Here is a 144,179-nt window from a genome sequence, read left to right as displayed (position 1 = left end):
GTGTGTGTGTGTGTATGATCAGGATATATTTTAATCTTGACCCTTTATGTTATGTTATATATTATATATTATATATTATGTATTATATATTATACATTATACATTATACATTATATATTATATATATTATACATTATATATTATATACATTATGTATATGTATGTATGTGTGTTTGTGCACGTGTGTGTGTGTGTGTGTGTCTCTTGATTAACCTCTGTGGTTTTGCTGAATACTGACCTTCACCTTTGGAAACTGCAAGAAGTGAGGGGCGCATTAGGGCTTAATGTTCCAATTCTGTTTTCTCTGTTTATATTATCTGTATAGAAACCAAGCCGCTCATCGTGGCAGCTCTCTTAGAGTTCTGCTTCCTCTTTGAAAAAGCCATGTCTTCTCTTTCTCTTCTTGCCTACCCCATGCTTGGGCTTTGCTCTTTGGTAATCGCATGGGATCAAAAGCCTTCCTGAAACGATGCAGGCAAACCGACTCTTCCCTCCGCTGCCCCAGCATCCTTGGAGGGCTCCGCTTCCCGCCTAGTAAGTGCCATCCTTAAGCACCGGGAGGATCTTCCGACGGGGCCTCTGGGAATCATTTTTACGCTTTCCTGCCTTATTGTAATTGCAGGCCTAGCACAGACATTTCTATAACCAACACTGCAGGAAGGAAGCAAGAAAAGGTGAATGGGTGATGAGGTGATTCTTAAACTCAATGTACCTTAAACTTGAGAAAAAGGAAAAGTGGGTGGGCAACCGTAAAATATTAATTCTCTTATTCTTCCACTTGAGAGCATTTGCTCCTTAACAGCAGACCAGCTGTGGGGATTGTGTTCTAGTATTTCAGTTTGCTACATGTGTTAAAAAATTATCAAAGAGGACAACTTAGGTGATACAGGCAAACTATGAAACACTTCATGAGGCAGAGAGTCTCTTTTCAGAGAACTGCAAAATGGGGCAGAAGACAGGAAGCTTTTATGGGATGGGAAATCAAGACCAAAAAAGAGAAAATTAGAAAATATCTGATTGGCTGGGGCCACATAGTCAGCCTTGTTTGGGGGGGAAAGGCCCAGAGCTGACTTGGAGTTTGGGGATTGGTTGACTGGATAAACTGCTTTTCTGGTCAAGCAGAGCACTTACAGGGACACAACAGTTATCTAAGTTTCAGTTGGCTCACGTGGCACCCTGGGCAGGAGCAGCTCCACCTTGAGCCTAGAAAGTTATTTTAATACATGTGAATTTTTAAAAAATCATTAAACAACATTTTAGAATGTTTTCAACCATGTGGCACTGGCGTACAGTGGGAAAGAAGTTTGTATCTACCAGTATTGTGTTTTGCTCCAGGTGTATCTTACCTTTCCATCTCCTACCCATTTTGGACATGTGAAAAAGTGAGAAAATGCTGTCAAAAACTCAGTTAGCAAACCAGAAACACAAACCTTGGGAGAATAGCAAATAGATTGGATGATAGACATGGGACCAGAAAGATCTTGACAGGCTTGAACTATGGACCAAAAACAACGCATTTGGGCAAAGGCCTGTACCTGTGCACAAGTAGCTGCTGAGGTGGGAAGAGAGGCTCACAGTTGCTGAACATCTTCTTGGTACTGGGTCCTCTTTAATGCTTTTGCATATCTTATAAATTATGGTAAAAATCACACCCTTGGAGTATGACTATTACCCAGTGGGATAAGACAACGCAAGGTTAATGAGAACAAGAGCTAACTATTATATCTGAACTCATGTTATGAGTGGGTACATAATTTGGGTTTTACTATAGTAAGTGTGAGGAGATGCAGGACTTTGGGTTTTCAATAAGCCCTATACTGAGCTGGTGCATATGTAGAACTATTGCAGCCAGAACTGATTAAATGAAAACTGCATTATGTTCTGCTGCTAAGACTGCTTAGGAAGTCCTACCTCCAACCCTAAAGACTATTCTCTAAATGTGAGAAGGCAAATAGGACCTCCTTCAGAAGAGAATAGAGTGGAGTCTCATTTTAGGAGGGGTATAAGTTCTAAAGTCACCACACTACAAATTATGTATGGTCAACTTTATCTTAGGAAATTCTTTAAATCGATTTTATATTGCCAGGACCTGGGTCGCATAAAGGTCAAAAGCCTCAGATAAGCTCCCTTTGCTTCACTGTGCATGTTTTCTCTGGGTTCCCTTGCCCTGGCTCACCCTGTATCCCGCGGGAGTGGTGAGTGTAAGTGGGGAGGGCAGGATAAGCGATGTCTACACGCACGCCTTTCTCCTCAGTGTTTGGTGCAGCACAGATACCACTGAATTTCTGTGAGTTGAATGAGCTTACGATGCAACTCCACTGTTACCAGGAGAGTAAGGGAGGCTCAGAACTTTCTTATATAACTCAAGAAGTTACAGATATTGAGCCTGAGGGCAACATACTCACAGAAGACCTCTAGCTACTGCAAAATAACTTTGGAGAACTGTCCAGTGAAAGAGGAATTCGAATAGAGATGATCATTTTCAGACAACTGGCTACACTGCCATCTGGAGCTTTGTACAGGGGGGGATGTGAGGCAGCATCCAAGGCCAGTGACAAAGCATTCTGCTTGACAAGGATGCCTGTCCAACTTGAAAGAAAGCCAGTACCCAGGGGTTGCACAAGTCGGAACGGTTATTGAGCACTCGAAAGAGGAGTTCGTGGGTTGGGAATGCTGTTTTTTGTCATGTACACTGAGAAGTCAAACAGTCAGCCTGGATAAAGAGAGAGGGAAGGAGAGCACATTTTCAGAAATGAGAGAATTGACCACCCCAAAGAGCACTCTTCTTCATTCCTGGTAAATTTCCACTTCTCGTGCATTCCCTCGTAAAGAAATCCATGCATGTTTCCTTCCAATAAATTCCCCTTTTTGGCTTTAGCTCTGCATCAAAGTTTCTGGCTTTTGTAACCAAACAACCCCTTAAGAGATCTATGTCTCAGTGGGGGCATATTTCAATCCCATTTAATTCAATTCAGCCAATGTTTATTGAATGCCTATTATGCTTCATATGCCTGATAATTTGGGTCCAGTTATGAGCCTGGCCTTTGACTACTATCTATGGGAGATTCAAAGGGAATTTCAGGCATAGATTATGATCAGACATATATAAATAAAACATGACAGGACATAACGAGAGTCCTTAGTTCTTCCTACCCATATCTTCTTTCTGAGTTTTTCTTTAACTTTATGTCCACTCGGTGCTAGTGGGCAAGAGGTGTGGGTGGCAGTGGCTGAGACACAGCCCTTCTAATTGTCATAAGTGCAAACCTGAAGGGTGACAGGAAGTTTGGCACAGGAAATAGCCAGCAATAGGGCTCTCTGACCATGAGGAACGCAATCCAGTAGAGCCCTTTAATTAAGAAAGATTTTTTTTTAAAAGAAATTTGTTCAGAAACTACTGCCTTCATCTCTGAAGATAATGAACCTCACTTAAAGTCCTCAATTGACTCACTGTCCATAATGACTGAAATGCAAGTAGAGCTTTCATCCCACAAAAACCATTACCAGGACATAACCTATTAAAAAGTTAACCAAAACCCCTATCCCAAGGTAGAGCTCTTACTTCTAGGAAGAGCCCGAGGGAAATAATAAACACACAGTCAATTTCTATTCATGTTTTGACTGCAAGGTCCAAAGCAAAGGAAACCTAAACCAAGTCAAAAATTGAGAAGGATTTTAATTGGCCACTAGCAGCCAAACTTCCTCTTCTGAGTTATCTGTGCTGAAATAACTGACACCAGCACCCGCGCCACTGCTTTCCCCAAAGCAATTCCTCTGCTACCAGCCCCACCAGAAAATGGTTTCTGCAGAGCTCCCCATGCTTGCCTCTGACTTAAAGTCTTGCATAGTGTATTGGGCCAGCAGAGCCTGGGGCACATGCTTGGGCACTACCTGCAACAGATCCTGGAAAAACAAGCGGTCTAATGGGGAGGCAGAAGTCAGAAAGTGGGAAATTCTCCAAATTCAGGAAAGTGTTCAAAAGATTCTAGTCCTGCAAAAACATGCCAATGTCCGTCACGTTACCCAGAGGACTTATTATTCCTCAGGCTAAAATCTAACTAATTAATAACGTACTTTGGTGAAAGACTGCCCACCACCCCCTTCCAAAAAAACCCCAAAACACCATTTTCCCCTTCTTATTGGCAATATAACTCTCTCCAAGTTTAGCTGAGCATGTGACCACTCAGGTAGCAACTACATTCCCCAGCCTCCTTTGCAAGTAAGTCCACGTGACTGAATTCTCACCAATGGACGGAAGAAAAAGGCAGCATTTGTAGCTCCTCAATCTTTTCCTTAAAGATGAAAGTATTTAGCCTGTACTTCCTCTTTTCTTCTTCCTTCTGGCTTAGAAATGGCAACAATTGGACTGGCTGCACTGGATCTATTTAGGGATGCGTGTGGTGACCAACCCACAGAACCAACCCACAAGCCTGGCTCCTGCACGGCCTCACAGAGCAGTGCTTCCTGGGTGACTCTGCAGGACAGTGCTGCGTTTCCTGCCCATTAGAACAACTTTGGGCTCTTACATGAAAAAGAAATAATTTCTCTCTTACTTAAGGTGGTGTTTTTTATGGGCTCTTTTTGACAGCAGCTTAGGCTCCACACTACCTAATATGCTTGGTCATTCAAGAGAAAGCATGTGTTTCTGGAGCTCTTGAAATGCCTGAAGTACTAGAGATAGGCTCACAGGCTACTAGTATTCTGATTGCTGCCTCAAGTAGTGCATAACAAATAGGAACCCTGTGGTAGGCCTAAGTGAAGTTCTAAATTTCTAGATAAATGCATGGAATATAGTTAGTAGGTGTTTAATAAATGCTCGCTAGTTCTCGGACCCTTCTTGCTCAGGAACCATGGTAGCCAAGTGTCCTGAAGTAATATCGTTGGTCTTACTCAATTCTTGGGAGTTTCAGAAAACTCTCGCAGATGAGATCATCATGTTGTTGTTGCAGTTAGGTTCCAGCTTAAATTTACTCAGATAAAAGCTTAGCAAGGAGGAGGGAACTATGTGTGAGTCTGATTCTATATATTTCCAAAATGTATAACTTGCATAGGTGGAATGCTTATAAAGGTGGGGTGCCTGGTTTAGACTTGACTCCTTTTGGGAAAGAAAGCTTTCTATAATATTTAAATGAACCTAGCCAAGAAAACTGCTGAGTTTCCATCCGTGGGCAGATAATCCTAGTGGCAGAAGGAAGTTCCATAGCCTCACAGGGGCACAGACGCAGCATGAATGGGGAAGTGGGGAGTCTGGGATTAAGGAGACTGGGAATGAAAAGGAACCATCCAAAGACTTCTGGCAGTGACTGTGTTGTGATTATCTGTGAAAGTGTCCAATCCTCCCATTAGGTTGAACAACCAGCTGGCCAGTCATCCATTCATTAGTTTAGTGATATTTTTTGAGCACTGATTGTGTGCCAGATATTGGGTGAGGCACTGAGGACAGCTGTGAATAAAACGAAATCTATAAGATGTATGGGGAAAATTAAAGCACAGATAGGAGGCAGTGAGGGACAGGGATGCTCTCTTAGAGAAGATGGTTGGTGAGGCTCTCTGAGGAGGGCAAATGAACAGAGACCAGAAAGAAGGGAGGAGGGAGCCCTGTGGGTATATATATCCGGGCTTACTTGGCAAGTTTAAGGAACAGAAAGGAGGCTGGCGTGACTGGAGTATAGCAAGGCAGGAGGAAAGTCAGCGGAGCTGCATGCAGAGAGGGGGTCTAGGACTAGCTAATACAGGCCTTCTCAGAACAGGTCCTGACCACTGAGCGCAGAGTTGGGCCTCACTCACCCCAAGTCCCCTGTAGTGCTTTAACACTGTAGATACCCTGCAAAGAAACTGGAAAAAACTGTGGGTAAACTACTGTGGAATAAACTCTGTACAGGGACATTAGGTACACCCAGCCACGAGAAATGCCTACATAGTTTACTTAGAGGTTTTGGCAATTCTCTGCACAACTGAGCTTATCTTTGGCCATCAACTAGTCACATTTGCTACAATAAAAGACTGATTGGTTTGGCTGGCACAGCTCAGCTGTTGAGCATCAACCTATGATCCAGGAGATCGCGGTTCGATTCCCGGTCAGGGCACATGCCCGGGTTGTGGGTTCGATCCCCAGGGAGGGGTGTGCAGCTGATCAATGACTCTATCTGTCCCTCTCCCTTCCTCTCTCTGAAATCAGTAAAGATATATTTTTTAAAAAATAAAAGACTGATCATTTTTATTTCCACGTGACTGCTGATCGTGGAACTTAGAGTGCCACTGCTCAAGATAATGAATGCCTAAAATGTCATAAAGCCTGGAGCAGTGACGGGCACAAGTCTATTTTGGTCATCATTTTGACAGTCAGTAGAAGCATTTATCGAAAAGCTACTTCTGAATTTTAGGAATATAGAGCCAATTACCCAGGAAATACAAAGGAAGGCTGCCTGCATGACAGACTCCTCATATTGGCAGAAATATTTTTCACCCCTAGATTCTCTAAGGAAATTATGGAACCACCTAGCTTAGTTTAGAAATTTTCTTCAGTATATGTTAATTTAGTATTGATTTTAAAACTCCAACCTCTCCTTTGTAGAGAAAGGCATTAAATCGAGGGATTTTCTTTTTCCTGAGGCAAGAGGCAAGAATGGCCTTTGACTCAAGGTTAGATTAAGACACTCCATAAAGGACATTGAGGGCTTTGTGATGGCAACAGGAAAAGCCCAAGAAAAGGGAGAACCTTGCTGAAGGATACAAGCCTGACAGGGAAGGGTGGGCTCCGGTGGGGGATGAGGGAGGAAGGCAAAGAGTGAGGAAGATGAAGGAGACCTGGAAGTGACTATTATTCCAAGAGATGGCCTGATAAGCTCATTGTGGAGTGCGGAGCACGGTCAGTGACCTTTAGCAGGACTCGGGTTACACTTGCTGTCAGCATTCAGTCATCACAGAAATGGTCCCATTCTTTTGAAAGACATGTACAAAGGAGAGCTAGACTGAAACTACGTCTGTAATGGCATTCAAGTTTTACCTGTTCTGTGTCACGTCCTTAAAGGCATTTAAGGCCACTCTACCTTCTAGACTCCTACTAATTGTTATGCCAAGTAGCGTGTTGTGGTCCCCAATTTTAGCAGAAGAGTGGTGAGTGCTCAAATATGTAGGGTGGCCCCCCAAAGATGTATACACACACTTTGAATAACTCTAAAGGCAGTGTTTATTAAACTACATTTCATTTCCAAAACTGAGCTATCAGTTGCTAAAGTGTGCCTACACGTTTTTAGAACACCCTGTATAGAGTGATTGTTGCAGGAAATGGGATGGTTTTAATTTCATTGAGACAGTTTCTTAGAGATCTTAATATTTTTATATAAGTTTTTATAATAGTCTACAAATACGTAATTTTGAATAGTTCCATTTTTAACAGTTTCTTCATTTTGTTTCCTCCTCTTCTGTAGAAGAGATGCCATCTCTTATATTTTAAATCTTTTTTAAACAATTTAATATTATAGTGCCATCAAGACCCACAAATATGTCAGTTGAGAGAGAGAAGATACTCCATTGCTTTAGAATAGCCACATTTTGAAAAGTAAACATGTTTCTTTTTCTCCTTGGTCAATTTGGCAGCATGAAGTACCTTATTTGTGGCTGTTATTTGTCTCCACAATTTCCCTTAATAGTAGGTTTCACAGTCTTTACATTCATGAAGCATTTCCTTATGTCTGGACCAAATCCCTTTTGCTCTAATTTGAGGCCAGAGACTCTGGAGAGTTGCTCACAACTGCCTGCTGAACAGACAAACGCTCGGAGTCTGTCTGGCAAGCTCGCCTCGGCCTCCCCTTCCCCTTCCCCTTCCCCTTCCCCTTCCCCTTCCCCTTCCCCTTCCCCTTCCCCTTCCCCTTCCCCTTCCCCTTCCCCTTCCCCTTCCCCTTCCCCTTCCCCTTCCCCTTCCCCTTCCCCTTCCCCTTCCCCTTTCCCTTCGCCTCCTTCCCCTTCCCCTTCCCCTTCCCCTTCCCCTTCCCCTTCCCCTTCCCCTTCCCCTTCCCCTCCTTCCCCTTCCCCTTCCCCTTCCCCTTCCCTTTCCCCTCCTTCCCCTTCCCCTTCCCCTTCCCCTTCCCCTTCCCCTTCCCCTTCCCCTTCCCCTTCCCCTTCCCCTTCCCCTTCCCCTTCCCCTTCCCCTTCCCCTTCCCCTTCCCCTTCCCCTTTCCCTTCGCCTCCTTCCCCTTCCCCTTCCCCTTCCCCTCCCCCTCCCCCTTCCCCTTCCCCTTCCCCGGGGTGGACAGCCCCGGCCTCGGCCGCCTTCCTCGGTGGCCCCGTGGCTGTGCACGGTCGTGTGCTCGTGTACAACTGGGCGCAGCCGGGCAGCCCCAGGACTAGTTCAAGAATGCAATACAAAATCCACTTGACTTACCCCTGCTACCCCTCATATTCGAATGGTTCTTTAGTTTGCCAAGTACTTCTCCACACAGTCGCTTATTTTATCTCCTTAACAATTCCATGAGTCGAGTATTGCTTCTTGTTTTTGTTTTTGTTTCTTCTTTATAGAGGAGGTCACTGAATCCGGGGCCACGCTGCTAGAACGTGGGAAGGCAGAGGTTCAAGTCCTGCTCTTCTGAGACAGGAGCAGGGGGTTTGCACTACCCGGCAGCTGCCTACTATGTGCAAAGCCCTGTGATGGATGATGCCAAGGATACCACAAGGATTATTCAAATTCCACAACTAGCTTGAGAGGTAAGGGCAACCTGGGGGAAGGAAATGGAATGAGTTGGGTTCTAAGTGTTAAGCAGAGTTTGGGTAGGTGGAGAGGAAAGTTAGGTACATTCCTGGTGTGAGGGGACCTGCTTCTTAAAGGTCATGTTGTGCAAGCACATCACATGCTCAGCTATGTCTTCTCATAGCAGAGGGCATACTTTGAGACTAATAGAGTTCTGTGGTTAAGAGCTAGGACTGTGACATCCCAGAGGCCTCGATTTTAATTCTGGATTCACCGAGTACTAACTGCATTGTCCAGAGCAATTTTTTTTTTTACCTCTCTTTGCTTTATTTTCTCATCTGTAACATGGGAGGTTTAAATGTAATAATTCATGTAAATATGCAATCGCCATTAGCTATCATAGTACCAAAGCTGCTGGAGACTAATAATATGCAGCATTTGGTAAGAATAGAGGACAGATGGGGTATTCCTAACTCATATCTCGGTTTCCTCTTTCCCGAGGACCTGGAATAATCCAAAAGCGTTCATAGCCTGGCCAGCAGTTCCTTGTGCTGAGGATTAAGATCATTCTGTTTTCACTCTCGTTTTACAGAAAAGGGAACTAAAGAATGATTTGCAGTGAACCCCTGTCCATTTCACAAATACAACTTTTAGTTTCACTGTTGCATATTAGTGAGTTCAATGAACTCAAAGTACATACACACATACACACACATTACACACAGTAGAAGGATAGAAAAGGAAATCATCTTCTTTAGCCTAAACTGCCGTTTACGCTCTGTCTTAGAAAGCAGGTTTGCGGTATTTCTCGCGTATAATTTGCATTTTGTTTGAATTAAAACGGTCATTTCAACAAAACTCGCCTCTCGCTTGTGTCCCCAGTCCTGAATTGGAGGTTAAATAATACGATTGGAGTCATAATGTACTCACAGGGGTTTGAGCCTAACCCTGAATACTCCCAACAAAATGCCATGCATGTGAAAAACCTTCTATCATGTGTACTCTGAATGAAAAATAAAATGAAATCACCAATTTCGGGGCCAGTGAGGAGGGCTTTTGTTGGAGAAGTGAGAGCAGCAAGTAAGTATATGTAGCTGTGAGGTTGGTTAGTGTCTCTACTTTGGGGTAGAAGAATAGAGCATCACAAATAGGCCATTGCCACGGGTGAATGGCACATGCATAAGGCTACTAAATGCTCATAGCTCGGGTTCTCTTCTGCCAGTGGACTACTTAGTGTGGTGATAATGTCATTTGGAATTGCAACGGTAGGTGTACCAGTTTTCTATGGCTACAGTAACAAGTTACCACAAATTTAGTGGCTTAAAATGATGCAAATTTATTTATTTTGCAGCTCTGTAGAATGGAAGCCCAACATGAGTCTCACTGGGCTAAAATCAAGATGTTGACAGGGCTGCATTTCTCTCTGGAGGCTCCAGGGAAAAATCCATTTCCTTGCCTTTTCCAGCTTCTAAAGGCTGCCCACATTCCTTGGTTCCAGGTTCTCTGCCTCTCTGTCTCTCTCCAAAGCCAACAAAAGTAGGTTCAGTCATTCTTATACCACATCACTCTGACCTATTCTACTGCCTCCCTCTTCCATTTATAAGAATCCTTGTGGTTATACTGGGCCCACCTGGATCATGGAAAATCTCTCTATTTTAAGGTCAGTAGATCAGCAACCTTAATTTTCCTTTGCTATGTAAAGTAACATATGCATAGGCTTCAAGAATTAGGACATGGACGTCTTTGGGGGACCTAATCCTGCTCACCAGAGTAGACAGTGGTACCAAAAGACATTCTCAAAACCATCTGTTCAACCGATCCACTAATAGTTAGGTTATAAGCCTCTCTTGTCTGAAAATATCTACTAAAGTTAGTAAGTCTACCAGACATAAACACCTTGGTGTCGACACTTATCTAGAACAACAGCTCTGCCTACTAACTTGGAGAGAGGCAAGAAAAGAAGACAAAAGAGAGTCAAGGTGCTATGTCCTATGCTCAGCTTCTATTACCCAGCCTTTTGTTCTTTGTCTTAATTATGTACATTAAGGGCTTCTCCTGCTCAGAGGGACCATCATCTCACACTCCAAGGAATACCAAAAGCTCCTGTGCAAAGTTCTGTTGGGCTCTAACATGCCCATTAGCCATCCCCTCAGTCCTGCTAAAGTGGCTCATAATATTCCTTGGTCATTCTCTTGGCTTCCTTCCTGCCTAAGTATTAAATTTTCATTTCCAAAATGCCTCAGGACAACAGAACTCCAACTCCGATCTAATTTAAAGAAAACAGATATAGCCCTAGGCAGTTTTTCTAAGTGGTTAGAGCATCAGACCGAGGATGGAAGGGTCCTGGGTTCAATTCCTGGTCAAGAGCATGTACCTCGGTTGCAGGCTTGATCCCTGGCCCTGGTCAGGGCCCTTGCAGGAGGCAGCCAATCAATGTGTCTCTCTCACATCGATGTCTCTCTCTCTCTCTCTCTCTCTGGAAAGCAAAGGAAAAATATCCTTGGGTGAGCATTTAAAAAAAAAGGAAAAAGAAAACAGATACATTCAGTTGCACCTTTAAAATTCAAGTTATCAATCAGTCTACCCAACTGAGTTGGGATCATCAGAGAGGAATAGCTAAAAAACAAAACAAAAAACAAAAAACCCCACAAAGCTATCACAGCTATTTCAAGAAGGTTAAATTTAATTTTTAAGTTGTACATTAGCCTATTTTTAGATCTTGAATAGTTTTTCTTCATTCATTTTTCTTTTGTACCAGAGTAAGGATCAAACCACTTACATCAAAGAAAATTATCTTGTTTGGTTTTTTAATATTCTCATTCCACCAGAGGATACAACTCCATAAGTTTTCTTGGCAATATATTCTGAAGTTTAAGAGCTCTCCTGTCTGAAATGTATGCCTGGTCCAACCTAGTTTAAATCCACTTATTCTTTTATATTCTTAATGGAAATGTAAAAATTTGCTTTTTCAACTTTATACAGAAGATGTTTGGATGCTTAAAGACCCTTGTCAGTGTTCACCCTTGCTAGGTATGCAGATCTAAATCTGGAGAATATGGTCTGTATTTCAACAAGACTTGTGCTAACAGTAATGCCCTGTAGTGTTTAATCTGGACTCAAACACTGCAAGTGCATGTGAGTAACGGCATGTGCATGTGTGTGCACGTGTGCATGTGTGCAAGTGCGTGTGTTTGTTTGTTCTTCTAAAAACAGAATTACCAGAAAACCTTATCCATATGGGACATCTGGAAACCCTGCCAACTTCCCCTTTTTTCCAGATCAAATAATCCCAGTCCCATTTAATTTTGCTTCAAAAATTCAGATTTATAAACATCAAAATGAATCATTAATGGAAGCAAGAACCACACTGGCATGCATATGTAGCTAAGCATCTAGGGTAACTTAGAGTCAAGCTTTCCTAGAAACAGGGGGGTAAACAAATGGCCTTCTTGTTTATTTCCTTCTGGCGTCAGAAACCTATGAAACAGCATCAAATATACCAACAGATATTTGAGTGTCCAGTGGATTTTTAGCACTAGCCTAGGATCTGTGGACCAGAAAAGTAACTTGAGTTTTGTGACCAACTTAAAATATGCACATATAGGACCTATGCCAGTGGAGCCATTGACTTGTAATTGACTTGGGCTTCTCATTAACCCCGGGCTCCAAATGTACTTGTGGTTCTTTTTCCCAAAGGAAGTCTTTGATTAACAGAAGATGTTCATCATTCAACTTTAAGTTTCTGTCTCATTATGAGTATCCCACCTATAGTGTATTTAAATTAAAAATGTTTTAATATTTAATATTTTTTATAAATCCTGTAATTTTTTAAGAAAAACTCAATTCTATTGCATTGCTTTTGAATTAAAAGCATTAATTTATTAACCATAAACATTTAAAATATACCACAATTATTTATAACTCTGTTATAAAGTTGGGAAGTGGCCCAGGGCCTCTTTCAACCTCTGGGAGGACCTGTACATATAAAATCCTGTCTTGGCGTCTGAACCTTTCAATAAGAGCCCACGGGCTCCCATGTATGGCACTATGCCAGTATCCAAAAAAAGCAGAGTCTCCCTTGATTGGCCTGATGCTTTGATGGCCTTTGATCAAGCCATTGTACCAGAGCAGCCAAGATATAAGGCAAGATGTGGCCTTTCAGTAACCTTCCTTCTTTGTGTGAGAGTAAGACAAGTTAATTGGGCTTGACAGTACAGATGACCCTTTCAAGTCAGGTAAAATGAGACTGTTGTGCTTATCACAGGTAGATAACCATTCATATTGCTTGTACTGTCTATGGGAAGAGAAAGGGGCTTGTTTGTTTTAAATGTTTTTCAAGGAAGGCAACAAAGATTCCCGGGCGGTTGCCTGGCCATCTAAGGAGACAATGGTGCCATTGGAAGGGTTCTCGGCACACTGAAAGGGAGAGAACACACTCCCATTGATGAATTATTATTATTGATAACCCCATCTTTGTCCTTTATGTCACCTAATTGTCAAAGTTCAGACTGTGGGACCTCATGCCCTTGCTTCAGAGCTCTCTTTAGAAAGTTACATCTGAAAAAGTCGCCTTCCTGTATTTTAGTAGCGACGGGATATCCTGGGCAATCCGAGCTGATATTGTTTAAACTTTATTAAGCAACTTGTTTGCTCACAATATATTCTGGAACTCTTTTCCCCTTTGCCTTAGTTCGATGCTCCTTGTGAGGGACACCAGTGGCCATACATGTGTTCCCTGAGGGGTAGAAGGAGGCCATGTGGGAGATGGTCCCTATGAGAGGATCAGTCACTCTTTTTATTAAGCAAGGCCTCAAGGCCTCCAGGGTTGGAAGATGGCACCATCCTCTCTTCTTCCCTGTAGAAAACCAAAAAATTGCAGGCTACTTTCAGGGAATCAAAGGCCATTTGAGGGAGTATGACTTTGGTGCTGGCTGTTCTATGTTCATCTGTGTTGGCCCTGCTCCATTTCCAGCAGTTCAGAATCTGATGTATTTCTTTCTTTCAGTTTATTGAAATACATTTGACATGTAACACTGTGTAAGTTTGAGGTGTACAGCATAGTGACTTCACTTACAGGTACTGCAAAGTCATTTCCACAGTTAGCTTAGTTAACATCCATCATCTCATACAGATACAAAAATAAAAATAAAAAATGTATTTTTTCTTGTGATGAGAACTTTTAGGACCTACTCTCTGGGCAACTTTCAAATATATCATACAGCAGTGTTAACTAGTCATCATGGGGTATATTACGTTCCTGGTATTTATTTATCTTATAACTGGAAATTTGAGTCTTTTGACCTCCTGCATCCATTTCCCCTCCCCCTTCATCTCCTTTCCCCCCACCCCTTGCTTCTGGTAACCACAAATATGATCTCTTTTTCTATACATTTATACATTTTCTTTGGTTTTGTTTTGGTAAATAAGATCATATAGTATTTGTCTTTCTCTGTCTGGCTTATTTCACTTCAGCACTCAAGGTTCATCCATGTATCCATGTCACTGCAAATGGTAGGATTTTCTTCTTTCTTGTGGCTGAATAGTACTCCATATATATCATCTGCTAGTGGACACTTAGGTTGCTTCCATGTCATGGCTATTGTAAATAATGCAGCAATGAACATGGGAGTGCAGATATCTCTTCGACATAATTTCATTTCCTTTGAATATGTATCCAGAGAATCTAATTTAGAAAGAAGAAAGAAAGAAGAGAAAGGAAGGAAGGAAGGAAGGAAGGAAGGAAGGAAGGAAGGAAGGAAGGAAGGAAGGAAGGAAGGAAGGAAGGAAGGAAGGAAGAATGAAAGAGGGAATGAAAGAGGGAGGGAAGAAGGGAAGAACAGCTATTTTCAGTGGAAGTTCTTAGGCGGCCAGCCATGGGTTTCTGCTCCCTGTGAACACAGTGTTGTTAGGGGCATGATTTATGGATTGATGTTATGTGTCTTACATTAGTAAAGAGAGATTTCCAAATAACTCCAAGAATTACCAGTAAAATTAGAAATAAAATATCTGAGGATTTTTTTTGTTGTTTTTGTTTGGGGCTTTTTTGGTGGGTTTTTTTGTTGTTGTTTTTGCCAAGCACTAATGAAATACATCATCGTATTGGCAAGACTTCAGAAAAAATTTTGTCCATTTATTGTTCTAGGCTTTGTGAATGGGTAGCATTTATTTTGCAGAACAAGTTGACAATGCATATCTAATGGCGAGTAATGCAATATCCTACTTTTAGAAACAAATCTTAAGGAAACAATTCAAAAGGAGAAAATCATATTATTGGAAAATGTCTCCAACTAAAGAGATAAGCTTAGAGCAGCATTACATATATTACCCAAAACTAGAAGGAGTCTAAATTTCTGACAATAGAGGTAAATTAGATAATAAAAGATCAGTGCTGTGAATATTGGGCAGCCATGAAAATAATGAGTGTGATGGGTGAACATGGAAAAATATAATATAAAGTAAAAAAAAAAAAAAGTAAGATTCTGTACATACAAAACACCAAAATCATTAAATAATTTATATATACATATAAATTGAAAAGGTCTGTAAGTAAGTGGAAATAAATTCTTTGGTTTTGTTGTTGTTGTTGTTTTTGTTTGTTTGTTTGTTTTTGTCTTTCAGAATTTCCTGATATAATACTTAAAAGCTGATTTAATCATAGGTAATTTGCAATAAAATTATTTCATGTTTAGTGAATGGCTATGTTGCTAGGTGTACATTTTCCTGTGTCATTATAGACAAGGGGATGTTAGAAAATCAGTTTAGGCACCAAACTTATTCCATAGAAATTTTTTTGTCATCAAAGGTTTTAAGTGTGGTGTACCTGATGTGCTTGGAAAGATTAGGATGTTAGATTCAGCCTGCCCCCTTCATGGCATGCTCAGTGGAAAAAAATCTTTTTTCATCATCTTAACAAATCAGGGTTACCATGTGCAGTTTCAGAAAAATAGTGAAAGTGTCTCATATAATTAAAACAGAATCAGTTCTCACCATTATTAAAATTAGCTCAAGAGCTTTTAATATTGTTCCAAATTCAATAAACTATGTAAACCAATAAGTATACTATGAGTAGGGCATAATCTTATTTAACAAAGCGAAAATTTGTTTTCCAAAGTTCTGTGTGTGACAAATGTACTCGCATGAAGACACTGGTTTACTTCTTTGTTGTTTATGGAAGTCCACCCCTCTCTCTTGATCGTAAGCAACTTTAAGGACAATTTGCTTTTACATCATTTATACCCCCACATATGTGCTAGCACCTAGCACGTAATTGGCAGTCAATAAATATTTACTAAATAAGTAACAAAAGAACAGCCCAAGCCAAATTTTAAACAGATCTCTCCCTCTTTTAATGTCTGTGTGCTGTGTTATAGTAGAGTTTGTTTAATAAAGCAACACCAGCATCTTTGATTAAAAGCCAAAAAGAATTCAACATTTAATAATAGAGTAAATTCTACCATATGCAGAGCCAGGGAGGCCTTCTACTTTAATATTTTATGTACTCTGGATTGTTTTAATTTTAGATTACAAAAACATATATTGCTTCTGTAATTTAAAAAATAAAATAATCGGTTAGAAATGTTCTATTTGGGCACAAACATCCACACCTTGAGAATTTGTTGTTTCTAAGAGGGTGCAGACAAAAGGAAGTTTCAAGAGAGCTGATGTACAGAAACTGTTTAATGTAAATATTAAGATTCCCATAGGGAGAACTTAGAAAAATTTGGTTGACCCAGGTCTCCCCAGTTCTAGCTAGGGCAATTAAAGAGAAGCATGTTTTCCTCTATCTTTAAAGTAATAGATTATTTTCACTAGACCTTGGAGAAGAGGGAGGCAGGGAATCATGCTGTTTTGCACTTCTTGAGAGTTAGTACAACTGCCCTTAAGAGAAGGGAGAAATATTGCTCTGGCCAGCGTGGCTCAGTTGGTTGGGCGTCGTCGGTGCCCAGAAAGGTTGCTGGGTGGACTTCCTGGCAGGGCACAGGCCTGGGTGTGGGCTCGATCCCCAGTGGGGGGTGCAGGAGGCAGCCGATGGGCATTTTTCTCTCTCCCTCTCCCTTCCTCACTCTCTAAAAATCAATTTTTAAAAATCTTTTTTAAAAAAAGTGAAGGGAGAAATATTAAAATATTAAAGAAGGACAAATCAAAGCTCTTTTCCTTTCTCCCCAGCAATTTTGTTGTGCGTTAGTAAGGACTAACAAGACTGTTTGTTGCCAAACCTACCCGCTGATCTCAGAACTATGGCTAAACATCAAGAAGGTTTTACTCTAAAATTTAACTTACGGTGACTTAAAAATGAGTTAAATCTTCCCACTCCTTACATGTAGGCTGACCAAAGTGATTTTCTTCCAAAGAGTATAGAATGGAAAGGGGAGAAAGGGCAACTTTACAATGGAGACATCCCACAAACACCCAAGTGATCAAGGTCCACAACTGTGATAAGTCTTGCTGATAGCATATACCCTTGAGATCATATGAAGAGATGGTACTTTACCTCTGGGGTCTTTCTCCTAAAAAAACTCTAATTCTAGTCTAATCATGAGTAAAGCATCAGACAAATCTCAATTGAGGAACAAGCTACAAAATACCTCACCAGTACTCCACAAAATTGTCAAGGTCATCAAAAACAAGGTAGGTGTGAGGAACTCACAACCAAGAGTTGTCTAAGGAGACATAACTAAATGTAATGTGGTATCCTGCACGGGATCCTTCCTGGAACAGAAAAAGACATTAAGTAAAAACTAATGAAATCTGAATAAGGTATGGACTTTAATGTCAGTGTATTAAAAGTGGCTCATTAGTTATGACCAATGTATCATAGTAATATAAGATGTTAATAAGGTAAGCTGGGTGCAAGGTATACGGGAACTCTCTGTAGTATCTTTGCAAAAAATGTTTCTGTAAATCTAAAGTTATTCCAAAATAAAGGCTTAATTTTGAGAAGTTAATAAAGTAGGAATAAGGGATGGGCAGTTTAATATACCAATGTCAGAAATAAAAGATTTCTTTAGCGTGAAATTTCTGGCTGCCTGAGAAATATATACCAGTCTTTGTGGGTCAGTATTCATCTAAAAATATTCTTTTATGACATAGTCTTCCAATAAATTTAAATACAAAAAAAGAGAAGAGATCTTAGGACTATTATCACCCAAACTCTTTTATTTTATAAATAAGCTAGTAAGGAACTGAGACGCAGAGCAAGAAGGCAACCCAAGCCCCCTAACTCCATGCCCCCAAATTATGAAAACCCTCTACAACAAAATGCCAATTGAACACAAGTAGTCTTCTCAGATATCTAACAAAAGGGTTTCATCAAGAGACGTTTTCTTTCAAAGGTATCATGATATTTTGTTTCTTGTGACACACTCCAGCCAAACAATACTTACCATCAGCTTTGCTATACAAGGATAAACCATCAGCCAAGGAGATCAATGTCAAAGTGAGGGTGTAATTTCCTTCCAATGTGTATTTTACATTTGCCAGTTGTAAAAGTTGGGTATTATATAGGAAAGATGACACCTGAACATGTAGGGAGCCATAGTGTTTCACATCCTAGGCCAGTGCTATCCAATAGGACTTTCTGTAATAATGGAAATGTACTATGTCTGTGTTATCCAAAACGGAAGCCACACTGAGCACTTGAAATGTGGCTACTGTGGCAGAGGAAATACATTTCCATTGTATTTAATTTACGTTTAAGTAGCCACACTTAGTTAGTGGATACCTCATCAGGCAGTGCAACCACAGACACTAGGTTATTTCCTCTTTGGAGGAAGTAAGAGTATTATGGCACATGGATCAGGGTAAGCACTAGTTTAAGAACAAAAAACAAAGCAAATGTGGAGTTTGGAGAGTACTGGGCTTTGTGCCCATCAGTTATCATCATTAAATCTCTTCAGCTATAAAATAGGAATTTGTGACATCAGAGAAGGATGTGCTTCAATAAAAGTCTGAGAGTATTTTTCAGATTTTTATGAGTCATGTATTCCTAATTAACCAGCAAGGCTTGTACCTTGTTTTTTAGTATTCCTCTGTCTATTGGTTGTTCTGTAATCTTGATGATCGACTTGACAATGGCTGATTTTAAACTGACAATTTTTTTTAATATAAAGCATTTTATAAAGATTCGAACAATGCTAATAAATAATCACGTGACCTGATTATCTAAGTTACCTAAAGTTTCATGTGCATCTAAAGCTCTCTATACTAAGCCTTTTTTGTCCACACTAAGCCTAAATAGAGATGTCAAGGAGGGAGTTGAATGTACGAGTCTGTAATTCAGGAAGATCTCAAGACTATAGTTTACATACCTTCCCTTTAATTTTCAAAGAGTAACATACTACCTAAATAATCACATTATCAAAATTGTAAATTCTTTTAAGAGACTGCCTACAATAAAACTCCTATCTTCAGGAGTCTTTTCTATAGCATTTTACCCAGATCTATATATCATTGTTTTATTAATAATATTAAATTAAATGGAATTAAGTGACATAAATACATTTCATTGCCATTTTAATAAATTATCTCTATATTTTAGATTAGTGTTCTATTTAATGGCAACAAAACTTGTGGATAGTAAAAATGTCAAAGTTCCATAAAGAGCTCATTCATTTCAAACTTAAAATTAGCAAAATTTTAATAAGCAAATAAGGTTTTACATTTTTAATAGTTCTTTGGAATTCATTTTAATGAGATTTGAGCTATGATAAAATGTGAAATGGAATGACAGCATATGTCACAAAGTATATTAACTTTTTTCCAACACATTTAATACAAAAATGCCAAACTTATACAACATGCAAAAAGAAACTTCTGAAGTTGTTTATCCACCCACCCATAGCTAAATTAGAGATAAAGATATAAAAGACCCATTCTAAATATCACTTTATGTGGTAGTTTTAGTGTCCTAAGACTTCTGGCCATGGCCACATTCAAAATAACTGGAAGAAAAGTAGAAAATTTATACTAAGCATATTCACTTGTAAAGCCATACTTTTCCATTCCTTTTACAACATATATTGTACAAAAATTTTTTCTACCACAGAGTCTTTAAAAGTGACGCTTTCATTTTCTCATATGTTTAAGATGAACAAAATTGACTAAATGTTCTCGAAAATTCTGAAGATAAATCAAAGGCAGTTAGCTTTCTCTTAACTCACTAAAGATTGAGTTTTTGCTGCCACCTATTGACAATAATTGCAAATAATAAATCTTGTCCACAAATCACAAATTTTATAGTTGAAAAAATCCTTAGAAATCCATCCATAGTACATCCTTCATTTTATGAATGATAAAGGGGCTCAGAAGGGCTAAGCTGCTTTCCCAATGTCACTCACAGGGTGCAGATCTGAGACTAAAATTTAGTTTTGGGCTTTGGAGTTCAGTGTTTATTTTCCTATACCAGTTATTATCATTGTTTAGGCGACAGAACATCAGAAATGCATGGTGATCTTTGCACAAGTCATGAAATACTGATGCACTTAAATCTATTACATTTATCAGTAAATTTTTTGCCAGATGGGGAAACAAATCTATGCCTTTCTAAAATATTGTAGCAAGTAGGTCCATTTGACATGGCAGTCAGACGAGTATGGGTATGCCTGGAAGTTGGGTAAGATGGACTCACCAGGTGTCTATTTGCATGAATGACTGAAGGGCTTTCTGGAAAAGAGTTCATCTCTAGAAAAGAAGAGAGCTGAAGCCCACAAGTCTGACCCAAGAGGACAAGGAGATCCTGTATGTGTCACAGAGTGGTGAAAGGCTCGTGTTTGCATCCGAAAGAGCTGAAACAGAAGAGTCAATAAAAATTAAAAGATTTTTTCCCACTGTGGGCACTGGCTTCCTAAGTGAAAGGAGACAGATGTCCTGAGGCCTCCACCCATTTTACAGGTGCATTATCTCTCTGGGAGGGGCATGAGTTCCTTCAATGCAGGCATCCAGGGCCTAGCAGGAACTTTCGCCATGCACACAGGGCAAGAACAGAGGACAACATGGCACCTGGCTGACCGTATTGATTAGCAAGCACATAGTAAGTATCCCCTGTGACTCCTAAGAATAGCTGACAGGGGAGACTTTAAAGGACTTGAAGTTCTCTTGATTGCTGATGGCACCATAGTTAGAGAAATGCTGTTTGGTTTCTATTACTCTCAGCACCAGGCTAGTACCACAGCATTTGGCACTTATTCATTCACACATTATAAATATGCTGTTGGAAATTGTAGATAATTAACTTTTTAAAACCCTAGCAGTCATGATAGCCTACACTAAAGGGAACATGTTTGACCTTAAAATACATTAATCTCTTTCAGCCTTGATTTTCTTATATGGAAAATGAGAAAATTATTAACCTACTTTTCTTACTTCCCTGAGAAAAGAAAGTGCTTTAAAATTGTAAGACTTATTTAAATAGAAGACAATGTTTGTTAATTTAACCTATCCTTTGCTTCTTATTGATTTGCAGTTAAGTGTGGCCATGTGCATTCCTTTGGCCAATAAAATATGAAAAGCTAGTGTGTATTTTGCTACATTCAATTCACCCAACCAGGATGATTATAGAACATACATTAGAATGGAGCCTCTTGTCAGTCTGGATCATGTCCCTCAGTATCTATATACCAACAGAGCCCCCTACTGAGCCATACTGTACATGGAATATGCTGGATAAACACACTTGGTGATTTAAGTCACTGAGATTTGGGGATTATTTGTTACCACAGCATTACTTGGCCTATCCTGACTGATCCAGGGGCCTTACTAGGATAACTAGGGTACAAATGTAAAATGTAAAGAAACAACATGAGTCAAGTGGAGGTGATTGAAGGAGGGCTTCTTGGAAGAGATGTTTTAGGAAAAGGTTTAAAAAAAGACTAACAAAATAATAGATGAGCATTAGTAATAAAGAGTTATGTTCATATGGCTGGTACAATTTGAAATATGGCTATGATTCAGATGGTCAATAATAAGTATGTGATGTTTATAGACAATATCAAAATAATAATCTCTTATACATTCTAATACCTAAATTGGCCTTAAGGAAAATAAATTATTTACCTGCCTTTCTATGGGGCTTGTATTTTAAATAAAGAGAGTAATAAAAATCCTAACATGCGGATTCCTTTTTCTAGGTCACACCTCTTTTATTTATCATGCCAGTGGAGGTCTCTGTGAATCACACGCACAGATATTATTTTAAAATATTTGGATTTGTACAAAAATTAAACAGACCCAAGGACATAAACAAATAAGCACAAATTCTTCATCAACATATTCCCCATCCCTCATCTCTGCTGAATGTCAGCTTTAAACTCTTGATGAGGAAAGGTGCCTCCAAATCTTTATTTTACCACTTTCGCCCACACCTTCTCAGTGTTATGAAAAATGACCCAGAAGGCATTGCTGAGTGAAAGGATACCTTACCAGGGTGACACAATGAAAGAGAAATAATCAAACAATGAAGCCTTTGATGTGGAGCCCTGGGATTTCCCAACAGCAAATAGGACTAATCATTAGTTATGAAAGTAGTAACTCCAACACCCATTAAAACAACACACACACCTCTTTCTATAACTCCTAAGGAGAAGCCCCAAGGAGAGCAGTTCATGGCACTCTCCAGCCCAGACAGGTTGAACTTCTTTGCCCTTCCTGAGTGCAATATGAAGAAAGCATCTGCGCAAGGGAAATATTTTTGTTGGCAGTCAGATCAGAGCATGTTGACATCCCTGTTTTTAACAATCCACTGGTCAGTCTGGGTGTGGTCACTCTTTTTGAAAGTTGGGTCTTAAGGAAGTAGGTCAAATGAGCCAATGTTGTTGTGTTCTCCTGAGCATGACTACATCTTTGCACGCAGTGTGTGTTGCTTTGGAATCGGTGTCTTGCTGACACACAGTGCCACCTACTGATTCACTAACCAGCACTTCTGGTTACCCCAAATGACCAGCATGGCTGGACACTTTCCTAAAACAGGCCAAGCTGGCAAGCACACAGCCTGTTGTACTGAGAGTCAGCGGAGACTGATTCAAGTATCGAAGGTAGCCGAGGAAAGATTGGTGGGTAGAGTTGAGATAAATAATCTAAGGGGACCCCTATACAGAAATTGAAAGAAGACAAAGACTATGAGATGACCAGAGGCAAGCAAAGGGCTTTGAGGGGAAACTATGATCCGTGGTTCTGATTAACAGTCCGCCAGCCCTTCGCTCCATTACTGTGGCTGAGACTGTCAGCTCTTCCCCCCAATGCGCTTCTTCCTGGCATACAGCTGGGCTCCATTTTCCAGATGCCTTACAGCTAGTGTAGCCACGTGCCTGCATCCTGACTGCTGAGTGTGAGAGGAAGCGCAGTGTGCTACTTGCAGGTCTGGCCTACAAAAACCACCTACTCAAATCCACCTTTCCCCTTCCGTGGCGATGATATCCTGGGTCTGTGCAGGAAGTAGAGCTCACCTTCATCTTTCCTACCCCTGGCTACTGACTTACACCACTTGGTCCTGTAAAGTGAGAAAGAAATCAACTTCTTGTTCTCTCAGGCACTGAATTTTTAAGATCTCTTTGTTACTGCAGCAAGGCCTACCCTGACTCACTGTTTTTAATCACACCCATGACATTATCTGACAGGCAGTATTAAATATATTTACTGTAAAACCAGTGCACAACTCTCCTAGTTCCCCACCAATAATGGTTGTAGGAAACCTGCAGGGTTTGAGCAGTTCTCTTCTCCAGTGTCATCTCTTCTCGCTCCCACATTGCTCCGTGTGCTCCAAAAGAACTGAAGCACCACGATCCCTCAGATGCGTCTCTCTCCATCAGCTCTCAGCATTTCCATAGGATGCTCCCTCCACCTCCTGCCTCACCCCCACCTCCAATCTGTACCTGGTTAATTCCTACTCATCATTCCGATTGTAGTTTAGACATTACTACCCCGGGGAACCCTTCTCTATCTCTCCAAGACTGTGCTAGGTGACCTCTGTGGTGCCACTGTGCCCTATGCTACAGGGCACTTGCCTCCCCTCCAGATCTAGGCTCCATGAGAACATAAACTGTGTTTGTGGTCATCGTAACTGAATCTTTGTCTACTAACCTGGTACCTGGAAAGCGTGCCACACTCAATTACTATTAATTAAATGAAAGACTTACTTCTGAAGTGGCTATCAAAATCCTAATCTAATAGTCTGAAGTTATGCTTGAAAACAACATGATGATTTTATGTCTTTTTATAATTCCACAATTTAATTCAGTCCCTTGTACATAGATGCTACCTAAACATATTTGTTAAGTGACCATTTTCTTTGAGAAAGGCTTATGTTTTGTTATTTAAGGGAAAACTGGGTGAAGTTTTGATGCCTCACCCAATATTTGCATCGTATCTTAAAAATGACCCTTTTATCCATTTTCCCAGTTGGACTTCCATATGCATAAGTAAAATTTTTCTTGAGTGATAATTGGAAAAATTCCAGAAAGAGTAATGGAACAATTAAATATATATGAGGAATAAATTTCCTGATAACTGACATAGATGCAAAAAAAGTGTTTTAGGTAAGTAGGGCAACATCAGGTCAAGTTTAGAAATGAGGCTAAGATGTTGATCCGAAGGTGTAGAAGATTTTAGTGGGTTGTCAAAACCTGTAGGCCAGCAAATAATAATCTGATCGAGAACTCCTAGACTTGTGAAAACCTTTTGGAGAGAAGCAATTTCAGTGATGGAAAGGTGTACATGTATACACACTCAAACACACACATGCACACACACACTCAAACACACACAAGGATTCTAAGGGAGTCGATTCTAAAGAACTAAGTCTGAGAAGATCAAGAGGAGAGAGGGAGCAAAGAAAATCCTATTCTTGTTAAGGTTTTGAATTACAATGGCAAATCCTGAGTTTCCAGGTAAATTTTCAGTAGCACACTTGGTGTTGGTACTGTATTATGATGATGGATTGCCTTATAGTAAATAATTTTAAATATATATATTTGTATATTCTTTCTGGAGCAGCTTAGAAGCAGGCAGTCTTGGGTTGTACACACAGCATGAGCACTCATGGCAGTTGCAGGTGCTATACACGTGTTTTCATGGGAATGGTCTTAATCAGAATAACCTGGAAGCAATCCATATCACTGCAGACTTCCAGGATATATCTGGTACCTCAGGGAAGAGATGTCAACACCACTTTAAGGTGGAGTATTGGACAACATACTTGAGGACTAAGAGAGGGTCAGTAGCTAAGAAAGTAGAGTAGGCCTCCAACCCTGGCCTTAGAAGAAAATGTCACTGAAGAGGTTAAGCCATGAGCAGGTGAGCAGTCTTAAGAATGGAAGGCTTCCTTTCACAGAGCCTCATACAGCATTTGCAGAAACTGCACACTACCATAAGCATTTCCAAGTTCTCTGTGAATTGGTAACTTCACAAGATAAGTAAAAGGACTCAAGGGCAATGGGAATTGGTCAAGCAGTTGGTGCAGGGCAACGCTCTCATTGGAAGTCTAGTACTTAGCAGTAAGAGCCTGCCCAGCTTGGAGTGAAGGCGAAGCTACCGAATCTGAGTCAGGCCAGCAGAGGGCAGTGCACTGATTTTGAAGTTCTGATGGCCGGGACTTAGCAGGAACCAGAGCCTATTAGTGAAGAAAAGGTGGGGGATTGCCTGTGAAATTGGGGCTGCCCTGAGAAGATAACGAAACCAACAAGAGTGAGCCCACACTTCTGATGAGTAGATTTTAGAAGTGTGACAATGGTTTTAATTTGCATTTCCCTGATAGCTAGTAAAGTTAACCCCCTTTCTGTGTGTCGATTGGCCATTTGGACATCTTTTATGAACAATCTATTGAAACCTTTTGCCCATTTTTTACTCAGCTGATAAATGTTTTCTTAATGATTTCTCTGAATATTTGAAATATATTCTCCCTCCTAGATTTTAATACTTATATTCGCTGTAGATATTATCCTTAATGTAGACTTTTCACTCTTTTTTGTTAACATAAATTTTGTATTTACTTTTATTGTCTTATCCATATATTCTAAATTTTCTAATATGTACATGCAGTTCTTTTGTAATTAAGGGGAAAGCTTTAAAACATATTATCCAGTTTTGTACCTTCAGTGGTAGAAAAAATACCACATAGGTGCTATTAAGTTTACATATATAAAAAAATATTAAGCTTCATTCTTATCATCAGGGAAAAAGCTTCAGGAAAATGTATTCAGAAAATATCAAAATAAATTATTGGAATAAAGAAGAATAGTTAACATTTTCTCAGGCAAAGGTTATCCAAATCAGGAACAGCATTTGCTTCTAAAAATATATTATTTGAGCAAATTTTAATAAATGAAACAATTCTTTTCATTTATTAAATTTATTTCACTTATTAATTTTAAGTCAGAAGCAAATATTTTTTATCAAAAATGTTAATTTGAATTAACTTGCTTGATGCAGTTGTAGATACTTCCATAGGCTCATTCCCCTTCATGTTCCTCCTTTTTTTTTCTTTTTTTTTTTAACTCTCACCCAAGGATTTTTTTCCCACTGATTTTCAGAGAGAGTGGAAGGGGGAGAGAGAGAAACATTGGCGTAAAAGAGACAAATCAATTGGTTGTGGGAGCGCCCCGGATGGGGGGAGGGATCGAGCCTGCAACGGAGTACATGCCCTTGCTGGGAATCAAACCTGAGGCACTTCAGTCTGCAGGATGGCGCTCTAACCACTGAGCAAACCAGCTACTGCTCATGTTCCTCTTATATACAGATTTTCCACTATCCAGGAATATTTTGGAGATTTCAGAATATGCCTCATGGAAATGCTTTGAGAAACATTTGTACACTTAAGACAACTTGAAAATTTTAAACATTTGCAAACTGTCACAGAAGTCAATCTAAATAAACAAAACCTACCGAGCACTGCAAAAGTACACGATGCTATAGTAGTTGCCATTATACTGCATCATGACAAATTCCTTGGAAAATATTTTTCTATGTTCATAAGCTTTACGTTCCACATATATGTCTTATATTGATTGGGTTGTTAAACTCTCTTAAAAATACACTCAAGAATACCAAAGCCTTTGGCTTATGTTCCTTAAAATTCATTCTTTAATAATTAATTAATTAATTTTCAATTACAGTTGACATTCAATATTTTATATTGGTTTCAAGTGTACAGCATAGTAGTTAGAAATTTATTTAATTTACAAAGTGATTCCCTCCACCCCCAAAGTCTAGTACCCACCTGGCACCTTACATAGTTATTACAATATTATTGACTATATTCCCTGTGCTGTACTATACATCCCCATGACTATTTGTGACTACCAATCTGTACTTCTTAATCTCTTCACCTTTTCCACCCAATCCTCCAACCCCCTCCCATCTGGCAACCCATTTGTTTATTGTTTCTTCTGTTTCTCTTGCCTGAAGAGATGTATCATAAAAAATATTGCTAAGAGCAATGTCAGAGTTGACTGCCTGTTCTTTCATTCCCTACTGGGCTTTTTTAATGGTTTCTATGTCCTTTTTAGCTTACTGTCTTTTTGTTGTTCTCATTAAGCTCCTTGAGCATCCTTATAACCAGTGCTTTGAACTCTGTATCTGGTCGATTGCTTGCCTCCATGGGCGGGACCACGCTGCAAACCAAGGCTAGCTGCCACCAATATCAGGCCTGGGGCAGCTCAGCAAAATGCAAAGGGCACCTCAAGTCCTGCTGCTGCTTGCCCAAGAAAGCCTCAGGGGGCAAGGTGGGGCAGGTGGTGTTCACTTGGTTAATATAGATTCAGATTGTGTCAGTGCTGAACCTGTGTCCATTCAGCTAAAAGCACATGGCACACTGAGGCCAGCAGCTACCTGCTGGCACCTGAGAACCTCTGAGAGTTTTTAAAGAAAGACTGTAGCACAGACCAAGGCCCACTGCTTGCTGCCAAAATATCCTCTGATGGTGCGTGAGTTAGGTGGGGTGGGGTCTCAACGAGTGTGGAGAGTGGCTGAACCTGGAAGCTGGCCGGGATTCGGGCAGGAGCAAGGCTGCGCCCTGAAGACCCTGAGGGACCTTGTCCCCGGCAGAGGCAAAGCCTTGCCTGGATGCAGGTTCCCCTGTCCACTCTGTAGGCTGACACGCTGGCTTGAGCAGACCTATGCTTACTTATAACATGTCCTGACAGAGGCTAGGATATGTGATCAGCCAAGCAGCAGTCGGGTGCCAGCTTCCAGGTACAGTGGGTGCAGCGTATAACAGTAGAAAACCCCCAAGATGTTGTTCTGGGTGCAGCAAAGCGGTATGTTCTGAGAAAGTTTGCCAAGGGGTTGTTTCTGACCCTTTCAGCTACTCGCAGTTTCCTTGAAGAATTGTTACCTTGATGTATGTAATAAAGACTGAGCTCGCTTGGGGTCCCTGTCTCTCCATCCGAGAGCAGTGTCCCAGCTGGCCCCAGCTTTAACTGTCTTATATTATATGTCTGTGTATTTCTTAATCTCCCGTTGCTCCTTCTCAGGACCCCCCACTTCCCCGCGCAGGTCGTGGAAACAGAGTCGACAGGAGGAAGCGAGTGGAGTTTCCCAGGCTATTGCAGAATCACATTTGGCTTCACGGAGGAGGGCTCAACACAAGAAAAACGGAGCCCCACTGTCTGCTCTGTTGGAGGGCTCAACATAGGGACAATGGAGGCTGTCCCTCCAGCCCTTGCCCTGAAGCCACACAATTCAGTTTCTCCTTGTATGTCTCCAGCACCTTCTGCGCTGTTGTCCCTTAACCATAGCCTGGGATTGAGTCTGTGCATGGCATGGGCCCTATGAAAGGACATCTGGTTTGCCAGCAAACTTCTGTCTCACCCAGAGGGACGAAATCTCTACTAATTTTCACAGCCAGATGTTGCGGGGATCCCTCTTCCTGGCATTGTTGCTCTAGGCTAGGGACCCCCATGTGGGGCTGGGACACCTCATTTCCCTCTACAGCTGATATATTCTTCCCAGTTCTCAACTGCAACACATGGGTGTAGGGCCAGGCCATTTTGTATCGATGCCTCTCCTACCAGTCTCTACGTGGTTCTTTCTTTATATCCTTAGTTATAGGACTTCTGTATAGCTAGTCTTCAGGTGGTTCTCCAGGTTGATCTATAATTTAGTTGTAATTTTGAAGTGGTTTTGGGAGGAGGTGTGCACAGCATTTACATACTCCACCATCTTGACCGAAATGTCCTTTCACTCTCTTAATTTTGATGTAGTCAAAATTATCATTTTTTTATGGTTGGTGCACCTGTTTAAGAAATCCTTCCCCATCCTAAAACTTAAGAGAATATTTCTCCTGTTTTGTCTTCCAAAATATTTATTGTTCTTTTTTTGGTTAGGCCTTTAATCTATCTAGAATTTATTTCTATATATAATATAGCTGTTAAGTCCAATTTATTTTTTTTAATATTAACACACAATTGTTAGCATCATTTGTTGTATATGAGGAATTGGTTTTTATATATCCATTATGTAATCAACAGCTTCCTAAATTCTATTAATTCTAATCATTTATGCATAAATTTAAAAAAATTATATACATAGTCATACTAACTTTACTCATAGATGTTGAATTTTAATTAAAATTTTAATTTAAATGTTTCTATAAAATTAATCACATGCTTTTTCACATTTATTATCCTAATGTGGCAAATTATATTGATTTTTTAAATGCAAATCAACCTTGCACTCCTGTTATAAATTGACCAGACCATGATGGATTTTCCTCTTTATATATTGCTAATATGTTAAGTTATATTAGCCATTATAATTTTATTTTCTTTTTTCCAACTAGTCAAATTTTTGTATCTAGGTTATGTGACTCTAATAAATGAGTGGGGATAGTCCCCTTTTCCTATACCCTAGACTACTTGTATGAAATTGTGATTACTTTCGCCTTGGATGTTTGGTAGGCTGAAAATCACCTAGGTCTGGATTTTTTTTTATTACTAGTTCATTTGCTAGTTATAGGTCAATTTTTTTTCCTTTTTCTTTTTATGTCGTGTTCAATAGATGCAGTCTTCTAAGAACTTGACCATTACACCAAAATTTTTAAATTTATTAGCATAAAATTGTTCAGATCTTCTCTACACCATCCATAGTTCTGTCTACTATCCCATTCTGATTTTGCTTATTCTTTTTTTTTAATTACTCTTACCACAGTTTCATCAATTTTATCAGCCTTTTCAAAGACCTAAATTTTGGTCATCAGGACCCATCAGCCCTTCCCTTCCAAGTCCAGAGTCAGAGCGGCGGGAGCGGAACTCAGGCCACCCGAAGCCTCTGCTCCCGCCCGCCCCCGCCCGAGCCCGGAAGCCGGGGGGACCCGGGAACGCGCCGCCCCTCGGCTCGCCGCTGGGGAGGCCCCGCGAGCCCCGCGGCGCCGCGGCCGGCGGCGGAAGGACTTCCGGGAGCGCTGCCGGGGGCGGGGTGGCCCCAGCCGCGTAATCGGACGTGTCCCAGCGAGGCGGCCCGGGTTGAAGTGTCCGGCGCGTCCCCGGCCGGCGGGTCCTCCTCCCGCGCGTGCCCGTGCGGCGGCCCGGGCGGCGGGCCCGGCGCGTCCCCGGCCGGCGCGGGTGCCCCCGGCGTGTGCTCGGCGCCGTGGCGCGGCTCGGCGGCCTGGCGTGGGTGCGGCGCGCCCGCAGCGCGGCGGCCCGTGTGCTCGGGCGGCGCGGGCGCGCCCTGCCGTCCTGCAGAGGGAGCTGTGCGCCCGGCCCGGCGCGCGCGAGGCGGCGCCCGCTCCCTCTTGTCGCCTCTGTGCCCGCCCGCCGGGGCGGGGCTCCGGGCCGCGGCGACAGCTGCTTCCTGCTTTCCGCTCGTCTCCTCGGGCCCGCCGCCGGCCCAGTCGCGCGAGCCCCGGCCGAGAGGTCCCCGCGCGCCGCCGCCCGCGCCGCCGCCGCCCGCCCCAGCCTCGCCCCGCCGCCAGGCCGGCCCGCTCGCGTCCGCTGCCGGAGCCCGCGCCCCGCGCCGCCGCCGCTCGCCCCGGCCATGCTGTCCTTCCAGTACCCCGACGTGTACCGCGACGAGAGCGCCGTGAGTGCCAACCGCCCGCGCCGCCCGGCGCCCCGCCGCGCGCCGCCCGCCGCCCGCTCCCGCAGCCCCTCGCCCCGCGCCCCTCCCCTCCCCCGCCGCCTTTGTTTGCGGAAAAACGGGTCGGGGGCGCGGAGGGGAGTCCCCGGCGCTGCCGGTGTCCGCCCGCCGGTGGCGGAGCCGGGCTCAGCCGCCCCTTGGCGCCTTCCTGAAATCGATGGGGTCAAGGACGGGGCCCAGGTGGGAAGTGTCACTGCCTTTTGACTGGAGAGGGCTCTTGAGTAAATATGGTGGTAGGAGAAAGAGTGTATGTGTGCAGGTGATGCAGAATTTAAACCCAAAGCAAACTTTTTAAACTTCCGAATTTAAAATTCTTCAAGTTGAAGTTCATTCATTCGATCTTCAAACGTGTACGTAGCGCCTGCCCCGCCCCAGGCCGGGGACGGGCGGTGGGGATGCGGAGACGCGGCCGAGGTGTGGCTGTGCTCATCCGAGTCTTCCTAACCGGGGAAAGGTGTTGATGGGGGTGAGAGGGGGCCTTAGGAGAGCGGGGGAATGGCCTTCTTCAGGATGAGGGTAAGTTTTGCCCCGTGGAGGGGTTGGCCACCTAAGCTGTAGATGACCTCGGGATGATTGTTGAGATCCAGGGGGTGGAATTGGTGGGCAAACGGCTTTTCATGTGTGTGTCGAAATTAATTTGGCATCTTAAGAACTGTCGTGCTTCCAAATGTTGTAGGCATGATTCTCTTAGGGATGGCCAACTGGCTCAGATTACTTAAAATAGAATCAGAATAAAAATATTTTTGTATAATGCAGTTCTAATTTTTTTTTTTTCTCCTTACTTGGACCCGATTTATGCCAGATTGTACTTTAAAGCGCATCTCACTTTAGGTTAAAGGGTGCCGTGGCTTTAGAGTAAGGACATAATGTTTTAAATTAAGACTTCCAAGTGGTTTCTTTGACCAGTGGCCATCTGGTAACCATGTTTTCTCAGTCTGTTCAGCTGCTTGCTTATTAAATTTACTCTTAACAGCCCAAGAAGCCCTACTGAACCACCTGGTTCAAAAGGTGGTTTCCTTTGTGTTTGGAAGTAAAGTGATCCTGCCAGAATGGAAAGAGGGCAGACCAAGACAGAAGACCTGAGTGCTAGTTCTGGTTTTGTCACTCACTAGCAGGATGCTCTTTGGCAGATCTTTTACTTGTTATAGGTCTTCTTTCTCATATGTGAAATATTGGGGCTGGCTTACTTGCTTCTACAGTGAGAATATCTTCTTTCATTCATTCACAGGGCAGTCTCGCCCTTCAGTGTTCCAGACTTTAGTAATGGGAAGATAGGTTCAGGTCTTGAGGACCTTTGAGTTTTCAGGGTTGATAAAAGTATAAACAGTTACCCATTCTCTGGTTTGACACATGCCCTTTCAGATTTGTTTTTTTGGGGGGAGTTGGGGGCAAGTTGCTTCTTGCTTTGTTTGTCCCTACTCATGTTACCAGAATCCTACAGTTCATGTATTTATGTTTAATAGTTCTTGAAAGGGTTAAGTAAAGATTTCATGAAGACATCAAACAGATTATGAATGATTAATTTGAAAGGGTATGTATACATTACTATGGATTTTAATACTCTCCAGTTCCTTCTCACCAAGGAACTCATGATAACACTAAGCCTCATGGCCAAGGGAAAGTAACTGTGGCCCAGCCTGGACCCTGCTCTGCATCCCACAGTGTACTCATCCCAACCCCGACAGCCTGCATGGGGTATCTTTTTCCTGTAACAAGAGTCCTGGTTACTAAGCCCTAGGCTGGCTGGACTTATGCATTTCCTCAGGTTATATATAGTCTTGATTTCTAGCATGGGTTTGTTTCTGTCCAGCAGGTACTAGAGATTGCTGTAGCTCTCTGTCTCTGTCACTTGAGCATTACTCAGTCACATACTGGGCATTCTCTTTCTGAACTGTGGGGTTGGAGCATGTCCTCTTTTTGGTGGATTTCTGCTCTTGTGAGCAAAAATTTGGAAACTATAACACTTCCTGGGTAATGCCATTGCCCAACCCCTGAGAGTGTTGCTGTCAATAAATTCAGGCTTGCTACAGGGGTTAGAAGAGTGTGTAGGGTGAGAGGGGAACGCAGGAGGATGGGATTAATTTCTTTTAGGAACAGAGCATAATATGTGAGTTGAGCCTGTAAGTTGGCCAGTTGGATAAGGTAGAAAGGACATTCCTGGTCCTCTAACTAAAATAAAGCCATACTTATGTAGGCTGAATGGCCATGAAATTGCATGTTTGTAGGATGGCAAGAAGGCCATTGTGAACAGAGCATCCATGGATAGACAAGCTTGGATGGAGTTTGAAAAGAAAAGAAAGAAAAAACAGGTCCACGTTTCATGAGCTCTGCTTGCTGTGTGTACGAGTCTGCACTTTATCCTGAAGGCAACAGGCGAGTTGTTGAACAAACAGTACGAGTAAAATATTAAATAGTAATTGGCTTATTAGGGCTCTCTTTTTAGAGCCTCTTGGGGGGGGGGTGAGGAATGATTTGCAAACTTAAATCAGATGAGAGAAATAGATACTGCATAACTTGAATTCAGGGGATGTGGCTATGTGACAACCCCATTTGTAGGATATGATCTTGTAAAAGAAAAAAGGGGGGTGGGGGGGACTTGGCTTCTGGGATTGTCTTTGGGACTGTCTCGGAGAGTTTCTCATCCTGGTTACTAACGTCTGCGCAGTAACTGACCTCAGTCTGGTTTAGATGGTAACACTGGCTCTGAAAGATGAGGCTGTTTCCTCAGTGGTAAACACCACTCAGGAGGCGGCACAATGGAGGACTCCATGGGTTCAGAGTCAGGGTCCAGCTCTCTACCTGCCACTTTGCAGCTGGCCCAGCTCATTAGCCAGAGATTAAGTATACAGGCTTTGGGGTTGGGTCTGAGTGGGCCACGGACCTACCTGATTAGCCATCTGACCTTTTTCAGTTGATTTAGCGCTCTCCAGCTTCAGTTTCCTCACCTGGGAAAATGAGGAAAAATTTGTCCTCACAGTGAAGGCAAATGAGATAATGTGGCTGTAAGCCATGGCACAGTGGTTAGATCTCAAGACTCTCTGAGTAATCAGCAAATTGCCCTTACTAACCTGTCTGAATTACATCCCGTCATAATATGTAAGATAGGAATATTTAAAACATTGGGCACGACAGTGTGATATTCAATAAAGGTTTATTGCTTTGGGTCTAGCACTTGGCAACACCTGCACCTAGTCATAAAACTATCACGTTTCCAGTTAATCTTTTCCGCTTCCTTATGAAAAGTTAAGTCTCTGGATACGTCTGAGTTTTAGGAGCATTTTTCAAGTGTTTGGTCTGTCCCCTCGGAGGGATATTTGGGGGAAAGCTGTTGGCAGATTGTTTTTAGTCCCAGCTCTGGTTCTGATCTCAGTGTGGCCCTGGGCATGTTGCCCAACCTTGTTCTTGCCATCACTCCTGGAAATGTTGAATTGGAAGATCCTTTACAGTACTCTTTATCTGGTTTCTTATTGTCAGGGAAAAGAAGGTTGCTCTTTTAAGCATAATTTATAATCCCTTCAAGGTGTGTAAAAGGTAAAAGAAAGACTTGAGAATGAAAAGATAAAAAGCTTTCACTCACTTGTGACAGCTAAACTTTAGAGGCTTTAGGTAAGGATTGAAAATTGGTGGGTTCCCCCCCCCCCCCGAGAATTGGTGATTTTATGGAGAGGTTTTAGTCTGGTTTTATGTCCCTTGCACTTGTCAGTTGTTCAATGAGAGCAGTTCCAGGTGTTCCACCTTAACTGCCCAGGTGCTCATTTCCCGAGATGCAGACCCTTTGTGGATAAGCCTGGGTTTTAGGCTCAGGAAGATTCTTCTCACTTGGCAGCAGCCACCCTGGAACTTTGACCAGAAGTAGAAACAGGTTTTTCTTCTCCAGGAGAGTGTTTGCTTTCCTCAGGGACTAGCCCCTACCTTCTGGTGTGATAGAAGACGTTAAGGAGACCTCGGTTCTTGTCTTCTTGAGGGAAAGATTTCAGTTGAGCGACCAGGTATAGAAAAGAAAGCAAGAATTTATTGGCTGCAGCAAAAATATACTTAGGACAATGAAACAAGGAAGGGCATAGAAGAAATAATAGGAGAGCCTAGGCTGGGCTGCTTTGGCTCACTGGGAAGTCAGAGAGAGAAGGCGACAGGTTCAGGGACCTTGGAGACAGGTCCAGGGGTTAAGCCCCGGACGAGGTGCTGCTGCCCATTGCTCCCCTGGTTGCAAGTCTCGTGAGGCTCTCTTGGAGGGGAGAAGGAGATGGCACTGGTGTGCTCCCCTGGGGGAGGCAGGGAGAGCCTGCGGGCTGAGTCCTTTGCCTTGAGTGTATTTATCTCTTTCTTGCTGGCGTGATATCTTGGGGGAGGTCTCAGGGGAGCGTCTCAATAGAATATTCATCAGCTTTATGCTGATGTACCAAAATGAAGTTTATTCTTAATTTGTCTGTCCCTGGGTGTGGTTGGCAAATGGCACCAATTGGATTTCTGTTACCTGTCTCCACGAATAGGGTGATTTAAGTTATCTACCCTCTGGCTGGGGAGGAGAAATGAAAACCATTTACTAAGTGTCCTTGGTTTAGGGAAGATAGCATTTACTAGGTGGCTGCAAACTGCTGTTTAACTGTCTGTCTTAGTTGCCCTATTCTAGTTGTCCTGGAATTTTTTTAGCTTTTATTTACTATGTTATAACAAGGAGACAGATTAAAAATTCATCTGAGATAGTGGTGGTCTTCCCAACGGTCACATGTGAGATGCCATAACTGGAATGTTGGAGTTGTTCAGAGAGACTTGATTGGAAAGACATTGTCAATGAGGTTTCAGTTATCTAGATTAATCATGATGGTATGAAATAGAAAGGTATTGTAACGATTTTTACCTTTGCAAAATTTCTTTAGGCATTATCACCTGAGGAAGGGTGATTTCAGATTGGTGTTCTAGACTCTGTCAGCCTCTGAGGCCAGGCCCAGGAATTGGGACTTTTCAGAAGCTGCCCGGGTAGCTCTGATGATCAGCCCCCATGGCAGCTCCCAGAAGCTTCCCCTCAGCCAGGTCCTGCTTACACTAAGCAATTTTATTTCTATCTGGGTAGTTGCGCCTTCTTTTATAAACAGTGAAAGAAGGCGTTTCATAACAATACACCAAAAGGAAGAAAGGCTTCAGTTTAGAAGTGCTTTTTCATTGCATTGAAGGCAGCATTTTCAATTAGAACCAGCTGATGTCAATTAGAATCATAACCGCACATTAGTAACTTTTTTTTGGCGGTTTAGACTGAAAGGCAAAACTGATCATATTACCTATTGTAGGGAGATTTTCTAATCTTGAGTAAGCTTAGCAAGAACAGGGAACTAAGCCCGGGCTCGTGCCTTTTTTCATCCCACTGCGTTGTGTAATTCTGCACTGTGCCCCCGACAACACGTTTTCAGGTTTCTTTAGCACAGTAGCAGGCCTTTGCTTTGTGTTGTACAGACAGAGCTGTTTCCTATTCTGATCTTTCATCTTTCTTCCCTCTCCAGCTAAAACATTCTTTTCATGAAGGGTGGCCTGACACCTTTGAGAACCTGCCAACTCTGGCTCATGTGGTAGTTTGGGCACACACAGTTGCCAGCGAGCCAATTGGGGTATTTTTGTCTGGCCCTTTCCTATTTCTCCATCACATTCAGAAAATACTAATTTAACTGGGGATAGACACTAATTATCTAATAACACATTTTGTCTTTCACAGGTACAGGATTATCATGGGCATAAAATTCCTGACCCTTATGCTTGGCTTGAAGACCCAGACAGTGAGCAGACAAAGGTAATCGGGGCTTACAGTTAAAGATACAGTAGCCTTGCCCGGCCGGCGTGGCTCGGTAGTTGAGCATCAACCCATGAACCTGGAAGTCACTGTTTGATTCCCAGTCAGGGCACATGCCCGGGTTACTGGCTGGATTCCTAGCAGGGAGCGTGCAGGAGGAAGCCAGTCGGTGATTCTCTCTCATCATTGATGTTTCTATCTCTCATTCCCTCTTCCTTCCTCTCTTGGAAATCAATAAAAACATTAAAAAAAAAAAAAAGATGTGGCAGCCTTAGTGGTTAACACCAAACTGTAGACCTTGGCAACCGTGGTGATTTCTTCCTGGTGTCTTCTACGTTCCCTGCTGTGCTATGGTGCATATGTGTGTTAGTACTACCAGTTGTGCCAGGTGAGTCATAGGAAAAGGTGAAGCATCCTTAGCTCCAGAGAAGGTCACGTAACTGTTTTGCAGAATGTTTGTGGTTTCCAGTGACACTGATGAACCAACTATTTGAAATGAAAATATTAGGAAAAAAACTGATTTTTACCACACACAAAAAAAAAAGAAAGAAAAGAAAACCTAGAGAAAAATCATGTGAAAGAAAAAAATTGCCTAACACATTTTTTTCCAAAGGAAAAAAGACCTTATACATTGAATGGATATCAGGTCTTGGAAACTAAATGCTGATCTTAGATTACTTACTGATTTTGATGCAACGATAACAAAAAAATGAATGAAATTATAAGTAAACTAATAACTATCTTATATTTTATAGAAGTAAGAGGGTGAAGGGGAGAATTTTCTGCCCTAAGAGCATAAAGCTTTTCTATTCTTTTGGAGAAACACACAGTATTTTGAGCTGAAGTCTCATTTCATTAGTAAAACTACCTCTCAGTGCTGTATCCCACCAGTATTTTTTCCTCCTTGGAGTGCCCAGGACTTGTCCCTTTGGGCTTCTCATGTGCATGTACTGTGTGTGGCTGATTAAGTTTGCCTGGGTGAGGGAAGGGCATTTCTCAATTCACTTCAAATTCCTTGACTCTTACAACCGTATTTACGTATCACTTAGTACATAAGAATGTGCTTACAGTTTCTGATATGCTCACCATTCCAGAAGTTTATTTGAGCTTCTTTAGAATCCCAGAGTATATTTATCACTTTTTCAAAAACAAAGAAACAGAAAAAAAATGGTAAATGCCCTCTGGGTGGTTTTGCAGCCAGCTTCCAAAAAGCCTATGTCTTAGCACCTCCTGTGTTTCTGGTCCCTTGACACCTGAACTCAGATTTTCAAGGCAGTTCAGATTTGCCAGGAAAGTGTTCGCTCCTGATGTGGACCTGGTGGTGGGATTGGGACTCCCCCCTCGTCCATCACCCCCTCCACAGCCCCTGGTCAGTGGGGTTACAAATTCCGCTATATCCTTGGGAAAGCAGTTGGCGGGGAGGAGCGTGGGATCAGCTGGGCATGACAGCCCGTGGAAGGGGAAAAGGAAGAGGCAGGAAGGGTTGCTCCTGCCCGAGTCAATCCCACTGTTCATTCCCGCACGCTGTCTCACCTGCTTTCCTTCTTGCTACCCTCACACGGCTTTCCTAACATTTCTCCCCTCCTGGTGTAAATGGTGGCAAGGGACCACGAGGTGCAGGAGGAGCTAAGACATGGCTGCAGAACTCCTACAACTTCTTCCCTGTCCTTTGCCCTTAAAGTAAGCACAGCACCATTTTGAGGCTTTGTGATGGTTTTTACTTCTGTCTATAACCCTCCTTCTTTCCCTTTACTGGGTGAGAATGATCTGTATTTGGGTTTTTCTTTTTCTTTCATAAAGCATTGGGTTGTAGAGGTGGATGGGTAGAGATTCCCAAATGAAAAACAGATGGATATTTTAAGGAGCAGGCTCAGGGTCTACCTCTGCAGGGAAGGCTAGGAGGAGCAGGGAGCAGGTGTGGGGCTGCTTCCTCACCTGGAACCCGCCACCAAGGGATGACCTTGAACATCCAGAATTGGGCTGCGCCGAGACAGGTTGAGCTGGGAGTGGAGAATCACAGGCAGCCACATAACCCTTGGTGGATGGAGAGCGCTGGAAAAGGGAATGAACCTCCTGTGCATCTCTTGGAAAGCTGTCCCCAAGGACTGTCTCTATGATGATGACTTTGAGGTTATCATGTATGACCCAGATTTCCTAGTCTTTGGTGATTGAGTGATTCAGCAATGTCAGAGTGGCCCAGTTTTGGTTTATGTGTTAATGATTGCATGCTTTGCTATTACTTAATTAATAATGGCTGGTCCTGTTGTTAACAAGCCACTTATTAGTAGATGAGACTTTGGTAATTTGTCATTTTACAGTCAATATTTGACAGAATTAATGAGTTTACACTGTTGTCTTCGTGGTATATGCTTACTGGGTGCTTTACTCTGTGCCAGGCGCTTCACTGGTAGCTTTGCGTACTCTATCTCATTTCATTCTCAAACCCTAAAATAGATCCTTTTATTTTCCCCATCTTACAAATGCAGAAATTGAGTTGCTGAGTGATTAAGTAGTATGTCCAAGGTCACTCAGCCAGTGAGTGTGGTGCCACCAGGTAGCCCAGGTGGTTTTCAACTGTAGATTTAAGAAATAATAAAAGAAAAAAAAAAAAAAAGACTTGGGGTGTAATAGCTTTGGGAATACAAGCTGTAGAAATATATTTGTGTCTGTGCTTGCTGTGAGACTTTGTAGGCCCTCCTGCGTGGACCCCAGGCTCACATCCCCACACCCACACTAGCCTGTTGAGACAGTGTACTTGGGGTGTCGGGGCCTGTGCAAACTCATCATTCCCTCGGCATCCTCTACACACACCTTTCTCACTGCTCTCTAAACAGGTTTGTTATTGACAGAGGCTAATACATCATCTGGGATCTGATGAGTTGAATTTGGGTCTCAGATCAAAGAGGTAGGGTGTACTTTTCTAATGAGCAGAAGAGCAGCATGAACATATTCTACTCATAGATATTCACTTGCATACAAAGGTGCATTAGCCACACCTTAGTGTAAAGAGGAGAATCTTTACCTTGCTTCCAAAACAAAGAAAAAGCTGTTTGTTACATTTTCAGTAAAACCCAGTCAGGAAATGAGGAACATAGGTAGCCCTTTACACTAAGATCTGAAACGCTGTCAGTAGTCCTTTGATTTAATCTCATATTTAATATGGGTTATTCAGTTCTGACAGTGACTGGTATTTAAGGCTTTCTCCTTTTAAAAAGAGTATCAGAACAGACTTGTAACCTAGAAAATTCTCTAAAGCAAGGGGGGAGTTGAATCTGCATGAGTCCTATCAAGCTGTCAAAGCCTATATAAGCATATTTTATAGCAAATATTCCAGATTGTAGAAGATCCTATACAACTTAATTGAGTCTTTGGAGTAAATCCAACCTTGATATGAAAACTTATCAGAGATACTTTGTATAGAGGAAAGAGTAGACCTAGACTGCTCAGTAGATACATGATGCAAGCCACTTATATAATTAAAATTTTTCTTATAGCCACATTTTAAAAAGTAACAAGAAACAGGTGGAGATAATTGTAATGATATATTTTACTTAATCTAGTACAACTGACCCTTGAACATTGCAGGAGTTAGTGGCGCCAACCCCGGAGCAGTTCAGAATTTGTGACTAACTTGATTCTGGGGTATTAGATCTAGGACTCTCCACTCCCCACCCTCCCAACCCACAGATTCCAGACAGTGGATTAAAAATACTGTTTTCAATCCACAGTTCGTTTAACCGGAGAATGTAAAACCCAGGATACAGAGGGTTGATTGTATATTTGTTGGGAAAAAATCACATGTAGTAGACCCATGCAGTTCAAACCTGCATTGCTGAAGGGTGAGCTGTATACTAAAAATATTAACATCTCAACATGTAATTAATTTAAAATATTAAGATATTTTTCATTCCTTTTCAAACTCAGTTTTGAAATCCAGTGTGTGTTTTACACTCTCAGCACGTCAGTCTAGACCAGCCACGGGTGCTCAGTAGCCACATGTGGCGAGTGACTAATGTGTTGGACGCTGAAATATAGACCAGCCTTTCTTGTGAATATAGATGTAAAGAATATAAATGTTAGCAGATTTAAAACAAATTATCACAGAGATTAAAGGACAGTTTACTATTACTAGATTAAATAAAGCTATATAATTATCCTAATAAATATTTAAAAAGAAATTAAAGAAAATCTAAAACTCCAAGTTGGAATAATAATGCTTTAACGAGATGACATCTCAGTCAAAAAAACCTAAACAGTAGGCTTGGTTGTCTCTGTCACTACTGTTTTTATATGTTTGCAAAGCTTCCACCAGTGCAGTAAAAAACCAAAATTTGTACAGGAGAAAATAAAATTATCATTAATTGTAGATTATATGATTGTGTATCTAGAAAACCTAAGGGAAATAACTGAAAACTTAGTAGAATTAATGAGTTCCATAAAGTGAATGAATATGTACAAAGTAAATATATCAGTAGCACTCATATACATTGTCAATAATGAAATATTAAACCTGTCTGACAGCAACAGCAAAAAGCAAATAGTTGAGAATGAGGAGGAGATTTCAAGCCTACTGGGAGAGTAGTGCCACATCGGCTACGTGTAGGTCTAGAAAAGGGCAGGTTTGGGGCATTTATAGTAGTGGAACATTGGAAATGATCTCCATTTCCAGCAGTAGTGTAGTGTTTGAGCAGAATATGGTGAATCTGCTTGATGAAATATATGACTTAAAATGTCGGGCTGTACGGATTGCTTACTGAGATGAAAAAGTGCTTTTAGTAGAATGTTAAGTGGGAGAAGGGTACAAGATTGCAGTGCTCCAAATGATTAAAACTTTTAAAATTACCTTTGTAAAAACAATTCTAGGAGAATCTCTGTGGAAATGCAAACTAAAGAACAAAAGTAAGATAAAGGGAGAGCTCTAGTTCAAATCATTTTCGAATCTACTAAGTATTACATACCCTTGAAGTGTCTGAACTGCAGAGAGATTTCATTGGTGCAAAGTGGGAAGTTTCAGGGTGAGGTGCCAGAGAGGAAGGTTTCAGTCATTAAAATGATTTGAAGACTGGATAGGCAGGACCCAGCAGGTGGTTAGCCCAAACTTCCCATTCAACAGGCATTTCCAGCTTGTCCTTTGCAGATCATAGGAGGAACTTTGTAGTGTGTTGTTGTACCCCAGTATTTTATCACTGAGGTAATTGGAGCCTCCATTCTATGAATAACAAGACTGTCCCCATCCCCCATCTGTGATATTAACATGCGTGTAGTCAACTTCCTAATCTTTAACTTCCTAAATTTCCCTCTAGATTCCTATGGCAAACAAATGAGCAAACCCCAAACCTCACACTCTGCCTTAGCTGTTTGCAGTCTTTTTTTCTTCCCTTAATTGGTCTTCGGGCCCTTCAGGGGTGCCCTGTTCCGATCTTACCCTGACCATTTCCCTCTTTTCCTCTGCCTGTCGACAAGCTACTCTGCATGTAGATTTAGCTGGAGCCTCCTCTGTCACAACTCCCAGTAACATCTCCTATCCACATAAACCCTTCTCTTCATGAGCAGTGGCCCAATGGCCAAATGCAGAGACTTTAAAATCATCCTGTGTTCTTTCCTGCATACATGGACCACAGATCTGGAGGAATTGTAGAATTTTGTCTATACCCACAAGGGAACCACTCTGCCGACGCTCAGGTCCTTGGAGTTGCTTACTTTGCTTTCCTCGCTGAGGCAGCAGTCTTGTCTCACTGACAGATCTCTGTGAGAGTACTAAATAAGTATGTTTTTCCTCCGCCCATTGCAGTGCAGTCAGTCCACACTGCACCATTTGCTGTCCTTCCTTACCGTGATAAATTCTCTTTACATCACTGGGCTTGGTTTTGCAGCCCCAAGGTCCACTGGAAGCAACATGCTTCTTACCTCTTGAGGAGTCTCCCCGTCTTACTGTCTTTAGTGGTTACAGTTTCATAGTTGAATATTCCAGAATTTGTTACTGAGTTACTGAAGGGGAGATACACAGAGAAAGAAAGAATGTATACTTTTCAAGTGATAGCTGCCATAATTGTAACTAATTGTCAAGTCTGGCTTTCAAAGAAACTGTCCAGAGGCTTTGGTGCAGGAGGGAACCAAATGTAGACTATCAACTGCATATATGGAATGACTAATTTTTTTTTTTTCTCCTAGGACTGCCTGGGGACAAGTGAGAGTAGCAACAGCTCCATTTCCTTTGTGGATCATGAGAAAAGAACTCTAATAGGAATCAGCTAAAAACAAAAACAAAACATTTGTTTTTGTTTATGTTCATTTTTTCTGAAAAAGTAAAATTACCATTTGTTTCAGAGAGGATCAGAGGAATACATGACATAGGTCTTCCTTAGGACATTATTTGTTCTCCCTTCCCAGATCCCATTCTAGCTGAGTAGTTAGGGGTAGTCCATTACACCTGCCGACAAGGGGCCAGGGAAAGTAGAGAGGAGAAATCCTTGTCTCACAGGGTAAGGCGCCTGGAAATGTTACTTTTCTCTTCCCCTGTCCCCGCACCATTTCCTTCCTTGGCAGGGAAGATTTAAATCTTAAAGGACTTCTGATCATCTCTAGGTTGTTTAGGTAGCCTAAGATTTCTGTGTAGGTATTTTAATGTCACAGGGGTCAGCATTTAGGGAGGTCAGCATCTGCTTTCAGGTATCCTTTCTGTCTATTATGAAATCTGGTTTTCAGTTTGTTTTTTCTTTTGTTTTCATTCTTTAAGGTCAACCCTAAAATTGTGTAGCATGAGTTTCTGCTCTATCCTGGCACTAGTGTGGCCTAGATCTTCCTGCACAATGCTTTTCCTGGCGTGGAACAGAGCCAGGTGAGCAGGAACTGGGGGAGCTAAGTGAGCAGGGATTCGTTTGTCCAGTTGCTTTTTGCAGTGAGGCCAGTGTTGTCAGGCTGTAGGACCAACAGGAGAAAGCTTGCTCCCAGGACTTCCAGTACTGTGAAGTTCTAATTCAGTGTCTCTAAGCCAAAGACAGCAGGTAAAGCCTCCTGTGGGACTGAAGAATACATTCATTAAAAGGATAAAGGACTGGTGTGGTTTATGGTGTTCTCTGAAGACTTTAAGACAAACTGTGAATATCCATTTTGTGACTAGTTCCTTCATCCTGGGAGCTTTGCAGGCATTTGTGATGTTACTCCTGTTGGGAGGCAGGGTGAAGAAATAGAGTGTTTTCCAGATGGGACTAGAAGTCAGAACACACAAATCGTAGCCCGTGGCTCTTCGATTTCTTGTTCTGTGAACGTAGTAAGCAATCTTACCTGGATGCATTTTCTTCCTCTATAAAATGAATATAATCATACTCACTTCATCTAGCTACAAGGTCTTAATGACACCCAACTGAACAAATGCATGTAAAAATCCCGGCGGTCGTCCGAATAAACAAATAGTGCAGCTTGGGCACTCCCGCTTACAGGTGTTGGGATGTAGACCTTCAGACTGTAGCATTCCAGTTGCTTCGTCAGAACGTTGAACTTGAAAGACTTAATTTTTATCCATGAGACTAAGCAAGATTTTCCTTTTGAATTCTAGGTGTTTGTGCGTTTTCTAAAGTCTCACATTCTGAGCACTGATGAATTTTTTTTAATGGAATGATGACTTCTGAGTGTCATTTCGTTGTTCCCAGGCATGGTGACTAAACCAGGCCTTAAAGCTGGGTGGTTGCGTTACTTTTAATTGCTGCCTTCTGAGTCCCACCAGCTAAGCTGTGAGAAGCCCATTAATGTTTCATGTAAAGACCTGGACCGAGAATTACTACGGCATCATTCCCTTCTCTAGTGGAAACGGGAAATGCTTTAGGTAAATATATTACCCCATATTATCTCAGTCTCCAAGCCTTGGAGGTCTTAAATGCCTCACCAGCTCCAATGGAAATGGTTAGCCTTAGAGTTTATAAGCAGACTTCCCATAAATCCACAGTTGGAATATGTATTTAGGCAACCACTTTTGATCCGTGGATGGGATAACTGTCAGAAGTATGAGGGCGTTGCTGGTACTGGGCCAACTTTTTCTAAGCTCTGCCTTCTCTTTCTATCTCCTTTTCTTGCCTTCTGCAGCAAGGTTTGTGATGCAAGCAGTAGAAACTGATTGTGGCCAAGTTAGGCACATAGGGAATTTTCAGCAAGCATTTGAGGCCAGCTCCTGGGATGGACTGAAGAGGCCAGGCATGGAGCAGGTGGGAACCAGGTGGTTCTGGTGCTCCAGGGCAGGAATTTCCACTTTTCACCCAGTCCTGTGAATGGCACGAGTGATCTCCAGTCATTCAACCCTCTGTCGCTTGTTCAAGCCACGGTGTCCCAGGAGAGGGGGTTTTGATTGGCCAGGCTCCAGACGGCTGCTCACTCCTTGGCTGTACTGCTGGCAATAAGAAAAGATTTGGTGGAAGCCCCAGGGGGACCCTCTTTGGGTTCTGTCCAGTAGGACAATTGCTGGAGTTACCGCCCCTCTAAGAAGGGAGGACAGTGGGGAAGGAGAATGGATGTTGGCCACCCCACATGCCGCAGGTCTGCTGGCTTCATTCTCTCTTCCTTCTCCATGTGTGCCTGTTCCCTCCCTTTCTTCCTGTCCTGAGTTTACCTGTGTGCCCCCTGTACCAAGAATTAGGTTGAATGGAGGGGGCAGGAAGGAAGGGATACACTGTCATCAGCAAGACCAAGGTGGCCCATGCCGGCGTGGGATTCCACTCTAGCCTAGGAGGACTGGAGGTCGGAGATGGGCAAGCCACTTAACCTTTGAGCTGCTGGAGGTCAGTGCTGAGAGGAGGCGGGGCCGCATCTTTACCAGAAGCTAGGTATCTGACCTGGTTTTTCATCATTTTAGAAAGGCAGACCCTAAGCCATTGATTTAATGCTAAAGTGCTGTGTTCATTTAACATGGATATTTCTTGTAGGCAGTTGCTCAGCTTTGGTTTCAATCACCTACAGTTTCTCTCTGAGAAATGCTGATATCAGATACTGCATTCTTTAACAATTAAAGAACTAAGATAACTGACTTCTCCTAGGCTCTTTATTTTCTGTCCTTTCTCTATACTTAGGTATCTGTAATCCATTCACCACCCCATTTGCCATGCCCAGTGGAGAAAGCACAGTCCTAAAAATCACCTGGCCACTTGCTAAGTATTTCCAAGCTCTACTTCTGGAGCATCTGATTTCAGTAGGAACTTCTGTTTCCCAAGCACCTCACCAGGTAATTCTTAAGATCCAGAAAGCATGGGGAAACTGCACTAGAGAATGCTGTTAGACATGATTAGGGAAAGATAATGACATCTTTGATTATTATGAGGCCCTCTTTCAAGGAGCTGAAGTTTTAGTAGACTCCTCAATGTTGTTTACAGCATCTTTGTAAATTGGGAGGACAGTGTCTGTGGCTCTAATTTTTCTCACCTGGGAGAAACCAAGGCTTATGTCATAATAAAGGGGTCTGGGACTCTTCTGTATAGCACTGCATGGCACTGACTGCTTGAATCAGATCTCGGTCACACACGAGATTCTTCGGAGCGCCAGTTCTGACTCCATAAAATCTTACACCTTTCCCTTTGTTTTTATCTCCACTGACACTGTCCCTGTTCAGGCATGCATTGCCACTCAGCTAAATGTTCAGTAGCTTCCTAATTTGTCTCCCTGCTTCCAGAATTTCTTTCTACCCGTTCCCACCAGCAACTAATGACAACCCTTAGAGATCATGGGACGTGTATATTCATGGGAAGACAATAGTGTATAGTCATTAAATGAGCAGTTTTAGCAGTAGAAAGACAGGCTCTATGGTTGCACTAGATATGTGACATTGGTCATGCTGTTTAACCTCTCCAGGTTTCAGTTTTCTGATTTATAATTTGGAGAAAACTGTAAGTTGGGGTGAAAATTAAGTGATAATGTTTTTGAACGATGCAGCACAGTGGTAGACACAAGTAAGTGCTTCCTAAATGCTCGCCATTGCATTCATTATTGAACAGTTAAAATTGCATGGACATTTTCTGCTTAATAATTGAAAGACCTCATCTGCAGAGCTATCTGGGAAAAGTACTTTTATTGCAGTTGTGCGCTCTTTTCTTCCACTTTCTTTCATGGTTATTGCTCTGTTCAGATCTTCTTGGATCAATTTAGTCATTTGTATTTCCTAGAAAATGGTCTGTATCATTGGGATTTTAAAATTTTACTAGTGTGGGGTTATGTTAGTATCCCTTCATTATAGGAAACTTGACTCTCCCTGTCTGTTAGATTCTTTATTGTTTCTAATTTTGAATTATTTTTAACTTCTCTCTCCCCCCTTTTTTAAAAAATACATCTTTATTGATTTCAGAGAGAGAAAGGGAGAGAGAGATATAGAAACATCAGTGATGAGGGAAAGTCATTGATCAGCTGCCTCCTGCACGCCCCTTAATGGGGGTCGAGCCCGCAACCCGGGCATGTCCCCCAACCGGGAATCAAACTGCAACCTCTCCTGGATCCTAGGTCGATGCGTAGCCCCTGAACCACGCCGACCAGGCCTTCTCTCCCCTTTTTTGATTAGTTTAGCCAGAGCTTTGGTAGAATGTGTGTTTTCTTCTTTTTAAAAAAAGCAACATTTCTACGACTTTAAAGTTATACCCCTTTACTTTTCTATTTTCTAGTTCATTATATTTTTTCTTTTGTTACTTTAAAACTTTTTTGTTTGAAAGTTTAATTTTACTATTTCTCATTTACTGATGAAGCACCTTTTTCAGGCTTCCTCAGCCAGCCCTTGGGCAAACTTCTGGCCGATCCCTCCACTCCCAGCCTGCTTATGTCCAACCAGCCTCATCTTGCTCAGCAGACTGCGGGACTCCTAGAAGAGCTGCATTAGTCAGGACTCTAAGTGGGTGGTCCCTGAACCCCAGCTCACACCAGCTCATAGAAAAGAGCTAAGTGGCTCACAGAATTGATGACCAGGTTGTATGTGCCTTTGGGCACAGCCTGATCCAGGAGTGCACATATTTCTGTACACCTGTCTCTTTGTCTCCTAGGTCATCTTTTCTCTGATGATTTTCTTTCCCAGCAGCCTCCGGTGTGGAGGGGAAAGACAACTTTGCCTCTTTAGGTCTTACCAGGTGACATAAGTTCTCTCAGTGTTTATCTCTGACCCTGCAAAGGATTCTGGTTGCTTTGCTGGGGTTCACAACTACTACTTTATTGACTGTTGCCTGTAGGTAAGAATTGAGGAAAGACTCTGCTAATGAAAATGAACAGGGTTTACTTTATATAAAACATGTAGAAAGGCATTAGCATAGGTAGAGTACAGCCAGAGGTGTAGTAACATTATCGCAGGTGGTGATACAAGTCACAAGTACCCAGAAATGATAAAATCTGACCGAAAGGGAGGGTAAACCCCACACTTCCTTAAAGCGTAACTGTCACTTTCTAGACCCATCCCCGTTTTTTGAATATTGAGCACCAGATATACCGTATCAATCAGTGTGGTCACTGTCCTTCAACACATGCCACACCCACGCACCAGCTCTGTCTCCCAGCCTGTTGCAGGGACACTCCTGAACTCACTGCTGTGGGACTAAATCAGGTCAGCTGCCCCATGTGTGTGGGAGTCATGATAATAAGCCTCTAGACCAACCACAGGCCTCATCCTGTGTGGGTGTCCCCGACCCTGGATCAGGCCCAGGTCTAGGGGAGGGGTGCTTTGATGGCCAGCAGAGGGGATAGCCCCCACTCAATCATGGGCTTCCCAGAGGTACCAAACAAAACCACATGTCAACTCCAAATGTTTTTACTACACCCTGTGAACTTCAGTTCTTGTTTTTCTAAATATTCTTGTTCTAATTTGGATTCCCTCATTTATAGAAGAGTTATTCAGGGGAAGATGTGTATGTGTTTAACTTCTTCATGATCGGGTTTTTAGTTAGGTTTGGTTTGGGGTGCACATCACCTCTCTCCTTGCCAGGTTTCTGGTCAGTAGCTTATGCACTGAAGAACGGAGCTAGATGGGGCTCAGGTGTCAGCTTTGAATGAGCTCCCTGCCAAAGACCAGATTTGAGAACAGAGGTGAATCTCAGGTCAAAATGTAGGTTTCTGCTCCCTTCTGGTTGGCAGTAACCAGCCCTAGTGAGGGAACTGGTTTACCCAGATGGAGACAAGCAAGAAGGTGGAAAGACCTGGGCTGCTAAGCGTGTGCAGCTAGGAGTTCATGGGAAGCTTTCCTTACCTGAGAGCAGATGTTCTTAGAGAGACGAAATGGGCCCACTCTGGGTTTTTAATGTTAAAAGACGAGCCCAGTGGATTTCGGGATCTCACAGATTGAATTCTGTGTTTCTCCTCTTTGGGAATGAGTCGGGCGGGGGGCGGGGGGTGTATGAGGCCAGGAAAAGAAAGACACCTCACTTAATTGAGGTTAATGGTGGTCACAGTGCTCCTTGGGTCAAGGGTTCCCTTGCTATCTGGTGTATTGCTGATTTTTGTAAATATTCAGTGAGTGCTGGAAAATAAGGGGTACTCTTTTCACTTTCAAGTAGAGTCCAAATATTAGTCTTATAAAGTATATTATTCCATTTATAGTCTCAATTTCTAGACATGCTTCTTAAAGCAGCTGCATCCAGTTTTCTGTTTGGCATGACCTGCCCCAGGCTTTCCATGTGGCTGTTCAGCCCTCCTGGCGCTGGGGTGAGCTTTGCCACCTTTCGACTCCTGCCCTTGTCAGTTGTTTTCAGGTTCTGCTAAACTTCCAGCGGAGGGGATGCAAGTATACTTCCCCCTCTGGCCACCAGGATGCACACAGCCCTTTACGTGTGGCTGGGATCTTGGTGTTTGGCCATGCCATGCTGTGACACCCACCACCCTTTCTCCAATCAGTACCTCCCCCTCCCTCCCTCTCATTCTCTCTCCCCCCTCTTTTTCACACACACACACACACACACACACACACACACACACACACAGATGTATTTGTAATTTGCAGCAGTGAGATATAGGTAGCACTACCCCTAGTTTTCATTGGGGTTTGGGAAGACGAAAGGTGGATGCCCGTGCCAGAATTGGTCTTCCGCCCGGATCTCCCTCCTGGTCACCTTGGCTGCCTACATGGCCTCTACCCAGCCCTCCCGCCCTGCCCTGGAAGTAGATGTCTCCTTAATTTGTTCTCATATGGCACTTATTTTTACCCTTAATTCATCTTTGTAATCCCATGTTGTATAACCATGCTGTTTTGTGTGTGTGTATATATATATATTTTTAATGAGTAACTATGCACTCTTTTTATTCATATATGTAAGAGTTGTACTTGTAAAAGGACTTGAGGTATTTTGTGGATTAAAATACAGGACATGTGAGGACACCTGGAACAAATTCTTCCTGAGGACAGTTGGGGTAAAGGAATCTCCAGCTCTCACACCATGTGGCCCTCTGGCCAGGGAGCTTTGTGTGTTTTTTTTTCTTTCTTTCTTTCTTTAGTGGTAAGAATTAAATTTCGTGAGGTCTGCCCTCTTAAAGTTTTATGTATGCGATACAGTATCATTAACCATAGGCACGGTGTTGTACAGCAGATCCCTGGAAATTACTGATCCTGCATAACAGAAGCTTCCCTTTGCTTTGAAGCTTTCTAGTGATATATGAAGAGAACGTCTTTGTTTTGAGCAGCTGTTCTGAGGAAAATGAATTCAGAGTCATCCATAGCTATTGGTCCTTGTCAGAGGCTGAGCTGCAGGTGTCGTCAATGGGCCTTCAGGTCTCAGTTATTTTAGTAACATGGTGACGTGTGACTGGATGCTGGCGCACCTGAGGAATGGAGAGGATTTTAATTTCCTCACCCTGCTTCCTTACCATCCTGTAATTCCTCCAGGTTCTTCCTTTACCCTGACACCCAGATTTGTTTTAAATTTTAGACCAAGAAGCTAGACCATTAAATCCACAAATGAGAAGAAGGTATTTTCCTGGTTAAAGTGTCAGCAGTTTCATCAGCACTCTGTGGAACCCTAATTTTCACAGATCCCCTTTACAGGAAGTTTCCCACCACCTCTGTGAAAAGGATTTGTCCACGTTATAAAGATGCATATTGTGAAAGAACTTGAGACGTGAAGGAATTTGAACACTGTTTGGTTTTGCGTCTGGGTATTTGACTTGGAAGGGCACAGTGCTTAAATACTGCTCTATTTAAAGTAATTGACTAACACTTGTGGGTAGGAGGTGACAGAATTGCATGTAATAATCCTAGAATTATGTAGTTATCTGGTGGCTTTGTAACGCCTGGCGTAACTGTTTTATGAACATTTGAAACGAGAAGGGGCAGCGTGTCTGTTAGCCTGAGATAGATTCTGTTGCAGCAACTGTGATTAGACAGTGAGATGTGTAAAAGGAACAAAGCAAAATAGAGACACGATCAAAGAACACAATTCCCTTTCCAAGGAAAATACACAGCAATCTATGACTCTTGGACCCACCCTGGTCCTCCTAGAGCCAAGAGGAGGCCTACATGGAGCCTCATCCATGCACAAATCAGAGGACTGGGGAAATGAAGTCTACAGGGCACCCTTCATGCCAAGACCCTCGGCATGCTGGGGTCTCCGGGTGGGAGCCCTAAGTAGCTGGAATGTCCTGGTGAAGCCCTTCTGGGAAGTAGCCGTCAGACCTGCACGTTCATGTGCTCTGTGCCTGTTTTCTCCATCTCCTGTTACAGTGGCCGTTCCCCGTGGCCCCTTCTCACCAGACTGCTGCCTGGCTTCTTGATTGGCCTTGTTCTCCACCTTGGCTCCCCTACAGCTTAGTCTTCGCCCAAAGCAACCAGGTTATATAACTATCTCCCCAACTGATCGTAGCGTGTTTGCACGTAGAACAGGTTCCACCTTCATAACTGAGCAGCAGGTGCCTCTTGATCTGGCTCCTGCCTGGTCTTTCTCACTCATTCCCAGCCTTGCTGACTTACTATTGTTCACACCACTCTCCTCCCCTGGAGGGCCCTGTACTTGCCAGGTCCCAGGCCTGGCAGGCTCTTCCCATCTTCGTGTGGCTCCTGCCTCTCACCTGTCGGACCTTAGTTCAAAATCTGAACAGAAGGATCTCCCTGGCTACCTTCCCTGAGTAAGTGTCCTCCTTCCCAGTGTGTCCCAAGATCTGTGGTGAATGACTGGTTTTTAAATTTCCAAACCATGTGGATATTTTTGTGAAATGTAACAAAGACGGCTCAGCAAGGGCAAATCGCTTATAGCACTTCCTCTCAGTCTCATTCTGGGCTGGCAGCACGTAGTTCAGCACCAGCACAGGTTGTGGATGCTACTTTGAGTAGCAGCATCTCTCCACGATGACCCTGAACATCTCTTTAGGACTAACCACTCTCTGTAATGCTCTGGCTTATGCTTTATCTCCCTCAGTAGAATGTTAGCTCCACGATGACAGGAGGCTGGTCCTGGACTTGTCGCCCCTCCATCCACAATGCCAGGATCAGTGCCGAAGCATCCTAGGTTCTTACTAAACCCTTTTCGATGCTCTAGCACCCCAAGGGATTTCCTGCCCAGCCCAAGCAGGAGGAAATCCTAGAGGGCCAGCTTCTCCCCTGGGTAGATCTGCGTCATCTCCATATCCTGTATCAGACATGGAGTCGGCCTCAGTCGCTGTTACAGTGACTGGAATAAAGTAATTCTGGGCTATTGCTAACTCACTGCATGACCTTGATCGGTGACTGCAGTTCGGCCTGCCTCCACTTCCATGTCTGTCATGTAGGCATAGCATTTCCTTCCTGGTGAAACCCAGTAATGCTGCTGCACACACTTAGTGATCTCCAGAATGCTGCCCCTTGCAACTATGCAACTATGTACCAATTTTATAGCTAAAAATCAAAAGCTGTTTTCTAACTGCTTAGTTGTAAACGGTATACTTGGCTATAACTGATCTGTTGTAAAAACTACCCTTCTCTGCGTTTGTGGCCAGGTCTCCTGACTTCCTGCAGGCCACCACTTGCTCTTCATATAAACCATTTATTATAGATTTTTTTTATCCAGTGACACTCACTTTCAAATTTTTAAAAATATTTTTTAGTCTCCAAATTTAGTGAAGTTGACAAGGTAGTAGGTATTAGAAAGATAGTAAGTCAAAAACAAAATTGATAGAATAGTGCCAAGGTATCTCTAACTTTCTTTAACTCTGATGATGTTTGGCACCACTGACTGCTGACTAAGCCGCCCAGATCTGAGCACAGCATAGTGTGCTTGTTAAGAAGAGCACAGATCCACAGGAGCCAGCTCTACCGTTTCCTAGCTGCATGATGCTGGGCAACTTTTTAACCCCTCTGAGACTCGTTTCCTTATCCATAAAGGTGGGCTCATTAAAGAACCTTCACTTATGAGTTCCAAATGAGTTAATACTTGCCTGGTACATAGTTTGTTCCATGTAAGTATTAGTTATTATTTATTGAGGGGAAAAATGCTTTCACTGATACATTTTTTTCGGTCTTTTTCCCTCCAGTTTTATTGAGATATAATTGACATACAGCACTGTATAAGTTTAAGGTATACAGCATAATGATTTAACTTCCGTATATAGTGAAATGATTACCACTTTAAGTTTAGTTAACATCTATCATCTGATATAGATACAAAGAAAATATTTTGTGTGTGTGATGAGAGCCCAGGATTTACTATATATATATCTCACAGCAGTGTTAACTGTAGTCATCATATTGGATATGACATCCTTAATATTTATTTTATAACTAGAATTGTACCTTTGACCACCTTTATCTAGTACCCTAGGCCCCTGCTGCATACCTCTCCACCTTTGATAACCACAAACCTGATCTCTTTTCTATGAGTGTTTTTTAAATTTCACATATAAGCGAGATCGTACAGTATTTGTCTTTGCTGACTTATCTCACTTAGCATAATGCACTCAGGGCCTATCCATGTTGTCACAAATGGCAGAATTTCTTCCTTTTTGTGGCTGAGTAATATTCCATTGTGTTTATGTATATATCACATTTTCTTTCTTCATTCATCCATCAGTGGAACACTTAAGTTGTTTCCATATCTTGGCTATTGTAAATAATGCTGCTGTGAACATGGGGTGCAGATATCTTTTCAATATAGCGTTTTTGTTTTCTTTGGACATATTCCCAAGAGTGGAATTGCTGGATCTCTCTAACACATGTTAAAGCATGACATTTCTCACATTAAATTTTACATCTGACTTTCTCTGACCATTGAAATTTTTTCTGCAGGCTTTCGTGGAGGCCCAGAACAAGATCACGGTGCCATTTCTTGAGCAGTGCCCCCTCAGAGGGCTATACAAGGAGAGAATGACCGAGCTGTATGACTACCCCAAGTACAGCTGCCACTTCAAGAAAGGAAAACGGTGCGGAAAGCGAATCTCGTTTCATTTTACTTTACTTTTCTAATTGACTGCGTCGTTCTTAAATTTTAAAACAAATTCTGAATAACTTGTCAGTGTATCAGATTAATTCATCATAAAGTGGATTCATTTCTATGCTTAAATATGAGAATACTATCTTTTGATCTATTGTCCAAATTCTTAAAATAAGGATTAAGAAATTTGGTAGATGTCAACTATAATTAAAAATAAATTTTAGCCTGGCTGGGTGTGGCTCAGCGGTTGAGCATCGACCTAGGATCCAGGAGATCGAGGTTTGATTCCCTGTTAGAGTACATGCCTGGGTTGTGGGCTGCATCTCCAATGATTCTGTCATTATTGATGTTTCTGTCTCTCCCTCTCCTTTCCTCTCTCTGAAATCAATAAAGATATATTTAAAAATAAATAAATAAATGAATTTTTAAAAAACTAACATAATCACCAAAAAAGAAAAAAAAGAAAGAAACTTAGTATAGATATGTCCTAGGAAGAAATCTACAGTGTAAGAATTTATTGTTTTCTTTTGGTAAGTAATTGGTGAGATGGAACGATTCATAGACAACAATGGAGATTTGTTTGCCTCTAAAATTAATTATCTTTGGCTTATAAATACTTGAAGATTTTATTATATACATTTCTTCTATCCAAAAATGGAAATTGTCCAAGAAGTAGAACCTGATAATTCACCTCTCTTGTTCCTCTTTTTTTTACACTCAAACATATCATCGTATTGTTTTTTAAGCCTCTTTGGAAGTTCCATCAAAAATTTACTTTAGAATTTCTTAGACATCCCCATCTCTCCCCCAAGGATCAGCAAAGTATAATCTGCATGCCAAACCCTGCCCACCGCCTGTTTTTATAAATAAGGTTTAAGTGGCACCCAGCTATGTTCGTTCATTTATATATTATCCATGGCTACTTTGTATAACTGCAGAGTTGTGTAATAGCAACGGAAACTGTATGGCCCACAAAGCAGTCTTGCCCATTACAGAAAAGATTTGCCGACCCCTACCTAGCAGCCTTTGATTTAGCAAGTAAAAGTCTTTGTCTTTATTTAGCTAAGGTGCAGAATTTCAATACCCAAAGCAATTCAGATAACAAACTGTAGGTACAGGGAGGTGGTGGGACCTACAGCCTAGTCCCCATGTCCCTGGCATGCTCATTTGCATTTGTGTGTGTGTGTGAGCTTTTTGCTTATGTGAATTTGGTTTTACTCCACAAATAGCAAACTGCACAGCTAAATAAAGACTGTCTCTGTCCTGCAGGTATTTCTATTTTTACAATACAGGTTTGCAGAACCAACGAGTATTATATGTACAGGATTCTTTAGAGGGTGAAGCCAGAGTGTTCCTAGACCCCAACGTCCTCTCTGACGATGGCACGGTGGCACTTCGAGGTGAGTGCTCCTCGGCCAGGCCCACGGGAGGTCCAGGCCCCCACACGATGCTCTATGCTGGTGCAGTCGCCTCGCCTCTGAAATACCAGACAGAGCGAGGACCATATTGCAGAACAGATGCATATGCAGTGTCAGGAAAGCTAATTTTTGCGCAGTATATTTAGAACACACAAGTAGTCACGTGTTCTTCTGAAGGCATGAAGCAGAGCTGGAGGATACTTTTCACTGGACCCAAGTTAGCTTCTAGGGCTTCTGGGATCCTGAAGTATACTCATCTTTTCCTGTAACATCCCTGAGAACTATCTGTGGTTAGAAAACAAATTAATTCTCTTCTATAAGAAATTTAAGCGATACAAAGACTGTTTCAACTATAAATGTAAAATGGGAAGGGATATTTATCAGACCCCTTTCCTTGGAAGGGAGGAACTAATTAAGAGTTTTAAATTTTAGATAATTGTCGGTATGATAGAATTAAAAGTAAAAAACTACAACCTTGAAAAAATTGGACAACTTGGTACCCTGCCCCTTAAAGGTGTAAGTTGCTACATGTCTCCTAAATAACTCTGCCCCCAAAGATGGCCTCCTCCACAGCCTATAAAGATTTCCCCAGGTTTGCGCCATAAGCACTAGTTCTGGGGTGAGGAAGATTGCTGTTCTATTGAAAGTAATCAGTATTGAAAGTAAGATGCCAGCCAGCTTATGAGAGCATTCTTTCATGAATTTGAACTTGGGAGTTAAATGAACTTAATACACTGGTTCTGTGCTATAATGTATCTTGTATTGGAATTCATTTAGTTTTAACAAAGGCCTGCTTTGCATCTCATCCAGATAGACTTCATTAGAACAGGCTCCCACCTCTTAGTCTGATAATTCATCCCAGTAATTTTTTTAAAAAATATGTTTTTGTTGATTTTTAGATAGAGAGGGATAGAGAGAGAGAAACATCAGTGAGAGAGAAACATCAGTGATTAGCTGCCTCCTACATGCCCCCCACTGGGGATCGAGCCTGCAACCTGGGCATGTGCCCTGATCGGGAATCAAACCGGTTCCTGGGTCGATGCTCAACCTCTGAGCCATACCAGCTGGCCGTTCCAGTAACTTTTTGATGGAATTCTTGCCATGCACATGTCCTGATGGATGAAAAGGAGAACTAGACGTGGGACCTGGCTCCAGTCTTTGCGAATGGTATTATAGGGAATTACAGTGTGGGTAAACATTCAGATTCTTTTGATAGTATATACATTTTAAAAATATGCATTTGAAATAAAAATGTTTTATTTAAATTTTTCCTGAAAATTTTCTAATTATATGTAAATAATTCAAACACTACAGTGTTATACAGAGCGGAAAGTGAATATTTTCTCCCCATTGTCTTCTAGATTCTTTTCTGCAGTTACATACATATGAGCCTGAATATTTTATAAGAATTATAAGTGATTAATAAGTAGGCTTTTTGAAATTTTAAACATATTTTCCATTAATAGAGCTTTCATGTAAAAGAGTAGAAAACCTCTGAAAATAGTTGGGTTCCTTAGGACAGTTTTCGACCCCCTAGTAAAGCTCAGCAAACATCCTAAGAGGAAATCTCTGGTGTTGGTGTCTAGTACCAAATGCTGTGTGTACTTCATAATGATCAAAGCTACTATAAATGTGTAAATGTTTGCAGGAAACATTCCATGGTGATTGCAGTGTTCTGTGTGTCATGGCCCTAAAGAATTGGACACAGCGTAGTAGTCCGTAGATGGTGTTGCTTTTCTCACTTTTCCACGGTCACTTTTGGGATGTGCGACTTGTAAGATCTTTATTGCAAACCCTCAGGCCTTATTTACCTGGGCTCGTGGTGGTCAGATGGTATGGACAATAATCCTCGAGTGCCAGCAGTGCTCAGAAAATGAGGTTGTAAAGAGTGATCTCAGATTGTCTGGAATCCATTCCAAAAATTACCTAATGGCTCCAGTTTAGTTCTGTTACATGGTATGTGCCCTTATTCAGTCATTACTCCAAAGGCAGTTTCCTTAACTCCTTTTCCCCCTCGTTCCCTTTAGAGAATAAATAAAATACGCTGAAAGTCTGAGATGAGCTCTGCTTTGAACTGAACTGCCTATTGAATTATAGAAATTAAAAATGGAAGCATCGCCTGGCTGGGCATGGCTCAGCGGTTGAATATTGACCTAAGATCCAGGCGATCCAGGTTCGATTCCCGGTCAGGGCACATGCCCGGGTTGCGGGCTAGGCAGCCAATCAATGACTCTCTCATCATTGATGTTTCTGTCTGTCTCTCTCCCCCTCCTTTCCTCTCTCTGAAATCAATAAAAGATATATAAAAAAGAAAGAAAAAAAAAAATGGAAGCATCTGAATGGTCATATAATCCAATACTTCACTTTGCAGATGAAGGAATGAAGACTTGTCCATAAGGCAAATGCCTGTAAGACGTGGGCTCAGCCCTCAGAGTTCCTCCCTGTCACATTCTGCTTCTGTGTATGACAGAGTGTTGTCAGACAACACAGGGGGCAGTGATCAGGGCTAGGAATTGTGTCTCCATCACTGTTTAATTTCTCCTGTGTTCCATAGGCTATGCATTCAGTGAAGATGGTGAATATTTTGCCTATGGTCTGAGTGCCAGTGGCTCAGACTGGGTGACCATCAAGTTTATGAAAGTCGATGGGGCCAAAGAGCTTCCAGATGTGCTCGAAAGAGTCAAGTTCAGCTGTATGGCCTGGACCCATGATGGGAAGGGAATGTTCTACAACTCTTATCCCCAACAAGATGGAAAAAGTGATGGTAAGTTAAGACTTCAGATGAAGGTACCTTTTTTATGAAATAGAAGTGTGACTCACGTAGCTTTCATAGAGAAGCTAAACCACAACAGAGGTGGTTTGGTCTAGAGCCAAGATTCCTCAAAGGACATTCTGTCAGTTAGCTTTTTTATGTAACAGATCACCCCAAACCTCAGGGGCTTAAGATAATGACCATTTATTTTGCTTGAGTCTATGGGTTGGCAGGTGGTTCTTCTGGGCTTAGCAGAGTGTGATCATGTATCTGTGGTCAGCTACAGGTCAGTTGGCTGATCTAGACTTGACTCTTTCACATGTCTGGGGCCTCAGCTCTGCTCCATGCGGTCTTTCATCCACTAGCAGACTAGTTCACATGGCAGCTCAGCAGAATCCCAAGGGGGAGAGCTGAAAGGCAGAACCTCTTGGGTGCCTGGGTTTGCTGCTCATATTACCATGTCCCTGCATTCTGTTTGCCATCCCCTATTCAAGCAGATACAGGGAACTGAAAAGTTGAAGCCATTATCACAGTCTTTCACAGCTGTGTTCTTTCTCCCAAGGGGATCATGGAGAAGATGAATTTTTCATAAAACTAACTTATTTAATGATGTTGAGTGATTGTACAATTTTCTTACTGCGGTAATCATATCTCTTCCCCTGATCAGAAGTCACAAGTCCCCCGTTGGTCACATTTATCTTGAGACTTTTCTCCTTGTTAGCTTCCCATATACACACCTGTTCTCCTCTTCAGTTGCACAGAGGTGCTACTGTGTTCAGTGGTTCCTCTTTCTTTCCCACCTCACTAATCTCCCCAGACAGGAAGGGCCCTGTGCCTCTACCTTGCTGTCGGCATCATCATCTTTGTAACACTTCGTATTTCCACACAGAGTGTAGCATTTTCATGTTGCCTTAGCTGGCCTTCACAGGCAGGTTTTACTGTCTCTTTGTTAGAGATGTGGATCTGGGATGCAGAGTCTCAGTTACCCGTTTCAGGTCCCGGGGCCGGCAAGAAGCACAGCTACCCCCGTGCTTTCTACCATATATGCCCCTTTATCATGGCTTCCTGTATCTTTGTCATCTTCAGATAAGCTTTCCTTTCTGTTTTCCCCTCAGTTGAATTGGGAATGAGGCTATAACACTTTCCATTTCTTTTGGCTGTGTTTACTATCTGCTGCCTCTGGATAGACTACTGCAGTACCTTTCTCTGAATTCACCAATGAACTACAGAGGAGCTAAGGGTTTTTTAACCAAGGATGTTGGCTAAAGAAAGATCTGTGGCCTGGCCAGGCGTGGCTCAGCGGTTGAGCATCAACCTAGTAGGATCCAGGAAATCGCGGTTCGGTTCCTGGTCAGGGCACATGCCAGGGTTGCAGGCTCGATCCCCAGTTCCCCAACTGGGAAGGAGATAGCCGATCAATGACGACTCTCTCATCATTGATATTTCTCTCTCTCCCCCTCTCCCTTCCTCTCTCTGAAATCAATAAAGATATATTTAAAAAAGAAAAAGAAATACCTCTGCTCTGTGCACTGAGATAGCTGCCTGTGTTAAGAGTGCCAGTGGGTTAGAAAATGTTGGCTATTTTCAAGTTCTGGGATGTCAAAATATATAACTGGCCATTTCTTGTTAGAGAACAATGTTATTAAGTTAACTTGTGGAAAACATGAAAATTTTTAGTTATCCTCAGCCTTCAGTGGCAACACTAGTGATTGTGATTGAACTAAGAAAGCCCATACCTCCCAGCTGTCAATTGTTGCCCTCTTGTCCAGAAAGCCTCAGCAGCCTCTCAGGTTGAGTGTTGGAGGCCCTCATAGTAAGAGCTAAGCAGTTCTGACTGTGCACTTCTTACCAGTGTTCCTGGAAAACCCTTGAAAAATCACCAAATACTCTAAGGTGTGTTTTTTAAATTAAATTTATTGGGGTGACATTGGTTCATAGGATCACATAGGTTTCAAGTGTACATTTCTATGATACAACTACATGTTTCACTGTGTGTCGTGGTCTTACTTCTTTTTTATTTGTTGTTCTGAAAGCTTGGTACATTTTCAGTGTGAAATAAAAACAGGTCAATCTCATAACAGCCTCAAAAATCAGCAGATATGTGTGAATTACTTCCAGGATGATACCCAACTGATTCTAAACTTTTTTTAATAGCTTTTAGACCAATTTTAGGTTCACAGAAAAACTGAACAGAATGTACAGAGATTTCTCATACATCCCCTTCCCCCACACATGCACAACCTCCCCCACTGTCAACATCTCCACCAGAGCGGTACAGTTGATGAGTCTTCATTGACACATCATAATCACCCCAAATTGATAATTTACATTAGACCTCAGTCTGTGTTGTACATTCCATGGCTTTCTCACAAATGTATAATAATATGTATCCACCATTATAGTATTATACAGAGTGCTTTCACTGCCCTGACAATCCTCTGTGTCCACCTGTGTACCCTCCCTCACTGCCTCCTAACCCCTGGCAACCACTGATTTTACTGTCTCCATAGTTTTGCCTTTTCTAGAATGTCATACAGTTGAAATCATACAGTATGTAGCATTTTCAAATTGGCTTCTTTCATTTAGTAATATGCATTTAAAGTTGCCCCTCCCGGCCGGGTGTGGCTCAGCAGTTGAGCGTCGACCTAGGATCCAGGCGATCAGGGTTCGATTCCTGGTCAGGGCACACGCCCTGGTTGAGGGCTTGATCAATGACACTCTCATCATTGATGTTTCTATCTCTCTCTCTCCCTCTCCTTTCCTCCCTCTGAAATCAATAAAGATATATTTTTTAAAAAAAGTTTAAAGTTGCTCCATGCCTTTCCATGGCTTGATAGCTTATTTCTTTTTAGTACTTAATAATATTCTATTGTCTTGCTGTTCCACGGTTTATTTATGCATTCACACGCTGACGCACATCTTGGTGGCTTCCAAGTTTCGGCAGTTATGAATAAAGCTGTTGTAAATATTTGTGTGAAGGTTTTTGCATGGACATAAATAAATTTTCAGCTCCTCTGGGTAAATACCAAGGGGTGTGATTACTGCATCATATGGTAGAAGTATGTTTAGTTTTGTAAGAAACTGTCCAGCTGTCTCCAGAGAAACTGTGCCATTTCCATTCCCACCAGCAGTGACTGAGAGTTCCTGCTGCTCCACTTCCTCATCCGCATTTGGTGGCGTCATTGCTCTGGATTTTGGCTGTTCTGATGGTTGCATAATGGTGTCTCATTGCCTGACTTTGCATTTTCTTCATGACATGGTGTGGAGCACCCTTTCATGTGCTTATTTGCCATGTCTATTTTATGTCTTCCTTAACGAGGTGTCTGTTAAGGTCTTTGATCCATTTTTTTCATCAGGTGGTTTGTTTCCTTATTGTCGAGTTTTAATAGTTCTTTTTATATTTTGGGTAACAATCCTTTATCAGATGTGTTGTTCTTGTTTTTTCAAAAAATGTATCTTTTGATTTCAGAGAGAAGGAGGGAGGGAGAGAGAGAGAAGGAAACATCAGTGATGAGAGAGTCATTGATCATCGGCTGCCTCCTGCACGCCCCCTGCTGGGGATCGAGCCCAAAACCCGGGCCTGTACCCTGACCGGGAATTGAACCACAATCTCCTGGATCCTAGCTCAGTGCTCAACTGCTGAGCCATGCCGGCCAGGCTCAGATGTGGGGTTTTTTAAAATATCTTCTCCCAGTTTATGGCTTATCTTTTCATTTCCTTGACAGTATCTTTCACAGAGCAGAAGATTTTAATTTTATGAAGTTCAGCTTATCAGTTCTTTCTTTTATGAATTGCACCTTTGGTGCTGTATCTAAAAAGTCACCACCAAACCCACGGTCATCTAGGTTTTCTCATATGTTGTCTTCTAGGTGTTTTATAGTTATGCATTTACAGTTAGGGCTGTGATCCATTTTGAGTCAATGTTTGTGAAGTGTGTATGGTCTGTGTCTAGATTGTCTTACATGTGCATGTCCAGTTCCAGCACTGCTTGTTGAAAAAAATGATCTTTTCTCTGTTGTATGGCCTTTGCTCCTTTAGCAAAGATCAGTTGACTATATTATGTGGGCTTGTTCCTGGGCTGTCTTCTCTGTTCCATTGATCTATTTGTCTGTTTTTGTCAATAGCACCTATGTCTTGATTATAGTAAGTCTTGAAGTCAGGTAGTGTCAGTCCTCCAGCTTTGTTCTCTTCCTTCATTATTTTGTTGACTATTTTGTTTTTTTGCCTCTCCACATAAGCTTTGGAATCAGTTTGTCAATATCCACAAAATAACTTGCTGGGATTTTTATTGGGATTGAGTTGAATCTATAGATCAAGTTGGGAAGAACTGACATCTTAACAATAAGTCTCATGACTTTGTTTCTAGCATAGTACAGTGTGAGTGAAATAGATTGTCTTAAAATTGTTAACTGCATTTCAGTATACATTTTTAACTCCTTTAGGCACAGAGACATCCTGCAATCTCCACCAAAAGCTCTGCTACCATGTCTTGGGGACTGATCAGTCAGAAGATATTTTGTGCGCTGAGTTTCCTGATGAGCCTAAGTGGATGGGTGGAGCTGAGGTATTGTACTATTGTGAAATTTTACCCAAAAAGAATGTGCCCCATAGATTATGTATGTAAATATCCGTGTTTTTTGATGACCTTTATGAATGGTAGAAGTCCTTTGAGGGAATAGTCTTTTTGTTAAAAATATTGGCATTCAAAATGACTCTTAATACTGAAGGTGATGATAAACCTTTGACTGTAATCACAACATGAAAATCTTAATACTAAAAGTTATACATGCTTATGGTAAAAAATGTAAAAGTACAGAATAACGTAAAGTAAAGCATGAACATTGTGAAACTTGGAATCCTCCTTCTCAGAGGTGAGGAAAGTATCCTTCTAAAAATCCCCCTTTTACATACAAGCGAGAATGTGGAGATTTGTGTTTTCCTGTTTTATACAATTGTGCTCTTTGTATTTGTTTACTTGTTTTTATACTAACACATGTATCCTTTAGATATCTTCCCATCTTGTAGACAGTTCATACATTCCTTGGGGATCTTGACAATAACCCCTATTGAAGTGATGCATCTTTGAAGTTACTGGCCTAGATTTTATTCTGTATCTTGACAATCAACTGAAAAAACTTAGAGGTGCATAGAGTAAAACTTTATTCTTGTGAGTACATTTCTTGGCACTAAGAAATGTATTTTTAAAGAAAGAAAAACAGCTCTGGCTGGTGTGGCTCAGTTGGTTGGAGAGTCTTCCCATACACAAAAGGTTTTGGGTGTGATCCCCTGTCAGGGCACACATGGGAGGCAACCGATCAGTGTTTCTCTCTCACATTGATGTTTCTCTCTCCCTTCCTCTCTCTCAAATCAATAAACATATCTTCAGATGAGGATTTTAAAAAAAGAAAGGAAAACATTCTGAATGTTTTAATTTAGGTAGGCTATCATTCCGTTTTTTAGTGGGAATGAGGAATCCACTAGAAACATTTTAGCTCATTGAGCCACTTAGCTCTTTTCTGAGAGATGATTAGAACGTTGGTAAGAAAGGAACGTTTTAAATTTGAACTTCTGCTCATGGGTCTGGTTCACTGGGGCATAGAATAGGAATCTGTGGTATTTTAGTTCATGTGCGTTGGTATACCTTATTCCAGATTGTCCTTTTATATTTATTTATTTTGTTTCTCTAGACCAGAGCTTGGCACAGTGTTGCCCTCAGGCCACATCTGGCCTGCTGCCAGTTTTTGTAAACAAAGTTTTATTGGAACAGCCACATCCATTTGTTTACATAGTATCTGTGGCTGCAGTTAAGCTCTAACTGCAGAGTTCAATAGTTGCCACAGAAGGCCACATGGCCCACAAAGCTCAAAATAGTTAGTTACTCTCTAGCCCATTACAGAAAAACTTTGCCAGACTTAATATAATGTGTTAAAAGTGAATTTACAGGACTTATGTTTTATTACCTGAAACTGCCCTTTTTTTCATGCTTTTTCTTTCCTACCTAATTCCCCACTCTATAAGCTTTGCTTGTGTAGTTACTATTGTCATATTTCTCATGTATTTGTTTTTAATGGCTTTTCTGACTCCATTTGTACTTGTTTCGAGTAAGTTTTCTTCTGAGCTTAGTTTTTTCTCATACCCAAGGCTTCTGCTTATTATGGATAATATGTGTTTGTTTATAAAATAATACACATTTTTACTTTCATCTGAGTGAAACAATTAGGGAGAGAATATGCCACCAAAAAAACCTAAAAACATTAGGCCATGTGTTTCTCTTTACCTTTTTTGGTGGGGGGGAGTTTGATGGGGAAAACATAAAATAACATATCTTAGTAATCACATTTTATTCCTTCTGAATTCCTCATCAACTCAAAAGCTGGAGAAATGTTTTGCTTCAAGACTAATTTCATTGCACCTGGCCTATGTTAATCAAATTAAAGTTATTTGGTTGATACAATAATAGGAATACTAAAAATAAATGCCAGAATATCAGTATATTTTAAATTAGTATAAAAGAAAACAGTTTAACTGTGGCATATGTGCAGCTCTAGTTGCTCAGACTTATTTGTTAGCACTTGGTTGAAGCAAATAGTTTTTGTTCAATACTTTTTTAAAAATCATGGTAAAATACACATAACATAAAATTTACTTGCGTAATCATTTTTTGTGTAGAGTGGCATTAAGTACATTTACATTTTGTGCAACCATCAGCACTATTCATCTCCACAATTTTTTTCATCTTGTGAAACTGAAACTGTTCCCATTAAGCAGTAAATCTGATGCTATCCCTCCTCCTCTCTGGTCCCTGGTAACCACCCATCTACTTGCTGTCTCCATGTATTTGACTACTGTAGGTACCTCATATAAATGTCATCATAGTGTATTTGTCCTTTTGTGTCTGACTGTTCCACTTAGCATAATGTTAAAATTTGTCCATGTCATAGCATATGTCAGAATTCCCTCCTTTAAAAAAATTTTTTTTTTATATATCTTTATTGATTTCAGAGAGTGGAAGGAAGAGGGAGAGAGAGAGATAGAAACATCAATGATGAGAGAGTCATTGATCGGCTGCCTACTGCAGCCCCCTGCTGGGGATTGAACCGTCAACCCGGGCATGTGCCCTGACTGGGAATCGAACCCTGATCTCCTGGATTCTAGGCCAACGCTCAACTGCTGAGCCATGCCCGACCAGGCTCCCTCCTTTTTAAAGTTGAATAATATTTCATCAGTGTATAGACCACATTTTGTTTATCTGTTCATTCATCGATGGACAATTGAGGTGTTCCCATAGCGTTATTATGAATAATGCTTCTGTGAGCAGCAGTTTTTAAAAATACAGGGATGATACATCATATATACATTTAACATCTGTATATTCAGTTCTACCAGCTAGGCAACTGAAAAGAAAAGATTTAAATAGTTCAGGTGACCTTTCTACCATTCATTCAGTAGATGTTCACTCTACATAACTTGTCTAATATAGTCTTTACCACAACCTTGAGAAACGGTTAACATAGAGGAAACCTGCTGACACCTGTTGGGTGGCTAACTTCCTAGTCCTCGGCTAGAACTGCCTGCTGGGTATGTCAGGCCCCTGTATCATCTTAACGCACGTGCACTCTGTGCCTCTGGTCAGAGGAAGAGGTCACACAAAACTACAGCAGTGACTGTTTAAACAATGGCAGTGAAGAGATGCATCTGTACTGAACAGAGGTGATAAATGAAATTGTAAAAAAAGAAAAAAAAGCTAAAGGGACAAAGTGAGGCCTGAGGAACTTTATATTGGATCAGGCACTAATCAGTGGATGGCGCAAAGAAAGTCTGTAAGAAAACCAAGGGGCTTAGTAAACACAACCTGGGTAGAGACTTCCCTTAAGCTCTGTTCGTGCTGCCTGGGTTGTCTCCTTAGATGTCACCCCACCACTTACCAGGGTTGCTTGGACAGGTCTGGCAGACATAGGTGATTGTTCGCATCCCCCCTTACCTTGCTATATGTCATCTTTCTGACCTGAGAGGACCTTCTTGCTGCATAGAGTAACCCTCTCTCACTTCAACATGAGTACTACAGTTCTGTAGAATCAGGCCCATCTGAAATTGATGGTTCAGTTCCAGGTCAGAAAAATCTAAATGATGAAAAAAATATTAATGTGGGAGCTTCTTGTACCTGGCAAGGAAGTGTGATAAAGCCCGGGGGGGTCCAAGAAACTAGTGTCTAGACCAGAATCACCCGTGACCGGTGTACAGGTGAGCACTCAGGGCATTCACCGGAAATGAAGCAGTTTCCTAACAGCCTTTATGTAGTGACCCACACCTTAGAGAAAAGCAGCAGTCCTTTGCATAACCATGTACCAAATGAATGTGTTTATTTTTCAAGCACTGGCTTTTAGGATCATCACTTTGAACCTAGTATTTCATGAGTACATTTAACAGTGTCTTTAAATGGACAGCCAGTGCTGCAGTGATGGTCATGTCCTAGAGCAGAAATCAGGAGAATTTTATTCTAGTCCTATCTGTGTGGCCTTGGGCAGGTCACTTCCTCTCTCCAAGTCCGCTTCCTTTGTCTCCTCCAGCGCTTTTCAGCTCTGAAAGCCTGTGATTGGAGGACTTATCACAGCATCTCACAGACCCTGAAACAGTCTTCCTGGGTGAGAACGGAGCTGCTGGGTTTGGAGTGTCGGAGTTTTGAGTGCGGTTAGAGGCGCACGTGGCTGAGTGTGCGTGCATGCGTGCGTGTGTGTGTGTGTGTGTGTGTGTGTGTGTGTGTGTATGAATTTCTCTGGCTTGCTGCCATCCTCCTCCCTTGTAACTGTTGAAACCCAGGTTCACTGAGGCCTCCCCTTTGTGTCCTAGATGCTCTCTGCTCATGACTCAGCTCCTTCTCAGATGTCTGCTTTCCTGCCCTGGACAGGTCTTTCTGGCCTTGAGCAAGTCTGTAAGTGACAGTCAGGAAGCAGCCTTACTTGTCCCGTTGTTGCCTACGACAGCATCTCTCCCCAGGACCACCACCTTCCACCTGGCAGAACCCACAGCCTTCTGGATGGTTTTGGGTATTAGATCTGTTACTAAAGGTCCATTGCAGTCCAAAACCAAATATCAGCTCCAATTTACAAGCTTCTTCCCTCTCACCAGCTCAGGTTTGGTGAGCAGATGGGGTAGGGACTTTTCAATCCTTCCCCTTGTTTTTTGTTTTTTGTTTTTTGGTGGTGGTTTTTTTCTTACAAAGATGTGGACATGAATAGTCATAGCAGCCTTGTTCATGATACATCCAAACTGGACATAACCCAAATATCCACTAAAAAGTACATAAATGAACAAATTGTAGTATATCTCTGCAGTAAAATACTACTCAGCAATAAAAAAGGAATGAACTATCAATATACCTAACAACATGTGGATGAATCTCAAAATGAGTATTATGCTCAGTGAAAGAAGCCAGAAAAGAAAGTATACAGTGTTTGATTCCACTTATGTAACACTTTAGAAAATGCAAATTAGTCTATAATGGCATGGGCAAGTCAGTGGTTGCTTGGGGACTGGGAGGGAGGGAGTATGAAGGGGCAGGGGGACACTCTGGGGACGATGAGACTGGAACCTGAAAATGAGGATGTACAGGTGTGGCCATTCTGAGCAACGGTAGGATCCCCGTTTCCCCCCACTCGGGTGTTCTCCCTGGTTTCTTGTCTTTGCTGTCCATGCAGGGAGGAGGAGGCAGAGAAGGGAAACAGGATTTTTGCCCATCGAGAGCTGTTTGTTGATCTCTTCGCTGCTCACAGTCCACCAGCTCCCTTGGGCATCTTTCTGTAATGAGATCCCCTCTCTATTTTGTTGTTCCCTGATGTGGGTTATAAACTCTCTGGCTGACCCTTCTGCATTTTTGCATTTGTCCCTCAAAGCTTCTGCTTCCAGCAGGATTCTGTTGAGATTTGGACCTCTCTGCCACATCCTGCCCCACCCTCATACTTTTCCAGTGGAGACCTTTCAGATGCTTGGAGGCCAGGTACCTTGTTGGTGCTTCTTGATCCAGGGGAAGCCACATCCATGGGTTTGCTCCATCCTGGTGGTGCAGGCAGTGTTCACCACGGCCCTCCTCCTTGCCAGCTTCACATACTCAGGCCTCCAACCAGCACCCTCATGCCCTTTGGGGATAACATGCAAAGACATCTAGCATTCTGCTTGGAAGAACCAAAGTGACATCAATTATTATTTAATATAAACCGTGAGGCTTTTGTTTCAGGGCAGTGATTGCAGAAGGATAGAAATTGTTGTTTTAGAAGGTTCTGTCAGACAGAAAAGAGAAGAAAAGCTCTTTATTTAAAATGATCAATAGAGCCTTTGGGGGAAAAGAAATCAAGCATTTTGAGGCAGTTTTCCCAGCAGAGGGTGCTCTAGAATGAAGGTTCTGAAAATGTATCAAGTCCCTTTAGAAAAGACTAGGGAGAAAATACCCAGCCTCTCTGTGGTTATCTAGCTGAATCCCATTTTGAGAACCTGATTCTGTTATACCTAATTCTTGAAGGAAAAAAGAGATTTTTTTGTACAGAGGTAATCCTAATTCTTTTTTTATTTTTAATATATCTTTATTGATTTCAGAGAGAGGAAAGGAGAGGGAGAGAGAGAGATAGAAACATCAATGATGAGAGTCATTGATTGGCTGCCTCCTGCACACCCCTGACTGGGGATCGAGCCTGCAACCCGGGCATGTGCCCTGACCAGGAATCGAACCCCAATCGCCTGGATCCTAGGTCGATGCTCAACCGCTGAGCCATGCCTGGCCAGGCCCTGATTCTTAATATTCATTACATGTCTCTCGGTAAGCCGTTTTAATCTGTTCACTTGTGACCCTTAGAGTCAATATATACATATGTGTACACATATATATATATATTACGCACATACTAACACGTAAGATCGTTGCCTGATGCGTGATTCACCATAGGCACTCATAAATGTTAATTTTCTTACTCTCCCCTCTCCCCTGCTGAGGTTCATGCACGTAAGACCTTCTGTGCCTGGTGTGCACCCAGCTTCACCTAAAATCCAGATATTCCTCAGGGAACCTGCCTCACCTGCCCCTCACTCATTGGATAGTTTTGTTCTGGAGCAGTAATTGCTCAGCAGCCTTCTTCCTGGTCAGCACAGTTCATGCATTTATTCCCTGAATACCTAGAAAGCCCTTGCTTTGCATCCACTACTGCGCTAGGGCCAGGTGATACTCAGGAGCAAAGAGCAAAGCTCTGGCCCTTATGGAAAATGTTTTTGTCATAGTAACCTATTTTAGTATTTTTATATAGTACAAAGAGTCTGGGGGGCTTGCAACAGAATTTCCCCCATTTTTGGGTGGTATGTCATTTTAAAAACACCATTGTCGCTCTGGCCGGTTTGGCTCAGTGATTAGAGCATTGGCCTGCTGATCAAAGGGTCCCAGGTTTGATTCACGGTCAAGGGCAAGTACCTCGGTTGCAGGCTCGATCCCCAGCCCTGGTTGGGGTGTGGGTGTGAGACAATCAATCTACATGTCTCTGTCACATCAATATTTCCCTCTCTGCCTCTCTCTCTTCCTCCCTCCCTCCCTCTTCCTTCCACTCCCTCTAAAAAATCAATGGAAAAAATATCCTAAGGGAGGTTTAAAACAAACAAGCAAAAAAACACCTTTGTCCTCTTCACCTTAACTTTAGTCACTGGGCCTGAGGCTGCCAGCAGGTGTTCTTACTGGTGACCCTTCGGTCCTCGTGCTGTCCCGGGGAGTCCTGCACTTTCCACTGGCTCCTAGGGACTGATCCTCTGTGTTCATCACGGGAGTGGCTGAGCAGTTGTCTTTGTATTAGTCCCGGGGTGGATCCCTAGCAGGACCATGTGTGCCCAGGGCTCTTGTCTGTGTGCTCTTTTCCATCAGGACTGCATGAAGTGATAACATGCACCATGCTGATTCGCAAGCAGGAAAATCTCAGCAGCATGCTTGGGAAGGCAGAATAGTCAGGAAGCCAAACTAAAGACCTGCATGTGCATAAAGCTAGAAGGTGGTCCTGTCGGTATATATGCATAAAACAGCTCCTAATAGGAGAGCTGGGTTTTGTAACAGTAAGGTAGGATTTGCTGGTTGATCACTTTTCTCACCTGGCCCCTTTATTGCTCACTAAGGGAGAAAAGAAAACAAACAGATTCTGAAATAACCAAGCTTACCTGCCAGAAAAACAACCAGGTAGATTAAAAACAGTAGTGGTTATATCATGCCTAGACCTACATTATTTACTTAAGTGTGCTGTCTTTTCCTAGAATTTTCTGTTATATATTTCTGACATACAAGCCACACATGATACAGTGTTGGGGTTGATTTCCTTTTCCCCATTGCTATAGTACCATACTGTTTTAGGAAGGCTGGGTAATCTGATTTAATGACTGCCTATTAGAAATGTTTGTTAACACACATCGCATGTGTTTATGACTACCCTGTACTTCTGTTACTGACATTTTCACTTATTTTTATTACAAACCCATAATGAGTCCCATAAAGGAAAAGCCATCATTGTCGGTGATTAGTTTGACATTTGAAAGTTTTTCTAAGTTAAGTTTTGCAGACGTACTAAATATGAAAGGGACGTTATGATTAACAGCTATTATAAAAGGAATTCAAAAGTGTCTTTGAAATAAAATTGATAAACTTTGCTGCTCTGAGAGGAACATGATCAACTCTCAAAGCTATTAAGATTCATTTTCACTCCTTTTGTTAATTTCCTGGACAATTTTAAGTCTCACTGCTTTTCAGTATACTTGTTTTATACACACAATTTTTTTATCACAATATATAAAAGGAAATACTTTCTTCACTTTGAAAAAGTGCATGTAGATTCAAATTATGAAAAAACTTTCTCCACCCTCTTCTTGTCGGATTCTAAGTTTAAAGAAATGTCATATCCATGAAGAGTTGGTTATTAACACAAGACCATATGACTATGCAGTTCAGCAGCTCTAGCATAAAATACCTTATGAGTTTTTCTTTGAAAATGATAATATGTTTGATGAAAGTCCACATATCCTGTGCATATGTAAATATTGGTTGTGTGTCCCATCCCTTTGAAAGACAAATAACTTTGTAGATAGTTAAGTGATTGGGAGTTTAAAACATTAACAAGTGATCTTCTGTTAATTTTCTCTTAATAAGAGGTGCATGAAGAAAAGCTAGATTATTCAGGTCATTTGGAAAGCCCAGCTGTTTTTATTATATAGTAGTGAGACTGAGAACAGCCACATTCATCGACTTTAAAGTTTTTGTAATGCTAATAATGATAAATAGTAATACAGGTTTCTTATAAAATACAAAGATTCTATCCACCAGAAAAATTATCATTATTATTATTTTAATATATCTTTATTGATTTCAGAGAGGGAGAGAGAGAGAGAGAAACATCAATGATGAGTCATTGATTGAGCCCACAACCCAGCCATGTGTCCTGACTGGGAATCGAACCCCCATTTGCCTGGATCCTAGGTCGATGCTCAACCGCTGAGCCACACCCGGCCGGGCCACCAGAAAAATTATTGACATTAATTCTATTTCACACTTATTTTAAAGCCTCAGGTAAACTGACAGTAGAGCTAATGATGACCTTTTGTGAAAATGAAGCCCCTGAACCCAGACTCTGGTCTGAATAGATGACCATTACCCCTACATGAGGCATTAACTGGACATTTCATACAAACATATTATTTGGGACAAGTTTCCCTGAGGTGTGCTCTGGTTGCTGCTTATCTCTCTAAATTCTGTAGTTTCATGATTCCTGGCTTGGTAAGGTTTAGTTTTAAAGATGTTAGGTTAGATGAACTGTGTTAGGCCAGCTCATGTGATCCCTATGGAATAAAGTAGAAAATATTATGTTTGAATGTCTACCAAGTGTTTCCTTGGTAAATTGTCTTAGCTTGTAGCTTAATATCACAATATGCACAATTAAAATTTCTTAGTGAATTAATGTGGCTCCCTTAATGTGAGTGTAAAGTCTGATACCCCCATACTTTATGCTTTCCCTGTTGGTAAATACAAATGAGAATGGTAGCTGTTATTACTGGGTGCCCCCTTCAAAAATAGTATTTTGTGAGCTGAAATTTATACTGTTCCTGCTTGTCTCCTTTCCTTTTATCTGAATTCCAGGAAAGTCACCTTACTTTAATTCTGTTAATTCTTAATTCTTTTAATTTTCACTTTTAATTCTCTAATGAGATTCGGGTGTCCTCATCAATGTGATTTTTGTCTTCCCTTCCCAGTGATTTCCAAAATTCATTTTTTAAAATTGCCTTGGAATACAGCCTCAATGTGAGGCCATGGTTCACTATGTATTGTTATTGTTTAAATTACAGTGCAAGAAAGTGTTTCTAATCTGCATATTTTGGGACAACAGTGACTTACAAATGATTTTGGAATTTGAGACCTCGAGCATTTGAAAGTTCAAAGTTGTGCCCAGTGTAGCAAATTCTCCGGTGGCTGTGGAACATCTCTGGGTTGCGATGAAGGGCGTTATAGTGAAAAGGCTGACTTAATCAGCATTCCAACAGCAGCATGCCTCAGGACTTCCTGCCTAAGATTAAATACAAATTGCTATTTAGTACAGCCAGAAATGCTAAGAAAAACTTATCAGATGTGCTTGAAAAAGCTGTCATTGAAAGTTTGGTGTGGCCTGTCTTTGCCGTGAGTTTTGCTGCCCTATCTTTTTGTTGGATGAATCACTAGAGCTAAATTAGCCATCAGTTTTGATTGATGTAGCATCACTAAGCACTTAGCTCTAAAATTCTGTCTGTCTTTAAAGAACAAAAAAGTATAAAGTATTATTAATGAGACTGCTTTTCATTACGTTTAAGTTATAATTGTGAGATTGCTGATGATATTTTTTAATACAGATGGTTTGAAAATAAGGTGGAACTAAAATTGTAGACATTGGTTCATTAGCTATGTATATGAAAAACTTAAGGAAAATGTATGAAGGACTAAAGATAGAATATTTAACTCCCAAAGCAGTCAAAGAAGGAGGAAAGTTTGTAACTAAATTTATACAGTACAAAGAAGGAAGGAGAACGGAAAAGCAAGGTGAATAGAATATTCAAAATTAAGGGTATGGAAGCTGGTACATCAATAGTAACAATTAATGAAAGCAGAGTAGTACAGATTCTTAGGTTGGATTTTAAAAACTTAAGTTATATGTTCATTTGCAAGAGGCCCACTTAAAACATAGTGACAGGTAATTTGGAAATACAGTGAGGATGAGAATGGAGAAAAAATTAATGTAAATCAAATTTATGTGAGGTTTCCCAAAACTCTTTGTCCGTCGTTGAAAAGACTATAAAGAGCCCAGACAAAGGTGAAGAAAATACACCTGAGTCACTCAATATGTGTAATTTGTGACAAAAACTCATACAATGAAATATGATTCATTTTGGGGGACAGGAGACTGCTTCAAAACTCAGGGAAAAAGTCACCAAGAAAGAACAGCCAAATTAAACAGGACTTTTTAGACCCTTTTATAAAACTATAACTTGGAATCCCACTTTTATTTCACAAGTACAAACTACTTCTGTTCTCTAAAGTAATTTTTTCTGAGAAAGAGCTGTTTAACTTATAACATCAGTGTGTTGCCAAGTGTTTAAAAACACTGTACATACTTGCTGCTGCCAGTAAGTAAAACCCTAAGTAGTCCATGCTCAAACTCTCACGTTTAGATGACAGTGAGTTTGATGTTATCACCTTGCGCTGAGACCAGGATCAGTGTATGTGGGCTTGATGAAAGCAGCCCAAGTCAAAGTGAGTATTACGTTTGACAGTTTTACCTCCACATAAAATAAAAGAAGCATGTCCCAAAGGCTACAGTTAGTTCATAAAAGTATTATTGGCCAGGAAATAGAAACAGTAAAAATATCCTACAATGTGATGAGACAGGAGGAAATATTGTTATGTTTTTTAATTAATCATAGGCATTATCTTTTTAATTAGTCCTATATTAATTACATCATTAAGTCTTACACCTGTGTATTTTAAGCATATACAATAATATACCCTAAAATGTAATTATCCAATAAAGACAAGTACCATATGATTTTGCTCAGATGTAGAATCTAATGAACAAAATAAACTAGCAAATAGAATAGAAACAGGCTCAAAGATAGAGAACGGACTGACAGTTGTCAGAGGAGAGAGGCTGTCCTGGGGCTGGGTGAAACAAACCAAATATTCTTCTAAAGGTGAAAAATAAACTATCCCCTTGCATCTTTTTTTTTTTTTTAATTGATTTCAGAGAGAGGAAGAGAGAGAAACATCAATGATAAGTCATTGATTGGCTGCCCTCAACTGGGGATTGAACCTGGGCATGTGCCCTGACTGGGAATCAAACCTCAGTCTCCTGGATCACAGGTCAACCCTCAGCTGCTGAGCCACGCCATCTGGGCTCCCCTTGTGTCTTTAGCTGACTATTAAATGGTGCATGTGTAGGAAGAGACTCCATGATTTAAGCTAAGGACAACTGCTTGGAAGCTGTAAGCGAACGACTACCAGAGGTTTAACAAGTCTGGGAGACTTGTGTTCTGACCAAAGTGGAAAGACCTGTGAATACCCAGGGTATTCGGCAGAGACCCTGAGAAGCCATGCCTTAGCAGCAGGGCTGTAGACCTTACCAAAAAGCTTGAAAATGAGCCTTGAATGGATCAAGCTGTTTTACCAACAAATTATCCGCCTCAAAACTTTTAAAGGAAAAAAAAAAATCCAGACAACATTCAAAATATTCAGAATCCATTAAAAATATTACTGTGTGTAAGGAAGCAGAAAAATGTGCATAACCAGGAGAAAAATTAGTCAGTAAAACAGATTGAGAAATGGCTGGTAGTGGAATTAGCAGACAAGGATTTTTTAAAAGCTATTATAAAAAATAACTTTTAAAAGATTTTAGAAAACATTATTATAATGAACAAAGAAAAAGAAAATATAAAAACAAACCAAATATTCTTCTAAAGGTGAAAAATAAACTATCTGAATTGAAAATTTCTCTGTATGGGCTTGACAAAAGTTTAGATACTATTAAAGAAAATATCAGTGAATTTGAAGATGAGACAATTGAAACTAAACCACAAAGAGAAAAAAACTGAATACCATCCAATTGACCTATGGAACAGTACTGATTCAACATTATGCATTTGAAGTCTTGGGAATAAAGGGACACAAAAATACAGGTATTTGAGGGGAAAATGGCCAAAAATGTTATGACTCTGATAAATAGACACACCCACAGGTCCAAGAGACTGAACAAATCTGAAGCAGGCTACTATAGCAAAGCCCATTACAATCTATGTGCAGAAAACCAAAGAGAATAAGAAAATCTTTAAAGCAGCCAGAGAAGAAAACACATTATATATAGGGAGAAAAAGATAAGAAGTGACTTCTCATCTGAAACAATGCAAGTCAGAAGACAATAGAAAGACACCTCCTTGATGAGGCCTACCTTGACTGCCATATTGAAACTATAGTTCCCCCACATTCTGCCTCCCTTACCCAGACCTGTTCTTATATTCTCCATGGCATCTATCATTTATAATATACAACATAATTCTATATTTATGTTTCTGTCTCCTCCACTAGATTAACGTTTGTTTTCTTCTTGGTTTGTTCAGTGATGTACTTTTAACACCTGGAAAATGACTTGAACATAATAGCTGCTTATGAAATTTTTATTGAATGAACAAATGGCAGTCATTGTTAGAGTTCTCCAGAGAAACAGAACCAGCAGGATCTGTGTACATATATAGAGAGAAAGATTTATTTTTTAGAAATTGGATAGTGTGCTTGTGGAGGCTTGACAAAGCCACAGTCTGCAGGATTAGGTTGGCAGTCTGGAAACCCACAGAAGTTTCAGTCAGAGTCCCTTCTTACTGGCAGGATTCCTTCCTGCTTTTGAAAGGCAGTCTTTTTCTATTAAGGTCTTCAACTGATTGGATGAGATTCACTCACATTACAGAGGGTAATCACCTTTACTCAGAGTCCACCAATTTAAATGTTAAAGTCATCCAAAAAATACCTTCACAGAAACATCCAGAATAATGTTTGACCAAATACCTAGGTACTATGGCCTAGCCACGTTGACACATTAAATTAACCGTCACAGTAGAGCACGGAGAAATAGATACTGTTATACACTGCTGAAACGTAAAAAAATCAGTTGGTACATCACTTAATTTGGCAATGTCTAATAAAGTTGATTTTTTGCATGTCCTTCCACTGAACAGTTTTACTTCTAGTTATACAGAAACAAATAGTTTATTTGTATAAGGACACAAATAAACATGTTCAGGAATTTTTCTGAAGTGTTGTTTGTAATAGGAAGAAAATGGAAATAAGTCTTAAATGTTTATTGGTGGGAAAATGGATCAATTAGCTGTGGTATACTCTTAGATTGGAGTACTGTACAGCAGTTAAATAAATGTTCATATATTAACTTGGGTTAATTTTGAAAATTATGTTGAATGAAAAAATTAGTTGCCAAAGGATATATATAGTTTGGTACTACTTATATTTTAACAACTCAAACCGTAATGTTGGTTGCATTAGTTTTTTATCAAGATTATTTTTGCTGTTTAAGATTCTCCTCTCTAATCCTATTAAAGAAATCCATAGAAGCACAGGCCTTTGTTCTCTGACATCTTACGGTGGAGGGGACTAAAGATACACATGAAGAGTTAGTCGTTCAATAGAAATTGTTAATGTGACCAATGGGAACCACAAATGAACTTCTTTGCTTCTGTGCCCATTTTGCTAATTTTTGCTCATTTAGAATAACTTTTAAAATATGAAACCTGTGATGAAACTTCAAAGTCAGGGATATTAATATTCAAAATGACAGATGGCATGTATTTTCAGTTAAGGAATAGGCAGAATGTAAATAAAAATCACAGTAAGTCATTATCACATTCAGTTACATCTGTTGATATTCTCTACTTAAATATTTCACTATGTTTTGTTAAACTGTGATTAAGAGTGAAATAAGTTAAAATGAATGTTCATCTTTTCTGATAACATTCTTATTCATAAGTTTGTGGTAAATTTACTGCATTTGAGTTTAACCTTTATTTTACTTAATATTTAACAGTACTCTCACAAAAATGCATTCTAATCAGCCCCCTGCGTTGTTTTTACTTCCTTCCTAGTTGTCTGACGATGGTCGCTATGTCTTGTTATCGATAAGGGAGGGGTGTGATCCAGTAAACCGTCTCTGGTACTGTGACTTACAGCAGGAATCCAATGGCATCACTGGTAAGTTATCTTCCAGCCACAGATAATGACTCCAGAATTCTCCATTAAAAAGCAGTTCTTGTGTCTTCTAACTGGTTTTCTAAGAAACCTTCCATTTAACCACGTCATCTTACTTCATATGGTTTTTTTCTTCCCATATTATTCCATAAAATGAAGAAAAATGGAATGAAGGTATCTGTTGGCTTTAGCATTGTCTCTGTAGATTGAGGTTCACCATATTTTTTGCAGAGGTGCACCAGGTCCTCACAAACAACATTCTATATGGTACAGCCGTGAATGAACATGAAGAAGGAAAAAGGGACACATCTAAGAAACTTTAAATGGCCACGCTGCATTCAGACTGGAAGACCCTATTTAAAGAATGAGCCAGGTCCTGGCCTCCTTCCCAACTTGATCTTTCTTTGAGTTACTTGACCATCATCTTCTCTGCTTCCTGGGTGTTTTTTGTTTGGTTGGTTGCTTTGGTTTTGCAGCCCCGTGCAGAGGAAAGACTCCGTAGATATTAGCAATTATTATTTTCCAAATTGTTCCCCCCTTTTTAAAATTCTTCCAGAGGAACTTTAAGATTGTTTTGTGATGAGCTGAAGAAGCTTCAGCTGTATGTTTGACTGGGACTGTGTGTATATCTATACATTCATTGGGGATTAGATCTCTCAAAGTTATATAGGAACCACATATTTCTTGTTAAAGCCATTCCTAGGTATTGATGGTTTGTAAAGGTATCAAGGTTTAACTTAAGAAGTAGAGCCAGTAGGAGGTATCTGTTCAGAGATTTCTTGTAAGGAATGGGCTTACATGATGATGGGGCTGACTAGGTAGGTCTGAAATCAGGAGGGCAGGCCATCAGAAAGGGCAGGTGGAAACTCTCGGACAGAGGCTGAAGCTGCTGTCCACAAGTAGCATTTCTTTTTTAGGTAATTCTCAGCTTGGCTTTTTCAGCTGATTGAATCAGATGCACTCAGACTGTATAGGATAATTTCCCTTACTTAAACTCAACTGACCATGGTCTTTGGTCACATCTACAAAACACCTTCACAGTAACATCTAGATCCATGTTTGATTGGTTAACTGGGGACATTAGCCTAGCCAAGTTGACATGTCCCAAGGGCCGTCATAGTGAGCCCATGGAAAACCACGTGGAGAGGAATAGAGCACACAAGTCTTTCAATACTAACCTGATTTTTTTTTAATAAGGTGACTAAACTGACCAGTGTTTGGAGTTCACCTGAGGCATTTAGAAGAGTATGTAATGTCCTATAGACAAGAAATCAATTTGAAGTGGATTTGAAGCTGTTGAGTTACATACTGATGGATTGGGCTCAACTTGGAGAGAGCACTCCAGTTACCGCTGTCAAATTCTGGGTGTAGCACTAGATCTGTTATCTTTTTAAAATTACTGCTTTACTAGTATTAAATTTGTGGGTAGTGTAAACCTCAGAGTAGTTAGTTCTTTTGAATGGCATCCTGGGATTCTGAAAGCTCTTGATAGTGGTAGTGATTGGCTAATCCTAAAAATATCAGTTTCCACCCCTGGGTTTAAAAGTCAGTTGTGTAGGACAAGATTAGGGTGACTTGGTTTGGGAGGGGATTCTTTTGTGATTGTTTATTTTACTTCATTGTTGGTTTATTATGATATGGCTATGATTATTTAAAGAAACAAGTACTGTGTGTGAATTTAATTGTCAAAGACATTGAATAAATATATTTAGTTTATAACAGGAGAGACGTAGCATATTGAGATAGTGATTGTTAAATTTTTAAAAATAATTCCTGTTTAATACAGTTGGATATATTGAGATAATAAGCATAAGACTTTCAAATCAAATTTGAATTTTAATCTCAGCTCCATCACTAAATGACTGGTCACCCTGGGGATGGAAAAGTTATTTTCTGACTCAATATTTCCATGGCTACAGATGGGGAAGTAATATGTACTGCATGAGGAATTGTGAGGAGTAAGGAAAATGCATAGAAAAGGGCTTACCAGGGTTCCTGGCATATAGCAGGTTATCAAGTGTTGCTTTTCTCCACTCTGTTGTTTCTTGACTGATGGGAATATTTGGAATCGCCGCACTGTTTTTAAGCAGCTCAGTAAAATAGATGGAGCGCGTCCTGAAGTAAACATTTATTTTTAGAGGCAAAGCTGCTCTAAACACAGTTCTTGGTATTGACTTGTTTTCTGCAAAACCAGATTGATAATCAGAAAAGAGTCCTTTCATTGAAGAAAACATAAGTAGGAGTGTCTCTAGTGGGAGACTAGGAGGGAAATTGTCGAATTTTGCAGGTTGATAATAGAAATGTTAGGGGTTTATGTGCCCTGTTGGTGATTATGACTACTATCCGGGATCTTTTCTTACTATTTCCTTACCTGCTCCCCCATTTTTGTTTTGCTTTTTAAACTAAGGGGAAGATTAACACTTAACTGCAAAATATGCTTGTTAACTAGTAGATGAGTTAAACCTGAATAGCTGATGACTGAAAGCTAAATCCAATGTTATAAAGTCTTTACTTTTATATTACTGAAATTTATACTCCTTTGGATAATCTAAAGCCTTACTGCTGTGATGTTAATCTTTTTTACCTTAACAGTAGGGGGAATTACTAGCACTTTCCTACCTTTTATGTCATTTTTGTCAGAAAACCCTTTTTGCCAAGAAAACCTTTTTACCTTGTGCATTTTGAAATGAGAAGTACACAGAAAAGTGGCTGGTGGCTATTGAATATCATAGAAAAAGGCAGCACATAGGAAAAACAAAACTACATAGATACAGGATAGAAAAAAATCTTAGCAAGTTGAGAGTTAAAGGAGTTCTCTACAAAATTGGATTCCTCTGTCGACACTGATGGTATGAATCTGAATTTCTTTTCTCTGACTTCCTGCTCGCTGCTCCCAGAGGGGAATCTTTCTCTTGTTACCTGTCCCTCTCTTTGGAGAACCTCATTTCTGCCGTTTATACTTGCACGTTTGTTCCACATGTGAACACATTTGTTGCAAACTGTAGGATGTAGGCTTTCCACAGGAACTGCAGTTGAGGCCAATTGCTGCTCCTTTCCTTACCTTTCTGAGCAGGTGACTCCCCTGTCTCCCCTCATTCATCACTGTGTAGAAATGGCACTAAGCCTTCATCTGGGCCTTAGAAGTTGTTATAATTTTTTTCTTGTTTTCAACAGCTAAGCAGGTCCCCTCCAAAGAATACTGCACCCCCATTGTTCTGGCTGTCAGAGACATGTTCCGAGTCGCTCTTTTCTTTCTTTAGGAGGAAGGAATTTCTGCCGAGGAGCCTCCTCAGGCTTTTGGTTGATTCCTTTCCCTCCACAGTTGGTCCTTCTGCACCTTGCCCGTCCCTGTTCTGATTTCTTTTTCTCTCCAGACAAACACACTTTGAGGCTTTGTGAGCTGTGTGAGTTCAGCGACCCTGTCTGCCTTGCTCTCTGTGCAGTCCTCAGCACCTAGAACAGTGCCTGATATGACAAGATTCTCTCCTTGACCAGACTTCAGTCAGGGTCCTCTGAGCCCTCTTCCCAACTAGCCTCAACCTTGGTTCCTTGCCCAGCCTCCTTGCTTGGCCTGCATATCCCACTTGTAGAAGAATCCTGCTAAGTCAGCTTAGAGAGAACTCCCCCCACCTTTGATGTTTAATCACATTCCTTGCCCTGGCTGGTGTGGCTCAGTTGGTTGGAGCTTCGTCCCATATACCAAAAGGCTGCAGGTTTGATCCCCAGTCAGGGCATCTACCGAGGTTGCTGGTTTGATCACCAGTTGGGACATTGTATGGGAGGCAGCCAATTAGTGTTTCTCACATTGATGTTTCTCTCTCTCTCCCCCCCCGCCCTTTTCTCTCTCTAAAGTCAGTTAAAAAAAAAAGTGAGCCTGAAGTCATCTTTGTTTATACCACAACATTTATAAAGCATTTTGGTGGAAAAGCTGAATGGTGTTACCATATTTGATTTTTGTAAGCAAATATCAGTTCATCCTATACTTTGTCTAGCCGTTGACTAACCTGTCTCTCCTTTGTCCTTTCTTGCTGAAGGTTTGATCATTTTAGATTGGTGAAATTTTCAGTGCTCCCCACGTTAATGCTTTCATGTCATTAAAAAATGACATGAAAAAAATGGCTTTCTCCTGCATAAGAAATTAATCTACACGTGAAGATAGAAGGAAGCTCAGTATTTGCCAGGCACCTAAATTGAACATCCAGCCACCTCTGGCTAATGCAGAGCAGATAACCTCTTGTTTTTAGGTAGCTGAGACAACATTGACTCCATGGGTCAGGCATGGTTGGGCATCGTTGGGGGTTACAGTGGAAATGGAGAGGTAAACGCTCAAGAACATTTAAACAAATGATTTATCCAAAATTTAGCCAAGTCATCTGAACATTAAAAGCCAGACCAACAGTGGAGGAGGACTTCTGTGACAGGCAGGGAGTTATTAGAAAATAGTATGTGTCTCAGAGTGGGACTGCAAAAAAAATAATAATAATTGGAACATCAAGAGACAGTGTAAAAATAAGCAATACATGAATACATGAATTTTAGAGTAAAGTAAATAATGCTAAATTAGTGCTTTTATTAATTTTAAAATTAGTGATTATAAGGGCTTTTTCTAGGAAAATGGCTGTGTGCTGTGAGAGATGGAAATTAAACTTTAAAAGTTTACTGTTAGCAAATCATGCTGTTCAGCAGCCACATTTAGCTTATTAGAGAGCTGACAAAACATTTTCTATGAAGTGTAGTTAATACCATTGATTTTCAAAGATAGCAATAAAAGTAATGACTTTGCTCCAGGAAAGGCATGAGGTGACTTACTTTAAGCTAATCTTCACTCAGTACACAAATCATTCCCCCACCAAGAAGCAAGCTTATAAAAAGTAATTTCAACTTCGATGTAGAGAAGTTTAGGAATTGAATTCTGTAGGCATCACAGTGAATAATACCACTTACAGACAAAAGAAGCTCAGAAAAGGTGAGCAGACAGTGAGATCGTTTGGGAGTTTAGCAGTGTCTCTTTTTAAAAGTAATTTTTCTTTTTTCCATTTAAATCAATAATGTTCTCACTTATGCATAGCAAAACTGAGCCCTGTTATTCATCTGAAATGCCAGTTCTCTTGAATTGTGTCATGTCCAAAGCCCCGAGGAGCAAGGGTTTCAGGAAAGCAACAGGGTTTAGTGAGCTCCTGTTTTAAACATGCTTCCCTGGGAGGGCCTGTACTTTAATTTAGGCCATAAAGCTTTTCTGAACTAATTTTAAATGATCAAAACCAGATAGAGTATGTTCTTTGAGCACAATAGGATTTAGCCAAAAATCAATAACAGTAACTAGAGGGTGAAAATCTTAACCATGATAATCAAGTGAAAGAAGTCAGATACTAAAGAATATATGTATGCTTTCATTATATATGAAGTTCAAAAATAAGGTAAGATTAGACTATAGTGTTTAAAGATGCATATTAAGGGAGAAAAAGAACAAAGGAAAATAAGATTACCATAAAATTCAGGATGGTGATTACCTTCAGGGAGGGATGGGGGCTTGTTCAGAGCATCATAACACAAGAAGCTCCTCCTTATTCTATTATAAAAAATGAATTGACTATCCTTATGCGCTTATTCAGATGAACTTTAGAATGATGTCAGATTCCTTAAAAATCTTGTTTGGATTTTGGCTGGAATTGTGTTAAATTTGTAGATTTTCTCTGGATTTATTTGCACCTTTGAAATATTGAGTCTTCCCATCTAGGGATACTGTATGTGTTTGCAGTTACTCAGGTGTCGTTTGTTCTGTTGTTGTTTTTAAGATTCCTTAGAAAAATTTTAGAGCTTTCTTCACATAGAGTCCACATTTCCTATTAAGTGCATTCCTAAATATTTTATTAATTGGGCTTCTTTGGTGAAGGAGCCCTTCTCCCGCCCCTCCCATGTTTTCTAGCTGGTATTGCTAGCATGTAGGAAAACTACAGATTTTTAAAAACTGCTTATTATTAGTTTTAATTTCAATTACTTATTTTTAAATATTTGTTAAGGTTTTGTTGTGAAGTAGGTATTGGTGTTCACTTTATAATAATGTTTGATTCCATTTACTAGTTTACAGTTGAAAAATGAGGCTTATCAGGGGATAAAGAGGCTGCTCAAGGTCACACAGCTAAGTACCACTGGAGCTGGAATTTTAATCCAGCTGTGTCTGACCAAGAGACTCACTTTCTTTTTACTGTGGGATTCTATTTTTCTTGATAATTTAATTTAACAGCCAGTTATATAAAGATATTATGCTATAGAGATAAATGAGATAATGAGTGTAAAACCGCCTTGAAAAATTCAAAGAATATAAATGAACTATCCAAATTAATGCAGCAATTTCCCTGTGAAATTGAAGCTAGGAGATTAAATGGAGACTAGCTAAGATCTGGCATTGCCTTTCAGTAGTTTAAAAGTAATAGAACTTTTTTTTTATAAAACTTTGGAGACATACGCTGCACATCCATGCCTGATACACTGTAAAGCAAGCCTTCTCCCAGTGGGTTTTTTAACATTAAAAGTGGCATTTAGTGAGCCATTTAAGTGATAATAATAGCCACATTTAAGATTTTTTTAGTGATGACCATCTCCACACTGGTTCTTAGCACTAAAGGGCTGGAAAGTGTCCCTCCTTTCATTCAGCACCAATTTTATTTTGCACCTTTGAAGTACCTGCTTAGGTGCTTAGTGTTAAATAGTGAATAGAAAAGACACATTATAAACAAGTAAATAAGTACATACCTAGAGGGAAGTGCTGTAAAGAAGTGATCTGGGTACCAATAACAGGTGCCTAGCTGTTGGAGAGTGGGCCATCGTCCTGTAGCAAGGTCTTGAAGGGTGTTTGAAGGAACCTAACAGAGGCGAGTGTTGCTGGAGGACAGAGATGTGCGGCGAACGTTGGAACAAGCTGAGGTGGGCTAAGTGGGCAAGGACTGTAACATACAAGACCAAGGAGACCATAAAAAGGAATTCAGATTTTATTCAGAGTAATGGGGACGTTTTTAAGAAGGGCACCAACATGAACCAGTTCAGGATATTATAACATTGTGGTGTCAGCTCTTGAGAAGATCCGGAGTGGCAGAGGGAAGACCAGGCAGGAAGCTAATACTGCAGACCAGGGCTGGCTAATTCTTCTTGAAGGCGCTGCCCTGTGAGCCAAAACGTGTTCAGCAGGCCTTCACACACTAGACTCTAATAGTGGCCCTCCTCTCACCTTCCAAGTTGTGACAACCAAGTCTTCAGACATTTCCGAATGGCCCCTGGGGTGGTGGAATCATCCGGTTGAGAGCTCCTGACATAGACCCAGCGGGAATCGGTGAAGAATGGGTGTCGTGATGGCAGTAGAAGTGGAGGGGAGTGCTCAGATCTGGGAGCACACTCAGGTGGAAGAGGATTCCCCAGATTCCGTGGGGCTGAGACAAGAGGGCCTTCACTCTGCTTCATCGCCAGGCTTTTCAGGAAAAACAAATCCCTTCATATTTTTTAAAACCTTAAAATTTACTCAGACTTGTCCTCGCTCTTTCTCAGACCTTAGATCTTCCAAATATTGTGTCCACTTTGTGTTCTATAGACAGAAAAGATCTGCCCTCCCTTCCCTGTACACAGACCACACCTTTGTATACACTGGAGAGGTAACAGGGATGCTTGGCCTTTCACCAGGAATCCTGAAGTGGGTAAAACTGATAGACAACTTTGAAGGAGAGTATGACTATGTGACGAATGAAGGGACGGTGTTCACGTTCAAGACCAATCGCCACTCTCCCAACTATCGCCTGATCAACATCGACTTCACGGATCCTGAGGAGTCGAAGTGGAAAGTGCTCATTCCTGAGCACGAGAAGGATGTCTTAGGTAAGACCACACGCTGCTTGAAAATAGTGCTTTTGTGTTTGGTGAGCACGTCAACAAATTGGTACATCTCTCATTCCCTGGTGACCAATTACAAGGTAAAGAGCCTCCGACATCTAATCTGTGGGCATGAAATGTCTAAACTGTGCAACCAGGTATTCACTGTAGGACACCTTTGTAATTACTACAGTGTTATACAGGATCTTCATAATAATTATAAAGGTATGAATCCAGACTTTCAAAGGTGGTGCTTTTTTTTTTTCTTTTAGTATTAGTTGTCTTTGCTAGTTATTTTCTGATAATGCTAATCACTTACATTTAATTTTTTAAACCATTTGGATTCACAGCCTTAGCTTTTAGCTTTTGAATAACCTTTGACTGTTTGTATTACACCTATTGTAGATCGGAGGGTGGATTTACAGTCCTCTTATTAGAAGAGAGCGGATTATTGTCAGAGCTCATTGAAACCCAGTGCAGTTGCTGCTGGGTGCACTGGGCTCCAGTAGCCTCTTAAGAATCTCACCTCTGTGTCAGTCCTGTTTAGAGTGCCTTAAGTTCCCTCTTGTTCATTTTCTGTGGTGCTCCAAAAAAGGTATGCTGCTTTATAAGTTATTTATTGCCTGAGAGCTGTATTTGATTAGAACAGTAAGACTCACTAATTTTGCTATAGTTTTTACACCAAAGGAGAGTTCAGTTATCTTTAAGCTAATGAAAAGTTTACTGGTTGAAGGTGAACTTCTGCTAATGGTTTGTTGGGGATAAAAGCAAGGGCCATCCCCAGATGGGAAGGTATAAGGTATATAATTAGGCAAATAAGTCCTTTGAGACCTGCAAAGCAGTGCTGTCTGAGATAAAACAGTCCTTACATGGGGCTTTCAGTGAGCCGAAAGCACAGCTGCCAGAGTCAGACAGATCCAGGCTCATGTCCTGGAAAAGGAAGGGATGCTTTCTTCCCCAGCTTGAGGCGGTATGCTCTGTGCCAGCAGATACTTAAACCTGGCCTTGCATGGTGGGTAGAGGGGAAAGGTGGGCAGATGGTTATGCTGACTGTCTCAGGGAGAGCTGCCCATGCCCACTCCTTCGGGGCCTGCCCTTCTGCATGTTCCTTGGCCCAGGAGGAAGCACTACTCTGGGTCTTTGCATAAGATTCTCCCCAACCCCCAGGGGACCCTCTTCTGTTCTGAGGTCTCCCCACCCCTCCAGGCAGTTCTGTTGGACAGGACCAGACATGACTCATGCTTGCTCTTTCCATATCAGCATCTCCAAGGCAGCAGCCCATCTGTTATCTTCCCCTCAAGTACTTAGTCCCTGCTTCTCTGGCCTAGCTGTCCCAGTCCCGTTAGCTTCTTGGGTTGGGCACCAGTGCTCTGTCTCTCAGGCTGGCTCTCCACAGTGGAGAGGGAGCCTTACAGCATGACTGCGCTCTATCCAAGGAAGGCCCTTTATTTGTCTCTCTCGAACCTTCCATTCACTCTCTTCCCTCATTTATATTTGGATGAAGGATCCATAAGTCAAGAAACAGGTTTTTGGTCATTTCCTATAACACTTTCATGTGAGGAATCAGGTGTGTAGTGACTTTAGCAGCCTGATGACTTCTGTCCAAACTGAGACAGAATGTCCCCGCTAAGGGTGGTAATAGCCAGGCATTTAGTGAGTTCTTCCTAAGTGCCACATGAATTGGCCTCATGTTGACAGGTCCAGGTGAGACTTTGGTAGCATAAGTCTTCATGTAGGGTGTCCTGGGTGGTTTTCAGGTACAGGTCAGGTTGGATCAGTGATGCTTGACTAGGGAGCTCTCAGAGACGTAACTATTTCCCAAGGCATGTGACTTTTCTGCCTCTTAAAGCCACAAAAAAAGTGCTTTGACCATTCCTTAAGGTGACATCCTATTTCACTGGTAGATCTAATGAAATGCAAATCACTGCTTAGAGATTTGGGGGGTGATATATTTTTATAACCTTCCTTCTGGAAGATTATAAGTTCTTTGGACTGGAAAGGGGAAACCTTCAATATTCCCTAGGACTCATCAATTCCGAGAGAAGCACAGTCGAATTTGCTATATATCATTAGCACAGAATGCACTGTTGAGAATAAAAACTAGAGATGAGTCATAAAGCACAGCTATAAAGTCAGGCCTGTTATTAACGGCGATGTGCAAACCACCTTGGCCCTTTCTTCTGTACTTTGTTGCATAATTCTGATGTGCTCGTGGTTAACACAGATGATTCTTTGACAAATAATTTACTTCTTTTTTCCCCCCATACTTTCTTTAAAACATTAAGGCCACATGAGATGTATTACTTGATTGAGGCACTTTTAAAAAAAATCACATTGGAGAAGGAACAAATGACCTTTAGCTGTGAAAGCTCTTTATGTCTTCACTGGAGAAAGTTCACTGTGGTAAACAACCCAGCGGGATCGAAGCCTCTGGCGATCCTTAGAGCTCCCTCTGATGCTGCCTGGTTCGTGTTGAAACTTGATAATGTTACAAGCATGAACTACTAGTTTCATGGGTTTTAAAAAACAATCAGTGTCAGAGATCCCATGACCACACTTCCCACCACGAAACCCAAGAAAGGTTTGTCATCCCCCCGCTGGAGCTGTCACCTGCAGCCATGTCCTTGCTCCCGTTCGTAATCTCATCTCTCCCTTTGGATGGCCTGGCCCTACCTCAGGCTAATCGTGTCCAGAAACGAAATGGATTGTGCTCTGTGCCTGTCCTTCTGTTTTCTCCTTTCCCCTTCACCTTGCTGCCCTGCATTGGCCCAGCTCTGCCAGAGGACAGCACCATTACTGAAGCTGCAGCCCTGGGCGTGAGGAGGACTCATCTCTCCACCTGACTTTCCCATTTCCTCACGGTCACCAAGCCCTGGGGGTTCTTTTTGGGAAAATGCCTTTCATTTATTTTCTTAACGTCTCCAGACTTGATCCACACCTGGTGTGATTTGACTGGCTTATTGGAGGAGTGTTCTCCCCTCCATCCTCTGTGCATCTCCATTGTTCTGTATCCTTCATTGGTGTCATCTCTGTTTATATCCCCTGTATCCAAACAGTAGCTCCTCAGCAACTGCCAAGTCAGAACTGCACTCTGCTCCTACCCAGGCCACCGCACCCGCCTTCAGACCACCATTGCCACCCACCCCCAAACCGAACAGCTTTTTCTTTTTCTTAAAAACAGATCTCTCACTCGTTCTCCTTACCAGCCTCCCTCCCTCCCTCCCTGCTGTTTTTTCATTTGTTGGCTCTTACTCCCCTTCTCTCCTCATTCCTAGCACCCTTCCTTCCTTGTGTCACCTGTCTTCCTGCTACCTCATCCGCTGTCACACCCAGGCACGCCCCTCTCCACACCTCTGTACTTGAGATTCAACTTAGCACTTGCTGAAAGACTCACTTTTTTGGGTCTGCAGCCAACCACTCACTTACCTTTGTTAACACTTTACTGTTTGGGTTTTTATAAGATTTTACCTTAAGGACAGAGGTGCCGTCACCTTCCAGCTTGTCTCCCGGCACCTTGCTGGGGACCTGGAGCATACCAAGGGCTTGATACATTTTTGTCAACTAAACAACTCTGACGGAAATGGATCATGATTTGGTTTTTGTTGTTTTCTTTCTTATATTTCCTGTAACATGATACTGAACACAAAATAGATAGGCAGGATTATTTATAGTACACACATTATCTAGATAATCAAAAGTCCCTGGCCCAAGGTGGAGAATGTTTTGTTTGCTCTGGCTATCACAATGACAGATCATTTATTAAAGGACTGTGCTGGAAACTAGAAGAACGATTAAAAGCAATTATAAAATCACTTTGCAAGTCTCATTGCTAGATAGTTCAGTGACATCAGTGTGCTTTCCGCTCCTCTTCAAAACCACCTTAGGCTTTACCTGTTCTTATCTTTTCAGAATGGGTGGCCTGCGTCAGGTCTAACTTTCTGGTGTTGTGCTACCTCCACGACGTGAAGAACACCCTGCAGCTTCACGATCTGGCCACGGGCGCCCTCCTGAAGACCTTCCCGCTCGAGGTCGGCAGCATTGTGGGGTACAGTGGTCAGAAGAAGGACACCGAGATCTTTTATCAGTTCACTTCCTTTTTAGCTCCAGGTGAGAGTCTTTTACCAGTGTGGTGCAGTTTACAAATCAGACTGTTTGGGTTTCTTTGGGAAAATGGGAATATAATGCTATGAAATTGAACATCACATATGCTCTATTACAGCCAAATCATTTACTTGGAATAAAACAGTAAAACAGATGTTCAGAACAAAGGGAAATGCCGCCACCTAAACTGCACGGTCATTAATCTTAACACCCTCATCCTCTGTTCTGGTAACTGGACCAACTGTTGTCTTAGGTTAATGAAAAAAAATCACATGAAAAAGTATAACCTTACATTTAGCCTGGGTCTGTATGTACTAGGACACACGCAGTGCAGATAACTAAAAGCTTAAAATAAAAATCTGTAGTTATGTCTGACATTAAAATTGTTTTCTAGAACAAACCAAGAATAAATTCTGCAGTTGTTAAGCTGAATTAAAGATGATTTTTAAAATATAGTCTTGTATCATATAGGAAAAAACTTATTTGGTTCTAGTACAGACAAAAATGCTTATCAATTATAGCTTTACGTTTCATGGGATGGGTTAATTTTCCCCAAAGTAAGCACAGCTCTCTTTTTAACTTTTTGAAAGTTGGTCACACTCATTTTGCTTTGTTTTGGTTTTTATGGCTTCTCCACTTGCCTGCACTGTTTTTGTTATAGCCAAAGCCATACACATACTCTGATTTGTCCCCAGAGCCTGCTCAGTTGGCAGCTTGCATTTGACCGAGCAGACACTACCCTAAAATCAGCCTGGCTGAAAGCGTCTCTGCAAGTCTCCTTGCTCCTCTCTCAAGTTCTGCCATAGCCCTTTTGTCTCCCCCCCCCCCCCCCCCAGTGCTGTTGTCATAGTTTGGTCCTTGGCAAATAAAACAGGTGTAGGAGAGAGCTGGGCAGTGCTGAAGTGGTTCGTCCTTCTCCTGGGGTTTGGGAAGATGACTGTGATGCTTCATCTGTGTGGTTTTTTTGGTGCCTCAGAGTCGCAGAGCAAGCCATTCATAGGAATCTTGTCATCTGACAGGTTGCTGTCAGGGTCATTAAAACCGAAAGAGCCATGTTCTGTAAGTAGGTCTTTGCTTCTCCCCATGTGCCTTTCACATGATCTAGGGGGCCAGGAAAAGTGCCCACAGTGATGCGGAAACCAGGTCCAGAAGTCAGGGACTGATGGGTCATGAGCCCCACATCTGGGTGTCCCATGCCTCACCCCTCTCCCCCGGGGACTGGGGTACAGTGGCAGCCAGTGGACAGGAACCAAAAAAAATCAGTTTCTTCCAGAAAGCTATTCTCAACCCACTGCTGTAGCGTCCACAATTTATTTTCTCAGGTTACACTGGTTCTAGACATCTTACACTGTAAAATCTCATAGCTTAAACAATTTAAATGCATAAAGGGCTGAGAAGAACAGGGTAGAGAAGGTGACTCACCTGCTCTTAATAAAAGCCAGAGTCATCAAAGCCTGTAAACCTCCTTCAATGACCCCACGTGGCCATTTATTTCAGGAACAAGCTCGTCGTTACCTGGGGAAGAAAGGACTCATTGTCTCAGTGTAAGATGGTGGGTTCTGTGCCAAGCAGTGGAATATTATCCGTGACTGTGGCTGTGAAGGTTGAAAGAGAAGGGTGTTCTTAGTTCTCTAGCACCAGGCGGCTTCTGAACAAGCTCTAATTTGCTGCTGTAATGCTTTGTTCTTCTCCTTTCTCTGTTCTTCATTTTGCCTCCAGCTTTGTATTTTCTCTCCTTAATGCGATTTGATATCTAACACCAGAGAACAGGACTGCCAGACTCGGGCCTTTTGGTCTAAATGTAAAAATAATCATTAGATAATTAAACTAGATTTCTTGAAAGCAAGAATTGCCAGTGTGTGTATATACAATCCATACATATATGTATCACCTTGAAAGCTGTCTTGCCCTGCTCCCTAAAGGTTAGCTATCCACGACCACAGTAAACAGCAGAGATACTAAACTATAAGTAAAGCCCCAGGACCAAAAATAATTGTAGCTCCAGCTGCTGTGGACATGATACATCGGGCAGGTGCATGCCACAACTGACTTTGGTCCCCATGGAGGTGCATAGTGCAGATGTGACTTGAGGCCAAGCCCTTTAGGACTTTTGTACCCTGAGTCACACATGGGAGAAAACAGGCAGCCAGGGCAGCTTGCAGCACGATGCTCTTATTCCCTGTGGCACAAACCACTTAGCTCTTGAGCCGATTAATTCTGTACTTGTGGAACCTTGGGGGGTTGTCTAAGGTTAGTTTCAGGCAGACTTCACATTGCAATAATCTTATACAGCAGCCCCAGGTACATAGCTCTGGGAAACAGCTATGAGAAATTAAAGCACCTTCCCAGACTATTTGGGAAAGGCAAAAAAAAAAAAAATTTCTTAAAGACTTTTAGAGCAGATTTAGGTTCACAGCAAAATTAAGGGCAAGGTACAGAGATTTCTCATATACTCCCTGCCTCCACAAATGCATAGCCTCTCCCACTATCAACATCCCCTTCTCAGAGAGGTACATTTGTTACAACTGATGAACCTACACTGACACATCATAATCACCCAAACTCCATAATTCACCTTCGGATTCACTGTTGGTGTTAAACATCCCATGGGTTTGGATAAGTGTATAATGACATGTATCCATCATTATAGTATCGTACAGAATATTTTCACTGCCCTAAAAATCCTCTGTGCTCTGTGTTTTCACCCAACCCCGTCTCCCAACTCCTGGCAACCACTGATTTTTTTTTACTGTCTCCATAGTTTTGGCTTTTCCAGAATGCCATATAGTTGAAATCATACAGTATGTAGACTTTTCAAATTGGCTTCTTTCACTTAGTAATATGCATTTAAGCTTGCTTCATGTCTTTTTCATAGCTTGATAGCTTATTACTTTTTAGCACTGAATAATATTCCTTTGTCTGGATGTAGCATAGTCTATTCACATGTTCACCTCCTGAAGTACATTGGTTGCTTCTAAGTTTTGGCAGTCGCAAATAAAGCTGCTATAAACATCTATGAGTTGGCTTTTGTGGGGACATAAATAAATTTTCAATTCCTTTGGGTAAATACCAAGGAGCACAAAAATTTTTAAGAGACTTGTTTTAGTTTTTGTTGTTTTTCTTTAAATTCCTTAAAGCCCAACCTATAATCAGATAAAACAGTACCTACATGGGTCATCTTTTGCAAAATTCTTTTGCCTTTTCTTTACCTATCCAATCTTTCATATCTTCTGATTCTTCTTTCACTGTTTCTCATAGAATTACCCCTTCTCCTAACTTCCATTTTTTTATCTCCTTACATTTATTTTGGATTATAGCAGGAATATCCCAGCTGATTGTCCTTGCATCTTCCCTGTTGCTAGAATAGCTTTATTAAAGTACTTGTTTTCATCAGAGACCTGTTTCCTCAAGTCCAGATACCTTAAGGGACTCCCATAATCAGTCTCTCTCTTTCACCCTTAAATTCAAAAATTGATTTTCTAGAGATCACCTAACCAGTCCTGTCTGGTTCATGATTCTAGAATTTCTCCAAAGCCCACCTTCCTCTGTACTTAACAAGCCAAATTGGACATGCACCAAGTATCATTACATTATAAGGATTCACATTGCAGTGTGAATGCGCGAATGGCTCGCCTGGGCTACCCCAGATGGATCTGTAAATAGAAAGTAGTGATCAACTGTATTAAACAGTAGTATCTTCGGGGTTAACACAGCCTCCCACTAGAAGACAGGAAAATAGAGGCCAGGCAGTAGCTAGCCTCTGTAGTATACTTCATTCTTCTGTTAGAGGATTTGATGTCTGAATTTTTTCCCCAGAGAAACAGGCATTTAGAGTGTGTTTCCTATTCATTGTCTTTCACTAGGGGTTTGTGTTCTGGTACTTTGGTGACTTGTCTAAGCTCATGCACCCAGTAACTGTCAGCGCTGGGAATCCTGGCTCCAGATCCCTTGTCAGTTACTGTACTAGAGGTGGCAGTGGTGCTAGGGAGAGTTAGGTGCTCAGATGGCACATGCTTGGTCCACCTTCTTTGTTTTTAGCTGTTTGGTTGTTTGGGGTTGTGTGTTTTTTCCTTCAAAGATTCAGATGTTTTTTGTATTTTGTGGAAGGGGAACAGGTACTGATCAAGAAGCTTTTCAGAAATTCACATAACATCTGAAGATAGCCTTTGCCCTCAAGGTTATGTTCATCTAGGAAAATTCAGCGTATGCCCAGAGTGTAGTTTGGAAGTACTTAGGTTACACATAAAAACGAAAAAAGCTGATTCTTGAGTCCTGTTACATATACCCTATTATAGTGCCTTAACGCAATGTGTCTCTATGTGTGGTAATTGAGACGACATTCACAGGGGTTGGCAGTCATGCTGTTAAGGAATCTAAATACACTACTCTTTGCCAGTGGGGAGCAGAGTGTATTTCTCAACTGTTAGTGAAGTACATAAACAGAGGAGTTGAGAGGAAAGCAGGCCGTCGTTTTAATACAAGATCAATCAGTTAGAATGTGTCCCGTGGGAGTACCGTTTGGTTTCTGGTTTTCCAGCAAGTATGGGGCTCACTAAATCGATTTTTCATTTACTTGCCAGCGTATGTTTAAAGTGTTTCGTGGGAGGGCTGTTTCCACACCAGCCACTTGGGGTGACTAATTCTGTTTCATAAACCACAGCAGTATTGTTGTTTTCAGCAGTGGGACTTGTCTTGGTTATTGTTTCTTAGATTTAGTTGTTAAATGTTAGCATTAAATTCAGGAAATGGAATTTTAATTAGTGGTAAAATAAACTGGAAATCTTGGTGTATATTTTTTAATCTATGTTGTGCACAATTACTGGGATAATCAAAATTGAAACAGCAATTTGAGGATGACTCCCCGATCATCGTTGGTTGCTGTCTACCTTTGTGTCCATGAATGAGTGGGTATCGGGTGGGTAGCAAGAGCCCCTGATTGCCGTCAAGAGACCCCTGACTGGCTGTTGACGTTGGGCAAATCATTTGAGTTTTCCTCTTAATCGGCTCTGAGATAAAATGTCCCTGCATGAAGTCTCCCCCCTTTTTTTTTTCGCCTCTGCTCCTAAATGATGTGGCATGGAAAAGACCTGTTATGTTTCTATAGTTAGCTTTTTCCCTCTTCTCATGCTCCCTGATGCCCCTCTCGCTCCTCATGCATCTGATTATGCTTTGTGATCTTTGCCCCCCTTGAGTCTGGTGGGTTCGTGGACTAAACTTAGACTTCCTCTTCCTCCTAGGCATCATTTATCACTGTGATCTTACCAAAGAGGAGCTGGAGCCAAGAGTCTTCCGAGAGGTGACCGTGAAAGGAATCGATGCTTCCGATTACCAGACAGTCCAGGTATGGAGGAGCATTTGTTCTTGAAAATGTGTTAGAAAACCTGACTTTTAGCCTGGACCGTTCACACCCCAGCTTGTCAGGAGCTGTGGAGGTAGGTAATCCACAGTAATACAGACGACAAATACTTTTGGAGCTCCTGTTTCTGGGCATTGAGCCAGGCACAGTCCCTGTCCTCCCAGACCTTACAAGTTCTCCCATAGCTGCAGCTCTTGACAAGAAACCAGTGTCCTTTCTCTGGGGGAATCTCACTTCAGTAGCTATCAAAGCAACACAGTTTGTCTCTGTTAGTCCATTTGCCCTACAGTGGGTTGTGTTCTAGCTCAAGTCCTGTGGTGTCATAAATAGCAACATAGATTTGCTCTATATAAAGTATTTACTCACATGCTATGAGTCAGTCTGAAGTTCATATGTGTTTCTACCTGGCACAGAGAGGGCACTCCATAGAAAATTAGAAGGAATTAACTAATTAATCCTCATGGCACCATAAGCTCAGTCTCTGGTCACAATCTTTTTAGGTTTAGAATCTCCTTTTTTTTCCATTCAGCTCCCCAAAGGTACTGAGTCTCCCAGAAACTGGATCACTTATCCATCGAGGACACAGAATGTCTCTGCTCCTTTGCAGTGAGAGGTTACCTCTCGGGCAGCAGGCGTTTATCAGGCTTTCCCACCTGGAGGGCCATACCCCACGGACCACAGGTTAGGACTTTAGGTGTGAAGGAAGGTTAGAACAAGCACTGGATGCTCCCAAAAATGTTTCGGTAAAACGAGGGCATTTGAGCATGGTGAATTAATCTTCGCTGTCTAGAAATAGTCTAAATGATGGGCTAGATCTCAATCATAAAAAAAATAAAGCTTTGTTTACAAAAACGTACAGTGGGCTAGATCTGGCCCAGCTCTGCAGCTTGCCAACCTCTGAGCTGTATCAGGAGTGGCAGACTGGCCTCCAATTTTATTGGAGAACATCCATGCCTGTCTATTTACCTAGTATCTGTGTCTGCTTTCACACTTTAACTGAGTGGGTGCAACAGAGACTGTATGGCCCACAAAGCCTAAAATAGTTAGCATTTAGCCCTCTAAGAAAAGTGTGTTGATCCCTGGTCTATATAAATAGTATTTATAAAATCAGAATGTTCTCAGTAGATGCCTAGGGCCTTTGTCATGAAGCCCTGCCAGGCCTGAATTCTGCACATCCTCATTAGGTGACATTGGGTGACATTGGGCGAGTCATTTAACCTTTCTGCCACCATTTTTTCAGCTGCAAAATAAAGATAGTATCTACTTAGCAGGATTCCTGTAGAGTTAGATGATATAAAGTGTCTGGCACATAGAACATAATAAATTTTTTTAAATCAGTATTGGCAGTAAATATAACAGACTCTTATACTTTCATACCTATTTTGGCTTGTTTCTTTTTTCATCTTCAAGGTGAGCCATTGCCTGGAGAGAGATCCTGTAGGGGCCCGTAGCCCCTGTCTGTCTCTCTGTATGTGCATGTGTCTGTTTGTCTGCATCTCTCTCTCTCTCTCTCTCTCTGTCTTTCCATCTGTCTCTTTCTTCTCTGTGTGTGTGTGTGTGCATGTGTACATGCTCATCACTACCTCAGAGATCAGTAATGTCAGGGATGCCCAGGAACAGTGACCATCGTCTCTTCTGCCCTCCAGGATGCAGCCTTGGCTGCCCTAGAATTGGGCAGAGTTGCCTACAAGAGACCCCCTGTCTTCTCATATCTACTACACAGCCCCTGGGGTCTATATTTAAAAACAAACACACTCTTTTTCATCTTCCCACAACAAACACTGCCCCCGTGTGCAGTTACCTTTGGAGTTTGGGGAAGGGAGGGGACCTGCAATAATGACAGCTGTCAGGGAGCCAGCTTCTTGTGAGTCGTAACTCCTTCCAGTGAGGGTGGTTAGAGTCCTTCCTCCTGTAAAATAGTGTTTTTTTCCTATCCTGACAACACTAGTGTTCTTTACAGGTAATACACAAAGAAACCATTTACCACCTAATACGTATTGTTTTCAATTACAAATGCTAGTTGCCTGTGTTGTTGGAAAACTCACTGAATTCCTCTGTGCCTGACTCTACTTCACAATGAAAACTTCCCTGACATTGAGCTATGCAAATACTCACCACCTTTTATTTATACTGCTGCAGTAGGGGAGCAAAAAGTCATGGTAAATATTTAGAGAGCTGGTAACTGGACAGAACCCATTAGTTTACAATCTTAATGCACTGCCCCTCATTTCCATGTTTGAGAAAATAGAGCTGTGCCCATGGGCAGAGTAGAGCCTCCGTGTATGATGCCAATAGGAGGTTTTACATCTATTGATTGTACACATCACACATATTGCACTAAGTCATTAAAGTAGAATTCGTTCATGTGTAAAGGTGCCTTTGAAATGCACAGCACCGTAGACTTGTTTCACTGAACATCCATCTTGCAGTGATTGAGATTCGTGTGTATGCATAGAGCTCGGACGTGAAATGTGAGTCTGACAGATGTCCTCACATTGCTGACAGTGACTGGCCATTGTACAAGTGGCCCTCCAGAGGGATCTATGCATGAATGGAGATCATCCTGACGGTGTGTAAAAGGAACCACAGCATTTTGTAAAACAGAAATTCCATTTTTGTTTTTAGTCACTTTTGGGTAATGCCATTTTTGATTCCGTGTGACCCTGGTGTTTATATTTATTCTGTATGTGATTTTAAAAGATGACCCCCGGGCTGTTTGTCATTTCTTTTTACAGTCTGTGAGGCACCGTTCTCGTGTTGAGGCAAATGCTGCAGCACGGATGACCCTGCGTGGCTGGCCATGCAGGTAGTGATGGTCATGACCGTGCACGTCTGCCTGGTGGTGTAGCCGCTAAGGTAGACCGAGCCCGAGAGAAGGGAGGGGTCGAAGAAACAGGCCAGCTACATAGCCACAGAGGGCTGCTTTTCGTGTGACCTCCATTCACTCAGGACCCAGAGCACCTTGAGTGGGGCGGGGTGAAGGATAGGATGTCATATTTTGCTGACAGGCGCAGAACAAAGCTGCTCTCTATACAGCCTTTACCCATTCCTGACTACAGCTATGGGTAGAACATTGATCTGTATCAGAAATACAATTTGAAATCAGATCCTGGGAAACTGTTCATTTTTCTTCCAGTCTGGGGCACATAGGAATTAGTTTTAAATGGGTTATCAAATCTGCAATTGACTCCTTCTTTTATTGTGAATGACATGACCACATAATTTTGATGGGGACCTCTGTGCCCATGTCTTTAAAAAGAAGTTAAAATACTGAACATTAGAAATGACACTTATTAAACAGGCTTGGTAATAAGTGATTTACCTGAAAAATCTGTCTACGTTTATAATCAGTAATATGTTTCATTTTAAACAAAAGTGAAGTAATAGGGAAATGTTAGTTAAATTTAGTCCACCAGCAAATATTTATGACATGACATTCAGTGCCAGGTGCTACTGTTTGAATATAGAGGAATTTCAGACACACACAATTTATAGTATATATAAATTAATTTTGGAACTTTATAGTCAGACCGGATAGTCGAGACTAGAGATCTGAAAGGTCAGACACCTCAAAGATGGTGACCACAGTGATGGAGGGAGAGGTGCAGGCTTCAGTCCGCACTGTACAGTACAGACCCTCTGGCTGGGGTCGAGGAAGACGTCTCCACAGCAGAGGTGGAAGCTGGGCGGGGCTCTGAGGTGCTTTCCCCACTGAACTCCTGAGTGATTTTACCACCACCCTTCATTCAGAGACAGCCTCTGCCTTTTCATAGGAGCGTAATTTCACCATTTCCCAGTAAATTCAAGAAGAAGGGAATCATGCCCTCAGTTTCCCGGGCGGAGAGCCGCCCTTGGCAGTTACCTTCTGCGGATGGAAGAGTGTTTGCACTGTGGTTGAATCAGGCATGACGAAGGAAGGTAGTGTAGCAACAGTGCACGTTTTTGGCTTCTCAGTATCTCATTTCTGTTCAGCCAGCTGAGAGATTGGCTTTTCTCCTCCCAAAATGAAGCAAAATTTATAGACATGAAAGAGAACAGTGAACTGAGTACACTGTGAATAAATTCCATTAACAACAGTTTCCACATTTTATGAAAGACAACTTTTCAGAATGAAGGGCAAAACCAAACTTAAATCAATATGGTACAAAAATAGTAAGAATCATAAGTATTTAACATAGTTTTTTGGTTTTTTTTTAAGAGAGAGAGGAGGGAGAGGGATAGAGAGAGAGAAACATCGTGAGAGAACATCGATCCATTGCCTGCTCCACGCCCCCTACTGGGGCTGGTGCCCACAGCCCAGGCATGGGCCCTGACTGGGAATCGAACCAGTGACCTTCTAGTTCCTGGGTTGATGCTCACCCACTGAACCACACTGGCTGAGCTTAACACAGATTTTTATCTTGATTCCTGTTCTCTTACACTGTGTAGGAATTTTGCTTTTGATGTTGACCTACGGTAATGCCCTTGAGACATTGGGAGCATCCCAGAGGTCGCTTGCTCTGTAGCTGAACAGAAATGTTAAAATTAGATGATTCTTTGGGTTTACCAAGATGCCTTGGGGTAAAAGGGAATTTTTTCCCTTTAATTTAATCTAGATTTTTCCAGCCTTGCTGATAACTAATTTGTGATTGCTAGCATACAGGCTTTCCCATTCAGAGAACGTACTCTCAGAACACTAATTAGTGTTTCAGTACTCATTAACTTCTGTGCTGAGCACATGGCACATGCGGTTTTACATTGACTCATCCACATCCTTGGTGAGCTGACTGTTGAGCTAGCCGCAGTGTTCTCTGTAACACTGTGTTCTCAGAAATCTTCAGAACATGTTCATGAAGAGTGAATGGGGAAACATTTTCAAAAAGACCTTTTTGAGGAGTCACCATGCTTGAAAATAGAAAACTGCTTTAAATGTAGTCAGTTGTTCTTGGCAATGTATTGCCTAAGTATTTGTGTTATTTTTGATATTTTGCTTCTCTGTGACATGCATACTTTTGCATAGATTCCTGCCCTTCTTTAGAATTCTCTGTCATGCAGGTATTCTAGGTTGCAGGTATAATATTCATATTTAGAGTGCTCATGTTGGTGTCTTTCCTCTTTAGATGTCAGCTGTTATGATAGTTTGACTGCAAATGATAAGACGGAGTCTTTGCTTTCTTGCTGACGTATAACAGAGAAATGAGTTGCGGGGTCCGCGCCTGTAGTTGCTGCAGTCTCCGTATCACTGTAAATAAACCCCTCTCCATGGTTTTAAAAAGGACATTACTTTGCAGTAACCTGAGAATATGTAACCCACTTTCAGTAATAAGCAAAAGGTGGCCTTGAGATTTGAGCCCCCAACCTCCATGATAGGCCTGGGGAGGTTTCTTGAGCCTGTGGGCCTTCCCCGTGGCAGGGTGGATGAGCACTCAGGGCTGACCCAGGCACGTGCTGGCCTTCTTCTGAGTGTTTCTGAACTTTGCTCTGAGGATTGGGTCCTGTTTAAATTATGAATGGGGACTGCAATGAGACGGGGACGGGAAAGCAGCTGAACCTCGGCCTGGTGACCTGGAGCAGGGGAATTTGGCCAGGAAAAGAAGCCCCACTGGCTGGCTCTCCTGGGGGAGCTTGGCAGTGACTCCGCAGCACAGGAATTTACTCAGCTTGCTTTACTAAGATGTTAGATTGGAACTGGTGTTGATCTAATTTGAATGTTTAGATTGACTTCTAGAAGGCAGTCTAGGTTTATTCTTTAAAAGTTGTATTAGAGGCCATCACTGTCAGAGATCAGTACCATAGGTGACAACTATGCTCATTAGGAGTATATACAAAATTTTTAATATTCAGATATCTACAGATGATACTGAATTTAGAGGTTTAAATTTTGTTTACATTGATCTTAGAGTCACAGCTTTTGAGATGCATGAAAGTTGCAGGTTGGGGAGCTTTGCTGATGTTGAGGTGGGTAGATTTCAGGTTACTCACAGCTAACAACCAGCTCCAGCTCCTTGCTAGAAAACTATGTTGAGGGAAAAATGTTATATTTCATTATCTTATTTTTTAAAAAGTAGAAAGTCACTTCCTGCTTATTAGAACTGAATCAATAGCATAATATCATCTATGAGTAGTATGTGTGCTGATGGTACTTATCTTTTGCTATTTAATAATACTTATTTGCCTTTAAAAATGAATCTGAATCTCAAGGTATGTTACTCAGATTACATTCAACTGTGAGCAATGGAAAAAAAGTGAGAATAACCATGGCTTTAAAGGAGAGAGGTATTTATTTCCTTAGCACAGAAAAGAAGCAGAGAGTGAATCATCCAGGGCTGACTTGGTGTCCAAAGTGTAAGGAATCAAAGCTCCTTCTCTCTGTGGCTTCATCACCATGTGTTCTGTTCCCAGCATTACTTCATGGCCCTAGAAGGCTGCTGGGATTCCAGCCATGTTATATCCACTCCCCAGAGAGCAGGAAGGCAGCAGTGTGGAAAAAGAGGGAAAGGAGGGGAGGAAAGGTGCATGCCAGCTGTTTGATAAAGATGTTTGTGAGAAGGTGACATGTATTATGTCTGCTTTCATCTTTTTTAGTGAAAACATGCTCACGTGGCCACCCTAGTACAAGGAGGTTTAAAGATGTCTGCCCAGAAATAATGTACCTAGCTAAATATTGGGGCCTTATTATCATAGAAATGGAGGGAATGGATATTGGGAGACAACTAGCAATCTGCCACACAAGGCCTTTAGTTAAAACTTTTTGTTGTGAACCGAGTCCAAGAAACCCATACGCCACCTGGTGGCCAGGTACCTAAATTTCAGGATCCCGCTGGAAAAACAGACTACAAAAAAGTTGAATTTTCAAATATTATAACTGTGAACAGCAGAAATCACACACCTTTTTTAAAGGCCCTTGTCCTGTGAAAAAAGACACTTAATATCGCTTCTAGAACGTGAGTATATGTCGTTCCTGAACTCTTGTCTTGACTTTAGTAAAGTGTGATACAAGAGTGTATTAAACTATTTTGAGCATTAAAAACAAGCCCTGGCCTTTGTGGCTCAGCTGGTTGGAGCATCATCCCGTGCACTGAAAGGTTGCAGGTTCTGTTCCTGGTCAGGGCACATAGCCAGGTTGCGGGTTCAATCCCCGGTTGGGCGCATGTGGGAGGGAACCGATTGATGTTTCTCTCTCTCTCTCTAAAAAAAAAAAAAATCAGTAAACATATCTTCAGGTGAGGATTAAAAACACACAAACAAGACAAACTCAGAGTTCTCTCTGGCAGGATGTGTCCAGGTGGCCGTGCAGATGTTTTGTTCGGGCTAGAGTGTTCTTGCCCGGGATAACCAGCTCCAAACCACCCTCCCAACTTCCCCACAGAGGGGCCTGCTCTCTGGAATGGAAGCATGCCATGCACCAGCCTTTCTAGAGGTGGTCAGGTCCCTAATTTCAGAGCTACTCTCTCACTCTTTCCTTGGTGCATATTTTTCTGCCAGTATGGTTTGGGGCTCTCACAAAGTTATATGCCTTCCAATTGCATATACATTAGAGCTCATCTAGCTGAGCCCTCTGTTTTAACTAAGGTCACACTGTTAATGATTGACAGAACCAAGAAAAAAATGTAGAACTCCAGAGCTGTGCAAATCCTGCACATTTTGTTGTCAGGATAAGCTATTTGCACTGTCTATATAGCTCCGTTGTTATTTGGTTTTAAGATTTTTTTTCCACCTCTAAAATAAACAAATTAGACTAAAAGGCCTCTAAGTCCTTAAGATTCCTTAACCTCTAAAAGTGTTTCTATATCATGTATCTAGTGAGTACTTTGTAGGTTTGTATGGAACCAATTATACAATAAAAATACCCTCTGTGTGAAAGGGGAAACAGTAGGAGCCCATAAATTCATTTTTTAATGATTTATAAATATGATTTATTTTAGTGTTTATTTCTAGTCTCCTTATTGTATGTTAATGGGGATTCTCATTGTCTTTTCCATTTATTTATATCATATACATAATATATACACACACACATATACATATATACACTTATATTTTAATCTGAGGAGCTTTATTTAAGTCTTAAATGTTGGTCATATTTGAAATTCCGTTTAAAGTATGCTCAGAAGTGAAATAAAACATGTTTAGGTTTTTGCCTTTTTCATTTCATTTCTGCTGGACCTCAAGATCTTACTTGGATTGACATCGATGCCACTACTGGCACCAGGTGGCTTCTAACTCAAGTTTGGGAGAATATTCAGATTTACTTTGGAAACGCTGGCCCAAGACTTTTGGTTCTTGTTCTTTGAACATGCTAAGCAACTTATGTGCCCAAAGCAGGCACCCTTCTTATCTGCTTTCTCTTAGAGGAGCACATCTGTTCTAGCGTCTATCTGTATTTTGCCTTTTTAATAGGTGAAGTTAGACAAAGAATTAAGAGGAGGAGGGGGTGCCTAGAAGCGGGAATCTATAATTGCTTAGATTTCCAGTGCATTGAGAAGGCTCAGCAGGAGAGAGTTGGGGGCAGTCTTTCTCCTGCTCTTCTGTGATGGTATGAGTCCTGAACTAGCCCAGGGGCCCATCTTCTGTAGGTCGCCAACTAGACAACTGTTCTTCGGCTTCCTGCTCCATCTTTTAGGGCAAAAGGTAAGAGACCATAGAGACTTAGTGTGGGGTCTCCATCTGCTATATAGTTTCTTCTCTCCTCTCCCCTTTGCCTGGAGTTACACTGATGGTCAGTGGAAGAGGGGGGTGGGTAAAAATAGACCAAGCACTGCCAATATTCCCTTATCTCCCTGGAGGCAAAACCATTATTGGAGGAAAAATTTTCCATTTCCACCTGGGCTTAGAGGAGTAGACTGGATCTTTCTCTGTCTACTCCCAGGGCTGACTCAATGTAAGAGGCAGATAGAAATGTAATAGGGGTAAACATGGTGGTAAAATATATTGAAGTGAAGGCATCGTGACAGTATTAAACAGGGACACACGGGTTCCTGGTCATTGTCGGTGTCCCGTGTGAGCTCCTCTACCCAACTCTCCATGCCCTCCTTCATCCACCCTCACTGCCCCAAGCCCCAGGCCCCCACCCCAGCTATGCTGCACCGTCCACGCTTGCCTCCCACCCGAGCCCTCGGCCACCATGCTCAGCTCACCTCTGCCTGGCTCTCCTTCCTCCTGTTCCATCCTGTACTGCTCATTTTCTCTACCCCATTTTCAGTATTCAGCCAAGTCCTACCTTCTGTATAGAAGCCTCTCTTCTTATTCCTGCCCTTGGGAACTCAGAGCAGAAGACCGGGAAAGGGGCTGTCCAGCTGTTACTTGGACATGTGGCCTGGGTGTGTGCACATAGTGTGCCAGACTCTGTGCCAGTGTCCTCATCTCTCTTCTTCAGAGAAAAACCTTCCTTTGAGATCAAGACGCTCGTGATTTTTATTTTCTAGATGAAGAGCCCACAGTGGAGGGAAGGTAGGTGAGTTGCCCCAGGTCACCCAGTGGCGTAACGGGCACTTGAGCCCAGGCCTGCAGTTCTGAGATGCCCCTGAGCATGGTGCCGCCGGACCCAAGAAGCTGTTTGGCTTCCTGACCAGGTTGTCACAGTTCAATAGTCAGGGACCCTGAGGTGTGTGTAGTTCTGGGTCTTCTTGGAGAAATTGATATAAAGCGCCGTGATTTTATGGAGACCGTAGGAAAAGCCTCATCTTTTACCTTGGTTAGTGTCTCCAAGAAAGAAATGTGAATCTTCTGCTCCTGCTGTATTGATAAATGTAGCTCATATTAATTCTAATGAGATGAAAATCATCTGCTAGTCAGTTCTGCTGAGTGTAGTAGTAGATAATGCCTGTGTTCTCCCTGCCTCCAGCTACGTTTGTTTGTGTACATGCGTATGTATATGAGTAGTTATAAGTACTAACAGACATCAACAGACAGTATGCTTTTTGATTCTAATTAAGGTAGTGGGTAATTCTGAAACTGAATCTCCAACAGAAAACCATTTAGGGTGCAAGTAAAAATCATTATGTGTGCTGCCTACATCTGGACCCTGACGTTTTCCATGTTTTGCACAGTATATGTCTAGTACAGCCGTAGAGTTTAATGTGCATATAGCTAATGTGCACATATTATGTACACATTAAATATCTGGAAGAGATTAGAGAAAAATATGAATACTCTGAACTTTGGTTGGTGTGCTGGTTTGAGAATCTGCAGATTTGACTGTGTTGGAAGTGCCAACCTTGAACCCTTGCTCAGAATCCTCAGACATAGGAAGGACAAAGGAGGGTTGGGGTATTGCTGGAGCTGCCCCTGCTGAGGTCTAGACATTTCACCTCCTCCGGGTCCATATACAACTGCCAGCAAGGTCGTCTTCTCTCCTGCCTTCAGGAATTTCTGTCAGCATTGTGGATAGAAGTGGGATGGGGAAAACCACTTCTTCATCTGATCTGTGTATCTATTAAGAATTTACTCTGTACCGAGCATTGTGCTAAACACTGGGAATGTAGCAGTGATTAGAGAGATGTGGGATATGCAGGCAGAAACAAGTGCACAGAAAATAAAGGTGAAAATAAAGTTGAAGGAAAGGCTGTAAAAGAAATAAAGGACTGTTGTGGGCCCAGTGTGAATTGAGTGGTCGACAAAAGTTCCCTTGAATTTTCATTTAAGTGGAAATTTAAGGCTAGGAGGGAACTAACCGTGTGAAAATGAGGGGAAAGGAGCCCAGAACGTTAGAACAAAGCACTTTGCCTCAGAGAGGACCTGGGAGAAGTCTGGGACATGGTGAGCAAGGGAAAGATGGGCAATGGGTGTGGGGGGAGGGCAGGGCCTTGTGGCCTGGTTAGGGATCCCGTGTAGTGAGGGTCGGTGCAGGCTGTTATACTAGAAAGTGGCATGTCTGATCTAAGAAAACCGTCTTCTATTGTGTGGAGAATAGATCAAAGGGCAGGCAGGACACAGAGAGCTGATAGACATCTTTAGCAGTAGAAAAGCGGGAGATAAGTTGGCCTGAAATAAAGTAGAGACTATGGACGTGGGGAAGAGTGTGTTTGGAATACACCAGGAAGGGAGAACCCACAGGACACCTACGGGAGTGCTTGTGGAGGGAAGAGGGACCGGGCCACACCAAGGATGACTGGAATTTCCCATCTGAGCAGCTGGTACCATGTATCAAGTTGTTGGCAGTGGGTTTGGGAGGAAAAGAGTTTTGAACGTGTCAAGTTTGTGGTGCCTATTGAGTTGCCATCCAGGCGGCCGTGTCAGACATGGAGTTGGGGAGATCCGAGGTGGGGTTATACGTGTGGGAGTCTTCAGCATAAGTGTGTTGTTGAATCCAGGGGCAAAGACAGAAGCACAAGGAGGAACATGTGAAGAGGGCTCAGGACTGAGCCCTGAGAAGCCCACGTCGAGGGGTTGGTGGGAGGAGAATGAACGAGCAGAGGAGCCTGAGAAGCAGCAGAGAGGTTCAGGGAGAGCCAGCAGGCCAAACAGGCCAGGGGCACCTGCAGTCAGGGGGAGAGGAGTGGAAGGAGGGAGTGGCAGGCGGCAGTGTGTGTTTGGTTGGACAAATGAGGAAGGAATATGAGTTCTTAGATTTGACAGAGTGCGCCTCTTCGTGATCTTGACAGAAGCACTTTCAATGAGCAGTGGAGGCAGATGGTAGCTGAACAGGGAATATTGAGAAAGAGAGGAGCTGTACCTGGTGCTCATAATACAGGTTTCCTGTGGGTGAGTGGGATTGAGGGATGGGCGATTAGCTTTGCTTTCAAACATCATTGTATTTATTTTTCTAGTTATAACAATATTTTATTAATGCTATTAATCTTTTATTAATAAAAGATGAAAAGCTTTTATTTTAAAACTTTAAAAAAAAAATTTTTTTTTTTTAATATATTTTTATTGACTTCAGAGAGAGAACAGGAGAGGGGGGGACGAGAGACAGAAACATCAATGATGAGAGAGCCATTGATCGAGCCCACAACCTGGGCATGTGCCCTGACCGGGAATCGAACCCTGATCGCCCAGCCGGGCTTAAAAATTTTTAAGAAAAAAATAACCTCTAGTAGGTTAACTGGACTCCTCGGACCTTTAACGGCTGTGGTTTATATCTTTCCCATTCAGATTACAGTTCAAATGTGTTGTTTTCTCTCTGCAGAATAACTTGTACAGCTGTGCTAAGAAGACATATCAGTCCAAAAAAATCAGACTTTAATTTCATAAAACATTTTACACACAGAGCCTTCCATGGCAGTAACTTCAGGATCGGAGAGGAAGTCTGAGAGCAGAAGGAAGTGAAGAACCACACGTATAGACAGTCTTCTGAGAAGTTTGATTGCATGGGGCATGAGGGGTATATGAGGCCAGTGGCATGGTTTATTAAGGTGCGAGAAACCAGATTATTTTGGTGTGTTGATGGGTTGGTTCCGTAACCACCAGAGAAGCCAAGTTCCTTGAGAAGGTGAGAGGATCCCAAGCCCTGGTGGAGGGACTGGCTTTCGTAGAAGGAGGGGTGTTTCCTCCGCTGTAGGAGAGAAGAAAGAATGTGAGTGCGGGAGTGATGAGGGGGCCTCGGAGTTGCAACTCCAAGTCCTAGCTTCTTACTTTTCTCTTAGGCCCTGAATTCTCTATCTTCTTACCTATTTTTTTCCCCAATAATTTTTGCGTTTCAACTAAAAATCAAAAAGTAGTGTTGGAATTTTGAAATATGTACATTTTTGTCAGCTTAAAAACAGGAAGACACTCAAATACTGAGCATTAGAATTTTCTGTTTCTTACAGATGGGTTTCTTCCCAGTTGCTCTTTTCTGTATCATTCAGGATAGGCGAGGCCATCGCACTTAACAAGCAGCTCCGAATCCCAGGGGCTTAAAGTCAGAAACGTGTACATCTTGTTCCCGTGTGCTGTTGGTCAGAGGTCCTAGGCCCTGCCTGAGGAGCCTCCCTGCCCAGGCTTTGCCTATCCTCCTGGCATAGAAAGCATTTCACATCCATGATGCCACAGTCTTTTTGTCTAGAAGCATCACATTCCCGCCCCCAGTCACATTTGTCATCAACACCATGTCCCGAGGACCCAGCAGCCTTCAAGGTGATGCTGGTGATGGCCATCCCTCCTGTGCTGGAAGAAGAGAGCACTGCACACATGGGCTCCCCCTGCCGACAGCACCAGGCCCTCCCGGAGCAGGCAGAGTGGGCCTTGGAGGTGGGGGTTGCCTTGTATCTGGCCCCATCTTCTGACCACAGCACATAAAATTCTGTCAGTAGAAATCCACTCCATCATTTTAAACTTTCATTTTTCTAGGCATTTTCTTTAAAAATACAAGCAGTTTTAGAAAACCTATTGAATAGTCACCTTTTTTCCTCCAAGGACCTTGTTGTTTTCTTTGGAGGATTCAAAATTGTAGGAGAGCTTGTCAACACACTTTTTAAGTAATGTTTATTTTCCTTCTTTACTGAATATAGACCTGCCAGCCAGCCAAGCTTCTGCTTAGCCTGAATTGATGTTCACTGCAGGCTGATCTGGGCAGCCTCGTCTTACAGGCCTACCTCCCATTAGGCTTTCTGGAATTCTGCCCGCGGCTCTCAGGCCTCTGTTAGCCCTTCCAGGACACATTTGGTCCAGGAACTTGGCTTGGGGCTCACAAGTTCTCAGATGCCTAGGGGTCTGTGAGAGGAGGGCAAGATGCTGCTGCTGGAGATAGGGAAGCAGCGTGGGGCGCAGTGAGGGAGAGGCTTGCCGGCCACTACACACACACACCCCCCCCCCCCGGGCTGCATCATGTTTCGGGTGTGGGTCCTGTCTTCATTCTGCATTCTCCATCCATTTGCTATAGCCCCTCCTTTCCCTTTCAGGACACCTCCCTCTCCCTCCCAGCCTTCGGGAGGAGAGCCCTTCCTTGCGAGCTGGGACCCTCTGTGACTACTCTCCTCCACAGCTCAGGGCTTGCCCCACACCGTGGGGCCAGTAGCAGGGTTGGAGTGTGGTAGAGATGAAACTGGCCCTCTCTGCTACAGTGCCTCTCATGCTGTGCTTTCCTCAGTGGGAAATGTAAGTGTGATCTAGCCAAACTCCCCTTGGGTGACATCAGTGAATTACAGTCTCTTATAAACATATTACCCCACAGTATTGAGTTTGTTCTGGTATCAGTTTGGGCGAGTGATTTATGTTCTTCTTGATACATTAGCGGCAAACTTCCTGGCTGGGGTCAGTATTAGCAGGCAGGGCAGCCAGTTCTGAGATCAGTGGTCAAAAGGAAGTGACTATTTGCTATTGTTTCATAGGATAGAGTTGCTTCTTAATAAATAGCATATCCCTTATGATTATGTTCGTCTGCTAGTTTATGACAGGCTTTGAGTCACGCACATGTGCCCCACAATCAGGCCCCTGCCCTGTTCCCCTCAACCACTCAGCTGTAGGCAGAGGGGCTTCCTCGCTTTGCTTGCAAGTGAGCACACACTGCCCACACCCCAGCACTCCCACCCTTTCTCTGCCTGTAATGTTCACCCCACTCTTGCGCTTCCTTTCAGTGCACTGATCAGAATCCCTCCCCTGTCCATGCTGTGTAAGATAGCATCCTTCCCATCCCCTCCTCCGCTTCCAGCTTTACTGTTTCCCCATTGCACGTTTCACCAGCTGGCATTATGTTTTTATTTGTTTATGTTCTTTAGAAAGTGGTTTTGCCCACTGCAGTGTCCCCAGAGCACAGAGTAGATACATATAAATACTTAGTGAGAAAGACCGTGATAGATGATACATTCTGAAATTATCTTGTTGTGATTGCCAGAAACCTATAAATATGGAACATTTCCTTTCTGGAAAATTTCTATGTTGGACCATCTGCCTCTCCCCTCCTGTGGTAATTGGTCCTGTCCATTCAAAACCAACAAATACTGTCAGAAAATGAATGTTTACTACCATTTTTACTTTTGTGAAATATTTTGCATGATCCAGTCTTTAAGAGTATTTCGGGTCATAATCTATGACCAAAACAGGAAATAATATTGCCTCTCCATCTTAGAGCATCAAAGTAAAATTTTTTTATATTTTCTTAGCACACCTGTATTGCTGCCTGCTTACAAATGTTTGAGAACCTTTTAGACAAGTTACCTATAAAAAAAGTAATTCTACTAACATGTAAATTCAAGTAACCCATTCCTTATGTTTCATGAATGTTTGTGATCATTACTTTGGATTTGGATTTTTTTTATTACTTTTTAAGACTTTGAAAGTTTAATTTTCTCCCTTTGGCTTTTAGCTTTTCTAATGTTTCCCAAAGCAGCCTATTTCATGCATTTAATTTTTCTTCCCTTCTTCAGTTCTCAGTATTTGTACTGATTCATATGCATGGTTCTTGTCTTTATTGTTTGTGTTTCTTGTCATATCTTCCCATGCTGTTAGTCTGCGAGGTTCTGGAGTCCCTGTGCCTCTGCGGGTGTTCAAGACAATGATAGTTATACTGACCTATCCTAATTTAAATAAAATGGAATTTTTAAGTGAGATTACTTAAGTAGGTATAATTATTTCGTAAACATTTATTAAGCTGCTACCTTGTGATCTGGCAGTGCTGGGAATATAAGGAAGGATAGCATTTACTAGGGGAAGTGGGGATGTAATCAACCATTTTCAACAATTTTATGGTGGGAGAAACTATGAAAACTGGTCACTGGTTCTGTGGGAACCCGGAGGAGGAGGAGCATCTGAGACTGCCCCTGGGACTAGGCTGTCTGGAGAGGAGCTTTGGGTAGAAGGAGAAGGGCATTGGAGGAGAGCTTGTACGAAAGCAGAGGAATCCTCAGCACCACGGCTGGAACCCAGTGGCAGGAACTGAGCCTGGAAAAGGAGCTGGGTCCAAACCCAGAGGGTCTGGTATTCACCCAAATGGGGTGAGGTTTTATCCCCTCCATGATGGGGAGCCCCTGAAAGGGCCTGCACCGGGTGCACTGGTGTCTACCAGGTTCTCAGAGGATTAGGGTCAGGAGTCGGGAAGAACCCTGAAGGCTGGCAGGGTGGTGGCTGATGAACCAGTGGGCTTGGCTTGAACACCCCAATGGTGCGTCCAGTCTCAAGGAAGCACTAACATTTAGTTAGACTGGGTGGTTGGGGGGGGGGGGCTTGCATCATGGGAGCCAGGAGAGAATTTTCAAGAAGGATGCCACAGTATTATAGAGAAGTCACGGGGGACTTTGCAGTATTGGGATTGGCCATGAGTATTTGAGAGCAGCCAGCGAAAGGTAGCAGTGGACTGAATAGGCTGTGAGGGGAGCCAGTGAGCCCAGCCGCCTCTAGGAGTGAGGGGTCTTCTTACAACCCTGGGCCTTGTGTGTCAATTACTAGGCAGCAGATATTACGTGAAATTCACTAAGTGAAAGTTTTTGTACTCTGAGTGCTGGCTTTGTAGCCAGCTTTTCTGCAGGTCGATCCTGATGCTTCAGACGTTTCCCACCCACCATCCTGGCTGCCTTCTATCGTCAGCACAGCATGGTGGTGTTTTCTAGATCTTCCATGAACACGATTCGGTTATTCATGTGAAGCTTTCATTTTTCTTAAGACTGATTCTTTTACGATCTCAATGCCACCTTGATTACTGGTGATAATAAAAAGGTGCATGTGTAATTAAAAATCTGTTATTTCCACGTTTTAAAATGAATAGATAAGAGCTTTCTCTCATGATAGTGCTGGGGTCATTGAGGTAGGGGAGATGACATTTGATAGCCATCAAAAGAGAAAGAACTAGACAGTGTCACTGATGAGATTATGCTACTGTTACTCTACTGCACAAATATAAAACATTTCACACAGCCAAGCTGGGATTCTAAATCACAGAAGAATTTGTGCCTGTACCTTGGCAGCAGGACTCCTGAGCTTGGTGTTTTGCCTTCATGTTTTCCCTCTTCCTCTTTTCCGCCCCCGGTGAGTGGCCTCCTCCTGGCTACTTGTGAAGCTTCTCTGAGCCTCCAGTTCTGGCTCCTCTAATGGGTCCCCTCTTTGCACCTGCTGTCACCAGTCTGCATCCGCTTTGGCCTTAGGGTTCCCAGTGTGGGTAGCAAAATGCACTGTGGTGCTTGTGAGCTGGCTGCTTAAAGATCATTGTTTAAGCGGCTGGGAGTCTTTTATGATGGGTTTCTTTCTTGCCTAGTACTCACCTGAGGGCTTTATTTTGATTATTTGCATTTGTGTCCTCTGAGAGACACTAGGTAGATGTTGATCAGAATGTAATAGCAGCATTAGATGTGTCCACCGGAAACTGGCATCAATACCTTTGGGCCAGAGAATTTTACATCCAAATTCCCCTTTTCAGTATTCTGATCATTCTTTTTTCTGTGGTATAATTGTGTGTGTGGTGTGTTTGCTTCTCTCAGCGTTTTGCTGCATCTGTTTCCCCTTGGATGTACAGACGGCAAATGGTAACTGGACAGTTGTGCCAGCTTCCTGGCTCCTGGGCTTCTGTCACGGCTCTCCTCAGTTCAGGGCCGGGCTTTGCATCATGCAGTTTGCTCCTGTGCCCCCCCCCCCCCCCCGCCGTTGCCCGAATGGCTGGATTGCACGCTGCTGTCCCTTCTCCTCACTAACACCTGTCTCTCTGTAGTCCCCCCTTAAGGAGTGCATAATTACCAGCCACAGATTTTTGAAACTGCACTTCTTTTCTGTTCTGATACTGAACATTCTGCCCAGAGTTTGTCTTTTCAACATTTTGGTTATTGATTTTATTTTTCAAGTGCAATAATATAAATAAGCGGTCTGCTGTAGTTTTGAGTTAATGAGGGTTTGAAATGGACTTCAAGTATTCTTGTCTGGTTTTATAATGCAGGTAACAGTCTGATGCAGTAAATTACCATAACTGAATAATTCAGGAGTCACAAAGCTCCTCTGCCATGGCATCGCTAAAATAGATAACAGCATTGCATAAGGAAAATGGCAGATGTTAAATATTTTTCATTAATAAGAAGTTGGAAATTTGTAACCTTATCCATGCTTACGTAGTTTCTTAAGTCCCTCAGCCAGAATTTGTATTTTATTACTTTTCAGCTCATAGGCATTTTGATGTTAGACACTGGGCTGCTCTATTTGTATGGAATTTTTTTTTTTAATGAACTACCATTTAAAATACCCTTTTGCTGTTTGATTAGAAGTGTAGGGTCCAGTTAGAGCATTCATTCCTGCATTTACCTAGCTTTTGTTTCAAGTGCCTGCTGCCTTCTGGTTACCAGTGAGGGTACAGAAGTAAATAACCCCAGAAGGGAGACACACAAGGACACAACCCTGCCACCAAGGGTTCAGAAGGGGCCCCTGGAGGAGGAGCCAGGAGATTTTTGGATCCCTCGTTTGTGGTGACTGAGGACATGGAGTCTGGCGTCAGAGGGCCCAGGTTGAAATCCTGACTCCATCACTTAGGAGATATATGACTTGGACTAATTACTTCTCTGGGTCAGAGTGACCCCCCTTTAAAAAAATAGGAGTATTCATAGAAAGACCCTGTATGTGGATTAAAATGAGGGATTATTTATAAAGCCCTTAGGATAGTGCTTGGTACATGGTAAGAACTACATAACTGTTTTAAACAAATCAAGTGAAATAAATAACACGTATTTTGACCTAAATGAGGACTGAGGAAAACTCTGTTGTGAAAAATATAGAAACTTACTGGCAGGTATTTTACTATTTGTTTTCAAAGGTATGGAAATTTCAGTTGATAGTTAGCCTATGTAAGAATTTACTATCTCGCCCGGCTGGGCGTGGCTCAGCGGTTGAGCGTGGACCTAGGATCCAGGCAATCAGGGTTCGATTCCTGGTCAGGGCACACGCCCAGGTTGCGGGCTCGATCCCCAGTCAGGGGCGTGCAGGAGGCAGCCGATCAATGACTCTCTCATCATTGATGTTTCTCTCTCTCTCTCCCTCTCCTTTCCTCTCTCTGAAATCAATAAAGGTATATTTAAAAAAAAAAAGAAGAATTTACTATCTCTAGGTTCCTCCTGCAATGCCTTGGCTAACTTTTGTTTTCTATATTTTCAGTTATTTTCACATTTTCAGGGAAGGAAGAACTTTCTAACAATTAGGCTTCAAAATGAAACAAGCTGCCTTTTGTGCTATTGTGAAGCTCTTTCTCATTACTGGAAAGAGCCACACAAAGGTTGAACCTGCCTCAGATGTAGCTTTCGAGATGCCTGTATTGGGTATAAGTAGAGGGGGTCAAATAAGCAAATGCCTAAAAGCCAGTTAATTTTGCTTTTGGTTATGCATTAGTCTGTAAAGGCACACAACATTGGCAGCAGGGGATCTGGAGGTCTGAATGGCCATTTCAGTGGAGAGGACAGTCGAGGTTGAGAAGGCTTCACAAAGGAAGGTGGAGAGTAGAGAGTTTTCACTGCTGGTCTAAATGTGGAATTCTTTTTGTAGAGAATGGGGAGATATTGCATGTTTTCAATAGGGGGGTGACCTAGATGAAAAGGTCTCGTAACAGGTGCCCAGATTGAAAGCAGGCGGCCTGTTAGATGGCAAGGCTGCCATGTAGACAGGCAGGGAAGAGAGGGTGTGTAAGAGGCATCCACGATGACATTGAGCCTCAGAAACTGAGGCAAGCTAGGTTAAGTATTTGGATATTAGAAAGAGAGCATTTCGTATGCAATTCTAACTCATTTATTCATTCAGCAAATGTTTATTGAATGTAAACAGTGCAGAGCTCATAACCCCCGATGATGGATTTATCCTGCTATTTTCATTAAGAGCAAAACAAACAAATGTGCATTCCACATCAAGTTGAAGCCCCACTGTAGTGAGCCTCATTACAGGGCAGTGGATGCATTCTGCAAGCTCACCTGAGATATAGTGCCTGTTACAAAAACAGTGCTGCTTTCTCTGGACCACTGCATGTGGTAGGTCCTTCACTTTAGTGAAAATGTCTGAGTGTTTGCATTGAGCACAGAGAAATCAGAGCAGTGGAACTGAAGAAAAGCTTTTATATTCTGCGGTTAAGTCATATTTATTTATCATAGCCCTGAATCCCTTTCTACCTTAAAACACCTGAATACCAAAGTAAACTTATCAGAGCACCAATTGTCCAAGATCTGGTTGTGCCTCTACCATTGTCCTTTCGTGCGTCCAGAACCTTCCACTTTCTATCTCACTTCTGGCTCCATAGTTTAAGACTGGGAATTGGTTTTCCATTAAGAAGAACAGATGGCTGAGCTTTGGAGAGCTGATGCATTTCTGCAACTATCAGTATATAGCACTTAGCACATTGTTAGTGCTCAAGAAATGTAGCAAAAATTAAAACAGATTTTTAATAGACTGACTTTGCTGTTGTTGAGGTGCCCCATGGGAATTTTTAAATCTCCATTGTTACAGAAATCTCCAGCCATCTTTTAAAAAGTAAATCAAAATGGAATGGAAATTTCCCTTTTATTTTCTACCTAAAGGTGACTCTTAGGCTCCTCCCCTCTCCTCCAGAATTAAATGCCTGGAAAATAGATAGGATTATAACTTCCTAATGCCGGACTAGTATTTTTACCCTAAGCACAGTGCAGAAATCTGCAGTGCCTGCTCAAAGTCCCAGGAAGTTCTTCATACACGACTTGTTTTACAAGACGACAGGAGCACAGAGGTTGCCTTCTGCTCAGTTCTTGGGTGAAGGAATGAATGTCTTGTTCCCTGCTCATGTTGACCGTAGGACTTCTGAGCAGCTCTGCTGCTTGTCAGATGCATTTCCCACACTTAGCACAGGCCACACAAGTGGCCTCTGTCAACTCTGATAAAAAGGGACGCTCAGCACCCTTTTATGAACATTCTCCTTTGAACCTGTCAGGCTCTAAAATTAGGCAGGAGCTGCTATCACCAAACATTCTTCCCTCCGAGGGGCTTGCCCTTTGCCAGTTACCGTCAACTTTCATGGGTGAGCATGTCCCCACTGCTAGCGATAATGGGAGTCCTGGCATTTGCCTCAAATAGCACCAGATCTGAACTAGATCAGATTCGGGGGTAAAGACTGTTTTCAGGAGCTTAAATGGTTGTGCGTCTTTGAATGTCTTAATAAGATTGATTTTGTTACTAAATGTGTTCCTCTCAGGAAAAGCAATTGTTTCAACAGAGACAGCTGATCCTCCCATAACTGATGTCATTCTCTTGAAGAGCAGCAATGTTCCCTTGGTTTGTTATGTTTCCTAGCTCCTCTTTTTCCTTTAAAGGCAGGTGTTTTTATGTCATCTCTTCGAAACCATATTCAGATGCTGACACAGCTGGACACGTATTCATTGACTGCTATCTCAGGCCAAACACTCTTCTACTCTGTTTGGTAATGTCTCTAGAAAGTTGTGCTTGATCCTAGGGATGGGTCATTTCTGACAGGTTAGACTGTGCACTTCATGTAAATGCAAACCTTTTCTCTCTTTTCCTTAATAGATTTTTTTATTTATTTAAAGGATTTCAGCTCAAAGCTTTGTGAGCTCTTATCTGTTACACAATCATTCATTAAAATATGGTTTTTAACGTACAAAATTAGAAACTGCTTTAAATTAAATTACTTAGAAATTTGGGGGTGCCTTCTTTATGGTTCACTCAGGCTTTTTTTTTTCATTTGTGAAATGAACTGTATCAATTAAGCCTTTTAAATATACTATTGACATGGAATTTTTTTAGTAGAGCAGCCTGTCAGGATATGGTGGGGTTTTTATTATTTTAACAATCTGTCTTCAAAATGGTAACACTGAATACTGTGTGGAGAAGGATCCTCTTTCTAAGCAGGCTCATTTTGCTTAAAAATAAGTAAATAATAACCCCTGTATCTGGAAAATGGCTTTGACATGCTCAAGTACGTTTCCTGTTGAAGAGGGGTAACAAAAGCAGGAAAGCAGAGAAAGCAAATATCTTCAGGAAAATATTTGTCTCCTGGATCCCATAGAGACAATTAATCATTTGGGGGTAGGATATATTAAATCTATGCCAAAGGTTCTGCCGTTTTCAAAAATTTGCATAGTCACTCCCAATAAAGATATTTACAAGGAAGTCATAACTTGAAGTTTGTGAGCGAGTGGAAAAAATTCCGGACCAAGGGACGTGGGAGGCCTGAGGGGTAATTTTCCAAAAGCTGCAGTGTTACCTTAGTAGAGTCTTACTCTTGTGGATTTTAGGTTTGTCATTTGTAAAAATAAGAAAGGTGACCTGCTAGATGAGGTCCTGGAGTGACCACCTCTCCTCATACCTAAAACACTTTAAATCCCCAGAATTTGGAATCATCACCTTAATTTCCCATGGCTGAGAAAGAACTGACACCAACTGTCTTTACCAGGTGGCACAGTCTTGTAGCTGCTCAGAAAATACCTATCCCTGTCCCCTGTCCCGAACCAGCACATCTTCCACAGAGGCTGCTGCTCCTTAGGCCTCACTGTGCTTAATGTTCTTGGTTTTCTATATGGAGTAACATTGTTATGCTGCTGTGAGAGTCTCCAAAATGAAGAATTTTTTTTTTAAGGGGAGGAAAACAAAATTTAAGGAAAGAAGCTTTCTTAATATTTGATCAACCTTTGGCTTGGCTCACTCATGTTTAGAAATAATTGTGGCTTTGAATTACTATTGTGCTGTTTGTTTTTTATTTGTGGCAGCATCCATGATGGTTTCATAGTAAAGCACGCTAAAATAGTCCCTCTTATGAGGTCTCAAGGGTGCTTGCAGAGATAATCTGTCGTGGGTTCTTTGGTGGTAGTCGTCATCCATTAGGGTGAGAGGTGTGCCAGAGGCAGACCCTGTTGTGGATGCTGGTGCCACAGACTCCTTGTTGACCTGGATCTGTTGCACACCCATTCGCTGAGGACAGGGCATGTCAGCTCCGTGATGAGCCTGGATGGCAGACGGACTTTTTCTGTTACTCAAGTGGGCGCCAGTTAGATCCCATGTGAGCACTTTGTCTCCCTGTCCGTTAAGGATCCCATTAAAGGTTTGTCATCCAATTAAAGGGCTATGGCCTACTGTAGACACTCAAAAAGTTGGTATTTCTTGAGTGCCCAGCAGCCCCGAGGAGAAGGAATCCAGTGGGTTAGGTCAGAATTAGAGGTTTTTAGGCATTAGTAACACGTAAAGGGCTGGCCAAGGGTCCCAAGCTGTGCAAGAAAGCCCAAGGCAAACTGACAGCCAGATAAAGTATAAGGGACTGAATGTTGTAAGAGTTGTTTTTTTTTTAAAAAAAAAAAAAAAAGGCGGGTACCCCAGGAATAAGGAAGGAAAGGAGGTGGTGAAAGAAAAAATTGGAGTTACTGGGAAAGTCAGAGTTCCCCCCTGAAGATCTAAGGCCAAGGGTAAAGCTAAGGCAGTGGGTGTTTGCAGTGCCTGTTGGTTAATTTCTGTAGACTGCAGGTCCCATGACCAAAGGAACTGTCCATGTCTTGTTCATCTTTATGTCTCCAGTGTTCAGTGTACCACCTGGCACATAATGGACTCAGCAAATATTTGAATGGGTGGGATGGAAGCAAAGGTCTTGCAATTGAGGCATTTAAGCCTGTGCAAGGTCGGGATGCTGGACAGGTAATCAAGTTCACTGATAAAGTCACTGAAGAAAATCACAGGAGAACTGGGTAAAGAGAATTATAGAGTCCCATATTGAAATTGTTGAGGGTTGTGGGAAAATAACTGGTTTTAGTTGATATAATTGACAGGACAAAGAGAGGGATAAAAGTAGATGGTCTGACTGGTTTTTGAGCTCAGATCCACCTGTCAGAGTAGCTTGGGGGCATATTAAGTCTGCAGTTTGGAGGCTCCACCCCAGACCTGTGCAATCAGAATTTCTGAGAAGCCAGCCTGGGGCACTGTGTCTTTAACATGTTTGTCACAGATGCACAGGACCAGCAGTGAGGTTCAGGAACCACTGGTGTGGATTCCAAAGTGCAGCTTTCTGGCTTGGCCAGGTTTGGAACCAATGGAAACGAGGAGTTTCCTAGCTTGTCCACCTAACTGAGCAAATCCAGGGCAAAGGGACAGAAAATGCCCCAAAGCCTCAAAGAAAAGTTTGTAAGGAAGCAGCTTCAAGAGGAAACCAGTTTCAGTTGAAATAGAAAGTGCTTGGTGGAAAATGGCTATTTCTAAAATGCCTAAAAATCCCATGAGTGGAAATGGCAGAGAATGTTGTTGAGTGTGTGTGTGTGCGCGCGCGTGGGGGGGGGGGGTAAGATACATATACAGGCATATGTAAGGTATGTATGTTTATTTCAGGACTGAGTCAGCATTCCCATGAGGAGTTTTGAAGATGACTTTATTGTACTTGTCTTCACAGTGCCCTTTCACTTGTGGACAGTGTTCAGAATGTTACTTTAACATTGTGGAACCACGCCAACTTAAAGCTTGGATATAGTTTTACAACTAGGGGCATTAGGGGACTTCGTGCTTTTGTTGGTTTTCTAAAAGGATGCCTTTGCTTTGGAGCCAGATGGGAGAGTTGCAGACCCATTTGCAGACATTGGAAGTCCTATAGGTGGTAGCAAGAAAAGTGGTGCCAGAGGAGGAGGCCACATTGTCACAAAGCAAGATGGAGCACTCTGGGAGAAGAGGAGGGTCTGAGAGTTAGCCAGGGGGGACTAGCAGTGCATCAGTTGTGCTGACTGCGGGCAGAGCAGGTGGCAGGACAGGGTGTTGCCTGTGGAGGGGTGAGCTGCATGGAGAGGGGTTAGGTGCCAGGGCAGGGATTTGAGGATAGGTGGGGAGTTGGGAGTGGCTGGAGGGAGCACTGTTTGAACAGCTGACTCAGTGAAGGTAGAATCATGTGAACAGTCCACGGCGTGTTCATCTTTATGTCTCCAGAGCTTAGTGTAGTGCCTGGAACTTACCCAAATATTTGAATCAGCAAGTGGATAGGGGGTGGAAACAAAGGTCTTGACATTGAGGCATTTAAGCCTGTGGAAGGTCAGGATGCTGGACAGGTCATCAGTTTCATTGATTAAAGTCACTGAAGAAAATGGTGATGCTGTGGTTAGAGTGCTCCAAATTCTTCCCCAGTCTGAGATGCAGGACCTCGATTTTAGCTCATTAGCCCAAGCCAATCACTTGAAACGTGTTCCTCTTACTCTACGTTTACTTGTACCACCCACATAGTTACACTTGATTAGAGGCTGCTAACTGCCACTAAATTAAGTAAAACTGTGCTGCTCTGATAATTCTGAACTCTGTGGAGCATTCTCCATGATGCCTAAACTGTCAGATTTATCTTTTTCTCAGTATTTCTCTCCAATTGAGAAACAAGTGCTTTTTATACTCCTGTTCTTGGCGGGTCTCAAAAACCTGTCACACCTGCAGGCGCATTTTGTAGCCTGTGTGCCTTTCTCCAAACCTGCACCACCTCTTCCCACTGTTTATTTCCGAGCACTCATAGGATCTTTCTACAGTAGAATTGCTACCTAGAAAGCTTTAGATAAAATATGGCTGCAAGTTACACCAAGTGTAAAGGCTTCTGTCCTTGATTAATATGTGAGGTTAGCAAGACATTTCTAAGCTGGGCACTTTCCAGATGCCATTTGGGTAAAGAAACCATGTTTACCCAAAGAGAAAGCCATCTATAGATTCTGTCCGAAAGAAGCCATTATCAGCTTTTGGTGGCTTATCGCTTATTCTATGACTTAGCATTTGAATAGCATTTAATATTCTCTTTCTTGTCCTTTTACTCCTTTTATCCAAAAAGTAATGAATATAGAAATGTCGACTGAACTTGCCTGAGGTTGCTTGGATTCAGGAAGGTTTTGTGAGCCTTAATTAAAAATACTGGAGAAAAGTGGGTTTGTTTGACCTGGAATAATAGGATTTCTGTGCTGTTTCACCATCTACTTTCTCAGCGAATGAATATATGTTTTGTTGTTGCTAACATTAATTCAATAGTTGTACATAGAAAAATGGAAGGCAAGTCAAGTTATCAACATTTAGAAAGGAAGTTGAATGTGAAACTTATTTTCTAGAAATCTCCCTAAATGAAATTGTTTGGCAGGATGGCCAAATCTGACTTTCCAATGCTGGGAATGGAAAACAAATGTGTGTTTTCCATGCCCCTCATGAAGGCCGCATCTTAGGATGAAGAGCTGAGGCTGAGTGGGGATAAACGGTATGCCCAAGGTCACCTGGCTAGATAGCTGTGGAATAAGAATTCAGACTCGGGTCTCCCTATTTTCAGACCCATGTGCCTATCACTGCTCCACGGTATCTCCACAAAAACTGCAAGCTACTCCACTGTCAGATACCCTTAGTGGTCCTGGGTTTCCATTGTGCTTCTGCACATCTTGAAGACAGAATTACTGCATGTGTGTTTCCTGTGGAAAAGCATGCAGGTGCTGACCAAGCAGTGCTAACCATTCTGCTTTCTTTTGTTCTAGATTTTCTACCCTAGCAAGGATGGTACAAAGATTCCAATGTTCATCGTGCATAAAAAGGGCATAAAATTGGATGGCTCTCATCCTGCCTTCTTATACGGCTACGGTGGCTTCAACATATCGATCACACCCAACTACAGGTAAGCATGGAACGTTCTTGGCACTTCAGCATGTATTTGATCCCCTCCATAGAATGGAAGGAAACCAGAGCATCGTCTATTAAATTATATTTTTCTAATATAGTTAACCATATATTTCTTACCTGTCAGAGGGGCAGGATTGTGTTAACTATGTGCATTTTTGGTTAGGAATTTCAGGATCGTTACAAGCTAATCTTATGTCTTCAGTGGGATAGGTTGTTAGGGAACTAGATGCTGAAACTGTAGCTGCGAGGTTACAGAAGGTGATCTGTTGAGTTTTCAACAAAGGAAGCTCCTACCTTCAGTGTTTGGCATTTGCTACCACCCCACGGCCCTCATGTTCTCTTCAGAAGGAATGATTTTCAGCTTATATTTTTTTTAGCAGCACAAGTCCTAAAATAGACTATTCTAATATTCAGCCATAAGTATATTTTCTATGTACTCTATTGCTTCATCCATTTTAAACTGTCCTACACTGTTTCTGTGATTATTTTTCAATCACTTATGTTCAGGGAGAAAAATCTAAATTTATACATTTGCTATTGTTTATATAAATGTCTCCTGACAGTCGCAAACTTAACTTTAAAACTCATTCATAGTACAAAATAGAATTTGCTTTGAGCATTTTTCATAAAAGCAAGTAGTCTCCTACCAGCAAGATCAGTTTTAAGCTAGCTTCTAAATAGTGCCTTCCATGAAATCTGATTGACAGGTTCATCTTTCTTATTTGGGAAGAAATTCATGGGCTGGTGACCATCAGGACATAAATTCAGAGTAAATTCCACCAACTGTCCCAAATTTAAATACAAGAAAAATGTTACTTCATTTTGAGTACTTGACATCAGTAGCACATTCTGCTAATTACTTAGGATTTAATGAAGTATAAAACAGTCCGTGCCCTCAAATGGTTTATAACCAGATTGTGAACTGTATTGAACATCTGGCTAAAGAGTGTGATTTTGTCCTTTTGTTAGTGAGCTGATGATTTTACACCATCATGTGGAACAATATTTTCAGAAGATGTGTGAGGCATCATCTTGTGAGTGCACCAATGGTTGCTCTTCATTCATTGTACAGTGACATTGCTGTTCTCCATTCTAGATGGCTAACTCTATACCAAGCACCATCCTGGGCAAGGCCTGAGCCCACAGGCGGGCTTCCCATCTCTTACCAGTTTCCCAGGCAGTGAGATTTGCGGTTTCATTAGTATCCATGTCCGTGTAGTAAAACCAGAAGCCGTATTTATTCCCTGTGACTGACTATTAGTCTCAGGATGCAAGGGAATAGCTGTTGGTTCATTAGATTCACCTAATCCTTACAACAAAAAATAGTGTGTCATTGTTTGCCCCTCTTCTCAGAGTGATGAAATATAAGCTTCAAGTTACAATGATGCCCGAGTGCAGGGCCAGTGAACATGTGCTTCATCTAATGAACAAGTCAGGGGCTTGTACCTTGAGTCCCATGCCCTTGGTCCCCACAGGGTGGCTAGGATCAAGACAGCACTGACTCCTAAGCAGGTCTGCAGTCAACATCATTTGTTTTTGTTCATTTGTGCAACAGGTATTTATTAAGCCTGCTCTGTTGGGAATCAGGAGATGACTGAGGAAGGTCCCCTTACCATTTTTATCCCAGAACCCAGTGGATATGCTGATAGTTTCAGTAGAGACCATCAAGGGTGCATGAAAAATGCTGAAGACAAGACCAAGCAATTGACAATCCATTTGGCCCGTCTAGTAGGATGGTGTGCTCTCATGCCCACCCTGCTTGCTTTTCTCTTCATCCTCTGGGTCCAGGGAATTGGTAAAATTCTCAGAAATAGTTCTCAAAGACAATTTTAACAGCAGCTAGAAAAATGTCACTCAGCATTTTTAGGATCAGAGTAGAAAGAGGAAGAGAAAAACATGAAACCCAAATTTTCCAAGGGACCTAATTCTGTTTCCTAGAAGCTTTGTGCTGTAGTTTCTTCTGTTTATTTGTAGAAAACATTCTTCAGCCATCAGCTCTCCATTCTTGTTTTCTAGTTTGTGTCCTTCACCTCCGCTTTACCATATATTGTCTAGTTTAACATTTAGGTTTCTGTAAAACTACTTAAAATACACATTTCAGAACTCCCTTTTTTCCAGTTTGAGCAATATGGAAAGAGACTGGAAAAAAAATGGTAGCTGAGCAGGGGCCATTATTGGGTGTCCCTAGGAGCCCAGCACCCTTCACACCAGCCTGTGTCACATGGCTGGCAGGATTCTGTTTGCCAAGATAGTTGTTGAAAGATTCAGTATGAAAGGAGGGCCTCTGTTTTTTTCTCTGTTTGCATTATGAATTGTGTATTCCCACTTTGTATAGTGAAATATTTGCCAATATAGTAAAATGAGATCTGGATACTCATGAACATGTATGAGCTTTGCAGTTAAACATTAATAAGAAGTAATATGTGTTTTACTTTAATCAAATAATATAAAATATTGGGCTCCAATTTAGATGATATTACACATGGATAAAAGTGTTTTCAGGGATACTTTTCACTGTATCTTTATTGATTTCAGAGAGAGGGAGAGATAGAAACATCGCTGATCGGCTGCCTCCTGCATGCCCCCCGTGGGGATCGAGCCCCCAACCCGGGCATGTGCCCTGACCGGGAATCAAACCACGATCTCCTGGATCCTAGGTCGATGCTCAGCAGCTGAGCCACGCCCGGCCGGCCACTTTTTTTTTTTTTTTTTTAAGATGGAGGGAACTAGCATGGTCCTTACCTTGCTAGGTGGATAATGGTTAACCACTTCTACTGTTTCTCAGCGTGTCCAGGCTTATCTTTGTGAGACACATGGGTGGCGTCCTCGCAGTGGCCAACATCAGGGGAGGAGGTGAATATGGAGAGACGTGGCATAAAGGTGAGGTATTTTAACTTTTTAATTGGTTAAAATTATATAGGTTTCAGGTGTATACATCATCTCTATATTGTATTGTGTGTTCACCACCCCAAGTCAAGTCTCCTTCCATCACCATTTATCCCCCCTATACTTCCCCCCAATTTCATCCTTACACATTTTATTTCTTTTGTATTCTGTTTAATGAAGCACCTATTTTCCGGAAGCATTCACTCTAGACTATAATCTTAGTTATCTGCTTTGTTGGCAGTGCATTGTGTAGCTTTTTGTCTGTCCTGTCAGAAGTGAGTCGGGGGTATGTTTTGTATTTTTTCTGTCTCCTATTAGCCTGGCTTTTACTGTTCAGCATTATTTGGCTATCTCTAAGCAGACCTCAAAGCGAGTCATTTTCTCTTAAAAGAGCAACCTGAACTAGAGCTTTTCTTGTTCCCAGTGTGGGCATCCGTTTGCCCATTTCCCAATTTCCCCAACATTGCTAAGAAATCGTGTCCCAGCGTTGCTGCTGTGGCTATCACGTGCAGACTGTAGACACAGGAGCTAAGTCAGTGTTCTTCTCTGGTTTCAGTGATTCCATCTCCATTCTCTGGCCTCCTGAAGCATGGGAATGAAGCTTCTGTACTTAGCTTCATTCCCAGATTGTCACAACTTTTGTAAGGAATACAAAAGCAATTTTTATTTTTAAAGCCCTACCTCTTCCTTCTCTTCATACATGGAGCACACCCCCTCTCCAGGCTTTTGTGTATCTGGAATTCATAGACTAACCAGTGGCCTGATGATGATGTTTCTCACCTGCTTACTCCTGTGCCCCATGGAGGAGGAGATGGCACCTTCACTCTCACCAGCTCCATGCTCCTCCGCTCCCTCAGCAGCAGCCATCGTTTATAAGAAGGCCTGCCGGGACAGAGGCAGCCACTCATGCTTGGGGTTGGTCAGCAGCACCAGCCGGAGGGCTCTCCTCCCACAGCAGGAACATCAGAGACCACCCTTCAACCACTTGGTCTTCTCTGCCTTCCCAAACCCGAGGCCAGTGGCTCTGGTTTTCTGCATAAAATCAAATCAGATATGATGGTAGACCTATAAAGAGATTTTCATAAGTACCTGTTAGGTATCATGGTGTAGGAAAGGCCCAGACCTGACCCCTGGGCATCCAGCATGCATCCCAAGGGCTGTCAGCAGGCAAACTATTTGAGTCCCTTAGCAAGAGTTTCTGATTGACACATGGACTCCAGGCCTGCCTGCCATCTCAGGTCCACTTCTGCCATATCATCCCCAAAGACTTTACCAGTTGTCATTGTATTTGAAACAGCACAGAATTCATTACATAATTTTAACTTTGACCTTATATTAGAATTTAGTTACACGAAAATCATACTGTGAAATTGTGATATTAACAAATGACTGATAAATCGAGAATGAATAAGAATAGAATTTCTGTATACCATAGGTTTGATTTATATCCCAACTTCATGTGCTAAATCTGGACCCCTTACCTCGCCTGATTTCCTAGTTTAAATGTTTGTGGTGTAGCCACACACCCACCCACCTGCACAGACTCCTGTTGTCTCCTCGGAGAACCTGGACTCTCCTCTACAAGACCCCTCTAGCCATCAGGTGCCCACCATGCTCTAAGAGGGCAGAGCGCCCTTGGGTCCTGGTCAGCACTTCCTTTCTCATCTATTAATTACAACATTTATTATCCAAAAGCCTTGGGGAGCTTGAGTGAGGCTAAAAGTAGACCACGTTTATTTGACAGATTCATAAACTTTCTCCAAATTTACGCAGTGAAACAAACAGAAACAGACCTTTTCCAATTAGACCCGAGTATACTGAACATTGATGAAGCTAAATTCCATTCTGTTCATTTAATGCTCTTTAAAAAATATAGTAATATACCCCAAATGATATTATTCCTGGAAACTGAGTCATCCTAGCTGTTCTAATTCACTGATAATTTCGTATTAAAATTTTAATAACATTTATTTTGATATGAAAAAGTTTCTTTAGTAACACTGCTTCATCTTTAATTGAATTCCTGCAGACGTGGTTAATCTCAAATATCTAATTAGATCTGTCTGCCTTTCTTACTTCAGAGGCAGTTATTTTAGACTCTGTCCCTTTGAGGGCATGCCTTGGCCTTCTGGCTTTTGCTTTTGGATATTTCAAGACCTTGCAGATGTTCTTCTCTTTAAGGAATTGCATTATGTGGTTTTATACATTGGAATGCCTTTTAGATGAGAAAACCCAGCTTCCCTGGGAAGATGTTTCAGACCCTCTTCATTCAAGACCTGAGAAACCTCCCCACCAAATTCTGATTTAAAACAAAATTGGAGAACTTACTCCTCACTTACCCATTTTAAACTCCTGCGGAGAGGGATGAGAAGTGAGCCTCTGCGAAGCACTTGCGTCTTCCCAGGGAGGGGAGCTAGCGGAACTCAGAGAGGGTGGAACTCTGCTCCAGGTCTTGTTCAGTTTTAAGTTCAGCTTCTCCGAAGTCCAGGTTCTTTCATTTTCACGGTTCACTGATATAACAGAACATCTTTTTCTTCCCTGTGGGGAACTTGCCTTTTAAGTTCTAGGAGTTCATAGAAAAAAATATAGATCCACCAGATGGAAGTTGAATTTGTCTGAGGCATTTTTCTAAAAGTGGTGTTAGCCCATTGTGTTTAAATTAAGTTGAGCAATAGTTGAAACTATGCCCTGTCATCATTTGAATTCCCTTTAGGTTAAACTGTTTTCTCTAATATTTTGTGCTGTTTAATTAAGTTTTTTTCACTTTGGCACATTGTAGGTGGTATCTTGGCCAACAAGCAAAACTGCTTTGATGACTTTCAGTGTGCTGCCGAATATCTCATCAAGGAGGGTTACACGTCTCCCAAGAGGCTGACTATTAATGGAGGTTCAAATGGAGGCCTCTTAGTGGGTAAGAACCGAATTTTATTCATTGTACTTACTACTTAACACTCTCGAGGTTTTCAGATGCACTGTCTGTAGACAGCTCTTGATTTACTTTGGCTCATGGATGGAAGCACTGGTACAAAGAAAACAAAATCTATTTGTATTTGGGCCTAAAGACCCAGCTGAACCCACATTCCACAGACTTGACTCATGACAGCTTTAAAAAGCTGTCTGGCTTCCCTGCTGAGCTTTTCTGGGCTGCACCTCAATTCTCTCTCCAACCGGGTGGGACCCCTCCCCCCACAGACTGGAGCCACAGATTTCTAGGGTTCAGGCAGCACAGTACTGGCTGATAACCCCTCTGATTTTGTTACTCAGAACTTGTAAGATGTGATTATCACCAAGCATTTGTTGCATAACTATACCTGGTGGTGCTAAATGCTATGGGTACAGAGAAAAGTCATGAGGAAAATGGGGGACATACAAAAATGGATCCACAGCATAATAGTAATGAAAGAGTTTACAGAAATAATTCCCAGAGTATTGAGGACCGTGTGTGCCCGGCCCAGTCTGGGCCCTTGATGTGCATGCTGCCTGGGAGACACTAATATCCCATCTTACAGAGGACACTCGGGGGCATCAAGAGGTCTAGTAGCCTGCCCCATGTGACACAGTTGGAAGTAATGGGGCTGGGGCCTATCACTGTGGTTTTAGATTCTGCCCTTTTAATCTTTCTGAGGCACGGCCTCTAAGTACCTAATTTTTGGTAGTTAATGAAATTTTAGTTTGCATTTTCTCTCTCAGCAGCACTGAATATTGTCGTGAACATTTATGGTGGACCTGAACTTTGCTTGCTGGGTCTTACATCCATCGTCATTAGGACATGAGGGCCCGTTGCACAAATGTAGAATCACATATATAAGCGCAGCTTAAACACGCGACGATTTTCGGAGTTCTCAGTCCACAGTTTGGGAGGAAGCGGGCAGGTGGTGACACATGCACGCACTCCTTGTCTTGTAAATATCCTGAGTCATGTCAGAACCTGAATTTCTCTCCTTGCTCTTTACCCCAGTAGAATACAGTCTTGAAAAAAACATTTGCCTTTGAAGGTAAAATATGTACGTCCAAAATAACTTGTTTTTAACTTAGAAAGTGTATTCATAAACTTCTTAGGAACAACACAGACATTTTCATTCTAGTCTGAAGAGGCAGACAGTACTCCTGAGGCCAGCATGGGCTCGGAGGGGTCTGGCAACCATGAGGAGGCCCACGCCTGTCGCTGGGCCCAGTGAACGAGGCAGAGGTAAGAGATGGCAGGGGATAAACCAGGCAGGACCTCAGAGCCAGGCTAGAGGACCTGGTTTAGTGTGAAATGAGAAGCCTCTGGGGAAGTTTTGAAAGAGCCACCATAATTTGACTTATTTTTTCAAAGGGTCATGCATTGATCCTATTATGGTATTAGTTTAGATGGAAGGAGAGCCAAGGGCAAAAAAGCAGGCCAGGTAGGAGACTTCTGTCCCGTGTGAGACAGTGGTGGCTTGGACCTGGGGTGTAGTGATGGAAGTCATGAGAAGGGGTCAGATTCTGGGTATATTTTGAATTGGAGCCAACGGAATTGGCACATTGATTACATGTGAAGTGTAAGAAAGATCTAAGGACAAATTTAAAATTTACTAGAAGATATTGAAAATACCACCTAATTCCAATAGTGCGAGAGTTGTTTTGTAATTTACTGGTTCATGCAGCAACTCCTTTATATGTTCAGAGTTTTATATTCAGGAGTTGCTTGTGTCAGTTGACAAACCTGGTCCCTTGAGAAACCTGCAGAGATGGAGTTCCCCCAGCGGGAGGCTGAGTGCCTATTTAAAAGGGCAGGTTCCTGTCCCTCCCGCCTCAGGCTGAGAGAATTGGGATCTCCCAGGGTAGGACTCAGGATTCAGTATTATGAATAGGCCCTGGAGTCAGAATTGGAGCTGTTTTTTCCCCAGAGCCAGGAAAAGTCGAGATCCCTTGACTAAGTCCTGTCTATGCCAGCTTTGATGTGACTTCCTCCGTAATCACCTCACACCTGGTTAGGAACCCCTGTACTCCATTATCATTGCTTGCTCGGTTCTTTATATTTCCCACCAAAATATTCACTGACCTATCCCCAGACCTAGTGCCAGGCACATGACAGGTGTTCAATAAATATTTGTTGAATTATCAAAAAATTGTATACAAAGGAGTATTTTTAGAACAGGACAAGAAGGTTAGAGCCCTGAGCCGGGTTTTAGGCCCTTTTCCGCCTTGGGCTGTATGAACTCTTTCTACTCAACACTTTCCCACATCTACCAATTCACCAACTGGGTGTCCTCCAGTTCACTTCAGTTCTGACCCCACAGAGTAAGGGCTCAGACCCACAAGGCTGCTCCCACTTCAGATGCCAGTCACAAGTCCTGGGGTTTCCAGGACCCTCTCCTCAGGTTCAAAATTTGCCAGAACACAGGAATACTCTTTTTTTTACATGTACCAGTTTGTTAAAAAGATAGAACCCAGGATCAGATGGAAAAGACACACAGATAGGGTAAGGTGTGAGGAAAGGAGTGGACACCCACCTTCCCGGCACCTGAATATGTTCACTAGCCTGGAGGTGTTATGGAGGCTCTGTTATGTAGGCACGAGTGATTAATCATTAGGTATTAGTGATTGATTCAAGCTCTAGCCCCTCTCCCTCCCCAGAAGTTGGCAGGGAGCTGACAGTTCCAACCCTCTAATCATATGGTTGGTTCCTCTGGCAACTGGTCCCCATCCTGAAGCTATCTAGGGTCCCACCCAAGAGTCACCTCATTAGCATAAACTCTGGTGTGGTTGAAGGGCTAGTTATGAATTACAAAAGACGCTCTGGAGTTCTGTGCCAGGGACAAGGACCAACATATATATTATATTGCATCATTACAGACTTGTTTTGAGATCCCAAACAGGTTTCTTAACCTCCCTCATCGCCTGTGAAAGTTGAGGAGGGGACACAGGCTCTTCTGAAAGCCCAACCCTCCCCATGGAGATTCACTTTAGGGAGTAAAACTCATTACTGATAAGAATATCCCACCCTTGGATATATTGAAAGGACAGGGGAAAGCTGTGGGATGTTAATCAGGTGATTTATGATGATCTAAGAAAAAAGTCAACCAAGGTTCTGAAAGCATCTGAGTGTTTGTTTTGGTTCATGTAGGTGTTTAATGATAAACTGCCTCCCTTTTCTTTCCATCTTGGTTTTTAGCTGCTTGTGCAAATCAGCGTCCTGACCTCTTTGGTTGTGTTATTGCCCAAGTTGGAGTAATGGACATGCTCAAGTTCCATAAATACACCATCGGTCACGCCTGGACCACCGATTACGGGTGCTCAGACAGCAAACACCACTTTGAATGGCTTATCAAGTAAGGTTTTAACTCATATTGATGTATATGTTTGATATCCTTTTGGCTGATTGTTCAGAATTACAGTGTTTGACTCCTTGCTCTCCATGTCTCACATTTGCATATAACTTACTACAAAAGTAAGGGAAGTGATGGGAATACCTGTTTCTCCCTTGTTTTGATCTTTAACAAAAACTAACTACAGAGATGTGAAAGGCAGAATTCTAAATGTGTGCATCTCCCCCGGCCCCCAAGATTGCTGTCTCCTTCTCTTACGCACTAATCTGGGTACTGCTGTGAAGGACTTTGCAGATTAAATTAAGGTTACTAATCATCTGACCTTAAAATAAGGAGATTATCCTGGATTATCCCAATGGGCCCAAACTGTAATGACATAGCCCTTAAAAGGCAAAGCACTTTTTCTGACTGGAGTCGGGGATGTCGCAGAAAGGGAAATCACAGACTAGAAGTGAGAGACGGACTTGACCCATCATTGCTGGCTTTGAAGATGAAAGGAGGGAGCTCTAGAACCTGAGAACAATAGCTGTCAAAGAAATGGGACCTCGGTCCAAAGCTTCATGGAACTGGATCCTGTCAATAGCCTACTTGAGTCTGGAAATAGAATTTTTTCCAGAATTCTCTGATAAGAGCCCATCTAGCTGACACCTTGATTTTGGTCTGGAGAGATCTAGAGCAGAGAGAACCCAGTTGAGCCAGCCCAGACTTCTGACTTTTCAGAACTGTGGGATAAGAAATCAGGGTTGTTTTAAAGAGCTACTAAATGTGCGGCGCAGCAGTCAAAAACCACTTATGAAAAAGGTGTCCTCAGACCTTACATCAGTATAGATGGGATTTCCTTTCTTAAGAAATAAAGAATATATGCAAGTACAGGTAAACTTGCCCTGTGCTCTCAGTGTATCTTTACACATTTGAAACTGCAGGTTGCCGTGTGGAAGTACTATACAGCTTCCCTCTCATGTCCCTCGCCCACTTTGGCGATCGTGAGAAATGGCAGATGTTTAGATTCTTAGGACTTCGAGCTACATTCTTTTTTGGCTCTTCACTCTTTACTTCCCACATGTAAGGGTCTGGGGATTTTCAGCAGTATTTAGGAATTGCCCTTGGACAGTCTTCTCAGTAAGTTAAAAATTGATCAAGTTTTTTTCTTTCATTATATATGCTTTTTATGGCTAGCTCTTTCCAGTTAGAAATTTAGCTAAAATTACTGAATTTTTTAAATTGGATACTTTTAAACTACTCAGTTCAGTTCTTTACTTTGTAAAGCTGTTATTTTTAAATGCACAGATAACCTCATTGACACATGCTAGTAAAAGCTGAATATTTGATGAGAAACCTTCATTCAGATTAACTTAGAGAAAATATGCATTTTGGGGGAGATCAGTCCCGTTTAAACTCAACTGAAAATACTGAGTTAATTGGATTATCAAAGATAACCAAAATATTTGATGGAACCTGATACTTCTAAAATTATCTTGAAAGCAAAAAAAAAAACACAACCTTCTAAAATTTCTCTCAAGAAGTCTATGATATACAGAGTGGGGTGGGGCAAAAGTAAGTTAACAGTTGTGTGTACACAAAACAGTTTACTCTTGTTTTATTACTTATTTTTTGTATTACAACTGTAAACCTACTTTTGCCTACCCCTATATATTCTCACTTCAGACTTTAATTTTCCAACCTAGCACTCACAGGCCCGCGTTTTCCTCTTACCGGCTGCTCCCAGATGAGCAGAGAGCTCAGCCCCACACACTGGAACCAGAGGGGCCTATTAAGGAGCTGCTCAAGCCCTGCACCCCTGGAGTGTGTCCCATGAAGCACCATCAGGGATATTAACTGGCGCCCCCCAAAAAAGAGCTGGATAAATAAAGCCTAACAGACTTTTTTCTACAGAACTTCTTAGAATCTTTAATATATAAATGTGGCATATGAATCTTGTTGGGGAGAGGGGGAAGACAGTATTAATAGGCAGAGTTTTCCAAACTTGTTTCCTCATAGAACTATTATCTGTAGGGCTGGGGCAAATCCAAAAACACTCTGAAATGAGATCAGAAAACTGGTCCATTGCCACCCACCTTATCTATTGGGAGACTAAACCCCAAAACGTTTAGATTGGCTTGGTTAACTGAGTAGAAATTTTACCATTTTTAACTACCTCCCAAAATAAAACCTGACTAAAACGGTTGATTACATTCATTAATGTTGAACCCTCTGAAAAACATGGCAACATACTGAATAAAATGTAAAGAAAAAGTATCCAGAGATTTCCCTCACTTAACTAGTATCAGTCACTGTGTAATTCAACTGCGCTTTTATTCTAAAACCTTTTGCTAACGTAACTGGCTACTTACCTTGTACTTCAGAAGGTGCCTCCTCTGCTCTCCCACGAACTTGCTCACTACTGGCCAAAGGCAGTTCTTCCTGCTGGAGTCAGCAGGAGGTCAGCCGCCCGTCCCAGGGCCAGGGACAGGAAAGTAGGCCCAGAGAGGACTCGTGATCTCCCTAAGACTGCCGAGCTGAGCCCAGAATAAAGGGTTTATAGATGTTAAATGAGCAGAAAACTGATTTTAAGTTCTTCAACAAAAGAAAGGCTTGCGCCTATTACACCCATAGTCTGTGATTTAAAAAGACAGGCCCTGGCCGGGTGGCTCGGTTGGCTGGAGCGTGTTCCCGCATAACAAAAGGTTGCAGGTTCGATTCCCAGTCGGAGCACGTATGGGAAGCAACCGATTGATCTCTCTCTCTCCCCCTCCCTCCCTCTAAAAATCAATAAAAACATATCCTCAGATAAGGATTAAATAAAAAATAAAGACAATTAGTCCACTTAGTAACAGTGAAGAAATAACCTGAAAATACCCACAATAGTAAGTGTGCATATAAGTGGGGTTATTTCAATAGCCCTGTGAGTTTCGTTTCTTGTACAGTCCTCCAAAGTAGGAGCCAAGTGACAGAGCTCATCCCAGTCTCCAGCGGCCCCAGCCAGTGAAGGCTAAACGACGGGGCAAGCGCAGCTGTGGTCACCACACAGCGGTTACCCGCGGGCCGGCCGGTAAACCACGTGCGCCACTGTGCCCCGCCCTCCTCGGTCATCCTAGTGAACAGACAACTCTGCCTTTGATGTTTAGCATCATGCTCGTGCCTTTGCCTTCCAGATATTCTCCATTACATAACGTGAAGTTACCAGAGGCAGACGACACCCAATACCCGTCCATGCTTCTCCTCACCGCCGACCACGATGACCGAGTGGTCCCACTTCACTCCCTGAAGTTCATCGCCACCCTTCAGTACATCGTGGGCCGCAGCCGGAAGCAGAGCAACCCCCTGCTCATCCACGTGGACACTAAGGCGGGCCACGGCGCTGGGAAGCCCACAGCCAAAGTGATAGAAGAAGTCTCAGATATGTTTGCATTCATAGCGCGGTGCCTGAACATCGACTGGATTCCGTAAATGGAATTTCCCACCCCCTCCTGACAGCCGCAGAAAACCTCAAGGGCTTTCACACCGTTACACCAAGAAACCACTGGGCATAATACCTCCCCACGTGAACACTTCCTGCGCTCACAGACTGCAGTTAACAGAACTGCTGCGGGAATAATTTTATCTTTTTTAGGCTGCTGCTTTTTAGCAAGCCCTTGGCGGGGGTTTTCTGTTTTTTGGGTTTTTCCCCCCTCCACCCTGTGCAGGCACATATTTAAAAAAAAAAAAAAAAGGGGGGGGGGCATGTTTGGATAAATAACAAAATGGCAGCCAACACATTGTGACTATTAGATTGCTGAAATAAATAAGAGTCATAGTCAGACATACTTCATATAGAATACTCGGTGAAATTTGCTTCCATAACCAATATATCTCTAAGTAAATGTGAGAACTGTTCTCATGGAAGACTTCTTTGCAACAACAATAAACGTTATTTAAGAATGGGAGACTTGGTTGCTGGTTCCTTTGTGTTGAGGGGCAACTCTGGAAGTGCAGTCATTCTGGATCCTGTCACTTTTCTGTGGGAATAAGCAGCTTGCCTTTCCATGCAAATTAATTTCCAAACAATGAAGTCATAGAATGTTAGCACTGGTAATAAGTTGAGTGCATCCATTCCGGCCCCCTTGTTTATCGGTGATGAAGCAATCAGAGGTGGCTCACTGTCTTACAAATTAACTACTCAGTCTGCTCAGAAGCTGGGGCTCGTCTGGTTTGGATGCCTCCTTTGAAAAGTCAGTGGACCAGAAACTAAAGATTATGCACCTGTTTGTCTACCAGTTTGTTTACAAAGTATAACTGGAAATCAGAGAACTAGGATATAAAACTAAGAGGCCACATGAGTGAACTATCCATACAGATACATTTATCCAAACTTATCTTACAATCAGAAATGTCAGCATTTCCCAAGCTATTTTTCCCCCCATAGACCACTTTCTGGAAATAGAAATAGTAACATTTTTGTAAGAAATGGGTTTGGAGCCCAGTTGGGCGTGGCTTAGCATTTGAGCATCAACCTAGGATCCAGGAGATAGTGGTTCGATTCCTAGTCAGGGCACATGCCCAGGTTGCTGGCTCGATCCCCAGCTGGGGGCGTGCAGAAGGCAACCAATCAGTGACTCTCATCATTGACGTTTCTGTCTCTCTCCCTCTCCCTTCCTCTCTCTGAAATCAATAAAGATATATTTTAAAAAAAAAAGGGTTTGGATCCCCCACCACCACCCTGAATCCTTAAAAGGGGGATCTACCATTCTTCAAACTATTGTCTATAAAAAAAAATTTAAGACATTTGTTTCACCATCTCATGAAACAATGTTCCTTTGGGGATCAGTTTGGGAAATGCTGATCTAATTTTTGAGAGAAAAGTTTCTTCTTTGTTCTGCTTCATCAGACATGATGAAAATAATTACTGTCTATTTTGTGTGAGGTATCAACCTTTAAAAAAAAATTCTTAACAAGACCCTGGCCGGGTATTCGGTGGTTAGAGCACCGTCCGCTATGCCAAAGTTGCAGGTTCAATCCCTGGTCAGGGCACATACAGGAATCAATGAATGCATAAATGAGTGGAACAACAAACTGATATTTCTCAAGTCAATTTTTAAAAAAACTTAAAAAGATTACTTCCTCATTCCAGTAACTTGTACTTTTACAAGTCAGTCCTATTTTCCAAATCATACGTATTTGTGCTTTTCGTTAGAGTTCTCTCTGCCTCTCAAATGTGGTCTAGAATCAGACACTTTTCTGACAGCACATCACTGCCTACTAAGCGCAGCTGAAAGGCAGCCACCGGGCTTGGTGTCTCTCTTCTAGAAGCCTGTCTTCTGTCAGCATTCGTGTAAACAAGCACTGCAGATAACGCCGCTGAGCATACGGCTCACTGTAACCGCCTGGAGAAACGGCTGCCAGCCAGCAGTGTGGGCAGAGGCCGCACCACCACGTACCCGGAGAGATGCCCGTACCAGCTAAATGCCACGTGACTGCTGACCAGCGCGGCAGAGAAAATAAATCGCATTTGCATAGATTAACCAAAGGCTGCCTGTTTTTTAGACCAGCTGGGTCATTTGAGGTGCAGACAACTGAGTTGTACCCACTCGGTGCAGAGCATTTACTTTCCCCCCCACACACCTTTTTATTGAATTTATTGGGGTGACATTGGTGAATAAAGCTATATAGGTTTCAGGGGTACAATTCTATAGTACATCATCTGTGTATCGTATTGTGTGTCCACCACCCCAAGAGTCCAGAGCATTTTCAAGCCTGCACAGAATCCAGCCGTGCTTCCCACCGAGGTCCCTGTTTGACCGCAGAAAGTAGAAGTACAGCGCATAGCGCCTCAGCTGCAGCAGTCGGGCAGGCCCAGGCTCAGACCTCAGCTCTCATTCGGTAACGTGATTATGAGGAATGAACAAATACAAGTGCCTAGTGGATACCTGGCTGCCAGCTGTGAGTTCTCTTTCCCACACTACTTTTCATGTCTGGGTTTTACATGGACAACTGAACCCCAAAACTGAAGGCAGCCTTTGAAAGCCTTAAACACTGGAATTAAGACTTGAAGATGGGCTCCCCCCAGCCTCGGGGTGTACTTCCTGTTCGATGCCACCTTCCTGTGTCCTGTGCTTTCCCCACTCTGCTCTGTCTCATGCTGGTCCATGGTGTTTTGAGAAAAGGCTGCATGTTACACAGGTGGACTAGCTGCCTCGTCATGGGCCTTTCTGAACAGGCTACAGAGCTTTTGACGCCTCAGTAAGATGGTCACGTTTATAATAATGTGGACACACCAGGAATACTGTAAAACGTTGCAATTAGTCATTTACAAGAAAGGAATTGCATACTTATATGGGTGAGTTTTATGGTATGTAAATTTTACCTCAAAGTCAAAATAAACTCTGGTATTGAAATAAAAAATTAAGAGCAGAGAGAAACAAGACGGGGCGTAGGTAACAGCTGCACCCGCCGCCTCCCGCAACCACATCAAAATCACAACTAAAATACAGAACCACCATCACTCAGAGCCTCCTGAGATCTGGCTGCACAGAAGCCCCACAGCCAGGGAGCTGAAGGATCATCGAGACCGGGAGGAGGGGGGAGACGCGGGCAGGGCGGGGCTGACTCGTGGAGACGCGGCCGCGAACCCACACCCGGTGCCGAGATTGAAACCCCGGAGGGAATCTCGGCGGTGGAGGTTTCCTGGAGAAGCGATGGGTCCCAGCCCCACAGCAGGCCCCAGCCCAGGGCTCCAGGGCTGGGAAGAGACGTCCCCACAACTCCGGGCTGTAGAACCAGCGGTGACTGTGGCTGAGGGTCGCGGAGGCTGCGGGAGCCCCAGCAGCTCCTCTAAAGGGCCCGGCACGGACTCACTCGGACGCTCCCTCTGAGCCCAGCGCCGGGCAGCAGCCGGAAAGGACCCGGGACACTCGGGGAGGAACTAACCTGCCTGAGATCCGGGCGAGAGGCAGAGGGGCGGCTTCCTTCTGGGCAGAAGGGCTGGCGGAGGCCGTGGCTCCTTTGGCGAGTCCTCCCCGCACACAGCCGGCGGGCAGGCGCCATGTTTGAATCGCCAGCACCTGACTCACACCTTTGGCCCCGCCCCGTGATTCCCGGAGGCCCCGCCCCTCCCCACCTGCAGCTCATCCAGGCCATTTCCAGGGGCTTTTCTCTGCAAGTGGCCTCTCTAGCCTCATGCTTAGGACTTTCCTAAAATCTCTCAAACAAGCAGCACCGTGCCCCACACGGCTTGACAAGTGGCCCCAGGCCTGGCACTGGTGGCAGCTGCATTGGCTCATAGCTTGGCCTCTCCTGGGCACCTCCAAGCCCAGCACAAGTAGCAGCCAACTACGGTTTGCTGTGTAGCTCATGCTGGGTGGCCCTGGGCAAGGCACTGGCACAGGCTGACTTTGCACCTCCTGGGAGGCCCCAGAGACAGTGCACCTGGTGGTCAGACTCGACCACGCTGGATTACAACCCTACCACATCCACGAGTGACACTCAAGGGGCGCACTTGGTGAACACCAAAGCTCCACTGAAGTAAATCCTGCTCCATAGGGGTGTCTCCAGCACAGCAGCTCTCTGGCTGTAGCTGCAGCTGGTCCTCACAGCCGATTGGCCTGGGGGTCAGTTTCTCCCAGGGACGCCAACAGCAACCAAGGCTCAACTGCAACAGGACAGTGCACACAGCCCACACAGGGGAGCACCTAGAAGGCCCAGCTCAGGTGACTGGGGAGGCTGAGCCACTGGACCCTACAGGACACCTACTACACAAAGCCACTCTACCAATTCCAGGAGACATAGCAGCTCTACCTAATACATAGAAACAAACACCACGAAGCAGCCAAAATGTGGAGTCAAAGAAACATGTCAAAAGGAAAGAACAGAAGAAATCTCTAGAAAAGAACTAAATGAAATAGATCCAAGCAAGCTAACAGATACAGAGTTTAGAAGTTTGTTTATAAGGATGTTTAAGCAAACTATTAGGGAAATAACTGAGAAAATCGATAACATAATAAAGGACCAATTTGAAATGAAGGCTACAGGAACTGAAATGAATAATAACTTACATGGAATCAACCGTAGAGCCGAGAACGCTGAGAATGAAATCAGCAATTTGGAACATGAGGAAACAAAAAAACACCCAACCAGAAGAGCAAAAAGAAAAAAGAATCCAGAAATATGAAAATAGTATAAGGAGCCTCTGGGACTTCAAGAGGCCCAACATTTGTATTGTTGGGGTGCCAAAAAGGGAAGAAAGAGACCAAGAAATTGAAAATCTATTTGAAAAAATAATGACAGAAAACTTCTACCTGGGGAAAGAAATAGACTTACAGGTCCAGGAAGCACCAAGGGTCCCAAACAAGAGGAACCCAAAGAGGCCCACAGCAAGACACATCATCATTAAAATGCCAAAGGTTAAAGACAAAGAGAATCTTAAAAGCAGCAAGAGAAAAGCAGTTAGTTACCTACAAGGGAGCACTCATAGGACTGTCAGCTGATTTCTCTACAGAAACCTTGCAGGCCAGAAGGGAGTGGCAAGAAATATTCAAAGTGATGAAAAACAGAACTACAACCAAGATTACCCAGCAAAGCTGTCATTTAGAATTGAAGGTCAAATAAAGAGCCTCACAGATAAGAAAAAGCTAAAGGAGTTCACCACCACCAGACCAGCACTACAGGAAAAGTTGAAGAAGCTAATGAACAATAGAATCTAACGAACTAAATAGATCCAGAGACACTGACGCATGCAACAGATGATCATATTTCAGAGGGAAGGGGGGTGGAGGGTGGGAAGAGATTAACCAAAGAAGTTATATGCATATATGCATAACCCATGGACACAGTTAATAAAGGGGTGAAGGCCTGGGGAGGGGGTGGGAGCGAAGTGGAGGGAGTCAATTTGGGGGGGAAATGGGACACCTGTAATACTCTCAACAATAAAGATAAATTAAAAAAATAAAAAATAAAAAATAAGTAAAGAGCAAATGAATCTCTAGATGTGCACCACCCAGAAATAGCCACCTGGAGAATTGCAATGTCAAGTAGAAAAGGTAGGTGACAGCATTTGAGATGAAAGCTTTTTTTTTTTTTTAATCAGCTTCAGGCCCAAAGGTAGAGGACTGTTTTGAGCAGTAGTTCCTATGTCAGAGTTTACCTCTGGGGGCACAGCTGTCCCACTACGGGGTCCGCTCCTGTACATCAGACTGTTGATACCATGTCCTGCAAATAACGCCCTGAACCCACCTCACTGATGTCTCCCTGCTCAGGGGCTCAGGCCTCCGACTGCGACCTGCTGCAGCCAGGAGACACAGAGGCAAGCAGCCCCCTTAATGCTGTGACGGACCAAGGCGGCTCTCATTTCCTCTCCTGTTCAGGAGAAAATGACTTGGTGCCCATTCATGAGAGCCATTACTTAGAACTGTTCACAAACAACCTTAATAACCGGTTATATGATTTAGAAAGTGATTTACATGTAGCTGGAAATGAAAATATTGCCCTGTTCCCTGGTTAAAGTGTATTCAAGGCTTTGGTGAGTATCGAAGGCAAGCGTTTCCAGCCATTTTAAAGAGGGAGTCAAACGGAGGTTAACCCGAAAACAAGGTTGGCATCAAAGTGTCACAGCCCTAAATTCCGGGGGAAGTGATGGACATTAACGCAGACACTGCCGCTGGCCCGGTTCCCTGCAGTCCCCGTCCCCACAGGCTGCACTGACCCGGCAACCCCCGGACGACGGGAACACCCCAGCGCAGCCGCTGCCGTGGTCTTGCCTAGGAGAGTGAATCCCCCCTAGCTCATCCGGGGTGGCGGTACCTGTGAACGTGCTTGGGGGGGACGGTGCCTGGGAGGGGCTTCATCATTTGTTAACACCTGACCTTCTGGGCTGATTTTGCTGTTTCCTAGTGAACAGCAAGGCTGTGCAGGGTACCGCGTGGGCGAAATGGGTTTCAGGTGAGTGGGTTTCAGGGTTTGGTGAGAGAGGGAATGCTCAGAGTACGGAGGCAGGTTCAGGGCAGGGATGGTTCCAGAAGGGAAATCAGGAAACAGATTCTGCAGACGGAGTTTGCCCTCCTTTCGCTCTTGCTCTCTGCATCTCCACCGGGAGTGCTGTTACATGACCTCACGTGGCACAGTCCCCCCCCCCCCAAGGCTCACAATGTCAAGAGCTTCAGCTGAGAGCAATGATCCAGGTGGTGGAAATACAGAGGTTTTGAAGCCTGACTCAGACCAAACAAAGACACACAGGAAGCAGAACTAATCCACATAGATACTGGCCACACTGTTTCAAGCTCCGGTGCTTTTTATCCCAGGATCTTGTTTACTTTTTAGAAAAAGTGTCTTTTACGAATATTTTTTTAAAATTGTTGCAAAAATAAATGTTGCCTGTAATTTTTTAACTTTGTGGTTTAGATGCACATAAAAGTTGCTAACAGTGCGGAGAGAAAGCACATGCCCTTCACCCCGATTTCCCTGATGTTAACCTTTTCCATTGTCACAGTGCAATGATCAAAACCTGGAAACTCGCTGCTATCGCACCATTAGAGAGCCTGCACAGCTTATTTAAATTTAGTCCGTTTTCTCACTAAACGTCTTTTTTCTGCCCCAGGTCCCACACTGTGGTTAGTTGTCATTGTCATGTCTCCTTAGTTCCTCCGGTCTGTGACAGTGCCTCAGTTTTTCCTTGCCTTTCAATGACCTTGACACCTTGGAAGAGAACTGGCCAGTTATTTTGTAGAATGCCCTGTAGTTATAGTTTGGTGTTTTCTCATAACTACAACGAGGTTATGCATTTTGGGCAAGAATACCTCCACTGTGATGCGCCCTTCTCCGTGCATAATATCGGGGTCCATGGCATGGGAATGTCTTATTCCTGGTGACTTTAACTCGGATCGCTTGGTTCAGGTGGAGTCTGCCCGAATTTTCCACTCCTGTAAAGTTAATTTCCTTCCTGAAGATTTCCTTAATTTAATGATAGTTATATTTTGCCTAAATCAAAATACATATTTAAATGTCATCTTTTGGGAAAGTAGGTGAGGCAAATTACAATAAAAGACATATGCAAATAAGGTTCTTGTGTGTCCTCTCTCAACAAATAGTCCTTCCTTGTTTCCTAAGCCTCGACGGGGTCTTGCTTTACCCTTCTTAAATCCAGTCCTCTCCAGGTTCTACCAATCCCACCTTCTAAATATGCCCCAGCCCGCTTCTCTCCAGCCCCACCTGTTTCATAATTTGTCTCTTCGACTCCAAGTCTGGCTCCTCTCAAATTCTATCTACTCACTGACTCCAGAGTGAGCTTTAAGAAGCAACTAAGATGAGATCATCTCCAAACCTGAGCCTTGAGTGGCTCCCCACTGCCCTTGTGCGGAGCTGATCTATGCAGCAAAGCCTGGAGTGGGCCCTCCGGATGAACCGGCGATAAAACGATCCCCTGCGTGGCTGAACAAGTTAATCTCCCAGCTGCAAATCAGAATCAACTGGGAAGCTTGTTAAAAATACAAATCCACAAGCTGCTCCCCCTGGAGATTCTGACTCCGAGGAGGAACCTGGGATCTACACTCTTAACAAGCTTCCCAGGTGCCTCAGGCACGGGGGTCGGCCGAGGAGTCGCTGATTAGACTCACCAAGGTGATATTAGTTCTTAGGGGAGCTATGAGAAAATTTTTCTCTAGTTCTCAACTTTCTGTCATGATGTTGCAATCCTGTCAGAATTATTAGATGCACCTAAATTTATTGAAAATTACATTAAGTAAAAAATCAGCTAAATGAGAAGTCCTGGCATATTCTAACTTCTGTTGAATTTGCACATATTACAAGAATGTAGTCACTTTTCTTAAGAAAGGCGATTCTTTTATTTCCTAAGACTCATTAAATTTAACCCCCTAATGGTATGGATAGAATCCTTTTGGAATCATGATGCGCAGCCTTATTATCTTATTTTGAAGATCCCAGCCCCTGCAGTGTCCAGCAAAGCCACTTAGCAAGCTCTGGGCCCCACACCTTCAAACCCAGGCAGGGAGGGCCCTGTGCCTGGCTGTGGAAAACAGGAAACGCTGCTCGTCAGGTTGACACTCAAGGTTTGAAAGACAAATGCGGTCAGTCCCAGCACTAAATATGTCTTTTCAGTCATTGCCAACAGTTTCAAGTTTAAATAAAAAATGAAGCAATTTCAAAAATTCAAGCAAGCAATTATTTATGTCAAGTTTACTATACTTTTAGAGGGGTCAAGACATTCCAAAACCCCTACGTCCGACTTACATAACCCTCAGCATAATTCCCGACAGTAACTCTTAGCCTGGGATTCATAAGCAAGATACGTATTACACCAACGAGATTTAAATATATAATGTGAATGCATTTTACCCCCCAACAAAATAAGAATGGCATTTAATCAGATGTTTTTCTACATGCACCTCCCTCCACTCTGCAGGTTTTGCAGCCAAACTTACCAGGGAAATGCTGGCAGAGAGAGGAGGTGGGGACCCTCAGGTGGGTGCGTCCTGGCCTGTGACAGGCAGTAGCTACCGGGTTCCCAGGCTCCTCTGCTCGGAGTCGGAACCGCCTGGAACGCAGATGCCCCCTTCTCAGGCCGAGCACAAGCGCCTTCGCCACCTCTTCGTTAGTTTTTTCTCGTGACAAATGCATATATTTTTCAGCTCTCAAGAAAATCTTGGGGATGTAAATTATAACAAAATCTTGATTAAGGAATGAAGGTTTTTTTGGTAGTATTTTCTGTTTGGCTTAAATGAGGAAAATATAGGCACTGAGATGGATCTTTATCACAGACCCTGACCATATGCAAAACAAAGAAAAATAGAAAGTGTGATGCATTTGAAAATTTCGATATTCTGTTGTGTTTAACTATTTCCCATTGAGTTTGGCATTCAAACTGTAAATCCAATAAGCTCCAAATGACTGAGTCATAAAATCAACTGGGAGAACTAGGCAGGGGTTTCTCCAACAGCCACTTGTATCCTGTGCGGAGCTTTTCATCTGGGATTGCGACAGCATTTTTATTAAAAGCTAATTGACTGAGTCATTACCACGGTGCCAAACGACACTCCACTTTATTTGTTTGGAGTGTGTATCTTGGAAGAATTCTGGGCATGTTTCAAAATTAAACAAGATATCTAAAAGTAGAAACCAGAAAACATAAAAAGCTTCGAAGGAGCAGAAAGAGTGATGCTGAGCACCTGGATGAGCCGCGGGAGCTGAATGCTGGATTTGGCCCTGAGTCTGCTGGACCCTGGATGAACCTGGGTAAATTACCCTCCACGTCAGGACCTGCAGCTTCTTTAGGGACAACATAACAGTACTATTTAACTCAAAGGGCTCTTACGTAACTTACGGATTCAATAAACAAATGTCCTCCCTGACTAAGGACAGTCTCCCCTCTAGCTGGCCTCTCTCCACCTTCCTTCTGGGGTCCAGGCCTCTTCACAAAGTAAAGGTCTGCCCTGTGACCAGCCTGGGGACGGTGGCTGCTCAAGAGGCCTGTGACCGGCCCGCTGCGTTCTCTTACCCACCCTGGCTCCAGCGTGCCGGTCATGCTTGCGTCCTCCGCCGCTCCTCCATCCTGACCTCGGGGTCCACATAGTCCTCTGCCCTCCCAGGAGCTCTGACTTTCTCCAGGGGGGCGCTTTAGGACCTCTGGCTCCCCACACACCTCCTCAGGCCCATCTGTCACCGTCTCCGTCAGGGGTGCAGCATGGCAGATGTGCCAACCAGGGCATATTGCCGCCCTCCTGGGGGTCTGCAGGGGTGCAGGGCACTAAGCCCTGTGCCTTGTCTCCACCTGTTCACGTGGCGCCTGGACATCAGCCCACCAACGCTGGTTCAGGCGCACGTGGCTCACGGCACCTTCCCCCATTTGCCGTCCTCTTTCGCACACGCCACCTACCCTATGATATTCGCTGGCTTTTCTCTATCCCTGCCTTTTACTGTGGTCCACGAACGATTCTTGACAGGTACCAAAGAAATTCTCTCTCCACAAAGCTGGCCTTT

General features: G+C 42.4%; 1 protein-coding gene across 1 annotated transcript; it reads left to right on the top strand.

The window, feature by feature from the left end:
- The first annotated feature begins 30,607 nt into the window (after positions 1-30,607).
- PREP (prolyl endopeptidase) lies at positions 30,608-134,143 on the top strand. The gene is made up of 15 exons (XM_087817538.1): positions 30,608-30,691; positions 36,453-36,527; positions 53,716-53,849; positions 55,130-55,260; positions 57,833-58,042; positions 62,473-62,594; positions 77,198-77,303; positions 84,972-85,163; positions 89,067-89,264; positions 94,496-94,599; positions 120,897-121,033; positions 123,824-123,918; positions 126,704-126,835; positions 130,067-130,223; positions 133,373-134,143. The coding sequence occupies exons 1-15, from the start codon at positions 30,647-30,649 to the stop codon at positions 133,665-133,667; spliced, it is 2,133 nt and encodes a 710-aa protein (XP_087673664.1). The 5' UTR covers positions 30,608-30,646; the 3' UTR covers positions 133,668-134,143.
- Positions 134,144-144,179: the final 10,036 nt, after the last annotated feature.

This window comes from Miniopterus natalensis, chromosome 5, assembly GCF_054644295.1.
Source record: "Miniopterus natalensis isolate mMinNat1 chromosome 5, mMinNat1.hap1, whole genome shotgun sequence".
NCBI lineage: Eukaryota > Metazoa > Chordata > Mammalia > Chiroptera > Miniopteridae > Miniopterus > Miniopterus natalensis.
Note: the sequence above shows the minus strand (reverse complement) of the source record. Positions and strands in the feature narration are given on the sequence as shown.

Coding starts and splice junctions, on each gene's coding strand:
- PREP (XM_087817538.1), top strand. CDS start 30,647: ATGCTGTCCTTCCAGTACCCCGACGTGTACCGCGACGAGAGCGCC. Junction 30,692..36,452: donor TGTACCGCGACGAGAGCGCC/GTGAGTGCCAAC, acceptor TGTCTTTCACAG/GTACAGGATTATCATGGGCA. Junction 36,528..53,715: donor CAGACAGTGAGCAGACAAAG/GTAATCGGGGCT, acceptor TTTTTTCTGCAG/GCTTTCGTGGAGGCCCAGAA.